This window comes from Strongylocentrotus purpuratus, unplaced genomic scaffold (assembly GCF_000002235.5).
Source record: "Strongylocentrotus purpuratus isolate Spur 01 unplaced genomic scaffold, Spur_5.0 spur5_scaffold_15, whole genome shotgun sequence".
NCBI lineage: Eukaryota > Metazoa > Echinodermata > Echinoidea > Camarodonta > Strongylocentrotidae > Strongylocentrotus > Strongylocentrotus purpuratus.
The window spans coordinates 3,173,392-3,285,786 of NW_022145600.1; the positions used below are offsets into that span (position 1 = coordinate 3,173,392).

Genomic DNA, 112,395 nt, shown 5'->3' on the forward strand with positions numbered 1-112,395 from the left:
CAATTTAAAATCCAGAATTTTCTTTGAATTTCTAAGTGTTCTAGTTCATTGTGTTTGTGGGAGAAATTGTTTAAATTGATCAGCGAGTTATATTGTTTTTTGGAAGAACATAACACATAAATCTTGGCGTCTTTTTTCCTAATCTTTGGAATTGAGATTGTTCACTGTGCATTTGTATACCGGTAGTCATTATAATCCCTACGAAACATTATCTGCAACGCTCTCTTTTGTATTCTCTCCAATATCGCGTTTTGATTTTGTGTGGGTTCTCCACTCCAAACAGGACTGGCATATTCAAGTAAAGAGCGAATATAACCAACAAAAACAGTAATAAGTTCTTCCTTTGGAAGACCATATTCACCAAAGAACGTAGCATGTATAGTTTTGCACTTGCCCTTTTTTATGTCTTTTAATATGCGAGCATCCCACTTTAAATCATTTTGTATGGTAATTCCTAACAATTTAACTACACTCACTGTTGCCAATCGACAATTCTCTAAAATTACACCTGTTTGATTAACCGGTGCCCTAGAGAAACAAATATCCATTTTCAAACATTTTAATTTCATTTTTTAACATCAGCCCAGACAGATAGGCTATCAGCAACTTCCTGCATTTGAGTTTCTCTGACAAGTTTGCGACACTCGATCATTGTTATTAAATTCATCAACATATTTATAAGTGTGTACCGTATGTTATTATTTATTTTAAAGTCTTTAATCATAACTAAAAATATTAAAGGACCCAGTTTTTTGCCCTGAGGGACACCAGCATTAATGGTACATATGTACATGAATCAGACAGAACACCATGGTAACGAACACATTGCGTATACGACAGGAAAGGAAGTCGCATATCCAAGTTATTGCTGAGGATTGGACCCCTATTAGATGCAACTTGCTTATAGCGACAGTGTGGTCAATTCGATCAAAAGATTTCTTCAGTTAAAAGAATTGTTGACGATGTTTTAGGGATTTCGGCATTTAAATACAAATGATGAAGAATATTAATTTAACATTGAGATGTTGATAGGCATTTTCTATTTCCAAATTGAAACTGGTCAATGTGTTACATGTTGCCTTTTTGGGCACTTTAAAGGCTAAGTCCACTCCAAAAATACTTTACTTTTAATAGATGCAGAAAAACAAGAGAAACGGAGCAAAAAGAATTGAGTCAATTTGGATAACTAATAAGGAAGTTATGAATTTTTGAAAAAGTATGGAACAATCGAAATTACTACCGGTACACAAATTGCCAATTTGGTTTTCAGTTTGTGACGTCATTGCCTCACTATTTATCAATTGCTTTATGGACTTTAATCCCATTGATTTACCTTTTTATTCTCAAGAACTTGATTTCCCATGCCTTTGCCCTGGCTATATAAATTTGTATCATATTGCATGCATGACATTTCACACAATCATTTGTGAACTTTGAAGAATTTATACTTTTTTCTGAATTTTTCATGATTTAACTGAAAAAAATTACTCTATATTAGTGTATTCACACAAAAACATAACTATCAATATGGATGCTGGTGTGAGGAAATTAGATTTGTAGGGGGAAAACTAGAAATTTACATTGTCAATATAAAGAAAAAAATAAGTGGATAGTGAGGCAATAACGTCACAGACTCGTCAGTGAGTTGCCAATTTGTCTTGTGATTTTCAAAGTTTTTCATGTCAATAAAAATTCATAACTTTCTTGTAAGTTATCTGATTTTGCTCAATTTTTTTTTGATTAAGTAAGTTATTTTTGTAGTAGACCTGCCCTTTAAACGTATAGACCAGTTTGGGAAATGCCCCCCTCTCAAAAAATGAAATGAAAGCTCTTATTACTAATCATGTGAAAGAATATGTTTTGAATAATATTTGACAATACAAATTTTGCCGCGAAACCCTCTATACTAATTGATATATTTGGTAAATTATCATATCGATCCAGGCTGGATAGATATCGCAAATGCACTTCAACATATTGCACATTGGGCATATATTCCTGCTTTTTGTTGTTGAACATTTAGGTTGAACTATTGCCATCTAAACCTCTGAAGGCAATATTTAAACAATATTGAATGGATATTTTGCACCAAAAACCCTTGAACCGCAATTTTACCACTACCGGTCTATATCTTTAAGTGAGATGTAGCAGCCAAGTCATACAAGCCTCCGCACCGGTAATTGAATAGAGGAGAAAAGCCATGAACATTGCCATGAAATATATCGCACAGTATAAATTTCATGTTATTATTCTTGTCCCTTACAAAAGAAATATGGGAATTCCCCCACTCCATGTCTCCACCAGTATTACGCACCTTTCCCAATATGTAATCAATATAGTAGCACTACCAGTATTTAAAGATGGCAATTATTCAAATACCATTGAGATAGCATTTTATGGAATACTGAATCATCAGCATCCTGTTTAGATTTGTATTTCAAAGATCGCAATTCAAATACCGTTAAGATGACTCTTCAAATATTGCAAGGTATTTGTGGAAGTGGATTAGGGTCCTGCAGTGTCCTAGGCAGAGTGAATTCAAAGAAAGCTGTAATCCTGCGTGAATCTTCTTAGTATAAGTCTCACCTGTAAGAACAGCTTACACTGTCTCCTCTGTAAGAGAGGCGGATATGATGTACTTATGGAATAAACCTTTTGTTCAGCAAACAGTCAGTAGTAGTGGGCTTAGATTCTTGTTTTTTCTTTCCTCTCTCAAAAAAAATATGATCAGACACAATTTGGGGCAGACTCAGTTTATGTGTGGAAGTTTATAAAGGACAAGCAGTTAAATTCATTCAAGCCTTTATCCCACATTGGGACTATGGTTATATTAATTAAACACTAAATTAGACTTTTATTGCATACCTGGACCAAATAGACACACTTTCTATACCTACTTTGAAACTCAATTGCGACCCTAACCAAATTCTCTATCTTGGATGAAATAAAGGCTGGAGCATTCGTGGTAATAATATATTATTCATTTATTTCACGGTAGATCCAAATTGAATCACACTAGAACTACTCCCCAGTTTACGTCAGGAAAGTTTTGAGGTACAGAGTTTGAAGATATGAGCCAGGAGAGGAATATAATGCATATCTACTGATGTACACTGTATATCATATGATTTTGTGAATGTAATTGATTTACATTCTATAAATTACAAATAATGTGTATATCTAGTAAAAACATTTGATTTCATACAGTGCATGAAGAAAGGAAATGTTTTGAGTGTCGATAGCAAGTAATATTCAGTGCTCATGAGACTCAGTCTTCTAGCTAAGTACAATACCGAAGATTTATCTAAGAGCGATAAAACCATTTCATCTCGTCAAAAGCTTACCCCTATACCCTACCCACAAAAGAAGCTATTCTGAAAAGATGAGAAAGGTAAATGGTCATTTAAATCCTATCTTGTGCTTAAGCACAAATTATATTGTGTAATCTGGGAAAGTATAAGAAAAGGATCGGTAAACACTTATACAACCCAGTGCTCTATAACTTCCCCCATTGCTTTATATCCTGTAATACATAATGTGTCATTGAAATCTTAAGTAAATTTAGGGGATTGATATGTAATGAAGGTTAATACATGTACTGTTATAGTGCATATATTGGTAATAAAGGCATATGCCCTCTTTTTGTATTTCCATATGATTTAGGGGAAGGGGGGGGGGGGGGGGTAGGTGCACCTCTTTACAAAATGCATGGTCAATGAAACGTCTAACTGTTCCTAATCTTTAAAAAAGAAAAAAAAATCATTAAATCGGGGGATGAGTAATTATGGGGTTGATTCCGTTGTTCCCCCTTTTTATGTTTGTGAATTAAAGAGAGTGAATACAAGAGCAATTATGTTTAGGTCAGGAAAATCTGTGTCCCTTTTTATCCCTGTGAGAGTTTCTGTTTTGAGGGGAATTGGTCATTATGGGATTTTGAAAGATTTTTTTAGAGGATAGATCATTCAGAGGGTATCTCATTTAGATCCTGTATTTATGTAGATTATTGTTGAAATAGGGGTAATTCATACATTTGTCTAGTTCTAAGTACGTAATTCCAAAAAATGTATATAGTATTACCCTTGCCCATTTTCTCCAAAAAATACTTACAGAAAAAGGCCATGCCATCATATCAAGAATAATAATGCTATAAGAAAGACTAATGGAAAATACATGTTATCTCAATTTGACACACTAACCAAGGAATCTCCTTGCACTGACTAAGAATGTTGAATTTGTGGACAAGCGCCGTGAGCACCTGAGCAAAGGTGCATACCAGTGCTACAAAAGCTGTCATCTAGAACATGAGTTCTAGACATTTGCTTTGGTTGAACCCATAGTTTTGTCAAGCATTGCCAATACTTTGATGTAATGTCAAGCTTAGCTTAACAATGAGAAACAGTAGGATGTGTAACAAACTGTTTGTGATATATAATGCATTACTTTTGAGTTCAATAGCTGCGGATATATAAACTGCCCTGTATATACAAAGTGTAAAGAGAATTTTGTGGAGATGAACATTTAGATGTGAAGACTGAATGATAATGATAATATAATAGAAACTTTAATTTATGAAGATTAAAACAAAATGAAAACTTCTGTATTCATTTAGTGCATCTCTTTTTTTCATTTTTTGACCTGTGTTTATAACTAAACAGAAATCACTTCAAACTTAACCCCGCCCCCTTCTCTCTCTCTCTCTCTCTAGACTCTACTTGTCTACCAATCTATGTTTCTGGCTGTCTACCACTCTGTTCTTTTTCTCTATTACTACAGATTAGAAAAATCCTGAAATAGCACATTGGGAGCATTCTCTTTGAAAATCTATGTTTACAATTCATTGTGAAAGAAATTTTTATAGAGTAAAGCAATTTTCCAATAAAAAGTCTACCTAGATCTATTACAAAGTCATAACTTTTTGCTCTTTAAAAAAATATACATTCTACTTGCAGACGTTTTAAAATGTTGTGTAAAGAGGAAGAGAAAGAAGAAAGTTGTTTATATTATTATTTTAATACAACAGAAAAGCATAGAAAACAAAAAAAAAGAAACCATAACATAACGCTGTTAATTGTTTTAGTTATATTCTCTCAATACGATATGTGTGTACCTCCTCTCAAAGAATAAATTATTCCGTTGTGTTACTACTTTATCCAATCAAAAGACGTATTGCGTACCATATGACTCGCCGTTGGAACGCCTCCATTTACCAAATGGGGGTAATTTGGTATAGAGGGATCAAAGTCCGTGCATAATCGCATACACCTGTTAATCGCATACGAAGAATCAAAAGACAAGTGGTAGATAATTCGACTGCGTCGTGTTTCCAAGGAGAAGTCCGCTTTGGCTTCGGGAAGTCATCTAACATTGACAGCAGAGTGACATTTTATGCTCCATTTGAAGATTCTGTTGAGAAACTTTGAGGTTTTGTGATCATTTTGTGATAAATTGTGAAAAATTCTTACGACCGAGACCTAATTTGAATTGCAACCTGACACGGCCACGGGAGCGCTTCGGTTTCCTGAGCGGAACGGCACGGGAGGTTCATTCACCGGAGACATTACGGCCGATTGTGCACTGACGACGCCGTACAACACCTGCGTTGCTTACCGTTAACCGTCGGAACGCAGAAACAACTTGCTGTAAATCATGGATATTGAGGTTGAGCAGTGAGATATTTTATGTTTTCAACGACGGAAACTCGTTCATTTATAAGTGGAGCTCTATACTGTGTATATTTTTGACGATTCCAATGCTATGCTAGTGAGCTGAGCAGGTGATTTTCTACTGCTTCGGTCTTTTCGGCTCATGATCTATTTCCATTATCAGAAACTAGAAAGAAAGCAACGCAGTCTATTGAACAACGTGTATTGATTGGCAACCACGGACTATTCATTCATTGCACTTTCTGCTCGGACAAGAATTTGGAAGGAATAAGTTCTTTGACTCATGACAGGTGTCTTTATCATTCCTAACAGGAACAAACTTCTGTATTAAATTAATACCTTGAATTTATAAAGACAAGACATCTAACTGTAAATTAATAGGCAACTCTGACTCTAGTCTGATTAAAACATAAGTATAATTCTAAACAACTCCAAATATTTCATCAGGAATTAGTCATTCATCTTTCAACAGAATATTTGGATGATTGTGGATGTGATGGTTACAGATCATGCAGATGGAATATGTTCTCTGCTGTGAAAGACAAAAGGTGACAAATTAAACACTTTCATATGATGGTGTGACAAACAAATCTGCAAAAATGTATCCTGGCAGAAGAAAAGCAAAGCTGCCAAGGACAAGCGCAATGAACCTCAAAACAGTGGAAGTACCGAGAGGCCGAAACGGCTATGGCTTCACTGTATCGGGTCAGTCGCCTTGTGTATTGAGTTGCATCCTGCACGGAAGCCCTGCAGAAATTGCTGGGATAAAAACGGGTGATAGTGTCATAGCAGTGAACGGAGAGAATGTGACACGTCTCAGCCATGAACAAATTATCAAGTTGATAGGAGCAACTACCGGGGTGCTGCGTCTGACTGTCGCGGAGGTGGATTATTCAGAGTCTTCCGATGACGAGTATGTGTACATGCCCAGGACTCGATACCCGCACACTAAGAGATCGCAAAGTGCCACGCCTTTGTCGATGATTGGGAATAAACCACGCGCTGAAATGGTTGTGGAAGAGATGCAGCAGGGTGCTCTTCTTGATTCCTTCTCTATGCATGCAGACATGCCTCAAGCAATGCTTAGAGGAGCCGAGGTACAGCACATCCAGGCAGACGTCCAGATAAGCGCTTCCAAGTTTGCACCAGGTCATTTGAGTCCTCTCAATATGCCAGGAAATGGAGAGTTGCTTCTCAAAAGATCACCTAATTACGATTACTCCTATTGGAATGGAAAAGGTGTTGAAAAGATGAACATACCACCTAAGACCAGAAAACCCAGGAGGCAAAATGACCCAAGGAATCGTTTGTTTTCAACACCTACTCCAACTAGCTACTACATTCGAGAGAATCCTTATGATGATAATGACCCAGACATGCGGCCATTATCCCCAGTTGAACTGAGTCATTTGATGTATCCAGGAAATGTCACCAGTCATGATACCTCAAGGGGTATGCACAAGTCAACGTCGCTTCAAGGAAATGCCAGTCGAAATGTGTCTAGTGTGTCCCAGGGGCACAGCTTGGGTGCTTCTTTGATGGAGAACAATGAAAACTTTCACATGAGAGCCATGGTTGGGTATCTTGGATCCATTGATATTCCAGCTTCTGCAAATCTTCCAACTGCCAGTCTCCATGCGATTAGAGGATGTGTTCGAAGACTTCACAAAGAGCACAGGATACATTCCTTTATGATGATGGAGATTCGGACTGATGGTGTTCGTCTCGTGAACAGTAACCAGCGCATAGCTGTTGTGTACCCGAGAGAACGCCTTGCCTTTAGTGGTGTCTGTCCGGATGACAAGCGTTTCTTCGGCATCGTCACATCGCAGAACCCTGAGGAGATCCTAGATACCTTGGATAGTGATGACGAACCAATTGGAAGCTCTTGCCATGTTTTCATGGTGGATCCAGAGTTCAGAAGGCATGATGTTCATGCTCGGGTAATCTCGCAGTTTGGTGTCCCTTGCAACACGAACCCAGAAACAAACACCTGTGACATCTTCCCCTCGTCAGCCAAGCCCATCCTGCAGCACGTGTCCCAATTATACCGTGACCGGAGTGACTTGTCCTACTTTGGTGAACTCTATGGTCAGTCCACATTCGTCAGTGGTCCTCGTCGAAGTAACAGTACCAACAGCAGTAACAGTGATAGCGGATTTGGTAATGGAAATAGTACTAAAGACCAAAGTGATTTCAATGCTCATATGGATCAAAGTCACCACAACCCAATCCTTGATGTTGCATCTTTGATGCGTAACAAGCGAGGTGGTGGTGGTGGTAACAGGCATATTGTTCAAGCTGATGTCAATGCCTCCTTGTCGTCAGACGTGCCTTACTCTTTGTCTTCAACTTCACCTCAATCCATCGATACATCCCCACAGAACATGTACTTCAAAAACACCAAAGACATATCAGGCAGGCTCACTCCAAGAGCCCGCCCTGATCCTGTTGGCTTCCGTAGTCCTTCAGTAGTGCCAGTGCAACAAGAAAATGCCTTTCGCTATCAACAGCAGGCTGCAAGACCATCCAGCGTCCAAGTGCCTCTCCAGTCCCACATACAGCATTCTGCGCCTCCTGAGCTAAAGCAATTCAAACAACCAGGCATTGACTTCAATGCCCATAAACCAAATGCCGAAAGCTCCGGCTCCTCGACTCTGGAAGATAATTCCCAGAGAGGGAAGGAGTTGATGGGTCCACCAAAGAGCTTGCCTCCAACGGGACGTCACTTGATGTACAGCAAGCCCGCACAGGATTACCTTGATGGAGCCACTAATCAAGCTACAGCCAGGAAGGTCCAGCAGGAGATGGCAAGGAAACTATCGGATAACCAATCCTTTCATCAGAAACAACAGGTATGTCACATTCACTTTTATGTATTATTCTACATTAGTTGTAGAATGACATTTGTTTGTTTGTTTGTTATGATAAATTTCTTAATATTCTGTTTTCCAGGTCTACACCACATTTAGTTGAATTTTGTTCTTGTTAATTTGGCAGATTTGGGGTTGTATTCTTATAATTTTATTTCAAATTTGTTGATGGATGTTTGCTTTTTAAAATTGTTCTGACAGAATGATTTCACTGAACTATGAATTAAATTACTTTCAGAAGACTAACCCCCCCCCCCTTTTAAATATAAATTTGTGCCTTTTTTTTAATAGTTCAACTTGCATTCATAGTAGACCAAACTTTATTTTCCTACAAACATCTATGAACTATTAAATTAAATACATGTATAGGAAGAATACATGTGGGTAGTCATAATGTAAATAACAATGGTACTGTACATTACAATTTTAATAAAACAAACATTGATTTAACCCTTGATCCACTGCAGCTATACAATGTATCTGTATACATATTTATTTTTTAATGTACATTTACAGTATGTACATTTGTAGCTCCTTAAAAATGGATGCCTACAATATCTTCTTCATGGATTAGGCAGTATGGATGTTCTCTTAATTGTGCATTGTGAAAAGTGAATAACAAACTTTAATCAAGATGCCGTCAGGGGCAGCTATTAATTGCAGCACTTATGTTACTTTCCCAGACCTTTGAATAGCAATTGAAGCCTATAATTATGAGGTGAAGTGTCCACTTTAATGCAATTTCTATGTATTTCTATGTGCAGAATTGATTACTTAGAGTTAAGATTGATTAAAGTGCTTTGAAATTTAGAAGTTTTCTTTGAAAGTATATTTACAATGCACATTATACTACAGGGTGACAGGGTCATTAAGGTAGTCTTCAATTCAAAGTAGGCAATAAAAGGTGATGTAAAAAGCCCTATTAATGATCGGGAGGGGGTTCCAAGGCCGGCAACGCAGGGGGAAGGGGTGGCCATCTTGAGGAATGCTAAAGCATATTGATCGTTCACAGTTGGTCAGGGTAATCCACATGGCGTTATTTGAAAAGGATGACAATGGGATTGTTTCATGGTGACTTGGTTAAGAGTTAATCCCCCATCTGTCCCAGGTATTCATTAGTGGTAAAATGAAGGCAATGATCACTAGTATAGATATAATAAGGAGAAATGATCTATTGACTTTTGTTCTGCACTGTGAATTAACAAACCCAAACATAAGGGCCCATATTACATGTACGTACAATGGTATCTTAACTACAATGTACACTACCGACTAGGCTACCTTGTTAAATGAGTATGGATACAGAAAAAAATAAAAAGATGTAGTAATGAAGGCCTTGTACTTTACACTTCTGCTAATGTCAGTTGTCACTACTCACTAGTCTTTTTCAGTTGTTTGAGAAGTAATAGAAATAAACTCATCAGACTTTAGTTCCAAATTGTGCTCATTCAGTAGCATACTTTGAAAAATACTTTGAATGAAAAATATTTTCAACTTACTGAAGGGAATGTTTATTAAACTAGGCAGCAGGGTGAAACGTGTTTATAAATTATAGAAAGAAATATCAACAGATCTTCACAATACATGTCTCCCAACCCCCCCCCCCCCCCAAAAAAAGAGAAGTTTACAAATTCCAGAGAGTTGTATCAACATTCTGTGTATTAGCTTACCACTAGACCAAAGTAGACATATTGTGTCTTCATTCTTATTACTGTTCTAGCACTGTATTGGCCCCCATGTACAATGTTATTCACTGAACTCTTTAAAAATTCAGATTAAATTTTGGAATCATAAACTTTTCAGCATTGCTTCATAAAAATGAAAGGATTACTAAGGTTCCTGCGTTACAATGCTTGACAGCAATGGGGCTCAACGGAGGATTAATTTTATGTTATGTTTACGAGCTTCAGAATTACAGAATATTTATTTAATACCAAAACTTGTTTTATTTGTTCTGGGTAGCCTCCGCACCACAGTAGAGTGCGTGTACAGTTCAAAGAAGAAGAAGACGGCTTGTCATGATTTATCTTTCTGTGTTATTGTGCTTTGGAATGTGAAATTGTGAATGTACTTTTTGGAAGTGACAAAACTATGGAGCTGGCAAACAGAGTGGGTAGGTGGATGCACAGTTCGCTATTGTGTAGGTCACACCGAGAGTAAAATGGAATGTGTATTTGGGAGCAACTTGGTTACTACACGTAGTTCAATTATTATAGCATGTATTTGGGAATGATTTGTATTCTTTTTAGTGTACGATTGTAAAATGACCTTCATATTTTCATTTCGTTAAAAAAAAACACATGCAGGAAAAATAGAAACATGTACTGCTTATTTTACTGCATGGTGATCAATAGAATCACATTTTCCAAATTGGATATTCAAGCAAAAAACAAGCAAACAAACCAAGGAAAAAGAAGAGAGAAAAAATAAGAATGGACAGGAGAAAAGATAAAGTCATGTAATGGAATTAAGATAAAATTAAGGATAACATGTTTCATGAAATTAAATTCTATTCCTCTCTCTTTTTTTTGGGGGGGGGGGGGTTATGAATTTGACATTTTACTACCTCGATTCTCTCACTCTGTAAAAGAATGTCTGTCAAGTCAAAAAGCCTCAGTCAATAAAAAAATGGTTGAGAGAACTTTTTTTTTACCATGCATGGTTTCAAGTACATTTAAGGCTGTGCAGGGTAGTCGAATGCTCGAGTACCCGCACGGTTGACAACTACTCGGGTACGATTTCTCGTACCCGAATATTCGGCCGCAAAAAAAAAAAAAAAAAAAAAAAAAAGATTTTTTTTTTTTTTTTTTTTTTTAAATGTCCAGGCCGACGCTTACCCGTGCCTGGGTGAGCGGCGGCCGCTGGCATGGTGCCGTCGGTAAAAATGTTTCCCAACTCTTGAGCACTGTCAAACTCACCACTCAGAAACTGGGACCAAATGTCTGGATTTCTGCTTGGACTTGGAGGAAAATGGATTATTCTGCCATCTTTGGTTTTTAAAACAGCATTGTTCACTGTTATTATTATTATTAAATCGGCGCCTTCAACTGCAACTCAAAGTAAAATTGCATGCGTTTTCGGCGACAGAACTGGGATACTGCTCCAGTTGTTGTTGTTGTTCGTTTGGTATTATAATGGCTATTAGTCAAATTTGACTATTGTTGCCAATTTCATCGCAATTTCATCGCAATTTCATCGCATACCAGTGGTATGTATGGTGGTGGCAAAAAAAAAAAAAAAAAAAAAAAAAAAAAAAATCAAAAAAAAAAAAAAATCAAAAAAAAAAAAAATCAAAAAAAATCAAAAAAAAAAAAAAAAAAAAAAATTCAAAAAAAAACATGGCGTCCGAATACTCGAGTATTCGCTTGTAAGCATGGGAGTGTACTCGGGTACCTCATTACACTGTTGTGCACAGCCTTAGTACATATTCATGTTCATTGTATGTACATGAAGGGCTACAGGTGTATGTTAAATCACAGAATATAATACTACCATATAGAAATGGAATTGTGTTTTCTCTGGGTAATGCCTTTAGCTTTATTTAGTCTAGGTTTGGTTTGATTTGCAGTGAAATACTAATTAAATTCTCTTTTAAATTAACACGTACTATTGTACTTAGTATGTACATGTGATGTTTACATTGACTCTTTAAAAAAACACTGTTAATGACCCTAAAGTGCATTCCTTTCAGGCAGTCTAGATGGACTTAATTGTCACTTAAAGTCCTTTTAAATTTGCTCAATCTACAAATATAGTCAGATGGAAGATCACTTAGTCAATTAAGATTCTTAATTGTATTTTAATCACCTGTGATTTATCGAGGGCACCAAAATTACATTACATCAGTACATTTGTACATGTACATGTACATGTACATCTGGTGTGTGATATTTTGAATGCAAATTAATGTTTCCTTTGTGCTTGTCCAACTGTACTGTATAAATATCTATATTTGATTTTGTGTTACTATATTACTTTTTATGATACATGTACCTGGCAATATTAAAGTACAAATCATACTTTTCAAATCATTCAAAAGATCTACTTATGAAGCAAAAGAAGAGTGCCTTCGTGAGGTGCTACAATGATAATGAAATTATTTGTCAAAAGGGTCCATTTGCCAAATATATGTAGCCTCTTTATTTGTAAATGATTAACACTTTGGGAGCATAGTGTTGGATAATATATGTGCATGCTGTAGGTCTCATGCATCTCATTCAGCCATGCAAAATAAAAACAGTCTTTTGAAAGAAAAACCATCCATCCCTTTGTTTTTTAAATTCAATTACACAAAGAAAACCACACTCTTGTTCCTGAGAGTAGAAAGCAAGGTTTATCGATCATCCTTTGTAAATGAATATCCCTTGAAGGGCACATTTAAATGCTTGTCCGTTGAATGTCAATAAAAGATAAAGCAAGTATTCATGCGTTCCCTCATTAATCCATTATTAATGAAGGCACCATACTTTTTGTGCATCCATGCGTGGAGGTAAACAAACACTTGTAAAGGCTGTACTTGGAAAACCTTGTGCGGACCAATATGTTTTATGGACTTGTAAAAGATGTTTGATTGACACTGTGGCTCAACAGTGTGTCGTTGATTGCTTGTAATTCACCCAAGAACAAAAAGAGGAAGCCTGATTTTGATAGTACAGGTAGTATAATAGTCCTATGGCCACTTTTAATTCCTATCAAAGGGATACTGCCAGTAAGATAATAATACTAATCCGTTCTTAGTATAGTGCGTGCTTATCAAATAGTGATATATAGGGGTACATCTTTCAAAGGACTTTGGTGGATAGCTTTACACCCAGGGAAAGAAATATTTTTAAAATATTGGGGGCTACTTTTCAAGCTTATTTGCATGAAAATAACACTCTTTAATTTGTTTTGCATTGAACTCTATGCAAATTTTTGTTTGCTCTTTTATGACTTTCGGGCTCTTTTTGGCATTTCGGGGGGGGGGGGGGGGGGGGGTGCTAAGTAGCCCTGAGCTAAATTTTTCCCCATCTCATCTCGGCCAGCCGTAGAGCTGAATTCATTCAATGAATGAATCCTACCAGGTTATCCACTTCACCTGGGTTGAGTGTGGCAAATGAAGATACAGGTACAAACCCTGTTAAAGGGCATTAGTGCCCTTTCCTAGGACTCGGAGTACTTGTGCAATTTCGTACTGTAGTGCACTACATACCGTACATACATCGCTGATGTACATGAAAGATGTTTCCAAAATCTCTGAAAGATTGAAAACTGCATGCCTCAAGTCAAAGAACCACCTGTAAGGTGCTCAGAATTTGCACTTGTCATTAACAACAAGAATACATGATGTTTGTCCGATCTGAGTCATCATACAAACAACTCTCGCGCACTCTCTCTCTCTCCATTTGAAACTCGACTTTGATCACTTTCATTTTTTTCTTGCTTTGCAATCGTGTGACCAGAACTCAACTTTATCCTTAAAGCAATCCTCCTTTGATTTATCTAATCCTTGTGGAAAATACCAGGATGCCAATTATTTAACCAGAAAATTGTATATTTACCCTACTTCTTTAGATGTACATCTAATTATACCTCAGAGAAAAACTTCCTGAGAGAAAGGGCCTTTTCTGAAAATGTGTTTAATAAGTAAAAACATAGGTTCCCCTAAGCAAACACTCAGCCCCTTCACAAAGTGCTTTAACAAGTTGTGGCATTTGAATATAAATTCATTGTTTGCTTTTGTGAAGCCTTCCAATTCTACTCTATTACTCTTTTCACACTTGTTTTGATTAGCCCTGTACTCCTGTACTATCCTTAGCCCTGGACTGATATAATAAATACAGTATGAAATACAGAAAGGACCAAAAGAAAAGCAAATGCATGTGAGGAAAGTTCCTGAAAGAGAGAGAAAATGATAATCTCCAATTCTACATCATCATCTACATGTACATGTATATTATCATCAGCATCATTATCAACATCTTCAGTACCATCAACACAAACATCATCTTCATTGTCCCACCGTAATCAAAACTAAATGACCGGTCCAAGTTGATATCACAGACTCCCGATGATTGTTTTCAGTTCCCGCTCACCTACCGATGGGATGCATGACTGCCAGAGTGTTCATAAGACAAGCCCAATTAGGCTGGAAATGAAATGTGAGGTTTTTGTAAATCACTGCTCATTCCGTTCTATAGACTGTGTACAATGGCGGCACACCTGTTTTAGTTCTTATTTGTGTGTGACCTGCATGAATCTGAACTTACAAATCCATCCATTTCATATTGTTCTGTTCATGTGTCCAAATATATATGCTGTCCATTTGTATACTTGTAGTTCTGTAGAAAGTAGCAAGAAAACTATTTGTAAGAACCTCTTAATTTCAGATTTTGTATTGCAATTTGAAATTATGCCATATTTCTAGGTTTTGAGGTTTAAAAAGAAAAGCAATATGAAGATAGAAAGTACATGTAATTCATGGTTTTAACATACATGTATGAGATGTACAGTCATTCATGCATGCTCTCCTGGTTCAACAAACAATTTGCAAGAAATTCCTCTTGATTACCTGTGATACTCCACAGTCCACATTTTAAAGAAAAATGTAATATCGAGATAAATAGTTGAAATTCAATTAGGTGTTTTTTTCTGTTCATTTTATTTCAAGGCCTGTCCAATTTCTTTTTAACTTTCTTATCTTCTTAACAAGTTGAAGCAAGGCCAATAATGCAACAGAAGGGGTCTTGACCAAATCATATTATGAATGGAATGTAAATTTGTCCAAAATAAAGTATGTTCAAATATTAAGAGGGCTCTCCAAGGAGCACTCGTACTTGTTTAAAGTCAGTTTTGGAAGACACACCCTTAATTCAATCCCCTTTTACATCTTAGGCATACCTGTATGGTCAGGTAGTAGGCCTCTTCAATTGTCATTGACCCATAGGCAAATAGTTTTCAGAACCCGCAGAAAATGAAGTGTTTACTTATTGACAATAACCATGAATGGGATCTTTCCTCTCACCTGTACTGCTTCTTGTATTGTAATGCAATGGGATTGCTTCCCTGAAACCCTCCCCCACTTTGGTAAAATATCAGTAGTCTTCAACCACAGACAGGCTACAGTAATGAAGTTTGCGAAAGATGCGAACTTTGGTGATTTTTTTAATGGATTCATCTGTTTTAGATTATATAGACTAGAAAATGAATAAATTCAAAGGAGGCTCGGGCTTTCCTCTCACCTGAACTGCTTCTTGTAATATAATGCAATGCGATTACTCCCCCCCCCCCCCCCCCCCCCCTTTTCCCACTTGGGTAAAGTTTTGGTAGTCTTCGATCACAGACATTTTTTTCTCCTGATAGCTAGAAGGGCATTACGTTTTACAACAGAGGTCATGTCCTTCATGCTCTCAATGGACAATCTGACATTTTGAATGATGCAAAATCCTTGATAATTTATGTGCACCATTACCTTGTTTTGATTTGATGGAAAGGATTTTTCTTTAGGGGGGGGGGAGGGGGGAGCAACATAGCCTTTAAATATGGAGTATGGTACTAGAGATCATGTCTTATTTTGTTTTTCCAGTTTTATCCCAATTTTATATTTCATATATCGAACACCCTTAGTTTATTAATCAACCTAAAGTTTATAATGGTTATAGATTCTTACTCAATATATAAACATGTACAAGTAGAATACAGCCTCCATTTTCCATATAAACATGTACAAAGAAAATACAGCCTCCATTTTCCATGACTTGACGTCGTACATGTACACATGTAGTGTTCCTACAAAGTTTAACATACCGTACTATATTTCTAGCTTGTATGGCCCTCATCAAACATGAGTAAATATTACCATTTACATGTAGGTTCATGTACAAACATGTATTGTAGTAATGTTTATTTTTTACCTCACATCATACTCTAATTCAGACACCTGTAGTTGAGCCTTTGTACGATGTGTCGAAATGAACAATAGACAGTACTTCAATTATCTTGAGTACCAGTACACTCTGTGGACATTGAATGTCTGTACAAACTACAAAGTATAAGGCCCTTCATACCTGTATGTGCCTGCCTCCATAATTTTGTCATGTAAATCACACTCTAAATAGTGTGCGGATGCCATAAAGCATTGATTGTTCATTATTAACAAACTATCCAATCGCCCTATCATACACCCTCTACCCATCGTCAACGGCTGGTAGCCGGCGTTGTGTATTATACCATGCTCTGATATATTGTTCCCTTTTCTGTCGGCCCATGAATGGTGCACTCTGCCGAGTGGTGTAAATTTGATTGTAAAACCCATACAATGCTTTCATTTATACATGTAGAGGCTTCTTTGAAGTACACACCTAACAAATAATACACCGACCCCATAGGAAGTTTGTTCTGCATAGTTTACATGCATTGCTACAAAGATGGCTTTCAAATTTGTTGGAGGGGGGGGGGGGGTTGTTATACATGTAAATGACATGTGTAATAGTAATGTGGTTTTAATCCTCTCAATCTGTAGGTGGATTTGAATGGCGCCAGGTTAAATTCTTTTCTTTTTCTATAATTGCATTATCATTTGTTGCTCATTTTTTGAGTAATCAATACGAGATACATGTACATGTAAGAATACAGATATTTCATTCCCTAAGTGTAATTTTTTAGGAGGATGATACAAATTTAATCTTTTAAAATTATTACAATTGTAGTCTATACAAGTACATGTACATGTACCTGTACCTGTACTTCATGGGCTTGTTTCTTCAATAGCAAAATAACTGAAAATCATCCTTTTCTCAAACTGTTAATTCAGTTATTATCCACAGTATTGTAAAGCTGTTCATACAAATTAATACATTTAATTGCTCATACATGTACAGTACATGATGATGGTATGACAGCTCTTATTTATGTATACATGTACATTGTAGATGTACACCTGTATATTACAAGCAGAACACATAAATGAATAGTATTTTTTTTTAGTTTAACATTTGGTTTGTACTTCCTAAGTTTCTATGGCAATAAGAAGTTCAGACTGCAGGCATGGGGGTTCGGATTGGAATTTGTAGGGTCCGAATGTATGGGCCACCTGCTAAAATGATGAAATTTTGGGTCCCAGAGACAAAATTTAGGGACCAATGTGTCCCACCCTCCTGTATGTGTTAAACCTTGGAATGGGTTTCATGTTTCATTGTATTAATTTGTGTTCAGTAGGTCTGTAATGATTTGGACACTCATGTAATGTTACAAAACCTAGGTTTTTCTCTTGTAATGTAATGTAATCTTTTTTTCTTCTTGCAGCTGTTACGTCATAACAGTGACTGTTCTGAGTACAGCAGCTCTACACGGTTGTCCAAGCAGGCTATAGAGAGACTACAGAAGGTTCGTCATGACCCTCGTCATCTTACGCCTTCGAATCAGGTACAGAACTGTCTTATTTCATTAATTAGAAAATGAAAAATAATGTTAAAGATAATAGAAATTATATTCCACATACAAAGAATCTTACGCTACGATTGGTCAAAAGTAAATCATGTGATGAAAGATGGTTAGCCCATCATTGGTAGGAGAAAAAAAGTTTGTTGCACTGTGTAAATAGTAGTACTATCTGTAAAGATAGCTCTCCATGGATAGAATCCTCCTTGTATCCTTTGGTTGTTGCCATGTTAGGCAAGCCTCATACAAAATGTTTCAGAATGCATAGTTTGATTTTGTTTAGTAAACTGATCCCATCAAATAATACGCCACGATGTAAGTCAAATTTTCCCAACAACATTTTCCATGAAGCTGGGAGTCTTGTTAAGGCTCCATATATTATGAGCTTCATGTGCATCGCGGTGTCTGAATACAATGCACAGCGTTCATCACCTTTTGAGAATGGGTACAAGGCGTACGTGTCTGGTACCCCTCTTGACACCGTACCCCAAATTCCATCCCCCGTCACGGAACCCAAACGGTATGTTTTGATGCTCCTGGCGTCATTCCCCAACCGAGGATTTCCACGGAAGAAATTTGTCCAACAGAATGGCTAACCCCTTGAACTGGGTCGACCCCTTGCCACTGTGAGTCTGCCTGACATGGAGAATGGCTGTTGCCTTGGGGATGATTGTTGTAGGGGGCGGGGCTAAGGGATCCCCTCTGGTTGATACCTTGGGTTAGATTGGAGGATGCTTGAAGGTGATGTTGATTGAATGATCTGTGGTGTGAATTGAAAGGTGGGTCTATTGGGGGTCTTGCAATGACAGCTAAAACATGGTAAAATGTTAGCCGTCCCCATGAGTATTGGTTTCTTGATACATGCTCGCAGGTGCTTGGTTTCTCGTATTGTTAGTGGATGATTATGTTAACATGAAAAATGATAAACAAGTTTCAACAAAAATAAATTTATAAAGTCTCTTCTTAGTGCTTTTAGGCGAAAACAAGGGAAATTATTTCTTCTTGTGATGAAGCAATATCGATTCCAACCAAAGACTAGAAATTTGATATTTTCCTGGTTTCCAAGAACATCTGGAGATGTTAAAGCAGTAATCGATAGGAAAGATGTTGGCATATATTATGCAGACAGCATAATCTTAGGCTCTATTGAGCCTTCAACTTCACCCCTCGTCTTCAAGTCAATTGGCTTCTGATGAGAAAACCAGGCAGGATTAAACAAGCACTCTGAAAAAAGTGAAAGGAGAAACTTACTTGTAGTTGCTGAGCTGTGGATAAAACCATCATGTTCTGTACATGTACTGTAAGTGTATGAAACAATACATTTTCTGCAAGTGTTTTTAGAAAAGAGCATGCATGGAGCAATAATCTGACAGGATTGTACTGATTTTTAATTCTTTTTGTTCTTTCGTTAATTGTTAACATACAGGATGCCTGATATTGTTTTTGGAGTTGATGTTATATACATGTACCAGCTGTACACAAAATATCTTCCTAAATGATTGGATCCTTTAAAGGCCCACTGCACTACTTGTAGCTACTTGCGCCCTCTATATAACAAACAATGCTTAATCGGTGACCATGGGTCCCCCATGATCCTCTTTTTCTTATGTTAACTGAGAGCTGAGTTGATGAGATAACCACCTGTCCAGTGACCTTGCAGGACAGTCTAATCCCTCCTGTAAACTACATGTACGGCAGATAAGCTTTAAATACTGTAATGTGACTTGTTCTTTATACCTTTAAGCAAAGAGAAGTTAGCTTTACTTTTCATATATAACCTTGATAATTTAGATGGTGGTATCCTATTCTCACAAGACTGCATTTTTATAGAATATCTGATTACCGGTAGTCATCATTTTCATATTGCATTGCAATCTGTAGGGAAAATCTCAAGATATAAATTAAATGTCAGCATCTTGTAATAGCTTTTCTTGTTTTCTCTGTGTTTTCAAGCTAAGTTATTTCATTTCATTTGCATCCATTATAATCATTTTTAGGCTGAATACATTACTGAAAAAGTACTGTTTAGTTTTTAATAACTTGTGCTTATTTCGTCTCTATTTTCACGAAGAGACGGTAGTGAGGAAAATCGTAACGCAAATTGAATGCAATTTTTTTTCACTACCATCACTTCGTGAAAACAGCGACGATTTGTTGCACAACGGTTCTTTCTGATTATACAATGATCTCAACTTAAAGGCATTCATGCAGGGGCCACAGTTTCCATGTATACATGACAGACGATTTGTCCACTCCACTTCATTCATTCAAAAAGTGGTCACAGTTTTATACACATACATCACAGTGACAATTCTTAATGGCTTTTAGCGCCACTATGCCATGTCACCCAAATACTATTGTGGGCTGCTACTAGCTGCTACACTACACATATAAGATGAAAATAATATCGTTTCCATACAAGGTAGGCTCGATGCTAATGCAATACACTATTTCTATTGTGAATGTTATGCACCGCTGACTAAATTTTTATCCTGCTAAAATCGCTATAGAATCTCCCCCCCCCCCCTGTTTACACACAATAGGTACTCTACGATAGATACAGAGGAATGTGTACTGTACACATACTTGTACTTCTCGTCTCAAAATGTTTGTTGATCAAACATTTTTCATGGAATGTTTACTTTGATATTTATAATGATATGATTTGTAACCATAGTTTTATTGATCATAGAGGCCAACAGTGTACAAAGGTAAATGAACCCAGGTGGGTATGTGAAAAGGGAAAAATAGATTGGAGTTTGAAACATAATTTTATTTTCAATTTTGCTCACATGATGGTTGACTTAAATCTGTAGATTGTATGAGAGTCCGAGATTCAAATGAAAATGCACAACTGACACTATCCACTTATAGCCAAATATGTAAATATTATCCACTTTCATTTCAGTCTTTTAGAAATTCCTCGGCACACCTTTCGATCATTCGTCACAAAACAGAAGAGTAGTGTCTCGCCAGTAATCTTTGATAGTTCACTATCTATCTAGAAAAAAAGAAAGAAAAACTTTTGAAAGTAACTTTCTCATGCACTTGTAGAAATCCCAAACCAGTTCAAGCTTGCAAGCTGAATCTATACGAACTGTGTCTCTTTACATTGTCATTGCCTGATTGGTGTAAGAAAGGTCATTATTAGCCTTCCAGCTGAGCGCAGCATGCTGGGAAGGAATTCGGAGCCCAGGAGAGGGCCCGAGCACCATACTGGGATGTTATAGTACAAGCTTAGTCCTCTGTGAAATGAAATTAATTGCACGGTTTAAGAGATTAGAATAGTTATCGTCAACAACTGGCCTGTTTTCACAGCAAATTTGTATGGCGATATTAACAGCATTGAGGGTTGTTTTTGTTGAGGAGTTCACCACTGTTTTGTTGTAGTGTTGAAAAGGGGATGTAAACTTTGAAGGCTTGTTTTCACGTCTAAGCATAGTACAGTGTTCGCTGTGGCAATGGCCACTTCATCAGAACGTCATCCAAAGACAATTTATGTCATCAGATCATCGACACAAGGCAATTTACAGTGACCACAATGTTGGGGGTGCTCTCTTTTGTGCGGGCCAGAACCAATTCAAATTCCTTGTCAGATTAAAGGAGAAATAACCCTTTATTCTTGAAAACCACTCCAATCAATATGTCCCCTTTTGAGCAGAGAGTATGGGACAATAGCCCATCAAGGGGGCCATCAGTAGCGCCCATTGCCTGCGCCAAATCATCCAGAGGTACCCGCCATGCATAGCTAGCCATCCACCATGCATATCCTGGCCCTGCCTGCAAGGGGGGCTACGTCCGTGCAACGCCTTGGGAACGCTCCCTCCCGCAGCAAAAAACTTTCAAGCGTGTGTATTGATCTCAAGTGGGGGGGTATTCACTAAACAACCTTTGTTCACTTCACAATGGGCTAAAATAGCACAGGCTACAACTGATGCGGGATGATTGGTCAAAGTTTTCATAGGGTGGTGATCACAATATTGTGGGACCACCATTGTTAGGGAGATTATAACTCACTGATTGTTCATGTATAAACCCTCTAGCATTCATTAATTGTATCCTCATGTTTCTGGTGTATAAAGTATTTAAAATGTGAGGTGCATAGTTAGATTCACTAATTCATACGATTCACAATACATGCATGTATATTATCCATATAATATCCATTTTTATAGAAAGTAGCTCACTTGCTGAAGGTCCTAGTTTATACCTTCACCTATCAATAAAATATACACTTGTTCAATATCACATTTTTCTGCAACCTTTAGGTATAAGCATTAACAGAACAAATTTAATGTCCCAATCTTAACTTGTTCATTGAATATATCCTTGTTTTCAAAGCTTTAGGATCCAAAAAAATGTTGTTATGAGAAAGAAATCATGACATTTAATCTTGAACTTTCAGTGTTGAGGGTATCAGTTTGTGGGTAGCTGATTTCAATAACTTTTACTCAGTCACCAAATTTGTCATTGTGCTTCTGATATCTGTGAAGCTGTGAATGATATTTTGAAGCTTTAGGATATGAAGAAGAAGACAAATTTCCAACTGAAATGTCTCAATTAGGATTTGTTTATTTATTAATTTCTCCTATTCTCTAATCTCTATATTAGTTTCCACAAAGAATCTTGAAGCTGGACTTTAGTAATTCATTTTTTTTGTATTAAAATGTTTGATTTTTTTTAATGGAAACTTGCTTGACAGTGATGCACACAGGACGAAGAAATGCTTATTTTTTAGCCATTTCTAAGTATAAGAACAAAGGTACACAATGTGAGTGACAGTTTGATGTACTCTAAAAGATGAAAATATTTAGCTTTCAATCAAAATTCTTCACGCATAGCCTATAACCACCAAGGGTATACTATGGGGGCAGTTGTACGCCTCCCAGTTAGAAGGAGTTACACAAAAAATCAATATGGATTGTAAACCGGGATTTGATTCTGGTTGAATACGATCCGCGTGGCGTGGTCCTGGCAGTTGACACCAGCCTCCAGAGAGACTGTACGCTCTCGAAGCGTTGCCCGAATGAAAGCAACCGTACATCTCGGCCGGGCCAGGTGCAAGTCCCCGAGATGGAGCCAGGGGAAGATTTACCCCCCAAAAATATGTCTCTTGGGAAATCCACTTCCTCTCTGCTATGTAGATATCAATTGAATTGAAAAGAATTTGAATGACTGGTGTTTATGAAGTTTATGAAGTCAGAAAATCTTTAGTCAGTAAAGGATTTGACAGTGTCTATCAATATTTTGACTTGTTTTTATTTAAGATGAAACAAGACTAGAAGCTAAAAGGAACAATTTGAACGTAAACACGTGCATGTTGACAGGGAAATAGATTAAAACAGAACTCAGGCTTTTGTGGCTTTCAAACTTGTAATCTTATGTTTCCTTTTTGTCTAACGTGTGTTGTGAATATTGTTATCTTTTCAAAAGAATGATTGAAATAACTGAAAAGACGGAGAATTATAACTGAGAGAAAGGATGGAGCACTTTTTAGTTGGAAAATACATGGTTTACCGGTACCAATTACTGTATATGGATGAGATTGAAACATAATAGAGAAAATAACATAGTATTTTTGTTTGTCAATTTCTTGCACCTGAGCATCATTTCAGTTTTTTTTTAGCTTGCAAAAGCATATCAAACATACTTCAGAATTTCAGAGGCAAATTGTTTTTACAAAATTAAAAATTGTGATATAGAACCAGAAGCATTCACCATGTATTTTATGATTTTATGATTTTTCAATTTTTTAATGGAGGTCAGGGGGGGGGGGTAATAACACATTACATCTATATATCCTAAACAGCAGAGACAGGTAATATATGCAGTTGATGATTTTGCCCTTTTGGAAAGATCTGGGAGAAAAACCCTCTTGAGAGACAAAGCTGTGAAAATATATGGAATGACATTTACAGCTGTAGAAAGGGTGATGTCAGTAGTATATATTTTGTTGACAATTTACAACTGCTTTGGATAAATAGTGTTTCAGATGGAGCTTACCTTCTATATTATATGTTTGTAATATATTTTCAACAACTAAAAATGAAAATGGTTGGTACTTGGTAGATCCTTTATTTTATTGTAAGTAAACAATTAAGATAAATGATATTAGATGCTTGGCTTTTTCTCTGTCTGTCATAAAAGTGTGAACATTTCATTGGCATTATTTGTATTGATCTGCAATGGGTAGAGCATTACCTCAACCTAACATATGCTGGCATAATAAAAGCTTCGCACTTTGATACCCATAAATTACATATAAGTGAATAATCGTCCATTTGGATAATTATTCCCTTATCTGATGGACTCCACATTAATTTTGAAAGACTTTGTTAGAGTGACATGATTTTTTTTCTCTTCACTACTTCCTCTCCCAAAACCCCATGAATGTTTACATCCATCCCATAATTTTGTCACCTTGTCTTTATGTGATTATATTCCTTCTTTTTTTCCCTTGCATTATTCCATTGTTAGGCATAACAAAACATTATTTTCATCTGAAAGCATTGCACTTTGCCCACCAATAAAACTGACATACTGCCCTCTTAAGTCCAAAGTACAACATAGCCAAACGCTTCCTCAGAGAAGTAAAGTTTTTAGTCCTCTATTGTCATACAGCATGCATTGTATAGTTATTCTCTTTCCCAATCTCTCTCTCTCTCTCTCTCTCTCTCTCTCTCTCTCTCTCTTTCTCTCTCTGTTATATCACTTGAAATTAAGCGGAATACTGAAAACTAATTGGGGATGCTAGATTTTTCTAGTTATTTCTCTTCCACAACTTTATTAGTTTTATCATTATGATACAAAAAGACGATATATTTAAGTTCAATTAATTTGCTGAAAACTGAGCATAAGAATTTTATGTTCTAGACTAAAGAAAGAAATTGCAAAGTTCTCAATACTTGTTGATTTAATTCAATTATGAATTCCACAATTGCTTTATAGACTTAAGTAAGATAGCCTGAATAATATTTATTTTCATGTTTTCAAAACGGATGAAAGTTTGAGAAGGTAGTGGCATTCCAGCTGTAAATGATTTCAAAGTTAATTTCTTATCATTTGCATTGCAGGAAGTAAGATATCATGAATACATACTAAATAAGGCATAAATATGCATTAGTATACTAATAAATCATCTGCAGTTCGGTTCTTAAGCTAATATTTCGTATTCACTGGAAACTATGTCACATCAATTTTCTTCGAAAAAAATGATGCATTTCACTCCTTTCATAGAATACTGTCTCTCTGTCAAGGTCAGGTATGTTTTATCATTGTAACTTAAAACCAGTGAAAGGGTAGGATTAAAATTGTTGCCGGCTGCTACAGCCATTAAAATTCACCACTTCTGCGTGATCTAATGGCATCTAGTCATAAGAGTTCAGGAATCGCGTGTAGTATCAACTGTTGAATCACTTTACAAAATCCATGGAGCGATACAATTTGTAGTTATGGTTTCTTTGTCAGGTGCTACATATTACCAGAGCTCCCTTTGATCTCTCTTGATAGTTTGATCTGTTTAGAAACCTAGTCAGGTATACATTTTGAACAACTTCTGGAGTACTAAGAATAGAACCTGTCCCATAGGTTTCAAGCTGTTCTACTCTCAGAGAGGAAATCTGTAATATAATCAGTTGTGGCATACACTGTCCAAACTCTTGTCACAGCCAGCGATGATTAAATAGTAGCAGCTTTGTTGATTGGGATAAGATTTGTAAAGCGGAGCTCTGGAAGAGGAAACAGTCGTCGTCCGTGGAGTGGATAGATAGCGTCATGTCCATATGATGAATGCTCAACTTACCACATAGTTTCATAAGGATTTATTGGTTATCGTTGCTGATCTTAACACAATGAACTGCACATGAGGAAATTATCATCATAAACGTTTTGCTATCACGTGGAATATATGGATTGAAATCGTGCTGAATTGGATTTGCTCGGAATTTGGACCTGATTTCTGTGATGTCATTGTACAAGAATTTTATTCTTTTGGATACATTCATGGAATGTTAATAAAGTTCGGACACTCTATTTTCTTTAATGTTATGGATTTGAACAACCATAGAATTACCATTCAGTTTTACAGCATAGTAAGACAACAAATCTGAAGCTGTAAACATTTTTTGCTTGAATAGAAAGGAAGATATTAGTTTGTACTTTCAAACTCAACCTAAAGCACTTTGCATATGTTAACCTGACATTGTTTATAGTTAACATCCGAACCTCACAATGCCTGTAAATGGTTGGAGTAGAAGTGGAAGGGTGCGAGGACCGCAGCCTAACAGTAGATTTTTCACTAGCAGTGTAAGTACCTATGAGTTGTAAGTATCTACGAGTTGCGATTAACGTCACATAAAAATGCTTGCCATTTTCTTATTATATTTCCCTCTATAATCTACTTGTATTTTTTTGGGGGGCAAGCAATGTTAAACTCTTGCATATCTTATAAGTTATATTGTATGATTCATGAATTGGAATGAGATGGTGTCTTCTTCTTCTTCTTCCATTTTGAGTACATACATCTTTACAGAGTATTATCGTACTATTCTGGGGTGTGTGCAGGTGGACCACTACACCGGGGTTTCCCCCTACTCTTATACGAATAGTGCAGTGGGTTCTTAACGTGCAAAGGTAGTGACTCTTCTCTACACGGCACCTCCATTTAACGTCCTATCCGAGGGATGGAGTGTTTTTCCACTTAACATAGCCTGCATCTATGAGCAAGGGAAGGGGCACGTTAACACACAACGCAGGCTTCACTTATCCGCCTGGGTGGGATTTGAACCCGGGATCTTTGGTTCGACAGGCAGACGCTTTACCGACTGAGCCAACTCGCCTCCTCCGTGTTGTTTGGTTTGTTTAAATATGGCAGTATAGTTAACGGTTTCAAACTTTGCAGAACATCCGTTTTCTTAGAAAGTTAATTAACATATATATGTCCATAATTATGAGGGCACCAAGACCTGAAAGAGGGCTTTTAAATTTATAGTAACTATTTTTTTTTTGGCATTGACTTTGGATAATTCTCAAAATCCTCTTTTGAAATTTCGTCATCATCATAATGATCATTTATTAAAGTCAACATTTTCCTTTTTAAAGGTACTACACTGTATGTCCAATTGGCAGGCCAAAAAAATGAAAAGGTCAAATTCCAACGGCATTTGAAAGACAATACTAATTTAGAACTTCTCTCAAAAAAAGAGGGCTTGAAAATGTCTTTAAGTGGGAAAATAACGACTATTAGTTGTCGAATCGTCTTAGGAGCTATAGAGCCAGTAAGTAATAGTCTGATTTTTCAGACCATTGTACTGAATGGTCGTACGTTTTATGCTGCGCAAAGATTCTATCAGTTTGATTTTGGTCATTTCAAGAAGTGGGTTATTGATGTAGACAGATGCTCATGTACCCTTTACAGCTCATTTTATGTATGTTATTACCAAAGATGAAAAAAGGCCAGTCAGTCACTCAATAGTGTCTGACAGTGAAATCTAGCAAGTAAACGGGTTTCCTTGCATAATTTGAATATTAGGACACTAACATTTAAATTCCACAGATACAGATGACATACATGACATACTCATAATTCCTGCAAAGTTCTACATAATTTGATGTTGGCTGCAAAAGGGACATAGTATCTTTAAGAAGTGTTAATGACTTTCACACCATGGCACTCCCTCCCTCCACTTCTTCTTCTTGCATCAAGCATCCTCCTCAGTTAGACCAACCTTACTGCTTTCTTTCTTCACCATATTTTTCCATGAAATATATCAATTTGAAATGTGGTTTTACCTTGGCACCTAAGGAGCAACTCAGTAATGAAATCTATTACTCTAATGCATACTTCTTTGTCCAATTTTTTTGTTAAGAAATTCAATTTTGACAGCCCTATGGTAGAATCAGCACATGGCAGATGACTTTGATTGCACAGTGACTGTTTTCTTATGAAACCTAACTTGGTGCCCCTTTTGTTCATGGGCTTTAAGTTTTGAAGGAATTAAGGAGGCAGTTGTCACTTGCTTCTCTTTTTTTCTGGGTAACTTAGAAGCAACACATATACATACAAAAGAGGAAAAGAAAAACAGAAAACTTTCACAAATCTCACTAATGGTCCAGATCTCGATAGTTTCATCTTGCACAATGATTGAATTACCTGCCACTTCAAATTTCAGTGCATTCAGAGTTTCTTGCCAGAAATATGTCCATTATTAACAATTTACAGCATTTATGTCACTTCAGTATTTGGTTTTATACTATTGTATAACTGGTGGCAGCGGTGGGATTCTAAATGTAAAATAAACGAGTAACCATTTGGATCAGTAAAATTAAACCTTACACTTACACTATCATTATCAACCCAGGTGATGTAAATGGGTACCTGGCAGGAATTAATTCCTTGAAATGCTTGAGCGCTGTAATGGCAGCTAGACTAAAGCCGAGTAACAATAATTGCGCCTCGGAATAGAATGTCTAGATAGACGGCGCTATAGAAATGCCTATTATTTTTATTATTTCAAAAGTTCACATCCTGTTGATGTGCTAGCTTTAAACACGATACTAAAACAATCCCCAATATTCTACTATTATCAGGGTTCGTAAAACTTTGTTTCATTTCACCTTGATGATATCAACTGTTCAGAGGCAGAAGGCTATTAACTCATATCATTTTACACAAACTTAAGTCCTTCTGACTATAAACCGAGAATATGCTGGTGGGAAACATTATCAAATCATTTACAAGAGCCACTTCTACACAACATTGATTGATGGAATGTAAATCAGTTTCATAATTTCATGCACCATATGGCAGTGCTGAATTAAGTAATGAATGACAATTAGATATACAGTGTAGTAAATGATGAAGGCCATATCTTATAAAGGTTTCTTTGAGCAAAAGCAATAAGCAAGCCACAACAAACAAATTACGTTTGGGAGCAGTAAACAAAAAGGCTCTGATAGTGTCTGTTACAGCTCTTGAAAACTCAAAAACCTCATAAACTGAATGTGAAAACTATTAAACAAGGCATCTCATTTGTAAATGGGAAAAAAAGTTCTGGTTTTCCATTCTCTTTTTTTTTCTTTTTTTTCTTGACTTTTTAATTATCCGGTAAATGAAACCCCATCTTACTATCTGTTTTCTCTTTGGTTGACCTGGCAAATTGTTGATTTTTTGGAGGATACTAAGTATTTAGAATATACATCATTGTTCTTAAAAGTAAATCCAGTCCTTTAAAATTATTATACAGTCAAACCTTTGAAGTAGCCATCTCTCTATAGGGTCCTAGAAATTGTTAAACATATTCCAGATTTACAAAGTTAGGTTTTAAATAGGTTTAGAAGGCTCAGGCCATTATCTACAGCCTTTTCACACACAGCTAAAATTCTATAAACATGATTAGTATAAACGTGTTTATACTAATCACCTGAACATACGACATCATTCACACACAGAAATTTCGGTGCGATCGTTAATCGTTTCGTGATTAACTACTGCTCGTAAAATGCGCAGTAGTACCATTGTGCGCATTGAAGGTCATGTCATATCAATCAAAGCGCACGCTCCACCCAGTTTAAACACGTCTGAAACACGTTTAAACACGAATAACCTTTCACACACAAAATGTCAAGCTCTCTAGATACGAACTTCGTATCTGCAGCCTGCTTTTAGGGGCGTATGGATCGCGACTTCGTATCTATCCCAACATCGTATAAACGATGTTCACACTGGGAAAATTTTCTTTAAACGTGTTTAAAACTGTTGAGTTAAACACGCTTATACTAATCATCTCTAGATACAATGAATTTTAGCTGTGTGTGAAAAGGCTGTTAGTCACATCACAAGACCGAACAAAAATATTGCATTACGTCAATGGCCCAGAAATAGTCGGTTTGGAGTCGGTCTAAAGTCGGTTTGGTGGTGTGACCGAAGTATGAGAAAATAGAAATGATGTTCATGTAACATCCTTGCATAGGATATCGGTTTCCTAGATGCCATTGATACCCACTGTTTATGTAATATTCTAATAATTACATCTCATTGATTGTTGACCTAGAGAATTGAAACCTTGGAATATAAACATGCCTATCAGAAAAGGGAAAAGTCACCAATTATTCTCTGCATGATTAGTTTTGCCTTCGGTGTAATTTTTATTCAATTAGAATATAAATCAACTATATGAGTTCCTTGTTTGTCTGTAAGCCCACATCATCCTCACTGGCTGGTCTGCCACTAACATATATTGTTTTTGCAAGCAAGACTGTATTTCACCGGTAGTCCGGGCATTTCCTCTCTCGGATTAAGCTCCAGTTCGATATTGCAATACCTGTCGGTCATCATACACATACATACATGGAAATCAATTTTAAGTCTGTACCGGTAGTTCAATGCATGGTATATACGATCAGTGCTCAGAAAAGGTGGAGTCTTTTTTGTGAGGAATCAAACAAACGTTTTATGAGAAATTGACCAAATTTTTTCTTCGCTGCAAGAGATTGATGTACTGTTGTACGATTCGGAGGGAGTGTTCGCCAATGTAGATACCGGTGTATCTTTTTATTAATTAGAGAAGTGAGAAGCTTATGGATTTCTAACACGATGTCGTGCTTCTTTCCATGGCGAGGCAGCCCTCAGACTAGTTCGTTTAAGGAGGTATAACATCATTGATCTGACATTTTCTCAAGCATCTTTTGCTCTACGATTTACTTTGTCAAACATTAGGTTTGGATTTTAGGTTAGGTTTAGCAAAGCATTAGGGTTACATGTGTAGGTAAAGTCTAAAGTCCAGGGTAAAAGTTATATGATTTCAACTGGTATAAGAACTTGTTCGAAGAACAGTAGTTGCTGGAGCATATGTTGCATGAACGTAACCTATTGCCTTTATATCAATAAGGATATTATGTTTGTCCATTGGTTCCTAAAATACAATGTAGCGTATTTGTGTTGCTCACAGATTTTGATTTTAAAATAGACTATAGGCCTCCTACTTAATATACCAATAGTTGTAGAGTGCATCAGTGAGGTTGCAGGATGTTTAGTTCATTTATATCAAACTATATATTTTGTTGTAAATGATCTGTTTAATGTTTATATTTAAGTTGTGATTATTCTATGGCAAGCATTAATAAAACGTGCATTCAAATTTAGAAACTTGAATAAACAAGTTTTGTTTCTGTTTTACAATGTAATATTTTTAATTTTTATCACTGTGTGTACCACTCTAACATATAAATGTAAGTGCATGGTAGGTTTTTATGAACGTCTGGTTATTAATGCTCGTTAACAATATGTACATATATGCCATAATACCATCGTTGGACAATTGATTTTGATAGTTGGGTGTTCCCTTCACATTGATTATGTCTGAACAGGATACAAATTTAATTACCAACTTCACAGATGATTTCTACTGAATGTCAAGGATTTATAGATACTGCAAGAGGCGTTTTATTGATTCGGGATTGTTTTCAAGCATTGATGAGATACTTAAATGTTCCATCATGCTTGTTTTCACTTTGGATTGTTGATGAAGGGCCTACATACCTTTCACTCATGTTTTGCCTAAATTTTATGTTCTATATTGAATTCTAAAGAGAAATATTTCTTGATTTTATTGGGGTGGGGGTCTGGTTGTCTGAAACTTTCCAGTGAGGATTACAATATTTGTTTTTAAAAGCCTACATGTACATTGTATATTGTTCAATGTGTTATGTAACTGACTATTAAACTGACCACTTTCATTTATTAGCATCAAGAACTCTAATCCTCAAACTACATGTACGCCAATGCCACAACATTGATACTTGACCACTTGAACCCTTATATTGACCACTCTCCAATAGGTTGGACATGGATGACTAATTAATAAAACAAATCACTGACCAAAGCAAAGCCGAATTTGTTGACAAACTGTAGCTTGCGTTAACTTCATACTCTAAGTAGATAGGGGTGGTACCCATTTATCAAAAGGGTTGGTGAAGCCATTCCTCTTCAGTTGAAATGCTGCCATGTTCTTCACAAGTAATATTCTCATTTTTCATCTTGAGGTTTCTGAATATCTGTGGACTTAATATTTTGAAATACATGTGAGATGGCCGATTCCCTATCCTGGATTCTATCTGGATTGGATATTCTTGTGTGTATATTTTACTTTGCTGAGCTTATTGGTGAAAAGAAATTGAACGCAAGGATGTGTATTTGATTTTTGTTGTGTTATCAAGAATTTTATGGAGACATGAATATAACTTTAGGCATACTATCTGCCCATATGCTGTTGAAAAGCCCGTAATCTGCCACTCATATTATTCATTGCTTTTTAGATAAAGAAAGATGTTTCATTCGTTTCTTTAACATAAATATGGAGAATAGTCGTTGTGGAAAGTTATTTCATTTTCAGTACCGGTATGTCAATAAAATAAAAAAAATCATGCACAATAGTATGCAATTTGACCATTTCATGTAATGAGTGAATGGACACGTCCAGCCGTGAAGTCTTTGGGTGCCTTCAATCATGTTCATGCATTTGTAATAATGACCATGAGGCATGTGTTTGACAGCGACGTGAGCAAACTATTCAATTTAATTTTCATCATTGACAAAAACTAATGGTGTGGACTTTCGACACTATATAGATCATATTTTTTTCATACTCGTAATTCATGCTTGTTTATATAAAATAAATATCATGTGCCTTCCTGCTTCAGTTTCAGGAAAGAACATGAGTCTAGCATGCTTTCTTTTCCATGTAAGATATATTATGTTTAATAATTAATTTGTTTGTTTGTTTTTTCTCTTCCACAGCAGACTTTGGCAGCATCGCAGACAGGTAAGAGAATTGTTCCCTCTTTTGTTTTCTTCTTCAGTTTAGCAGCATTCTTTTATTTATTTTTAAAGTTTTAGTGTTAAAAAGTATTATTAAGGTTCTAATTATTCTGATGATACGATTGTTCCATTTGATATCAGGATCTACCAATTCGTGAGAATGAGCTTTTAAGATCTTACAATTTCAGATATTTAGCTTTTCTGTTTTAAAATAATGTGATTTAAAACAAGGATGGATTTGATAGATGAAATGTACTCCTCTGTCTCTCTCTGATCATACCCTCTCTTCCTCTGCCCCACAGAATTGAATAACGATGGCCGAGGTATCTCTAGCTCAGCAAGCAACCCCAACCTGGCGGCCAAAGGTAGCGGCCTGGCTGAGCTTGACCCATCGATAGGGAGAGTGTCCAGTTGGGCCGTAGACTTTGAGAGGTTACTGACCGATGAACTAGGCTTGGCATGTTTCACAGTAAGCTTGGAAGATTTTTCTTTTCTTTTCAATTTGAAGATTTTTTTCTTTCTTTCTTTCACTTTGATTTGTGTTTCTTTCAGTACTCATTGCCATGCAGAAGCTAACATTGTATGCAAATATTGGAATGAATGATTGTTTAACATATTTAGGATTACTGGTTAGCAAGTTATTAAAGAAAAACATAGCATATCACACTCTCGCCATAAGTTTTTACCAGTGAAACAGTATCTTCAACAAAATACCAGCATCTTTCTGTTTTTTAGAAGAAAAAATGCAGTGTATTTTGTAGAATTATCACAGTTTTTTAAATAGAAAATGTTCAGCATTTATTCCTGCTCTTATAAGCCAGCTTAGTACTCTACAAAACCTGTGCATATTTATACTTTATTGATAAGAGTGCAGTTTTATTTTGCAGACTATTAGATTTTATTGAAGCTTTGCACAAATTTTCTTCTCTTGTTAGCAAGGCTATGTATCTTGCAGGTGCCTAACCTTTTTCAATTTTCAGAGAGTGCACTTGCATAACGTAATCCTGCGTGATGACGAATTTCTTTCAATAAATACACTGGCCAGAATTGAAAGTTTTATTTATTAATACCGGGGAGGTCATCGTATATTGAGGAAATTAAATACTTTGGCAGCAGCTCTTTACACTATGTTCACCTTCTCTCACCCTCTCCGAGGAAAAGGGGGAAATTATTTTAATGTGAATGGTTCAAGAAACAGGATATTCTTAGATTGAGATTTTACAAAATTAGATAGGAGCAGAAAAGTATAACACACATGGAATATTATGTCTTGTACCAGAACCTTGCAACTTGAAAATGTTCAGATACAGCTATTATAGGTCAAATTATGGTGGTTTCATGTTTTCTCTTAAAATTAGATCCCAATCTCAGTATTGACTCTGTTCATGGTTCTAGTTGCATATGTCCTTTTCAGTAGTCTGAGTTTATTGTAGAAAGGTACATGTTATATACATGTATGTAGACCAGTTTATAAAATCATGTGCAATGTCTGGCTTTGGTTGAATCGGAAGAATTGTTTTCTTAGGAGCCTGCAGTGTACACGTACAATACATTTATTCATGAAGCAATGTGTGACACCGTTTTGATTCTTGAGTATTTTGCCCTTTAAACTTACAATGCATACCAGTATATATTTTGAAGTATTCATATGTCATAGACATGCAATTATTCAATAGTTTGATAGGTCTACACACAAAAGCTATGGTAGTACCCTTTTCAGAATGTCATCCTGAAATTTGAGAAGACCACTGAAGGTTCCATGCAAAACACTGAATATAAAGATCCTGTTTCTGTGGCTTTATATTGTATTTGTTTGAGAAATGACAGATTATCTCAACAAAATGCTGATTTTCATCTGTAGTATCCCAACAGTTTTCTGATAAAAGTTGACAGCTCTAGGTATTTTATTTAGGACACAAAGGAGTTTCAATGACATATGCAAGAGGAGGTTTAAAATATTTGGATTTTTTGGGTGAAACATTGCATTTTTATTATATTTATGTTTTGTCTCTCTTTCTAGGAATTCTTAAAGAAGGAGTTCAGTGATGAGAATATCATGTTTTGGATTGCTTGTGAAAAGATGAGCAAAATCAAAGACCACAAAGAGGTAAAACAACATGATAATATTTATTTTTGACTAACATCTTGAAAAGTTGTCAGTAAATTAATTTTTTGCCAAATGCATATCACTTCATGACTTATATCTTATTATGCAACTGACCCATAAACCATTTTAATTTTGTCTAAACTTCAAGTTTTATTCCTTGGCAACTATTTTCATCAGAAATGTTAATTGTTCTTTTCCTGGGTGTTTTTTCTTTGCTGATTGATTTGATTGATATATTCTAGCTATTTGTTATGCTACTGAGATGAATCTCGATTATTTTAAGGCTAAATTTGAAACTTCAGTTAGTTCCAATGAGATTCTTATTGAGTAACACATAACCTAATCAGTTCAAAGCAATCAAAATTGTTTAAGTAGAAGGAGTCTCAATGAAATTAGATGTGTTTTCATCAGAAACTAAATTTCATCATTTCTCTATAGCTTCAACGGACAGCCGAGGAGATCTACGCGAAACATTTGGCGACCAAGGCGCCTATGCCCGTCAACCTAGACAGTAGCGCACGATCCTTGGTTGAGGGGGCCATGAAGAACCCAACGCCAGAAATGTACAAAGTGCAACAACTACAGGTATGTCATAGGTTAAAGGTCACCATTATTGAAAATGCAGTCAAACCTGTCGTACTGGGCAGTTTCTCACAAAGTTGTGATGAGTCTCGCTTTTGTCATCATCCCCTTGAAAGTTGTTGATTTTATAACGCACATTTCAATTGGATGTGGGTGAACGTGTACTTATTATGATTTTTGAGGAATTGCCCACTTGTGACCTGTTTCAAATGGATGAAATCACTTTGTTGAATGCCATTTTCTTTCATATTTGGTATGATTTGTCATTCAATGTCCTTCATATTATGTACATTTTTGTGTCACCAAATGAAAGTTACCAGAAATATACAGTCTATCATTTGCCTATATGCATCGTATTGTTTTGTCCAAAGGTTCTATGTACCATATACAAAATGATGTATTGTCTATGTTTCTGCTGCCTCATTGCAAACGTTGCGTCACTGGCTTTGTAAAAGTTAAAAAAGGTTATGCAAATGCCCTTAATTTGCTTTTAAAAAAGCAAGCACTGTTATTGTTCCGACACTTCAGTGTGTGTCCCCATATTTGGAACAACAGAGTAATAACCCCTATAAAGAAATATATGTGTGTGTCAGTACTCAGTAGACTTTATATCCCAACAATACATGCCTTTCAAGATATCTGTGCCAACAAATTGCAATCGTCTTGTTCTCGCTTTCCCTTCCGTGTCCTCCGTGGTTAGATCAATCATGTTTCAATAGGCCTATTCATCATTCCTGTTCATTATTGTTTTCTGCAGGAACAGATCCAGTCATAAAATTACTTTTAGTTTGTACCCAACACAGAAAAATGCTCATTAAAGTACGGCAGGCACTTCTCATTTTTCATCAATAACTATTTTTTCTCAAATTAACACATTTTCAACCAAACCTTATTGATAAAAGAAAAAAATCTGTATTCGATGTGGCTTGAAATATGATGTGAAATGCATTGAGTTAATGCATTACTACAAGAGCGTAGATATGAATACGCTATTGCATTTCTTAAGAGAAGGGATATGAATTGATATACCCCACAGACAATAGACAATTGACAATTTGCATGTTTGTTTGTGCTACTGAATTACTGGATTAATGGATACATGAAGTATTGTGTGTTCAAGGAATATTGCAATTTCTCTAGCCAGAACGCATATTTCATTCTATTTTGTTCTACCACATTACAATTAGCTGTCAGTCCTAGAAGTGCAAAATCACGTAAGTGTGTAGACATTCGTTCTCCATGCGCATACATACACAACGGTGACGGAAACTAATCCCAAGCAAAACAAGGCCTATAGTAGTCCGGAAAAGGAAGTGCAGCCTTCAGCATGACATCCAATACCATTGTCCACTATCATTTCATACATACAGTACTGTACTGGATATATTCCTCGGAACCACTTACAGGGAAAGATATGTATTGGATTATGATATTGTGTTACCATAGCTTTATGTAGCTCTAAGTGTAATATATTATGACTACCTAGCACACAATTAATTATATCATCACCAAGATTTATCAGGAATCACTGAATGATAATTGATATATATATATCAGGTGCACAATTACAGTTGTATATAATGCAATGCTCCAAATATAATTCAACTTGCTTTTAAAAGGGAAATAATATAGCAGTAGAGAAAGATATATTATTATGATTACTTATTTAAGGTAATTTTTTCCTTCTTTAGTTATTATACCTGAATCTGCCAGCTTAATTTTTAGAAAATGATATTTTGATTTTGATATATGAATTATCATGAATACTGCAGTACTAGTATGCACTCACTCAAATATTTTATCCAAATATTTAGTCATGAAACTCATTTGAGATTGTCTTGGAACATACATGCTACATTCATTACCGCTAGTCAAACCGTACGTTAGCATAAGTTGCTTTGGCCTTAGCATTCATGGTGCCGTTAGTTTGCTGAAAAGTTCCTCCTAATTTCTTCCCACATTTCTAGGTAAATAATAAGGAAATGCTTAGAAGTGAATCTGTGAATCAGATCAGTATGCACGTACGAAGGAGAAATCATCCAAATAAACAAATGCCAAATTTCACTTTTTCTTGTAAACCAGATTCGTTTCCACAAAACTGATACAATAAACAATTTTCTTTTACAATTTTGTCATAAATCTTAGAAATACCATTTGTTTATTTTTTATAAAAGCATTAGAGAGCAGGCTTTTTTTGTATTAACATGAGGATAGATGATATTCATGAAAACTTAATGTTCGAAAGAATGTGTTTATGTTAACCACATTGGGAGAAGCGGCAAAGAGGGCAAAATAAGCAATCGTTCAGCAACCAGGGCTACCGGTATATGTGATAACTTCATAGGCAGGGCCCACACCACTCTTGTAGATTATACATTTAGATACCAATTGCTTTCAGAGTAAGAAACTGCATTGGTCCATGGGAAAACCATTAAGTTCAGGCTAAGCAATTGAATATTGGCTTGCATTAGAATGGCATCTTGAAAATGTTCATCATGATTGCGCTTGCAAGGTAATCCCATTCCTTAGGGCAACCTCGGGTCACAGTGCAGAAAAGAAAACGTTTGATGTATTGGAGGTGAAAATAATTACTTTACCTTTAAATATCTCAATGTATGAAGTTGTCTACAGATGATAAGTGCATGCATTGGTACTTTTACTTGTAGTGAAGGTAATGTATGAGTTAATTGTTCAAGTAAAAATGAAAATTTAAAAGTTTTTTAGAGATCTTTCTTAACATGCTTTAGAAAATCCTATTAGAAATTTCAGGTGAAGATATTACTCAGTGCCCTGAAGTTGCATTTGTATTTATATGTGAACACGCGTCTGTTAAAATCTCATATATTTATTTTACTTTTTAGGAATGAATGTTAATGTTCATTATATGAATATATCAAATTGTATTTGATACACAATATGTATATATATATTTTTGCACATTCATGCCCTTGTAGAATATATATTGCTGCACTATAGTAAACAACAAAAGAAGGCTTTTTAATATCTCTCTTTCTAATTTTTTTCTAATCAATCCATCCTTTCCTCCCTCTAGATCTTCAAGCTCATGAAGTTTGACAGCTACTCTCGCTTCCTCAAGAGCAAGCTGTACCAGGACTGTGTCCTGGCCGAGATGGGTGGCCTGCCCCTGCCCATCAGCCTTGAGAAGGTCTCCACCGCGGACTCTGAGCCGTCTGCAGGAGACCTTGAGGACAGCGGTGGAGTTCACAGTGGCAGCGGTGGGATATCCAGTGAGAGCAGCAGCTACGAGAAAGGAGGAGAGAAGAACGGAGGAGTGACGCTGGGAGGAACGGTCAAGGATAGAATGGAGAGGAAGAAGAGTGGACCCAAGAGAGATACTAACAGGGTGAGACAGAGTTTTGGGGTGGATGAGTGTCAGTCACAATAAAAAAAAACGTTAAAATCGTCTAAAAAAAGTTTAAATCGCCTTTTAGGATTGTTTGACATACACTGTAACACAGCAATGTTTGCAAATTTCGCGAGTAGGTAAAGTTTTCAAAAGCCAAATCACAAAAGTTTTTTGCAGTGAACTTTGCTGTCACTTATATTCACAAATATTTTTATGCCACAACAGTTTCCTGTTTTTACAGTACTCCAGCTACAATCGCTCCTCTGAAATTTTAAATACTAATCAAGATCTAACCATCTTCAACTCTGGACCTGTCTGTAATACTAACTTACAATCTAATTGTAAACGGAGCCTTAACCCTGCTATGTTTGATGAAATAATCCAAGAGTAAATGTCACCAGAGTAAATATTGAATGACCTTCTTTAATCACCTTTACTGGCACTGTCAAAGTCACTGTTACTTATTTGTGGGTAAGCATTTTCTCTTCTGCTTTATGGTCCTAAAAGTTGCTTCACAGCTTTTGCCTATTTGTATTGTAAGAATCATCTTACCAAAAGTAAGCCTTTAAGCCATCAGATTGACCACACATTTAAAATTAAAATTCATTGCATTCTCGTACATTAAACAAAGAAATCAACATATTTGGTTTAAGGTACACAAGTCTTCTTCATTAATGACGTGTTCCAGCAAGAAAGAGAAAAGTCTATTTCCAATTTATAGAAGGGAAGCCGATTAATTAGCCTTTGAAAGAATTTCTTCGTTCATTTTGGGTGAAAGTGTGAAGTTAAACTTGCACTAGGACCATGCTACATTCATGTATGCCAATTCTTTATTCTCTGTGGGTTTCATTATAACCTCCCTCTCTTTTACCATAACTCCTTTTTGCATTGCTATACAGTGTGAGTTTGCCTTCTTATACATTTGTGTACTTAATAATTACTAATGTTTAGATACAATTGGACTTATGGCATTGCAAATTAGGGTTTATGTGAAAGATGTATGTATATATATGTATATTAAAAATTTAAATGAATTAGTGTGTGTAAGTAACCATGAAATTATAGCATAGAGAACTTTGACATCGAAATGTACATTTCTATGACATCATCTGAAATGAACACCAACATTCCTTGAAAAACTAGAAGATGTATATACAGGATCAAGTAGATAATCTTAAATCATGCAAAAATACCAGTACAATCGACTAACAATTGACTGCCTCGTGGTTAGCTTGGTTTCTTTTTATGCCTGGATTACATTTGGCCTGCGATTAGTCTACGGAGCCCGTATCCTGCTCGTATCCCCTTTTCCGTGCGGCCTCTGTGCGGTGGTAGGAGGCGGTCGTGAGATTTTCGTACGGATTCAGGGGCCCCGCAGCCTTTACGATTTTGTTTCGTGAGAAGTTAAACAAATTTGAAAAAATTGTAAGCCCGTAGCCCGTATACTTGTCGTAGGTGGCATTGCACAACCCCCGCACGGGCATCACCCGGAGGCCTCGCACTGATTGTGCACCAAACGTACTATTTTTTGGTGAACATGGGGGCAAAGAAAATCGTACGGAGATTGTAGACTCATGGGGCATTCGCATGGCAATTGCACAGCTATCGCAAGGTTGCTGTACGGTCACCGCGCCTTCTCCGCGCAACCTTTGCACGGAAGCTGCACAGGCTCCGTATGATTTCCGTGCGGAGGCTGCGGAGACTGCACGGCTACTGCATGCAAATTGCACAATTTCCGTACAATCTCCGAGCAGCCTCTGTACGGATTTGCCCCGGCCTGCCCCCGAGGGCCAATACAATAAATGGCACGATGCTCATAGATAATGTAAACACAAACATCGTAGCCCGTAGCCTCCTACGATGTCTACGAAAAATCGTAGACTAATTTATCGTACGTCGCCCGGGGCAAATGTAATCCAGGCATTCTAAAAGATAGATCACTACTTTCCTGTTTGTTTCACAAATTTATAAGAACTCATTCATATGCAATTGTTTACATTCCCCAGTTTCACTTCAGTGTGTGTGTGTGTGTGTTAATCTGTGTTTGTCTGGTAGAAAGGCATTACATGACGATTTCCTCTGGTGCTATATTAGAAATTCCTCTGACAATGTTGTTATGTCAAGGAATGGATAACTCGGGCAGTACAGGTCTTTCTGACTCTCAGTGTAATAAACTTATCTTGCAAACTAGAAATGGAAGTCAGAACAAAAGTAATACCTCTACCAGTAGTCATTTTTATCTTTCATTTTAGAGCACTGATGATACATTTCTGTTGAATTCCTAATTGAAACAGTACACACAAGATGATAAGAAGCATGCCTGCACTATAATCTTACTCGTTCACTCACATTTAAAAAAAAATGTATTTGATAATGTCATAACTGTGAGGCACGGTATCTAATCAAATGTGAAATACATGTAATATGAAAGTACATGTATGCATGAAGAGGGAAAACGATTAACGCAAGTGCACTTAACATTTCCTGAAAAATGGGAATCCTGAATGTTTCTTTTGTCTTGTCTATGCACTCACTAATAATTTGACATGTTCTTCTCTCCTATTTATTTTTCGTCTGCATTGCATTGTCTTTTTTAACTGCTGCAATCAGACCTTTAAGAAAAGGCACATGTTTATTAAAAAGGTATGAAGGTTATTAATGTTTCTCTCCCATACAAGTAGCTCTACTTGTATAGCATGCTTTGAAGTTCGAACTGGTGTGAATTTGTTCAGCTTGCTCATATAAATCTTGATGCTTTTATACCTTCAATCAATTTCCATCATCATTATGAAGCAAGTGAAATCATTATTTGCATATCTTGTTTATATTGTTTATTTGGTTTCTCTTGCCAGTTGGCTGGTCCTTTTTTCACTATTCTGTGTTTCTAGCATGTTTTAATTGTTTCCTTTTTTGGGGGTACCACTGTTTTTACACATTCTGTATATCTTGGCACACAGATATTGGAGTACAAATGTATGCATAGGGCATAGAAGGAGGGGGAGTATTGGTATGTTTGTTGCGCACAGCTATACAGCAACAACAAAAATGCTGCTTTTTATTGCATAAGATATGAATGAGCTGTCGGTATGTTTAGTAATGAGGATTTCTTAGCAGTGTATTGCCTGCTGCAATATCCCCCAGTATAGAAAGCAAATTCATTTCAAATCAAGAAAAGAAAATTATGTAAGAACTCGTGATAAGCTGTGTAAAAGATTCGTAGGATAAGTATTAATAATTCTCTTTTTGTTTCACTGTATCACTGCTTCTACTTTCTCATTAGTGTGTTTTTGTCACCTTTGTTCATTCTGTTTTGGTTCTATTTTTGTGAATTCTCTCATGTAAAATATCACTTTCTATTTCTTGCTGGTGTAATAAATGGTGTTTCTAAAAATATTAGTTTTTGGTTGATGGTTCTGTTTGACCTTTCTCTTTCCTTTAATAATAATAATAAATCATTTTTTCATAGAGCTTATATACATGTTTATAAGCGCTTTACATCAATTTAAAACGACGCATGTATATTTAATATCTTTTAATCACTTTCACTTTTGAGTAATTAGTATAACACATTTTCTAACATTGTTCACAGAATCAAATTGCTTTCTTTCTTGTCTTTCCTGTTTTTCTTCACATTATGATCTCGATCATCAGTCTGCAGAACTATTTCCTGATGACCATTGCTTGTTTTGTTAGTGGAGATTTCACAGTGTACAATTAATTTCTTATAACGCTGAATGAATTTAACTGATATTACACAAATGTAATCTTGTGTGTAAAGATGACCAACCACCATTACCGATAACGCACACACTCTTGGCTCTATGCCTCCTTTTTCTCACGATAACACTTCAGGATACAAAAGTACTTTTTATGACCCACATTTGATATCACAGCACCTATCAGGAAACTGTGAATATCCTGACCGAAAACTGATAAGATTACGTATATGAGCTGTGTGTGGCAGTAAGGGTTAGTGAGAGTTAGATGAAAGGAAAAGGGATTGGTATGAGTAGGCTGGAAATAGGTATTTCAAGAATATTTTCAAAAGATTATGAGGTGTATTTGTGTGCAATGACACCCTTTACGATAGAGAGTTCACTGTTGTCAAGGTTACCCAAATATTGGATTTTTTTTTCTTTTCTTCTGGTCTTGAATGAATTTTTAAGAATAGTCAAAATAAAACATGTTGAATTCTTAATCCCATGGTTAATACCAACCAGTTTTACTACAGGACTGTTTGTACCAGTAAATTATGAACAGAATAAATACCACACTAATTGAAAACAACAAATACTTAAATGCCCTCACACAAATATGATCATATGGGACCAGTTATCCTCAGTGTTGTAGTCTTGATATAGGCCTACTTGTGTATTTCTCATATGTGCTTATTACTTGACTATTTTACATTTTCAATCAGGTAAATGTGCTAAATGCCATTTAGTTTTTGTTTTTAACATTAGGTCTGTGTGAATTTCAGTAAAATATAACAATTTGATTCGATTTCTTTCCCCTCTTTGCTGGTATACTTATCATTTGTAATTGAAACTAAAAATGTTACCAAGTTTTTACTTACCGACAATGGAATTTTTAATGTGATTGGAGTTTATATTATAGACCCTGGTAAAGGCGAGATGATTAATTAGCAAACATTTCAGCTAATGTTTTTAATGAGTTTTATGATAGCTAATTTGTAAATTATTAATCTTGGTTTCAGAGATTTAATGCTGGCTAAGGGTCATTTCAGCTTCAGATTGAGACACTGCTTCATCAACTTTAGTCAACAGATACCAATTTTCTCGTTTAGAAACTTAATCCCCCCCCCCCCCCCCCAGCTAATTAGGAAATGTGATTGTTTCTATCTCCAACTCTGCGTCTTGTCATGAAAAACATGTCCTGGTAACATACCATTTCCAATGCCATTTATGGATATTATAGATGTTAGTTATATAAATTGCATATTCGATCAATTGTTTGAGAAAGAAAGTTCTTAGAAGGTGTGGGCAACAGAATTTAAACATCAGATTATATCCAATTTTACCTTTGACCTCAGGAAGGAAACTGAAGGGAGTGCAAGTGATAGGAAATGGATGAAATAAGCAAAAAGTGAGCTCAGAGAGAGGGAAAGAAAGATAAGTGAAGAAGTGAGAATGAGAAAAGGAGAGGTAGCCAGCGTGTGATATCCTGTTCAAGGAATATAAATTATTGCATTATATCCGAAGGGGAAGTATCTCGATTTGTGGTCGAGGCTTTGTGAAGTGGTTTGTTTGTTTCATTTTTTTTGCGGTAATCCACGTTCATACCTTGTAGGTGAGGGCGTATCCATGACAGACGCAATTGTTTCATTGATTTCAACAATTTTTTATTGTTTTTACTTGTAGATTTTAGGCAAGATTTGTATTGTGTTTTGGCATTTATTTCTTATACTTTTCTAATTTACCTGCTTTTTCTGCTTTTGCTGTTTTGCAGTTTGCATTTTATTTCAAAGTATTATGAAAATATTGTTTTGAATTACAGTCACTAGCAAAAATTGAAAGCACTTTTATGACCTATCTTTAAGTACAATATATCCTGAAACTTTTGTTTGCAAGTAATCTAGATTTAAGAATGTTTATTACTGCAAAATGGGAGATGTTTAAATTTGTAAAAATCTTTTTTTTTGGTATAATTCTGTTCAAGCCAGCTTTGCTCCTATTTTCTATACAATATGACATCTTTACTTTTTACTGATAAAAAATATATTTCTTCAAGATGGTGTACGTAGCTGCATTAAAAGGTTTATGTTGCTGCATGCAACAGTCTAGACTTGCATACTAACACTTGCATATAGAAACACAGAATGTTAGGAAGAATTGTGAGGTAATAAAAGTTTACCGGTATATTCAATATATACGTTATTCTCCAATCTTGATCGGAAGTGCATGTATAAATTGTTACTGGTCGCTATAATGTTTGCATTATTCATGAACAGTCGATGACGAACCAAAGTTAAAAGTCATATTTGATTTTCCCCCCTCTTTTCTTTCTTTCTTCAGAATGGCATCCCTACTGAGAAGGAAGACGACGGCCAGGAGAAGAAAAGAAGTTCCATACTGCCCTGGAGAAGTAAGTCCATGAAACAATGTCATTCTTTTCCAAATGATATTATACCATTAAAGATTAAAGAAAAAGTTGAGTTCTGGGAAGAGGTGGAAATTAATTTGTGAGCATTATCATTGTAATTATGCAAGTGATGAAGAACATCAGATTAAAAATGTTCCCTGAAAAGCATGGCTCTTCAAATACCTTCAAAACTCATTTGTGTAAAAATAGTAAAATTTAGCTGTTGACAAATCTATTTCATTTATGTGAAACCTTCTCACCAATATACCAGACACATAGCATGAAAGCAACATTTTCAAAAAGACCTGTTTGAAATTTTCCTTTGATATCGGTTTTGTTTATAATGCTGCTACCATTTACCTTTAGCTCTATACTCCTCTATAATGAAATTGAATTGGGCAATATAAACATAACAAAGTATGTATGGTGCTATCCAACCTTTTAATAACGGGAGACAAAAGACCAAATATGGAGCTAAATGCACATTAATATTTTCACACAATTGTTATAGCTTATACTTTATTATACTTTCTAGTAATCATTACGTGACGTTCATGATGCTAATAAGTTTCAATGGTGCAACGAGAGTAATGCATCATACCTCTTTGTCTCACCTCCGTTAATGATTAGCGATTATTACATGTCCTCCCAACGCCTAGACATCTAATCATAAATCATGAAACGTTTGAGGCAGCAAAGTCTGCCTATATAAGGTCAATTCACTGACTACAGTGACGTCTGTTGTTTTATGTATGGTGTCCTTGATATAGCTAACAAGGAAATAATGTTTTGAATGCCAAAGGTGTTTGATAACAAGTTGTATACCGATATGACATTTCGATTTTAAACAATAATGAACTTATGATGTTGGAGGCTACATGACTTAGTAACAGCAATGAGAATATTGATAGAATATTTCTATGTTAAAAGTTTTAAATATGGCAATATTCATTATTATATACCTCACTTAAGAAATCCAGCCATCTGATTGGTCGAATTGCATTCATAAACTTCAACTGTTCCTGTAAAATTCTCGGTAACCATGCATAAAACATTTCAATATTTTTAATAACCATGGTTATTAAAAAAAGTTGGTCAGCCTCCATGGTTACCCCATAGGTTTACATGTTAAAAAATGGTTTGAGCGATGGAGGATGCCGTATGTGTGCGAAGGATTGGTCGGTAATTTCAATACAATTGAATCTCGATCGATCTTACCGACAATTTTATCTTGCATTGTTGACATGAAGACGAAAATAAACTTCCAAAAACAAAAAAACAACATCTGCCGATAGATCTTGATCTAAGTTCGTGCAATATGCATTCCAAAAGTAAAAGAAGAGTCCGTATATGGAGCTTTTGCGAAGCATTCATCACACGCGAAGCCGGTTTCAATCCATTTTAATGTATATATTGGAGGAAACTACCAAGCATGTTAACGGCGGGCCATAGCCGAGTGGTCTAAGCGTTGGTTTTCGGTACACCTCTTGTTTGTACGCAAGAGTTCGAATCCCGTCTTCGACAAAAATGATAAATATTTTTAATTTTTCATTTTTTAGTCTATTTTTTTTCGGCATATAAAAGTATTAATGACTGCTAGTATTAAAAACAACATCTGCCGATAGATCTTGATCTAAGTTCGTGCCAATATGCATTGCAAAAGTAAAAGAAGAGTCCGTGTTTGGAGCTTTTGCGAAGCATTCATCACACGCGAAGCCGGTTTCAATCTATTTTAATGTATATATTGGAGAAAACTGCCTAGCATGTTAACGGCGGGCCATAGCCGAGTGGTCTAAGCGTTGGTTTTCGGTACACCTCTTGTTTGTACGCAAGAGTTCGAATCCCGTCTTCGACAAAATTGACAAATATTTTTAATTTTTCATTTTTTAGTCTATTTTTTTTCGGCATATAAAAGTATTAATGACTGCTTTAATATTCGAGAAATAGTTGTTTTCATACGCTCTCGGGAAGGTTAGAATTGGGCTATTCCCCTCGGCAAGCCTCGGGGAATAGCACAATTCTAACCTTCCCTTGAGCGTAATAAAACAACTATTTCTCTCAAAGCAGTCATTATACTATACTACAATAAAGAGCACAATAATATTCAGAGAAAAAAAGGGAGGCCATGTTTCATAGTGACAATAATAATAATAATCTGGATTTAAATAGCACTTAATACGGAATACTGCCTCTACGCGCTTTATAGATATTATTTCCCCCCTGATCAGATCCATTCACGCACAGAGTGCACCCTCTCCACTTCCTGGGGAGTAATCCTACCATATGGTCACCATCAAGGCATATGGCTATTACTACGACACAAAAGCTTTTGTCATCCTCCCAGGTCCCCATTTCTCTCCTGGGTATGGAGTGGCAAATGTAGATAAATGCCTTGCCAAAGGACATTAGTGCTGTGTCGGGGATCAAACCCTACAACCTATGCAATTCAAGTCAAGAGCTTAAACCACTCGACTATGACACCTGTATTGAGCATATTAAATGTTTGAATATATGGCAATGTCTATTGTTAGAAGATAAGAGCATATTGTATGATTCAGTCATTCAGTGAGGTAAAAAGTATTAAGATTCTGCAGAAGCTTCCAGGCATTCATGTGAATAGTCATTGTAAATTGAATCATTTATAAGTGACATGCAATCGATATTGTTCTGAAATTCTTTGGGATATGAGTTATTTTCAGAGATTGGTTTTCAGGATAATACTAACAATTTTTCTTACAATTTTTATCTTTACAGACAAGACAAAGAAAGTTAAAGATGTGGATAAAACAAGTAAGTAATTGTACATTGTCCCACATATGGATAACTGTGTTTGTTGTTTCTGAAGTGTGTCAAAAAAGATAAAGCAATTTCCGTAATTTTGTTAAATTTCATTTTTGATGACAAACCGGAAATACAAAGGATTTGTATTTACTACATGTACTACCACTTGAAAAACTGCATCATGTATGTAGTCTACCTGCTACCTCTCAATGCAAAATTACATTCCATGAACTCAAGATGACAACCACCTTGAACTTGAAGTGTATTCCAGGATATTTTAAGAATAACAGGTGGCCTGTTTGTCATCCAAATCCTGTATTCTTTTTTAGCCCCTACCTTTTTTGTCTTCTTCATTTGGTGGTATTTTGGCCTCTGAGTCATTTACTAAATGCAGGGGGAGATGGACAGTGAGGCCTGTTGTGGGTTTCTACACTGTCTGATAAATGTCGATCCCCACACTGTTGAAATGAAAAGTGCACTACCCTTGATGCCCCCTTCACCTGTGGTAGACCCCCCCCCCCACCCCCTCCCTGAAAAAAAGAATGACGCAGAAAAATTGAAAGCAGTAAGCATAATGTGTTTCTCATTTTTATAGTGTATATTTTATTAACACAGAAATCCACGGATATGCTTTGGTCTATCATGTATATGTAATGTGTGTGCAGCTACATTTTTGCACCCCCGTTTGCCATTTATTTACATATGTAAGATAAGTTAGATTTTCCCACAACCTGGATTTCAGTGACATATGGGCTTCACAGCCTTTGTGGGGGCGGTGTTTTTTATCCTTGGATGGGCCGGAAGGGGAAAGAGGGAGCTGGCCCCGTTCATAGGAGATCTACACCTTATAGAGCGTGACAAATATTGTTGGTCAACTGCTGTTCTCAAACATCATAAAGAAATAAATGACAGAATGAGATTCATGCCTTACTTAAATATTTGTTCAGCCTTGAAGGAAAAAAATCAATCCATTTATAGAAAGGTATTTAGAAGAAGAAAAAAAATACATGTAAGAAGCATTTTTCTATTTAAACTTCCTCGAAGGTAATCATATGGATTTGAAATTCTAATTAAAATTATATTGAGGCCCACCTGATGCCCTTTGAGAACACTAAATAGTACCTTGAATGCTACATAAAGCAGCAATTCATATTATCATTCATGTTCTAATTTGTACATTTATTTATGTTCTCATGATTGTAAACATTTCAACACTTTTGAATATCCCTTGCTTCTACATTGCCAACATAATACAAATCGTTTTACTGATACATGTAGCTAACCCCCCCCCCCCCTTCTAAATGTATAGAGTACACTTATACAAGTATTTTGATTGTGTTTGTGTTTGTTTGTAGGTTCTTGCAACGAGGATACGAGTGTGAGCAGTCGTCATAGCTCAGTGACCAGCAGTGATTTCAGACCCGCTGGGGACAAGGTAAAGTCAAGAAAACACTTGGGACAGGAGAGAAATAAAAGACATTCAATTTACACTCCAAGTTGAAAAAACAGTCATACGTTTTGAACATTGATTTAGTAGAATGGGATTTAATTAGTATGTAAACTTTTCTTGGGAGAAGAATCCGTGCAAAGTGCTTTTTCAGGTGCTGTTGATTGGAATTTTTATTTAATGATTTGAAATTATTGCCCAGCAGTTTGTTAACGTTGTCACTGCTTAAACAAATGAGAAGTAATTGTGATTTGATTTTAAAATGCTATACTTGATCAAATTTTGGTTGTTTCTATCTCTATGTTGTCGTCTCATTTTCAACCTCCCACCATCTATTTCTTATATTGTCCCCCCTCTCCTTCCCTCCCTCCCTTATCTCCTTCTCTCCCTCTTTCCCTCCCCCTCTCTTTCTTCCCCTGTCTCTCCTCCTGCCATCTCTCTCCTCCATTCTTTCTAATTCTCTTTCCTTCTCTATCCAAATCTTCACTAAATGCATTTCTCCATACCTTCATTATTTTTTTTCTTCAAAGTTTGTGGACATGAACCACTGCTTCCACATGATCTTCCCCAATAATGAGATCCTGACGTTGACCCCTGACCCCCAGCAGTCGGTCAAAGGGATCCTTCTACCCCTCCTGGAGGAACGAGGCCTTGGGCTCCAAAATGTGGAGATCTTCCTTAACGACACCAAGGAGGTGAGTAGCAGCCAGTGATCATAGCCTGGTTGATGATGATGATGATGATGATGATGATGATGATGATGATGATGATGATGATGATGATGATGATGATGATGATGATGATGATGATGATGATGATGATGATGATGATGATGATGATGATGATGATGATGATGATGATGATGATGATGATGATGATGATGATGATGATGATGATGATGATGATGATGGTGATGATGATGTCGATGTCGACAGTAATGATAGTGACGATTAGCATTGATTAACAGCACTTTATAGAGGTGTCGTGGTCGAGTGGATATGTCACCGGACTGTCGATCATAATGTCCGCGGTTCGAGTTCCGCCGCGGCATCAATGTCCTTTGGCAAGACATTGATCTACATTTCCCACACTCAACCCAGGTGATGTAAATGGGTACCTGGCAGGAATTAATTCCTTGAAATGCTAAAGCGCCGTAATGGCAGTCGTGCTAAAGCCAGGGTAATAATCGGGAGCGCCAGAAGTGTCAAGTCTGACAGACATAAGAGCGCTATACAAGAACCCACTATTATTATCATACCAGCTATTTCTAAGAGCTTTGAGATTATTTTGTCAATTCTCTCACAGTTCTCTTTAACATCAATAGTCAGAGAATCAAGAACGTACATTCATAGATTTAGCTAAGGAGAATAGTGAAAGTGATATACATCAGCACATCCAGATGATGTCTACCAAAGCCATTCATCTATTTGAGCAGGAAATAAAAGAGTAACACTATCTCATTATTGTCCATACTTTCAAACATATATTATTTACAAAAACACTTCAGCATATATCTACACATGTAAGTGGCGACTTCCGATGATGGACGCAAGATATTATCAAAGCAGACTGTGTACTTTAGCCTATAGCAATTGAAAGTTCTTGGGACATTTCCAGCAGTTCAGGTTCTATAGGGTATTGATAATCTGAATCAAATGAAAGTGGTTTAGTAAATATGAGTATTTTGAACTATGAGAGTACACAAGTGCAAACACCCTAGTATATTAAGAAAGGTTTGGAAGTGAAAGCAGTATGCTAGAAAGATTTGCTGTGTTGGTTTCAAAGTTGAATGGGATATTTTTAGCTACAGTCTCATTTGCAATTTGAAGTGATAATCATGTAGTTAGCTGCTTGATCATAGCATTTTGAATCTTTGAAAGTTTGATTGGTAGGTGGGAGGCTTTTGTAAACAAATAATTATCAGATATTTTGAATTAAATTGAATTGTTTGATGTGCTGTAGTCTGAGAGTCATTCCATTTGCAACAATCTTTTAAAGTGATTAACCTGAATAGGATTCCTTTTCCTGCTCTGTTCCTTTTTTGTCTATTTCTGTACATCCCTCTCTCTCTCTTCCTCTGTATTTTTCTGTCTGTCTATCTCTCTGTCTCTTTGTCTCCCCCCCCCCCTCTCTCTCTCTCTCTTCCCCCTCTCTCTCTTTTTTCTGGCTTTGCCCCCCCCCCCCCCCCCCCCTCTCTCTCTGTCTCCCTTCTCGGTATATACACATATCTCTCATTCTTTCTTCCTCTGTTTCTTCTCAGTCTTGACATTGCTTTACGATAGTTTGACATGTTCCTTATCTTTTTACTCCAACAATTAAAGAGAAATTCACGAATTTAAAGGCCATTATCAGCTTGAGAATCTTACCATCATATCTTAAAAGTTTCTTTTAGCAAGGAACGCCGTGGAATCCTCTTTATCATTAATGATTGAATGCTAATGAGTAATGAAAACATGGGCTCTTTTAAAAAAGAAACCATAATCATTAGAAGTTACTCCTTTTTTAAGTGTGTTGCGTTTTCTGTGTGTAGGTGTCAGTTTCTCCAAATTATATTCTTGTATCTTTCTCTCTTTCAGAGTGTTGAATCGGTTAAGCAAAAGGTATAAATCTATTACTCCATATAGCTTGTGCAGCTTCTGCTTGTGCAGCCTATTAATCAAACTCAAAGCTTTCCCAACTAGCTTAGCCAAATGTTAACGCTTTGCTTATTTCTGTTTTGGCATTTATAATGGGGTGGAGGGTTTGTTTTTGCATCTGCATTTCTGTTGTGTGTTTGTTTTGCTTTTAGCTATGTAGAAAGTAGTCAGTTTGGGGCTGTTTTTGCTTGTGATCAATTTGTATACTTTTTGTCTTTGCTTACATATTTATTCAATAAATTTTTGAAATAATATATCAATGTCACAAAGGGATATATTGTATATCATTGGATGGTCTTATAAGGTACCTGTATGTGACAAGGCACAATAGACAATAGCGCCATCACAGGTTTTCAGAAGTACCACTTTGTAATCTTTCTTTGTAACAAAAGTAATGCTGTGAAATTCCTGACATAGCAACAACCAGCTATATTATTATTGCAAGGTTGTGAGGTGGTATTGCTTCAGATTTGTGATGCTATTGTAACCATGTGTGTCTATAGTATTCACTACAAGGTGTAAATTGTTATATGTTGCCTGGCTAAGAGCTAAAAGGGTGTTAACTCATATCAGTCGGATGTAGAGTTGATGCCGTTTTGCTCTCAGAAAGCAATATCATCCTGAACTGGCATATATACATACCATGCATATCAAAAACCTATGTTTGTATTATGTGAGCCACGAGGGATCCAAATCATGCAGATATATCCCATATATACCCATACCTATTCAGAGTTTGATATTCATCCATTACCTGTCTTCATTTTTTTTGTACCCGGTACTTCCATTCCCTATCCAAATCCTCTTGTGGTACATTGAAATTATATTCATGTTTTGTATCTGTTTAGAACCTACTTGCTCTTTGGAGTTATCTGTATCCCCATTGTGTATACCCTTACCCACCCTGTCATTCCCTTTGATCCACCCATTGTGTATTCCCTTTCCCATCATACAAAAAAAGAGTTTCCTTTATCGGTATCAGTTTTGGTTGTTGGGGGAAAAAATGTAGCATTCTGTTACCTTACCTGTAATTTGTCTTCATCAGTGACCCTCCAATTGTGATTCCCATTCGTGTTGCAAACACATGTTTTTGGTTATGTTGGTATTGGCATTTGGTTAATGTGGTTGTCATAATCGGACCTAGTGTCTACCACTTCTCGCTTTTTGGACCCAATTTTTATATTCTCAATTCCTACATTGCATGGGCCTACGAACAGAACTTATCTTGTGTCAGTAAAAGGATTTGCTTCATTATCCACGTATTATCATATTCCTTCCCTTTCTTCTAGCATTTTTAGTGTAAGTTTTATTTTTAATTTTAAAAAAAAAATCATGAATGGTATTCAAGTCTTTCTCTTTCCCATCAGAAGTTATACCTAAAGCAATTCTCAACATAAACAGCTCTGTGTTTGGATGAATATTGAAAAAGTCAGGATATTTACTTTCCTTTTTTTATTAATCCTTGCAATTACAAAACTCTAGTCCTTCTTCTACTTTTATTAAAAGCATGGCTCAATTTGCTGCAATTTTATTTGCAAAATATTTACATATCTACCTATATCATAGCAAATAGAGAAAAAAAAGGTTTTATTTCTAAATATCAATACCTCATACTGTAGTTGATTGCAATGTAATTTCATTAAAAACTGCATTTAGTCAGTTCCTTTGATCAATTTCACAGTCCAAGACATATACCTGTAGTGAAATTTTACTTGCATAATTTATGTATTCCTAGCTGAATAAACACATCAGTTGAAATTAATTGCATTGTGAATAATTGATGTCGCATTAGTGATATTAGCATGCATTGGAAAGGAAGTTCAAATGGTATTTTCTTGCACTTGAGACATAATAAAACAACAAACTAAAAGCATGCACATGAATGCAAATTGCAAGCTATCAGAAATTAAAGTGCACCATTATTGTATGATTTAAGAAAAAATGAAAAAGAAAATACTTTTTTTTAATTTGTCCTTGCATCCTGGATCACTTATGCACCTACAGGAATACTGCTACTCATATAATTTGATTTAATGTATTTTGGAATTGATGTCAAGCTTTCAAAGTTTATTCTGAATCCCAAGGCCCATGCCCCATGCTTAATAATTATACGGATCAGATATGGTAGGATTGTCACATTAAAGGCACCTTGGATTTTCAGCATTTTTAGATTACATTCATTGTCCTTATGATACTGGTATGACAATGTAGATAATGACCAAATCATTGACTTGTATGAGGCAATTTTTTATTTAGTAGTTTGAGCTATGTTTTGCGCAAGAATGTAATCCTTTTTTATTAGACATAGTCCAATGCCCCCTTTTCACCTCTTATATATACCCCTATCAACATCAGATGGGGCCCTTTATAGTCCAAAATGATCATGTGACTTTGTAGTAGTTTGTACACTTGAGGTGCTCCCACAAAAAAATGAAATACTTTTTTTCCACATGTGTTATTCTGAAATTACTTTACAAGAATACAGTGAAACTCTTCATCATTATTGTACATGTACAGCATAACATTGAATTCCTATTATTGTTTTATCCCTATAGCTAATTAACTTGGATCAGCTTGCCACTGAGATGATTGGAAAGCAGATTGTTGTGGAGAGAAGGGTAGTCTTCAAGTAAGTAATGAGCTTAAAACCCCTGTCAGAAGTGAAGATTAATAAAGATGAATATACAGTGCGTCCCAGAAAAAACGAAACCGAGAAGTATCGATGTTCTATCATAACTTAATCACAACTATAATTAATGAATGATACATATTTGGAAAGCTTAGAGTCTCCTCTTTCATGTGATGCTACTCAGATGACGCATATTTCACGCATGAGTGATTAAAAGCAATTTGAAGGAAGGAAACCAAAAAGACATTTGGCGGGGGGTATCTGAATTTCGAAGAAAAATTCACATTTCTAGAAAGTTGAGTTTCTGTCCTTTCATATGACACCTCAATCAGGAAAAATGAGCGAGGAATAACAAAGTTCTGTTTGTTTAAAGTAGCCCTTACATTTTCATAATTTTAACAAACGAATTCGTTTTCACTGGGTGCCTTAACTCCGTTTCGTTGACAATCAGCCATGCATGAAGATTCTCGTCTACGGCTGATTGTCAACGAAACGGAGTTAAGTCTTTTGTCAAATCTGCTTTTTGCAACGGCAGGCACCCAGTGAAAACGAATTCGTTTGTTAAAATTATGAAAATGTAAGGGCTACTTTAAACAAACAGAACTTTGTTATTCCTAGCTCATTTTTCCTGATTGTGGTGTCATATGAAAGGGCAGAAACTCAACTTTCTAGAAATGTGAATTTTTCTTCGAAATTCAGATACCGCCCGCCAAATGTCTTTTTGGTTTCCTTCCTTCAAATTGCTTTTAATCACTCATGCGTGAAATATGCATCATCTGAGTAGCATCACATGAAAGAGGAGACTCTAAGCTTTCCAAATATGTATCATTCATTAATTATGGTTGTGATTAAGTTATGATAAAACATCGATACTTCTCGGTTTTGTTTTTTCTGGGACGCACTGTATATCAGCAGAAAGCTTTAATATAAGCCATAGACTACAGTAATATAAATTATATGCTATTTCAGTGTCTGTCAGAGGAGTAAACAGCTCTCTGAAAATCAAAATATCAAGCTTTGAAAATCAAAGTTGTCAACAAGGTGACCTTCACATCATTTAATTCCCTTTCATACAAGTGTTCCCTGCTTCATATTGAAACAAAAGCATAGGAATAATGCTGAAATTGTTGGGGACAAACCAAACATGTGAATTATTTTTGTATTTAGATTTAGCTTCCAAATGATGATTTCTGAGTTCAGACTGCCAAAAAAGGATCATAGATATTGCCCACTCATGATGAAGTCAAGTTTGTTTTGTGCTGCTACATTTCCTACAATTTTGTTTATTTCAATCCCTTCCATTCTGTTCAAATGTATAAATCATGCTTTAGCTTTCCTGTAAGAGAGTGATTAGAGTTAGGGCTAAGCTAACAGAGAAGATCTAGATACTTCCCAGACTTCTCAAATTGAAACTTCGCGAAGTTAAATGTCATGATATTTTCATTTAATGCCTATCTGCACTAGCTTGGCCTGGAGAGATTAGACCTCCCTGCATGGTCACTGACAGGTGGTTATCTCATCAAATCTACTCTTAATTAATATAAGAAAAAGGGGACCATAGGGGACCAATAGTCACTGCTTGGGCATTGTTTGCTATATAGAGGGCGCAAGTAGCTATAAGTAGTGCAGTGGGGCTTTAACCTATTTCCAACTTTCTTTCTTTACATCAGGATTGAGCTTCCAAATAAGAGAGTGATCGGAGTGAAATCTAAGCTGACCAAAAAGATCATAGAAGTACTCAGACCAGTTACATACAAGTATAAGCTGCAGCTAGATGCCCTCGTTGTCCATCTGGTGAGTAATACTTTTGATTGATTTCTTAGTAATAGTATGAATGATTCTAACAGAGAAGGAAATCGTGTGTGGGAGTTTTATGTTTGCCAAAGCTGCTTGTACGTTGTAAAGCTTGGCTGATGATTTCCGAAGCCCTTTGATAGCACAACTGTGTTATACCATGATGTGATCATAAATTCGTCTGTAAAAGAACAGAATTTCATTTTATTATGATTACTCTTATTATTATTAATATCCCGACATCAAGATTCTCAACATTCAGACTTGTTTAACTTCAAGAAAGATTTTGATAATGATAAGAATAATGATATTAGAAAAATATGATATAATGATGATGGTGACGACAACGACAACGATGGTGACGATGACAGCGGCAGTCATGACCATGATGATAATGATTATGTCATCTCTTGTTTACCCAGGGTAGCCTCATTATTATTAATACTGTTCACCCTGAATGTCCTACAATAATATTATTACCCCGGCTTTTGTGTTATATCTATTTCATCTGTTGTGTCAGTATTCCTCAGTTTTATTCAACATTTATATCAAAGAATCTTTCTTTGACCTGTAGGGAACATCCATATTTGGTGTGGTTTAACGGCAGATCAAAAATTAATCAGTGATACCATTTTGATGACTGACTTTTAACTGTTTATTTCCTACCAGAGTGACTCTCCTGTTCCTCTAGATCTGGACATCACCGTAGCCTCATTGGACGCTCAGAGGATACTCATAGAGACACTCGAGCAGTACAGTGGTATGTAAAGCTTACTTCTTTCAATTTATAATGATAGAACTGACAATGTGCTCAAATCATCAAATCATGTCCTGTGCAATACCCCTTTTGACACAATTTGCATGATACTAATGCAAACCCAACTTTCCATGAACATCAAGGCTCAAAATTTCAGTACTAGTTTAGATACATTCTCCAGGCCAGTTATCCAGTTACTGTTGATGCATCACAAGCACAAATCAGATTTCTGAGTATTTTTTTTTTGTAAGGTATCGTTTCTGGTCTTATTTATGGTACCCTTGGATATATTCCTGGCTATTAAATTGCACCAGGGATAGAGGATTACCGCCCCCGGATACAACTTCCCTGGACAACTATCTTTAGGTTTTAGAGCAAGGAATGGCATCTGGTTATGACCAAGTGTGTGCTAGTGCACTTTTGTTCATCTCAATGTCCTAGTCCCTCTCATAGGCTGTAAAGCCCTGGATGCTTACCTGCAAGTACAAGTATATACTTACATTTGTAGCACTTGGGCTATGTGAAACACTCAGGCTTTGTGAAATACTCGGGTCAATTAATCGAATAGCTCTTTTTTAAGATAACGATATGAAAACAAACCATATATCAGGACATTTCATTATTTAATTCTATTCACCCCGTAATTTTATCATTTCAGCTGGTTCCTATAGCTTCGGAGGGAGAGCTTCAGTTGGAGCAAGGGGTGAATCCCAGCAAAAATCTGGCGAGGTGAGGTCAAGCTCTGTTGATAGCTACCTGAAGGACGATGAAACAGTTCGTGCAGACTCCAGCAAGGTTGTCAAGGAAAAACTCACAGCACAGGTAGGGCATAGATTTAAAGGATAAGGTACTGTAGGGAGTGTGTGTGTGCGTAGAAATGACAGAGCTACGTGTATGGAAGTCTGTGGTGCCTTGAACTTGCTTGGTAAGGAAAAGATTCACTGGCAAGAATAAATCATATATGGGAACCTCCATTTTACACCTTATCAGATGGACATATGTCGTCTGTTACCGCAGAACCCAGGGGGCATGGTGTAAAAGGACTAAAGATGTTTTGCCTTCTGAAATTGTCATTCTTATATTTATTACTGTTGGAGGATTTTCCCTCCATGCTTTTCTCTGTAAAGGTTCTTAGGCTTGGTGGGATTGTAATTACCAAGTGGGTGATGTGCAATGAGCAGGATTGTTATCAAACTCCTGCGTTTTCATGAAGAATTTCAGAGAGAAAAGTACCTACATGTAGGTATATGTTTCCTGACAAGGGTACCAAAAGGGGTGATAGTTATAGTAACTTATAGTTTCAGTTTGTTAAATTAGAGAAATGCGTTCTCCCAAATTATCCACCCTGGGATGCTATTTAAAGCCAATTACCTAGGCTTTCTCTTTTCTTTCTTCCAAGAAAAGAGCTGCTTCAAGGCCTTGAAGATTGTGCACTGTGAGTGCCTGCTGGCCAGGATCCTTGTGCATATATGTACAGGGTGCAACTAAAAAAAAGTTTAATCCCGCGAGGGCAGTTAGGGGTGCGTCTTCCCCAGTGAGGACTTATATGCCTCAAGGGAGAGAGAGCTGGACCATGGGTAAACAAGTATCGGCCCAAAATCCTGCACACCGTAAGCGTAACTGCGCCATCTCTGATACTTTACTTCTGCTCTTCTGCAGGTATCAGCCCCGGCCATGTCAGCCTTCCAAGCGGCACCCCAAGGAGACACCATGAGGGAGCAGAGACACCTGGCAGCAGCTGCAGCAGCCAAGACCCCACCCCAGGTCAATCACCTACCCCCGTCCTCATCATCGGTCTCCACCTCAGCCCTGGTGGGTAAGGGCAGGACCGAGGGAAGGGCGGAGGCCAGGAAATCGGCAGGCAACCTGAAGGTCACTGGCAAGGAAACAGAAGGTAAGGGAAATCTCCGAACCAGGGATGACAGGTGTAAATTTAGACCAGGGGGGAGTTTCACAAAGATCCTAAGTTGAACTTAAGTTGGACCTAACAATTATGAAAAGCCGTCAGCATCTATGAAAATATTTTATAAAAGTTATTCTAAAAGGCATAAAATGTTGATTCAAATGATTCATATTTTCTTTTATCAAGGAGATTTCATGTTCTTGATGTGGAATTTATAACAAGTCTAAAATACTTTATTTTTCGGTTTTTAGTATATTTTATTTTAAGGCTACAAATGGCTCTCCATAATTTTTAAGTCCCAACTTAGAGTTAAGTTAGACTTAGGGTTTTTTGTGAAACAACCCCCAGGAGTCGTACTGTACAAAATGTATGGGGCTCCGAGCTATCCAAGGTTCTTTTCAGGCTAATCTGTTAAAACCAACTCCTATCCCACAAAGAACCAAGGGCTAGTTTTCTGCAGTTTTTTTTCTTCATTTGGGGCCCTGTGACATGTCCTCCCTGTTCCAGGCTTTTTCATGGAATGTGTTGTACAGAACGTATTGGGCTTTATGATGTTTGGGTGGCCTTTGAACTTGGGCTCCCCAACATCAGAGGCCACTGCTCTAACACACTGAGCTTCTAAACCTCCTTCATTGCTGGCAAAAGCTTATGGCTAATCTGCAATGTCACAAAACTTCTAGATCAAAGCTCAGTGCTTTAATTCCACATCTATGAACCTCAACCAGTATGATACCCAAGAACTAGAAGGAATTCCATGATAGGCTTTTTGTTATAATGTAATCAAATTTAATGGACAAATCTTAGTTTAGTGGACACAAATTATTACATTCACCTGTCAACGAATTAATGCTACGAATAATTGTGTTCCAAGAGTCAGAATGCGATTTGCACACATTACGTGTTGTTAGGTAGGAAGACAAGCCATAATGTTTGTTCTACCTAGCAACAATGAACGTATGCAATTCACTTTCTGACTTTTGAAATACAATTATTTGTAACAGGTGAATGAGATATTCTGTAGCAAGGCACAGATTTGTGCATTAAATTTGATCACTTTACGAAAATGGTCTATTGTCGGTATATGATGATTAGTTAAAAGTATCTAGTAAGCATAGTCTGTGACTGAAAGCATGCTGTGTGTCATCGCATGTTACCTGATATAGAAATTCTACTTCTAAACTGATAGGACCTTTCTTGTAGGTCTGTGTCAGACATCTGATACTAACCTTGCTCACAATATTAGGAAGATTTGAAATGATAGCATTGTCAATGCATGATCATCATTTCCTGTATCATTATCGATTAGCAATATCTCCTTTTTTTCTCTAATTTTCCTCCAATGTACACAATTGATGAGAAAGTTTCAATTTCAAATAAAAAACTTAATGTAAAACAGGTATTGTTCTTTGTTTCTCCAAACTTGGGGGAAAAAAACAATCACTGCTTTGACAGCTAGTTCTGGACAACTAATGCCAACTACAATCTCCTCTCCTCAACCACTCTACCAAATCATCCCTAACCCTCCCCCCTTGCCATCACCTAACCTGCCTCGCAGGGGAGAGGTAGTTCTCTTTGGGAATGGTTTCAGAGGGGTAGGGGGAAGGGTGGTGCCCGGAATCAAAGTCTCAGCAAATCTCAGCTAATCCTAGCGCACTGAATTCCTCTGCACGTTTTGCTATCCTCTAGTACTAACTTGGTTCTTCTTATTTTCCTCTTTGTATTTGAGAATTGTATTCCAGGTACCCTGCAGTCAGAACCCTAATCATCTCTATCATCTGTGTGAAAAAGCTTATTAACATTCATCTTTGTCTTTCTTTCCAAAAGTCTATACCACAATAATATCAATGAGATTTTGATTGTTAGTTAATGTCTACTCATGGGCTATTAGAATCTGACCTCTATCAACATAAAGATAAATGATTACTGGTATTTTAATTTTGATCTGCTTTTTAAGTTGATTGAGTTATATACATGAAAAGATGGTTAGAGATTAAGAAGTTCAAATATCCATATAGTGGTATTTCATGTCGTGTATTGAAACAGTATAAATTCTATCAAATTGACTCTATTCCTCTTGATTGTCTTTTCATATTTGTTTCATTGTACAGAAGTCTATGTATGATGCTAATGGCATCTCATAAATATTCGACTTGGCATGATTGGTAGGAATTCTCTCAGTATATCATTTCACGTCGTTGATTACTGTAACTGACACTTGCATGCTGCCCTCTTTGCCTTGCCCACTCTCATAACTATGTTACATAGCTGGTTATTACAAGCACTTTTATACCACGATACTGCATGTGGATATATTAATCATTTATCAAACCGATTACCTGTAAATTAGTTTTGGTGTCTGATTTTTATTCAGTTTCAGTTCACCAGACACCATTTAGTTAAAAACATTTAATCTATCATGTCCTTTTTTGCTGATCTTTGCATTAGCTCTTTACTAACAGCATGTCACAATGTACATAGAATAGATTAACTCTTCATACATGTACATGTATTCTCAGTATTATGTCTATACATGTATTCCAGTTACTGATACATTAGTCCGCTATTTTGACAGCTACTTGAAGATGTTGTACTTTGGGTTTTTCTTTCTTTATGATCTACTAATTTTTATGATTTTGTTTATTCATTTATTTATTTTGATTTGGGGGGGGGGGGGGGGAGGGGGAATCAGTTAGGATATGCAGAATGAAAGCGAATACTTTGAATTTATTTGGGACAGATTTTTTGTTTGTTTGAGGCTTTTCCGAATTAAATGTTCACTGATTTTACTCTCCTATATTGGTATGTAGGCTTTCATTGCACATTTACCTGATTTATCAGTTTTTTGTTTTTTGTTTTCTTTCATTTAACTATGATTTATTTCAATTTCTGTTGGTATCATACATTTTGCAATCGGGAACAGACCTTGATGTATCTGCTGTACATACATGTATGCATCCAAAAATTATATGTCTGGAATAAAGAACATTTTCTTCATGAAGACATTCGTCAAAGGTCAATGCACTCTTAATTTGATATAGGGATGGTAGTCATATCAGAAATGAGTAAAAAAAAATGAGGCAGCATGAATGCATAGCATTAACTTGTTAATCATATTACTTTCTTGTAATAGTTGCCATATAAATATTGATTTGTTAGGAAACCTATTTACCGTAAGCAATTGTAGAACACACTACTTATGAATTTCCTGCATCTTCCAATTTGGGGAAATACTAATACATGAATTTATTTGTTTCCCAAACTGTATGATTTTATATGATTTTGGCCTTTGGGGCTTCTGTTGATATCACAGTTAATTTTATCAATGTTGTTAATTTTTTAATTTTCCATACATTATTCCAACCTGTTGATTATGTGCTTTTTGTTTATTCATTTCTTCTGATGATGACTTTTTAACCTAAGCATGCAGTTTATTTCAGTTATGATTAAGTTATTTGCAATGATATATCACTCCTGCTACAATTTCATGCCAATTATTTATCGTGGTATACATGTACTATTGCTAAAAGGAAGAAAAACATTTTTCTTCCCTATGTGTAGGCTGTACATGTATTTGTTAGTAGATAGCAGTATAAACAAAAAGAATAAAAATCACAAATATATTTATGTATAATTACTAGCTACTGGTTATTTTGAAATGAAATAATCTATATTTAGAAGATTCTTTATTTATTAGATAATAGAATAGCATTAGATTTACTTTTGGTTTATATCCCTCATATAGGTGTGATATATATTTCATGTGCAGCGAGAAAGCATCTCGCCTAATGCTAGTGGCTAAATAATTGAAGTGGAATTTTTTCATTGCGAGCGTGAAGTGATAGCAAACTTAGGAAAAGTAGTTGCCATTTACCCTATAAATTGAGCTTTGTTTATACTCAAAGAACTATTCATATTTTTATTTATAAAAAAGATTGATCTTGTGGAAAGCTACCATAATTAAGCCAAGATTAAATGATTTTGATCTCTTGTGAGTACTTATATCATGGCACCAAATAAAAAATACTTCAAGTGTAATGATTGATTTATGTGCAAATTTAGTATAAATGTAATTCTTTTTTTTAAATTTCAGCTTCATGAAAAAATGTAACCGTTTCACAATAACCCCATTAATGAAATTTGATGAAGAAAACAAATTGAAAATGGGCCACAGATCTCATAAGAAATCAGGTAGGACAATTAAAGGATAACCAGATATTTTTTGTGTTAATATTTGATTTATGATTTAAAGGAAAGCAAGTGTATGTCTGACGTTGATTTGTGTAACAAACAATTTCTTTTAATTTTTTTCATCAATTTGCACAATTTTCTGCAGATCTTATTGCTATGGTAACCAAGGTTCAAGGCAAGCGCTTGGATGATCAGAGAGGCCTCACACTACGCAACTTAGAGCTCCCTGACTTCCTTAAAGTCTCTGCCGCCCCCACCTCTTCCTCATCTTCTACCAAGCCTGTGGACAGTCGTCCAAAGAGCGCCCTCGCCCAGCCTTACCGGACCAATGCACCAGCTTCTAAACCACCAAACCAGGAGCAGGGAGAGCTCAAGGCTATTAATATTGAGGCACTGAAACTACGCCCCAAGTCAACACCGCCAAGGCAAGGCATCATGAAGGGTGATGATGATGATGCATTCGTGGATGGTGTTTTTCCAACACAGGATCAAGCAGATGCACTGTTTGGGAGCGGAAGCCCGCGCAGTCCAGTTGTTCGGTTTGATGATACCGTCGTAAGCAGTTCACATCGAGAAACATCTTGGGGTCAGGGGTCAAATGTGAACTATCCCCAGAATACAGACAAACTAAGGCCATCGGTGGCGAGTTCATATCAGTCGAGAACAAGCTCTTTTGAAACCCCGGACAGTAAGTTGAGTCCGCGGGCATATGGTAATGGTAAAATAAACGGGAATGACTCAACGGACTATGGTCAGAATACCACGGCATACTCGCTGGAGTTTAATAGTTCATTTGGAAGCATGGACCAACCCAACCTTTTAGATACCACCTTAACATCAACGCCCTCAGAGTCTCATCTTCCTCCTCCTCCTAATGCAGACATGGACACCACCATACAGGCTGACCTACCGAACTACACCCCTCCCCCCGCGATCGGTGTGAATCAGCCACGTCCAGCTGTGTTTGCCAAGATGGGCAGCCAGAGCACCCCTGATGTTAGGAAGACCCCCTTTATGCACCCCTTCCGCTCTGGAAGCACCCTCCCTGGCCATAACATAACTCCAAAGCCTGTCGTGGAAGCCAATGGGTATGTTTCCAAGGCATACACTAGGAGCATATCCAGCGGCCAGCTCTCCTACTCCAACAACAACAACACCAACGTCCCCCTCCCTGTAAGTGCCCCAGACATCAAAGTTGAGACGAACAATTGCTATTCCAATTATTGTCCCCTTCCAACCACACCCAACGGTAGCTCCTATGGTGGTTCTTCCACCAACATTGATGACGTGCCCATGTCTCCTGCATCTCCTGTGTCTCCGGCTCCACCAGATGTGACTCAAGTGCTTGCCAAGGAGAGAGTTATCAAGCCCCCTCCTGCGTACCATAGCAGCATGTCCACCAGACAGTCAAATCCAGCATTCACGTCCAGTGAACACTTGCAGGTGGCACCAACCTATGGCCAAGGCAACCGACAGGGCGCAACGCAAAGTGCCACTTGGAGTTCCTCAACTGTCAATCCAGGCAGCGGTCCATCTGGGAGACCTAGTAACGGGGCCACATGGGCAGGGCCAAGAGGTAATGCCCCCCAGGTAACAAGCACAGCCTCCACATCCGCACCTCGTAGCTACCGAGGACCAGTGCCTTATGCAAGCATTCAACCACCAAGGGCGCAACCCAGCTCGCAGGGCGCTGTACCCAAGTCTCCTGTCAGTGGAAACCAAGCAACATATAGTAACATTAACAACTTGGATGCTGGTGCCTCTGGTGGGGCTAAGGGCGGGGAAGGGTCTGGTGAGGGTTACCAAGGTAAAGAAACAGTCGTCATCTCCAAGGATGGTAGGAAATTGAGGGCCACTTTTGTTTAAAATCTCCTCCAAACAGTTCCAAGGAAATCCCTTTACAGGAAATGTCTATACCATCATGTTATAAGATATCTTTGAAATACAAGAAAAGTTTTCTACCTGGTACTTTTTGGTTGTGCTTTTGAACAAATAAGTCGTTAAATGCTGCATGTAAATAACTCTTCTATTTGAAGAAGGAAAAATTCTTTCCCAAGCTCCACTATCTTCTCTTTAACCTATGCTTAACAAGTCAATACCACAACATTTGTTCTGCCAATCTTCCTTTCGATTCAGTCAATTTAATGCTCTCTGTCTTCAAACAAACTTATGTCCCCTGACCAAAAAATATTGAAGTAAATTTGTAAATAATTTTAGTTTTTGACAAACAGTAAATTGTTGGTAATTTCCAAATGAGTGATGACAATCTTGATATTTTCAGGTCCTGTTGATTGATTTTCATACTTTATATGTATATATACATACATTTGTAAGCATACTTGAATTCATTTTTATCTTCATCATGTATGTGGAGTTATGATGAAATTGAAACAACAAAAAAATCATCAATATTTAGCCTTAATTTGATATGATTTATTTTTCTCATTACCATGAACCATTTAAAAAGATGAAATGTATTTTATTATAATTCAAAAGCATTATATATATCATGCTGTGTTTGAACAAAATTAATTTAGTTGTAGGGACATCTTTCTTCTTTTTACTGCAAATTGTGCTTTTGTTTTGTCTTTTAATTGCAGTTTATACAAATTAGGTTGTTCTATCAAATGAGAGAAATTATTCATTGCCTGCACATATTGAACAACTTCTGAAATATTGACAATGTTTTGTAGATAGTGCAAAAAAGAATTGAGATATACGACTTGTAATTTATGAATTACCAAAGAACTTTTTGTTGTATATATATATAAATATATATTTCTCATAGAGCATATCTGTAGCTGCCATTTCTGGTAAATTATACTATGTGCACTTGCTTGGTTTTTCTAACTGATTTGTTATATTCTGTGTACGTTTTGTACAGTTACGTTATTATAAGATACCTTTATACAGAAACGATGTAATGTCCCTTTTAGATGGGAAAAAGTGTTAGTTGAGAAAATGTTACATTTTCTATATCTTCTTTAGACAAATGTACATGTATTAGCCAAATCACTCTATTTTTTCTGGCACAATATTATTGATGTCCTATTTTTATTTGTAGATGGCAGTCACATTGCTTATGCAAGAAAGGGAGTGTGTGTTGTATTATTGTTTGGAAATATGATATATTTTTCACTGATTTTATGCAAAATTTGTTGTCATGAAATAAGCATGTGACAAGGAATAAGATACATAATTTTCACACTTTTGGCATTACGTAGGGATAAATTTCGTTCTAGTCTGTCCATCTGCTTTTTCATTAATTCTTTTTTTCCCCCATAATTTTGAAGCCACCGATATTAAAAGCATTACAAGTGTTTGATATGTGATTCATTCACAAGTTTCTGTAGCCTCACTTTGGCATTTTGAAGTAGAACTTACAGCCTTTTCACACACAGCTAAAATTCTATAAACATGACTAGTATAAACGTGTTTCGAACGTGTTTAAACTAGTCACGAGCCTTTCACACACAGAAATTTCAGAGCGATCGTTAATCATTTCGTGATTAACTACTGCTCGTAAAATGCGCAGTAGTGCCATTGCGCATTGAAGGTCATGTCATATCAATCAAAGCGCACGCTCCATCCAGTTTAAACACGTTTAAACACGAATTTCCTTTCACACACAAAATGTCAAGCTCTCTAGATACGAACTTCGTATCTGCAGCCTGCTTTTAGGGGCGTATGGATCGCGACTTCGTATCTATCCCAACATCGTATAAACGATGTTCACACTGGGAAATTTTGTCTATAAACATGTTTAAAACTGTTGAGTGATTCTAATCATCTCTAGATACGATGAATTTTAGCTGTGTGTGAAAAGGCTGTTACTCTAATTCCAAAAATCAAGAAAACAGAGTAATTCAATGATTTTTTACTGAAGTTAAAGTTTGAATGTAATCCAACAATCTTGTTGTCCTTTAAAGTAATGTATACCAGTAAAAGGAGATTTGTTTTGAAGATGCTGTTAAACACATTTTATTTTGCACTTACAGAGTCATCTTTTGATAAGTTTATGTTTCCCACAGTTTTGAGACTTGAGAATTTTTGTATGAAATTAAGCATTGCTCAGGGTATATGCACGATGTACATTGGCTGATGTTTGAGTATTTGTCATTGCACTTATATATAGCTTGCAGAAATGTATTATTTTAGATTGTATGAACTTTGAGGTTTATGTTGATGAATTGAAACATGTAATTGCAGACAATTCATATATTTATATCTACGATTCTTCCATTTTTATGCGCTTTATTGAATATTTAACACTAACCAGATTGCCGTTCTCACATTTTGTATTTAAACATTTATATGAATTTATTATATGATATTAAATATAGTTGATGTGCTAATTATGGCAAATATTAGCTGTAGTTATTTCTTGTCATTTTGCAGTGCATTATTAAAGAGGAGAGAGAGAGAGAGGAAGGGAAAGGGGGAGAGAGAGAAGAAAAGGGGGGGGGGGGTAATCATGAAACAAGATACAGAAATTGTTATGAAACAATGCTGAGGGAAAGGTGGCGACAGATGATTATACTAAAACTTGGTGAACTGACTTGTTTCATTTGACTGTCAAAAATTATGTTCATTACAAAGCTACTGTATCCTGAAACAAGATACAGATTGTTCTGGAACAATGATAGAGGAAAGAAGGTGGAAGGAGGGAGGGAGAGAAAGAGAAAGGGATAAAAAGATCGACAAGAAAGAAAGTTACAAGGCGAGCAAAAGGATGGAGAGCTGACGTAAAAGGTGTTTGAAGTGAGGGATAGAAGTGAGAGAGACGGAGAGGACAACACGATCGCAACTATCGTTGAAAGATATCGACTTGAAGCAATTTCAATGGCCTTGTGCATCACCTACTGATGTATGATAGGGTATTGAAATGGCCCTTAATTTGATTTTTTTTTTTAAATCGTTGCGATCGTGTTGGGATACACTAAAGAATATTAAGAAGTCAAAATTAATCCAGAACTGGAATAAGGGCAAAAGAGGATGAATGAAATTTTAAGAGGCAAACGCAAAAGTGGCATAAAAGAATACAACTTCATAAACAACAGTAGTTCATCAGTATACATTTAGAATAATAAAGCATTTTTATTTCATGATACAGGAAAGAAATAAATAGATAACAAAGTCCAGACAACTTTCATGGAGGAACCAGTTATTTCACATCGTTTCTAAAAGTGTTTCCTGTATGTATACTGTACATAGACTAATGTTTTTATTCTGAACAAGGGCCACATTTGTAGTATATTCAAATACATGAATCGCAGCAGTAAGCCCCAGATCTTGAGCATGTAAATCTATGGCATTAAAGCATGCAGCTCGACTTGTTCGGCCGCTTCCCAATTTCCTGTCGGCCAACCTGAGTATACTTCACGCAAAGTACTACCAAGTAAGGTGCTGGTTGCAATTGGATCAGTCAATCACGTTTAAACGAACTTATGGTGAGTTACAATCAATGACACAAAAATTTGAAGATTACTGCTTGTAGAAAGTCAAAATTATAGTGCACAATCTAAGACAATCATGCCGTTTATCAAATAAATATGATGTATTTTGTCCGCTGTTTGCAAGACGGCTGTCACAGTGGAAAGCCAACGATTTTGTTAATTAGTATAAGGTGATGTTCACACGTTAATGTTTAAAAGCATTGAATGTACCGGTATGTTTTTACTCAGAAATGCTGTATTTTCAAATTATGAGGACAACTGCTGACTTAATAAATTGAGATAATTACAGCTGTTGAACATACATGTATCTCCATTCAATACAAGCTAAATATGATTCCCAATTCTTCATCGAAATCAAAACAATTTCATCAATCCCTCTACATATTCATTTACCTATATTTTCATTATTTATCGTTATTTTAAGTGGATAGTTCTCCCAAGTAAACTGGAGGACCATCTGTCCTCTTCTGCCTCCTTGTTATCGGGAGTGGTTACCGCAAGGTTTTATTGTAAGTCATGTGGTAGGAATATAAGAAGCACAACTATGTGGTAGACAAAAATTCAATACTATCTTCACTACTTAATGTATGATGTTAACTATAGAGGTGTTGTGGTCAAGTGGATACGTCACCGCACTGTGGATTACAAGGTCTGCGGTTCGAGTCCCCGACGTGGCACTAATGTCCTTTGGCAAGACATTGATCTACATTTGCCACACTCAACCCAGGTGATGTAAATGGGTACCTGGTAGGAATTAATTCCTTGAATTGCTAGAGCGTCATGCTAAAAAGCCAGGATAATAATCAGGAAAGCAAGGAGCGTCAAGTCTGACAGATATGAGCGCTATACAAGAACCCAATATTATCATTATTATTATTGGGAGAGTTACACATGACCAGTGTACTTGTGATGTTTCTTGTAGTCGACGTAGAAGGAACGGAATATCTCCTTGAGTGAGACTGGTAGGGTGACGTTGAGAAGAGAGAGCGTCTTTTCATCGCAAACATCCACTATCTTGTAGACTCCGCCCACTAGAGGTGTCTAAATGGGAGAATGCGAGAGAGAGAGAGTTGGATGTTTTTATATGATGCAATATGAGAATGGAGGGAAAGAGAAGAGAAGAGTGGTACTAAAAAGACAGTCTTTTGGTACAACAGAACCTGTAGAAGTTTTCATAGGTATTCAAAGTGAGGTTCTACAAGTACATGCAAAGCGACAATTGCTCTATGGTAATTTCCTACATTGACTGAGCTACTAAACTTCAACTCTTGACCCAACATTATACCTAACTCAATAATTTTTCACGAAATATGGCCTGGAGCAACTGTTGCTCAGCAAATGTTGGAGCACCAGTTCACAGCCCTTATTCATAAAACATGTTACCAGTATTGAACAAATAATCAATTTATTGAACACGTTAGCTCAAAGCCTATATTGATGACCAAGTTTTAGGAGAGAGGTCTCAGATGATTTACCTTGACCTGTGAGGGCAGTGTTGTCTTCTGCAATCCACTGATGTAGTCTGCTATGAGATAGATCCCATACTGAGATATGTCACCCTTCAATGATGCTATTAGAGACAACAACCTGTGTTTGAAGAAAGAAACAAAAATAAAATCACTGTTGTGATATCATATTTTCAAAGGAAAAAATGTAACATGATTATAAATCTAACATTCATTGAAAAGTATGATATTCAAATTAAGCAATTTTATGCTCTTGCTCATTAATCCATTGTCCTCATCAATTATATTGATTGTTCTGCATTTATGGTCCATATCTTCAAATTTGAACCCGATGCTTGGTTTTTAAGCTCACTCAAAAGTAGAGTTTAATGAAAGAAGATGGGCAGAGGTCAGAGTTTTCTCTTCGGAAAGTTTTCTCTAATTTTCTCTAATCCTACATGCAGCTACTATCTTGAAGCTAGCCTAAAACATAAAACAGAAAATTATATCAATCAAAATACATTCTTTCTACTGTGGAATCTGTTATTTTGGGCAGGTCCAAGGTATTTGGTCATTTGCTGTCCCATATCTTACCAAGAATAACAAGAATTACACAAAACTTAATGTCGAAAGTGACCTGAAGTTGTTATATGGTAACCTAGAGTGACGTGCAAGACAGAATACCACAGACTTGCTTTTCACTCATGATTATATCTGGTACCATAAACATAGATCCTTAGTGCGAATGGGAGAGCATTAAGAATTTGATTTTCTACCTCTGCATGTTCTCAGCACAAGTGATGAGTTGCTGATCTGTGACTTTCATTGTCTCTGTCGTCTGCTGCGAACATCTCTCCACCAATGCAGATAATAAACGTGATTAAAAAACAGTCAAGGATTATTTCATCACTATAAGATGCTCGTAAAGGTAACTAAGTGTACTTGCTCAAAAAATAATCACAGGATTTCACACAATACCAACTCAGGAAATGCTAGAACATGCCTCATATAATTATAACTATCAGAATTTATGAATGGTTGTGATTTAGTTCATGTATGTTTGAAAGTTTTTGAGGATACTTTAACCACATGTGATTGGTAACCTTCAAGCAATTTCCAATCAAAAGGATTGCTTCTGAACTGCTCTCATATTTTACACAGGATTTGAAGTAGTATACAATTCTGGACTTAAGTCTGAGGCCACATATTTGTGTAGCACCATATACCCAAATCTGTGTCCAGTACTTTTTCATTGTGATTTTCAAGATTTTCAGGAATATTTCATTACCGGTACTTGTATAAAATGTTGATGTTTTCTAGACCTCACAATGAAGTCTAATTCCTATTCAATACATAAGCAACAAGTCAAAAAAAAATTTTTAGACAGTTTCTATCTCGTTAAAAAGTTGTGATTCGTATTGAGTTTCCAAAAGTGACATATTGGTAGATTCAAAATAAAAGCAATGAAAAACACATAACATTCAAAAGAATGAGAAATGTGTCATTCATTAAAAATGCTATGTGTTTTTCTGTTATCTTCATTTTGATACCAAGTTGCATTAATTTGATTTAAAGTTATTTTTAAAGGATATGGTTGACACAGCTGATGTAGGCCGACACCGCTTTGAGAACAGGCCCGGAGTAGCACATCATCAGGTCGTTCAGGATGCGGAAAGCAGCTGCAAAGCATGATGGGAAATGGGATGCTGGGATGTCGTCCCATGGAACCATTAGACAGAGATGCATTGTGGGAATCGCATGCTCAGCAGACAACAAGTCCTATCAAAATATGAAAAAAACAGGAAGAGGAAACATTGCTAAATTACTAGTATATTAACAGCAAAATTCAAATATTAAAAAAAAAATTGTGATTCTACTTGTTTTGACTTTCGAAGTAAATGACGCTTCATGATTAAACCATTAAAATCTATTTGAACCATGCTGAGCTTCTACTTACTACATTAGAAAATTATTTCAGGAGCCACAAAGAAATATCTGTGCTCATAGCTCTTCTGTGCTTTATTCATCGATTTATTTCATCACTGTATAAAAACTGACAAGCTGCACAGGCTGCAAGGTCAGTTGACAAAGATGGAATACAATACATACAAAGAGACGTTAGCAGTTATCATAAACACAGAATGCAGACAAGATAATTATATAGTATAAACATAATGAAAAAATGCAAAGAATTATACATTGCACCAGTGCAAACACATGATATCAACGAGATAAGTAGGGTCAGATACAGAGGGCAATACCCAAATAGATCACATGTCCCTGAACCACTTTTGACAAAAATGTTAGATATTTAATATTATCAGAAGATATCACTTGGTTACTTACCTTGCCTTGCGAGACGAATTTGGCAACCGTTGTCAAGATGGCAACGATTAGAGGGCCCTCTAGAGGCTGCATTTGAACAGTTCCATGAAGTAGTTTTTGGCATTTCTTCAGAACCTGCATAATTAATAATATCAGGGTGAAGAAAGCAACAGATGGAAAATATAAAGATTTCAAAAATAAATAAATATGGGAATTATGTTTTTGGTGATGAAGTTGGAGAAACTATTCATTAAAAATGTCATTGTTCACTGTATTAATACATATCTTATCAAACATATACCATTTATTTGTTACTTTCTGCTCCATACAAACAAGAGTGCAAGGAAACTCGTCCAAATAAGCACACACACACAAAAATAAAAATACATAATATTCAACTGACTACTTTGGCAGGTAAGACTAAGGTAGCAATATGAATCTGCATCAAAACATCCAGTTTATATATTTATAGAAATAAATAGTTCTAAGAATCTGAGCACAATACTCTGACAATTACTAAAATCCAATAGTTAAGGAACACCTTTAACAAATATCAGTCACAGGACGAAGAAAGAGAAGAATCTTACCTGAGGAAGCATCTCCATGACAATTATGTAGCTTTCATTGGAGAGCATTGCACTAGGCAGCAGTTGCCATGCTTGTAATACACCAATCATATTAGCACTCTCATCGCCTAATGTCTAAAACACGATACAAAGATAAGAAAGGGGATATTTAAATGAAAACCTTACTTTAGATTAAGCCATTTCAAGCAGCAGCAGAAATTGTTAAAATTAATTAATTCTAGTAATTTAAAGCGAAACTTGTATATGAATTGTAATATTATGTAACATGGAGTTTCAAAGAAAGACAAGCCAATATCAATTAGATACAGCATAGATTTTCAAAAGTCAAAGATTAAATAGGAGGTTCTACACTTGAACTGATCTTCATACAGACTGCGATGAAACAAAGAATTTTGACAAGTTCTGAAAAATTAGACAAAATATGATGATGACATCTGGATAAAGTTTGACCCAATTATACACACAACAATATTATTGAGAAATCATAATATTTTTGTTATTTTGCAAACGAGTATCCTCTCTCATTCATTTCCATTGCAAAACTTCATATATTTCTAACACTGGCATGGTTGAGAATGGTTATTTTTCACCAATTCAATAGATTTACTTTATGATTATCATTAAAGTAAAGTCATAGACATACCATACTAGTCAGCATCTGTTGAAGCTCTGCGTTTAGGTCATCCGTTTCCATGACACCCAGTGTGATGATGAGAAGATCTTCTAGCTGTTTTTTGATGGAGGAGTGGCCTGCAACACACATCAATATATGATTATCAGAAGGGTAGTCTTGATTTTGGTATTCAATAAGCATTTCATTAGAAAGGGTCTTAACAATATTTCTAATGAAAATTCATTTTCAGGCCACTGAACTACCTTTTTTTGCCTCCGATTCCTTTCAACGAATCCAAGACTTCATCCCTTAAGACTCTACTCACACACTATTTCAAATAGCATATTTGTTTGAGAAATATGTAAACATAATAACGATTTACTACTAATCACACTCAAAATATAGACAGGCACATAAAGAACTACCGTAAGTGATTGTATGGCTCTTTAACTGATCTTTCTCTTCTTGTGTTGACAGCTAAGGAACTGTATTATACTTTAAAAAATAAAATAGTCTCGTGTGTATGTTTCCACATCAATCTATATTTTGTTTAATTCTGTGAAAATGTATAAATCTAATGCAAAATACATATGCTGGTCTTACATTTACTTGAGACTTTGGCCAGACTGGTATGTAGTTGGCTCCACACGGCCCTGGATTCCAGAGGGTCCCTGATGATGCTACAGTGAGACTCAAGGTATTCCATACTCGACCCTACCAACGCATCATCGGAGTCGTCATCCGTCTTTAGATCGGCTGAGAAGATGGAAAGCGCCCTCTGGTAACAGGTGGTGAAGTGAGGACTGTAAGAGGTGTTTGGACCACATCCATCTCTACTACTGCTCTTGTCTGTTTCTTCCTTGTCTTTGTTGTCTTCTTCCTCCTTGCCTCTGCGGTTGAGTTTCTGGGTTGACTCAAAGCTGAGTAACAATGTTCTTGCTGACCTCAGCACGTCTGTGAGCTATCAAATATCAATAGGATTTCAGAAAATAATTCAGCTCATTGAATCACGTCATTGAATGCCACCCATCAATTAAAATACATTTAAACTTATAAATCCAAAGTATATGCACATAATTCTAAGACAACAAAGGTAGCGACTGGGACAAATCAGCCATCGTCAAGCACGCACAACAAGAGCTCCACCGCATTCACTGGGATAAAAGTCACCTCATCACCAACATCCGACATTGGCACACCCGAAGGGTCCGAGAAGCCATCGAGATCCACCAACACAACACCGTACCCCAAGACCCAGGCCTTCACATCAACAGCATCTGGCACCCAATCCTTCCTCACCATTCTACTTCCGACCAATCTTCAACCAACTCCACAACCAGCACGCCAACCACCAACACGTCACCTATCCATCCATCCGTCAGCCCAAACACCACCTGCAACCACCCAACCACTCCTACTCAAACAAGCACTACACGTTCTCAACTAGCCACTTCACCCACACAAGCACCGACCACGCCCACACCTCGCTACAACCTACGCCGACGAAACCGCCGACCAACACACACAGAGCGACACCACTAATAGCTATCCTCACCGCCGATCGATACACCCACTCATCAGCCGACACACCGCCCGCTACTGCGCCGCCACCAACCACACGACGTCCGCATAACCGCCGCCCACTCGTTTCCCGCTAATTCACGCAACCGAGCGCCACCACCGACAGCTACCTGCCAACCCGCCGAGCCCGCCGGCCCAGCGCTTTCCCCCAAGTCCGCACTCACGCCATTATAAGGACCGCCGCACGCATAGCGAACACTCACTCCTGAAGACGGACAGTCAACCTGTCCGAAACGTCGAGTCTACTCTCCTGCTCCTGCTCTGCAACTCTACTCAACTCTTCAACTCAATCCAGTCTTCTACTCAAACCTCTCATCCTATCTACAACTTTCTGGTTTACAGTCCTTTTCAGGACTATACTCACTTCTGAAAGATACTCTTCCTTCCAATCTCCACTTTCTCGCCTTTCTATTTTCACTTCTATTTTCTTTCCACTTTCCTTAGTCCTTCTAGGACTTTACACATGGTGTACCGTAAACCTCTACCGTGATTATTCATACCACCATGCAAACCTTCAAACATCATCTGAACAAAGGATAGTTGTCCATGGATAAGTATCCTAGGACAAACAGGAAGATTCTGAGGAAGGGTGGGGGTAGTAATCCTGATAAACATGGACATACATAAACGTACAGTTATAGCTCATAAATTATGAACGACATAGGATTTAATCAGAGTCACATACATTAACTAAAATGTCTACAAGTTTGGTTCTATTACAATTTTCCAAACATCGCTTTGATTGATTTAAAACTACTTTGGATTTATGATCTCAGAATATTTTGCAAGATATTCATGCATTGTTTTCCACAAAAAACAGCAATCAACTGTAAACTAATCTATACTGAGAAAAAAAATTTGCACAAAATGTGCGTGTTTGTCTTTGTATGTTATTTACACAGAAGGATTCTAATAAATTGATAAGCTATTGTGTCACAATATGTGGTACCTTGTCTTGGCTGAGTTTCAGGATTTCATCAAACTTACCACTGATGGTAACTTTGCCATCAAAACTAACTACCATGGCAACATCACTCAACAGCCAATCAAATCAAGAGTTTCTATGGAAGTTGCCATCAATGCTAAGTTTTATGCAACAAGGCCAAGGTGAAATCTTTACCTGATGATTTGAGTCTTGTCTGCTTGTAGATGCAAGAATCTGCCCCAGAAGTTGAAACACAGAGGAACTGACCTCACAGGTAAGTCCAAGTAGCTCCTTAGACTCTGCATCAGCTGTTTTATGCCTGCAAGCCAAGGCAATTTGGTTGAGGAGAGTGACTACAATAGAGAGCACCGTAGAAACTCCTGGCAATGAGGCTGGTTTCTTGGAAGACTTCAGTTTTTGGAGGCACCTTACTATATGTTGGTGGAACTGTTGAAGAAAAAAAAATATTTACATATATATTTGATCTTGAATGTGTATTTAGGACTAGTCTTTTCCTTGTTATCATCTGCTTTTACCATTTTTTTTTTGAGAGAGGGGGGGGGGGTAATCTTTTCTCAGTTTTTTTCATACTAGCAACCTTTTTTTCCTTTTCAATCACAATCACAGTCATCATCATCATCACCATCACCATCGTAATTATCATCATTGTAATCATCATCACAACCGCCGTCGCAACCACCCCCACCAGCACCACCACCACCACAACCACCCCCACCAGCACCCCCGTTGCACCACCATCACCATTACCATTACCATCATCACCTCCATCATCACAACCACCACCACCATCACCACCACCACCATCACCATTACCATCATCACCTCCATCATCACCACCACCATCACCATTACCATCATCACCACCACCATCACCATTACCATCATCACCTCCATCATCACCACCACCATCACCATTACCACCACCACCACCACCATCACCATTACCATCATCACCTCCATCATCACCACCACCATCACCATTACCATCATCACCTCCATCATCACCACCACCATCACCATTACCACCACCACCACCACCATCACCATTACCATCATCACCATCATCACCACCACCACCATCACCACCACCACCATCACCACCACCACCACCACCATCACCATCACCATCACCATCATCACCACCTTTTCCATTCTCACCGATTTAAGATACTTGCTAAACATCAGCACTGAATCTCCTGACCAGGTTGCCTTCTTGAGCCACAACGATATGAGACCTTTGGAAACCTCCTTGTACTCCGGCGTAGTCGCGAGTCTTGAATTCTCCTGAAACAAAGTTACATTATAAAGCCATTTGTCAGATTTACATGTTATTCCGGGAAAATATCCAAATTTTCCACACCCTTGTAAAAGGAGTAATAACCAAGTAGCGGATGCAGAATTATCTTTAACACCTACAAAACAATGAACCCCCAAAAGTTGGTTGACTTGATTAAACATTGTATTTATGTTTGGATGGTGTAAAAGAGAAGACATTACAGACATGGACGTGAGCCAAATAAGAATTGGTAATTATTATTGATTCATTCATTCATTCTTGATTTCACCTGACTGGTAAGAAAGCAAATTTGCTTGTAGTAATCACCCAAAGGGACCTACACCTTGAAGTCCTACATGTATCTAAGGGACTTGGTGATATCACATCAAAGCCTTCCTAAAGAGCAATAGCACATCATCTTAGTTGTATACAGTTAACAAATAAATTATTCATACCCCTTGTAAATTTGATGATTATTTGTTGGTTTTGAAACTCAAGATTGAAAGGTGGATTGGTTGAATTATGGCCCTTGTTAGATCTTTAGATGTAAGCTTTGATATGTCACATTTTCATGAAACCTAAATCAAGACAAATCAATTTTTCACATACTTAACAAATTAAAAAACTTGGTAAGGGTGTGATTGATTTAGATGTTAAGTGTATAAAACTAGATCCTCATGGTCGCAAGTCTATGGCTGTATCTCTGACCCATCAGACCTTCTCAAGCTCTAAATCACCTCATACACACTGATCACTTACCTGACTGAGAAGATTTCCAAGCTCAGACAAGAAAGAGAAGAACCAGGTGTTCAACTCCTCATTCCTCAACACCTCATCGCCCTGCTGGACGCCTTTCAAGATTGCCGTCAGTAACCTTCTGACCTCCGTAGAGAGCTCTACAAGGTCACATGACTTCTGTCTCTCGGCCGGCGACATCGTCTCGACACAGGTCACAGTCTTAGTATCCAAGGACACCAGTCCCAGCATGCAATTCACTCGGTTGCTGGCTGACAGATGCAGTAGGGGAAGATGTTTAAGAACCTGTGAAAAAAAAGAAACGTATAAAATTGGTAATAAAATATTCTTTTAAAACTGTTCTGCAATGATTCCGCCTGTCTATCCTAGTGATCCAACATATGCTTTGGTGATGTTGGTTCTGGGCTTTACTTCACTAAAGATGTTGGATAAGAGTTAGGATCGTGATTGGGTTTGGGTTCGAGGTTAGGTTTAGGTTTAGGGTTACGGTAAGCATTAGGTCTAGAAATAAGATTGATAATCTTTGTCAGAGCAAGTGCCATTCAGTCCCTTGCCCTTCTAGGGTTAAGGCATCATGAGGATTCTATACGGCATTTGAATGGTATGGTTACAAGGTAAAACAAAAAACAGTCAGTCACAAATCAGACTAGCATGGACCAATAACAACTTCTAGGAGATGAAAAACTCAAACAGTAGCTTTATTTTTTTAATTGAATAAACCATGTTTAGTCAAATCCAACAATATCAAAATCTCCCAAGCCAAGTTATTCAAGTAAATCACTATTTCCTACTGAAATACCTGTCCTTAACAAATATAAAAGATCTCTCAAACTTACCTCAAGGAGATTGACTCCAGTCTTGAAGTTGTCCTCTCCTGATAACATTTGGTTGCCTTTGGAATGTTGGATTTCTCTTGATTGTTTCTTTCCTTTAGAATGAGTGTCTTTCTTCCCATCCTTCTTGCTATTACTTAGATTAGCTGCTTCTCTGTCAAGTTCAATAACAAGAAGGTCCAGTATTAATTAAATATCTAATCTATTAAAGTCATTTAAAGTGACTCAGTAACATTGCCTCAGATTTTGAAACAAAATCCTGGATTTAGCTCATGCTGCAATGATTGATAATTATAAACCTTTAGGTCAGTCAGGAATCCCATGACGTTTACAAGCCGATCACCTGTCTGATTATCAAGATATTTATGATTGGAAAATCGAAATTTCATTTTTCGCTTTCCTAACGGTTTTTATAACACTACAGTCTATTGGGGTGAATGAGTATGGTAAAACCAGTCACTAAAAGATAAATACAAAATTTTGAGGCACTTCATTATCATTTTGAAGCGCAATTTTTATAGGGCTTCGATATTACACCATATCGCAGACACTGATAACACGTAGGGCCATGCATTTCAGATTCAACATTGTTTAACGATGCCTTTAAGGACCAGTATACTAGAAAGTTTGTTTCATTCCACCCTGTGAGGTTTTGAAATTATGTTTTGGAATAACTAAGGTCTATTGATTATGTAGTTCACACGAAAGGGCAGTAAAACCTAATCAAATAAATAAATGTACATGGGTTCTGGGGATAACAAATTCTAAACCTGGCAATATTGTTGTGTGCCACCTAGAACTTAGGAGCTACAGAAATATATCACATTTATTTGTTCTTCATTAAATTCTCTTTCAAACTTCACTTTACGGATAATCCTCTTTTAAAATAAAACATTTCCCTTTTATTCTTACAATGATTTGTTCAGCTCCTTTAGCTGGTCTGCTACAGCATTCACCACAGCATTCTGCATCGGTCTAGACTCCCTGCAGGCTTCTGAATCCAAGAAACCCAGAGCTGCATTCCTAACTGTGCAGGCACTGCATTCATTGGTGTTATCCTCGGAGTGCATGGACCCACAAACAGCCTGGCACACAAGACCAGCCACAGATGAGTGCATGCTTTCATCCATGAATGTAAAGAGAGTAAGAGACTGGCTGAGGAGACTAGTCAGAAGAGCTGTGTAGATGTTGCTTTGTGTCGCATGACCAATCTACCAATAAACAGATACAAGACGTTATATACCACTTGACATTGAAACTCGTGTATTATAAACTGATAAATACATCTCTAAAATACTAGCTCCTACAACCCCCCTCCCCCCCCCCCCCCCCCCCTCCCCCTCAAAAAAACTAAAGCCAGTCTTTTGGAAATGCATTCTTCTACATGTTCATCTGCAATTCCATGGTGAAATGGGTCAGAAAAAAGCTACAAGCGATTACTTTTTTTTAAATTTGGTGCCTGGTAATACAACCCCCTAAAAAACACAACAACAACAACAAACAAACAAACAAACAAAACAACAACAAAAATGGGGGAAAAAAACGAGAGAAACTCACCAAGCCATCCCATCTGCCAGAGTTAGACTCTGACCGTTCCACACTCAACTCCAGGGCCTGAGAGATGCAGCTTGTCAGACTCTCCTTGACAGACGATTCCTCCAGGTTGGCGAGAAGAACCAGTCCTCTGGCTTGTTGCCATAGCAACTGATGCTGAAACAAAATAACCCACCACATATGGTTAAATAAACATCAATGTGTGACTGGAATTACATTACTCAGCAAAATGAATAGTTTCTCAAACTTGTTCTAGAAATATGAATTAAACGAACATCTGTAATACTCAAGATGAAAATGGCATGATCATTGTATCCATTGATATGCATGAGATATGTCATAAATGTTAATCATTTACACACTAAAATATATATTTCATTATACATATACCTATTTTATTTATACACTTAATATACAAATAACATACCGGTAGAGCCTTGGTCCTTTTTTAAGCGAAGCAATTAAACATTTCCTAAAGACCTAAACCCTTTCAAATCTTGATTATTTTTTGGGGGTATTTTTTTGTTGTTGTAGAGGTCATATGAATCAACTGAGCACATTTTAATATAAAACTTAAGGCATAAAGACAATTTCCATAACTTCTCCAAAAGCTGACATTTCACTTTTTAAGAGAAATGCAATTAATCTGGTAATTAATCTGGTAACATCTTACATATTCAATGAAAAGTTAAAAACTCACATCTATCTTAATGGCATAAGTAAAGAATAGTACCGGTATGTAAAAAAGATCTGAAAATGTCTAATATGTTTTTAAGGGTACTGTGTTTTCAATGATTCCTGAACAATTGTTTATTATACATTCAACTCACTTTCAGGAAACACAACTTTTCATTTCCATCTGCAACTGAAGGGGACATCACTCTCAGCCAGTCAGAAGCATGGGAATACGTGTGGAGGTAATGGACATCTCCATTCTTCATAGGGGTGTTTAATGTTGGGAGGGGCACTCTCTCCATAAGGTTTGTATGCTGTCTCAGCATTAGATGCAGCTCACCCCACCCATAGCAAAGTAGAAGAGTTGAGAATGCAAGGCTCTGACATTTGAGAAAAGATACAAAAACAGAGCTTTATCAAAATCCATTTTTCCAAAATAAAAACAAATCAGCTCTTATTTAAAACAGTACAGATGAAACGAAGTAAATAAAGTAACATGACTTTTCATTTGTCATTCAGCTAGATGATATATCAACATTTACATGTGTGTAATGTCAAATTTGGAAGTTTATTTCCCTCCTTCAAACAAGAAATTTTCTATAATGAAATATATACTAGAGAAGCTTCCAGTAAATACAGGGGAGCTGTATATGATTGAAATTTACCACAAAATAAGGAATAGTTAGAAATCTGTATTCCTTTCCTTTTTAATTTGAATAAAAGTTTCAATAATAATCCAATGCAAACCAATTTCATTGGTGATGACATAACAAAGAGAGAAAACGAATTTGTACCTGGTTTTCATGTGAAAAGATTCCAAGGAGAGGCTTCAGCACATCATCTGCCATCATGTCAAAGAGCTTCAACACTTGACCTTTGACCTGCCCGACCTCCGCAGCATCGGCCATCTTGGAATTCATGAGAAAGGTGTGGAGCACCGTCGCAGATGCTTCAAATCGTGCAACAGCATCACCGTTTTCTCCAGCTACCTGTTTGTTCACTTTCCTTTTCTTCTTAGCTGGTGGCGGGTCGACTGAAGACTGAGATGCGTGATGCATGATGGCTGGTAGGTGATTGGTTGTGATGTCACTCATGATAATGTCCCATAATGCAACAGTTGAGCCTGGTGTGAGCGACTCCACTGCTGCCCCAAAGCTGCAAAGAAAAGTCGAGTGTCATGTTCGCACTTACAGTTATCAACCTTCTGCAAATATGCGACCAATTAGATTAAACAATGTATCTATCAAGTCCCTTAATTACTTTTCACTAATCTCACTGTGTGTAATCAATAAAGGGTCTCCAGAAAAAAGCCTGTTACACACAATACAATCAAATAAACCCCCAAAACAAGATCAAAAGAATAAGCTTTAACAATTGTTCATACTGTAAACTCAGCTTCATAATATCGGATCTCAAATGTCAAGTTTGTAAAGGTATCAACATTAATTTAAGGGATTTCTTGTTATCAAGTACACAATTACTACTCTTGAATCTAGAATGTCACAAGTAGATTAACGTTGAGCCAAAGAACACAATTTATACAAGCAGCATGCTAGGGCTCAAACCCACAACCTGCACACCTCCAGTCAATTGTTAAAACCACCAGACCATAACATGAAACTATACCTTGTGAGGAAGCTTGCTGGCAGCTGAATCGAAGATGAAAACTCCTTCTTTGTTAGAATGGATGACAGCAGAACTTTGGTCAGTCTATCAATCTGAATGGAAGAGAAATCAATAAAGGAAAATATAAGGATTAATGACCATGTAGCAATACAAGAGTTGACACAGGAACATAGATTTTCAGCAGAGGGGCAATTGATGGAGTATTTATCAACAGGTTACAATTTAGCAGCTACCCCTGGGATTGACCCGACAATCTTTGATTCTCAGTCGAGTGATTAGAACACGACACCTCTGTTTACCTCTGGTTTCCACAGAATTTAAAACCACACAGAGTGCCTCATCTTCTGCTATATTTTGTTAATTTTTTGTTGTTCTATCATTTTCTTTTTCTGTTTTTCTAATGTAATTCTTTGTGTTCCATCTTTCATCTTCTCTTCTATCTTTCAATTTTGTATTATTTATCATTTTCTCTCTCTGTCTTTCCTTATGTTAGTCTTTTCTTCCCTTCTTTCACTTTTTATGTTATTCTTCTTTGATTACTCTATCATTTTTTTTCTTTCTATCTTTCGTCATGTTATTCTTTGGTTTCCTTTTATCATTTTCTCTTTCTGTTTTATTTATTTTATTGTTTTTCCATCTTCCATCTCTCTTCTATCTTTCCATTATCTATTCTTTGTTTCTTCCTTCTATCACCTTCTGCACATACCCTACTTCAAGGGGTACTCCTTGAAATGTTTCATGTCTTCTGACCCACCTGTCTTAGTTTGGTGTATGTTTCCATCACTGACTTCAAGAATGCATCTCTTGACTCTCCGACTCTGGCATCATCAGCATCATCATGCTCTTGCATTGTTGCTGCCATGGAAGCATTGGTTGCTAGGAGACATGGCCACACCTCCTGCATCCTGGTTGCTAAGATGTTGTGATCCAATGAGAAGATGATGTCCAAGCAGCCATACCAAGAAGGGTGGAGCCTGTGTAAAGAGAGAAAACATGGTAATGATAAATGAATAATAGTGGGCTCTTATAATGAGCTCATGTCTGAGGCATTGCTACTCCTAGTTCCCCATTTTTTTACAGCAGCTTTAGCAGGGCTGCTTTATAAGCGCACAAGCATTTTAAGGATTTTATTTCTCTATTTACCTCACCTGGGATGAGTGTGGCAAATGTAGATTAATGTCTTGCCAATGACTTAGCACTGCGACAGGGATTTGAACCTTGTACCTTGTGGTTCACAGTCGGGGGACTTATCCACTAGCTTCACCACACTTCTACAGATAACAACATCTTTGCAAACACATCACTTGAATTCAGCACCAAAATAAACATAGATTGTTAAAGGTCATAAAACTACATCCCTCTTTGAGACATTAAGATAGTTAAGAATTTAACTAAGGGGGGTAAAATAAGAGATTTCATATCAAAAGCAGCATATAAACTTTGAGTAAACTTTTGTGCATGTAATCCCGTATACAAGTATGCCAATAACTACTCATCCTCATTCATGAAACCAAAAATTGTAGATCCTTTTGAATTCTATTCAATTGTAATCTCTCTCTCCTCTCTAATATAGCCATATCCTGACAGGAGTTTTGTCTTCAAACATACATAGGTTCAGTATGATAACCACATATTGTAAAGGCACATTAGTGGTTGAGCAGTGGTCTTGTAACCGGCAGGTCGGGTTCAAAACCAAGCTGATGCAGTCGTGCATCCTTTGGTAAGGATACATTTTAACGAGTCTCTTGGACACGACTTCAGGCTGTAGGTCCCCTAGTTGCTTTACACTCACTCACAAGCATACACATGTTTTCTTAGCAGTCAGGTAAAATAAACCATATTTTAAACTCTTTCTTTTGTACCTTTTATTAGCCATGAGATGGGAGACAATCTCTTTGAACCATTCCATTTTCTTGGTCCTCTCCGTTTCCTCCTCCACTACCTGAAAAATAAGAGAAAACATGAAAAATACTCAACAAAAAATAAAAACCCTTCTAGATTTGTGCATATTCATCTGCAAACATGTGAGCAGGAATACATGTTAGACTCCTTCTCATAGATCTCAAGGTAGTCATAGCATTTTTTTATTTTATTGTCCATCATGTCAGAAAGGTCAAGTCAGGTCACATCGCTGACAAAGGCTGTAGGTGAACAGCTGAAAAATGTTGAGGTCGAGATTTGTGCATTGAGATAAAAAGTTTAAAATTCCAAACATTTGTATCACAAATAAAATTGAACTTTCACTAGAGTATCTGGTATGCAAATTGTTAATAGGAAGAAAGAAAGTGAGAAAGTATATACCGGTAGATGTATAGTTTGTTACATGTTCAAATAACTGCTTTTATGATCATGACACATGTAGAGTTTGCAGGATTGTCATCAAACTTACAGCATAGCACTTGTGAGAAGTGGCCAATTTGAGGAGTGCTTCCATAGTACACAGCTTCCGATCCCAAGATGCATCATCAAAGCTACCCGAGGGTTGACCGTCGGTCTTGAAATCCATCAGACTGCACATCTTCTGCAGCATTGCAAATGTCAGATCGGGGCTAGGCCTAGATTGTAAGTAAAAACTGAGATGATGATCCCAAACACATGCTTATGCACTCTTCAATGTTTCGCAGGGGCAGATGTGACAGGAAAAAGTGGTTTGTGAAAACTGATGGCAGCTAGTAATGATTGGGAGTAAATTACCCTGTTGCATAAGTCTGAATCTATGATTGTGGTCAAAGTATTTTCTATGAATGCAGCATTTCAATTTGATATAGCTCCACATTTCCTAACATCCTGAGTTCCATCACCAAACCGACTGCAAACTCACTGATAATTATCAAACCTTTTTGGGGGCTATTCAGTTTGGTGTTGGTCTTGTGTAGGCCTAAGGAACTATTATGCTATTCAGCAATACAACATGATCGCTTTTGATAAATCCCTGGACGTAACATTTTCATCTGTTTGGAGTCAGATGGGCATTAACTCATACATACTCTAACACAGAGTGAGCGCCCTTCTGGCTACAGACAATTTGTTATTGTTGTTTTCAATACTCAAACCAATCAAATTTTGTTATACCGGTAAGCAAAATTTTGCTAACTAAAAAGGAACATTTTCTAAGCTTTCCATTGGTATTTAAACTTATTACCAATCAATTCTACTGTACGGAGTTAGGTTTTAAAAAATTTACTAACTTGAAACTAGTGAGGAAAGCAGAGTAGATCACTGGGAATCCGCAGATGGTGCTAGCTTCTCCGGACTGCATACAGGCAAAGAAAATGTTCAAATAAAAAAAGTATACCTTGGTTAGTTTTTAATCATCAATCAATATACTCTTAGATTTAGATTTAATATTCATTAGACAGAGCTGTAACTGAAACAAAATTAATAATAAAAAAAAAAACTACAAGTGTATGAAAAGCATGTACATCTTCAAGTTAGCCTTTATACTTCATGAAAGAAAAGAGAAATATATAAAGAATTAATTTTCACTCATGAAATTCACAAATTTATATCATGAAGACATCATTCTCGAAAAGATTGACTTGAAACTGCAGAAATTCTGTCATCTAAGTCAAAACTATGATACATACAAAAAAAAAGGAAATGAAAATTCGTACAGGGAAATCCCCCTGCATGATGTCAATTGTACTGCAAGAGACTCTACATGTAAATGTACAATGACCCTTGCTTTTTCTCTATTACCGTAAGTGTAGTACCCAAATAATCAGAACAAGTGCAATTTTCACATGGCAATCATTCAACATACCTTGGATTGTAAGAAGTCCATGAACTTATCCACTACATCGGCCCGCACTCTGCCATCTTTCTTTTGTTTGTCGCCCTCTTCTGACATCAGGTACATCTTATACGCCTCTGCCATGTTCCTAATACATTATCATACAGTAAACAAACAAAGTCAGGACTCATTTGTAAGGTTCTCATCACGACTGCTTTAATATTGGGGGCTGTATGCAATGGTTATGAATGGACTGACATCACACTGAAATGCAGAAATGTTAGAAAAGTAATATGGATGTTGAACTGTTACACTGCTGAATTTCCAGCATCATTCCTATACACATCACTACACCTGACCCCAAACCTAAACCTTAACTGAAACATAATCAGAAGCCTAACCTGATGTTTTTGATAAAATAATACCAAGAAGAATTGTTAGATGATCATGGTTTGATCACCGGAGAAACTCCTAACCCTATCTGGAGGACAGAAAAATGTGAAAGTCATATCTGACCCTAGCTATAAACCTAAACAAAAATGCAATTGCAAGTCTGAATCTGCTGTTTTTGATGAAATACCTGAGCAAATTTAAGATCAAGAAAATATATGGAATACAGTACATACTTGCCAACCTTTCATTGCAAAAGCAAAGGATCTCTCAAGGTAAAATTGGAAATACCCCCCCCCCCCCCCAAAAAAAAAGAAGAGGAATCTAGTGTTCATAACACTAATTGATTACTGATATTAAGAATCTTTCCTGCAAACTAGGATAGATTGGGAGAAAAGGAAATATCAATCATAACTGTCCAATGAAAAATTATGACATATCAAACTCAAAACTAGGATTGCAATGAATCTGAAATTCATGATACCAACCGACTGAAAAGGAGGCTTCGAAATGAATTATTCAGTGCATTTAAGCCGGCTACGCACAACTCGCTGTTGCCATGGCGACAAGATGAGAGTATTGAATACAATCTCAGGCATGGGAGGATCAGCTGTTCACTTGTGAGACCATAGGCCTGTGGAAAAGGTGAAGTAAAGGAAAATCACTGTAAGAACAATGTAAGTCTTACTAACACTGAATAAATAGTTTTTTAGAAAATGCTGTTCCAAATTTTTTCTTAGTGCTCATTTGATTTTCAAAATGAATTGTATTTTTAAATAGGGAAATTTAGTTGTTAGTTATTAGCAGGAATCCTACAAACTTAACCACATAGATTAATGTGTATGTCTTCCAGATAGTTCATTCTGATTGACCTAGAAAATAAGTACTCAAAGGACAAATAAACTCAATACAAGGCTGACAGGATCATTAATGAACGTCCTTTTTGTTAGAATGTTGTATTAAAACGTAACTGCATTATGTGAATTTCAAATGCAATGTCTATTACCTTCTTGCCATTCTGCTGCTGTTGAAGGAAGTTTGAAGATTTTGCCAAGGCCTTGCCCATGACCCGTAAAATCTGGCCGTGCTCATCTAGACAAACGTTCTCCTCCAGATGTTTGCTTGCCATCTCAACCAAAGCAACTGTCATAGCAATCTGTACAGGAAAGGTGGGACAATTTGTTACATAGAAAACACAATATCATTTAAAATTCATGAACGTCATATTCACAGGAGATGCAAAGTGGTAGATCAATGGTCGGTCCTCAGTTCAAAACCAAGTTGATGCGCTAGTGCCCCTTAGTAAGGCATTAATCCTCATTACCAAGTCCCTCGGAGAGGACTTTAAGCCTTTGGTTCCCTGGTCGCTTCCAAGCATACACTAGCTTTCTTAGCAGTCAGAAAAAAAACATCAAAAAGTCTCTGTATTGAATATATATTGTTATAAAACCGATGACGACCATGACGTAGATCCTCGTCAATAATGAATCATCACTTACCAAGGATTCAAACTTGGTGTTCTGTACAAAGCGAAGCTTTTCATTGGTCAGTATCATATCACAGCAGCCAATCACAATGTCAGATACATCATCTTTCAACAGAGTGGATAGCAGGGCCTTGAATGGAAAGACAATATGGGATAAAACATGTTAGATAATAAAATTGATTCGTATATATTTTTGTGTGTTTTAGGGGTACAATTACAGACTGTTTCAAAGGGGTTATTTTTTGGTTTATTATCAACTGTAATTACTGTACATAGAATAAATCTTTGATGTGGTCAATGTGATTTTTAATCATTTGGACAGAGAATTTTAACTGAATTGAATTGAACATACTGTATATAGTGAAAATGATATAGTTTTCGACTTTTACCTCATATTTTAGGACCTACATGTTAGAATACTGGTATTGATTTGCAAAAATTACATTTGAAAAGATAAAAATGTCTCCTAATCAAGTAATTTCCTATGAAATACATAACATCTGGAGACTCTTAAAAGTACCTGACTACAATCAACTCAAACCATTTTCCAGGGATGCCAGTTAGAATTGATCAGAGGGCCTGAAAATCATCTAGAATGAGCTATTTTGTACACAAAAAAGCCTAAACTATGGTATGAAAATAACTCACCGGGGCCTGAATTCAGGCTATTGCCTGAAAACAGCCATCCCTAATTTTCTTCTTAAAAATAAATTTCTTGAGGGAACGAGGATACTTACAGAGCAAAGGTTCCCACGAAGACATATCGGTTTGCCTTCTCGTTGGATAGATGCCATTTCTTGACTCTTGAGGGCATCATGGAGGAAGAGCCATAATGACTGCTCATCAGCGTCAGAGGTACCATCTCTGTAATGGACCAACACATAATAATAATAAATTGGACTTTGATTTTTAAGTAATACCTTGTCTTTGTGTGATTTATCTTCTTTTCCCCCCTATATTGAGGACTAAACCTATAATATAGGTGATTTCAGTTACGTGGTCCACAGTTCGAGTCCCGTCGTAGCACTAATGTCACTTGGCAAGATATAAATCTACATTCGCCAATCTCCACCTAGGTGTTAAAATGGTACTGGTAGGAATGAAGAGCCTTGATAATATTATTATACATATTTTTATCTTTATTGCCTACTGATGTAGCATAATACGATATCAAGTTTCCCACTTTATTTCAGGAAAACAAGATTTAATAATGTACAGGTGTATAAATAACATTCTCTTGGAAGCCGGTACAGAGAGCAAATATAGATTCTTTAAAAAAAAAAAATTCACCTCTCTATCAGAAGACATACGACAACAACAAATCTTTGAATATGATTCATGTTGAACAATCTACTTACTTCTCACTGTTAACTAGCCTAAAGGAAACCCAATCCAGTAAGACTTGATGCTTGTTGGGTAGAAAGCAGTGGTTAGAAACCCAGCCGAATCTTGCCAGCTTGACCCGGTCAGCGATGGGTACCGAGTTGTCCTTTAGCCTCTTGTGCAACCCTGGAATGAAAAGACGGAACAACTTTGAATTAAAATACCCCACAATGAAAGATGACAAGGTGTTCATTGGTTGAAAAATTAAAGATCATCAACAAATCTAATCAAATCAAAAGGCTCAAGTTTCTTTACTAGCTAACTCTAACACTAATCCAGGGGTAATAGCAAGAGTTTTTTTTTTAAAAGAAGGTTTTAGTGAAAGATTTTGTTTAAGTTTGAGAAATCTACCGGTAAGCAAAGCGTGGTGTTGAGCGAAGCTTATTGTTGAGCGCTTGCTTTCAAGCAAGTCATGAAAAAACGGCACCTCACCCCACCCCCCCCCCCCCCCCCCCCAATTTTAAACTGGATTTACATCGATATCTGGGATTATCTATTTTTTTTTAAAGAAAAAAATCTGGAAAAAATAATAATTAGGAAACTGATTTAAATCGGAAATTTATCAGGTATGCTCTAATCCTAACCCTAACCCTTACCCTGTGCTTCATAATCCCTATTGGTGGGGTATTCTAAGTCTAAAGTAAAACCAAAAAGCCACCAACCCGCAGTAAAATTCAGAAAGATTACAGGATATTACATGTGTGAAATTAATAACGACTGTAATGATGAATTTATACTCACATGAATTAAATAACTTAAATAAGGATCTGAGATTACAGTCGCTAACCTCACACACAAGCGCGCCCAGCCCCGCACCCCACCGTCGGTACGCTATACGGTATGCAATTGAATTGTGCAGCGGTTTGCCGTGAAACCTGTGACAAAGTGTTGATTATAATGTCTTCGTTTTTAATTTTGGGGAAAACTAGACCTAGATCTACTTCAAAAAATAAGGAAATTGACACGAAACAGGCAAGACCAAACAATTTTTAGTTTTAAATCATGACCATTAATTTAGAACAATTGATAAAGATTTAGTTGATTTTTGGGATGTTTTAGTAGGGTATCTCCACGCCGAAGTTACGGGTCAAAGTCTGGAAACGAAAGTACACTAGCGCCAAGCCAAGGTTTTAGACTTTTAGCACAAAACAGAGTGCGCGATCAGTCACCCTACTTGTATATGCACGAGTGGGACTAGATCTACTCAATTTATTCTTCAACCAACTTGGGTTTGAGTGTACACGCGTGCACACTGAGATTAACACCAGTTTCCAAATGTCCATTTTTTAAATCTCAATTCAAAAAGATAATAAAATCACATTTCTATCAATTAAGCACTTTTAATTTTCAATAAAAAGTTTTAGAAATTCTTAAAAAATCACATGCTTACCTGCATAGTAGGCCGCCATCTTGAAAGTGCCCTCTATGGCTCGAGAATCGACGAGGATACCCCCCCCCCCCCCCCCCTATCTCTCTCTCTTTCTCTTCTCGTTTACATTCATCTCTCTTGTCTCTCGCTATTTTTGCTCTCTCTCTCTCTCTCTCTCTCTCTCTCTCTCTCTCTCTCTCTCTCTCTTTCTCTCTCTCTCTCTCTCTCTCTCTCTCTCTTTTCTTCCTCTCAATTTTTCCATTGTAACTGTCATTCTCTCTCTGTCTCTCAGTCTCTCTCTCTCTCTCTATAGGTCATTCCTCCAGTTTCTATTTTTTGTCGGCTCGGTATATTTCTCGTATTTCTTCTCCTCTTAGTATCTCCTCTCCCTTAATTGTGTCACCCTATAATATATAACCGTTTATCACGCTCTTTTTCTCTCACCCCCCCCCCCCCCCCCTTATCATTATACAGATATCTCTCTCGATCCCTTCCCTTGTCATCCTTCTTCATATCTCTCTTCATCAATATTGATCGATGTCTGTCTCTCTCTAACCCCATCTCATAATTAGTATGTGCCCCCTTTCTCTTTATCTAGCTCTCTCGTTTTTTTCTCTATCTTCTCAATCAGTCTCCCTCCAAAGTCATCTAGCTATTAGTATTACTGTTTCCCATGCTCTGTCCTCAGCTATTATTTCTGTAAAATTTCCCTTTTTTTTTATTTTCTCTTTCAGTCATCTTTTTCAATGCTCGTTTGCTTTTCTTAGCATCTTCCATTCTGCTCCTCTATTTTTTTTTCTTGCTTCCTCCATTTGAATTTTAAATTTGTGTTTATGTTTTTTTCATCTCTCCCTCTCCCTCCCTCCCTAGCCCCTTCTCTCTCTCTCTCTCTCTCTCTCTCTCTCTTTCTCTCTCTCTCTCTCTCTCTCTCTCTCTCTCTCTATATATATATATTTCTTAATTTTTTAAAATCTGTTCTTTATTTCGCGCGCTCTCTGTGTGTCTGTCTCTCTCTGTCTCTATCTGTCTCTCTCTTACTCTCCCTCTCTCTTTCTGTTTTGTATCGTCCTTTCTTCCCCCCTCTCTCTCTCTCTCTTTCTCTCTCACTCTTTCTCTCATCTCATCTCAGTTTAACCATGGTATGTCCATGGTTTAACATTGGCTGCCATAGGGCCTTTGCTTCGCCTTATAATCTTTAGATCAATATTTCAACTATGCTGTTATTTGACACATTACGTAAGCGGGCCATTGTCGAACCTTGAGAGTCGAACCGGTTATTGATCTGACTACATTTCGTTGATGTGAACGTTCCTTCTGGAAGACATTCGACCTGCACTTATACATTTCACAAAATATCAATGTACATGCAGTAACATCAGACGATTTGGACCTGAAAGTAACATCGATACGATCTTAAAAGTGACGTTCAAATTCGCGCTCTTTTCGAATGTCGCCATAAAGTTATTGAATGATAGACATGAATGAGCATCTGTCGTTTCACCGAGTGTAGAAGTAAAACTTTGGTAAGGCACATATTTTGGTGAAAGTGCTGACGTGGTAAGTAATCTTTATCACTGTCGTGTTTTTTCGATGACCTCAACATCAAGTACTGTTTAATATATAGGCCTAAGTGAATTTATTTTAATTTAAAACATGTTAACAAAAGTGCAGAAATCCGTTTTTTTAACAGGAACTGCCGGAAGAGATATGTGTTAGTCTAAGAATAAGTTATGATGAACAATTTTTAAATGGTAGTACTTTATTTCAATCAAACTAAATGTGAACGATTGTATTGAGGAGGGAGGTAAGTACATGTAATGAAAAATGTTTGTCAATAAAAAGCAATCTCGATTTAAAATGTGGACATTAACAATCGTCAAATTTCTTGGAAGGAAATAGAGATGGCTATAAAGAAAGCAAAAAGAAGACTGTATAGTTGATTGATGAATATTTGCACAATGTGTTGGAGTCTTCAGAATAGTCAATTCTTTCTTGCTGAAGTTTTCCAACTTTATTGTTCCAAAAAGAGGGACTGAAGTGTCAAGTGATATTATTAAAGTTTTTTGTTTTTTTTAATGAATAGTGGCAACCAGATCGACGCGTATAGCGAATGGCCAAATCGAAGGGGGAAAAAGAATGAGAGAGGGGAAGAGTTTGTGGGGTGTTCTTGTGCGTGTGTATATGTGGGGAGTGTTTGTTTGTGTCCGTCGAGAGACAAAAGGAGAAACAGAGACGGTGTAAAGAAAGAAAACCCAGATGTCAAAGAGCATGCAATGATGAATGACCTTTCCATTATATCCCCAGGTAACCGCAGTCGATATACTAATAGGGTCTGCTCCTCTTCCTGTGGGCCCTGCAATTATTACCCTATATAGCTGGGCCAAATACACCTTGGGTCGAAAGGGACAAGGGGACAAATGCGGGTGAAACACCTTGACCAAGGACGTAATTAGCACTTAGCGAGGATTGAATCGGGGACCTTCTTGAGTGTCAAGAGCATTGACCAATAAACCACGGCGCTCCGGCCGACATGATGGTCCCAAGAATCCCTTTATACACAGGGGTCCGGCCGTTCCCTTGCATTTCATCCACAAACAGTCATTTTAAATATATACATTTAACTACCTATCAAAATGTTAAATTATGCTTGTACACATTATATTTAATTCCATTTTTCCTGATCTCATGTTATTATCTTATACTTGCATTGTATTTTACCTGCACTGTGAAATGATGTAGCAGTCTGTACAATTCAGTCTATGACTGCTATTCATGTCTTTAATAAACCTTGATTGAATTGAATTGAATTGAATTGAATTGAAACATACAGAAGGCCGTAACGTCCCCTTCATTGGCTCCGAATCCTTTGCTACACCACCGGTTACAACAACTGAAAATGATATAACAAATTAGTTTCATTTGACTTCTTACAGGGACTGTACAGATCATAAAGGATTCGACACCATGCCCGTCCCATTTCTCAGGATGTGCACCACACGATGCAAGCGTCTCTGGACTCTAGCAGCAATGGTCATCACAGCCTTCCTAGTCCTCTACGCCGTGATGTCTCTCGGAGGAAATGGTAAGCAATCAAACTACTTTAATACAAACTATTTGTATTGATTGAAATGGACAGAACTTTGGACAATTAAAATGGAAACGTTTTCGGCAAAGAATTCTGAAAGTGAGGACTTTTACTGACTGAAGGACTGGATTAGAACTCAGTTCACATAATTTTGTGTGATAAACTGCTATTTATACATGGGTAGCTTTCTCGCCACCATTTTTTAACTGTTCATTAACGCCCATATTTGAATATATTCATGCAATTTGCGTATTGATTATGTGTAGATAGTTGGTTTATTATTATTATTTAATTTCAATGTTTTATGCTCTATTGACATCCCCGTGGAAAATATAAAATTAGTTTCCTCTTCTTCTCCTTCTTCTTCTTCTTCTTCTTCTTCATCATCTTCTCTTCCTTCTTCTTTCTCTCCCTCTTGTTAGCTAGGAGAGGAGTTATTGTGTGAGTGCATGGCCCTTATCAAAAATATACTATCATGTTTGTCTTGCACATCACAGATTCACTCGTTTCTGAACTTTATATACGAAATAGATTCAGTTTACTTGTCAGCTTTAGTCAAGCCTCCATGTACACTCTGGGTTAGTCAACATGAAGCACCATGAAGTGTTTCGCTGGATGGCAGATCCAGGATACTCTGGTAGCTGATAGGGGTGGGAGCACACAACCATTTATTTTTTTCAATTTATTGTCCAATATTGGAAATTTTGTTTTGCTCACAATTTACAAACGTACCAATAATCAAAATAAATTTACATACATAATATATATCATATACTTTGACATAAGAAGGCAAAACAGAAGGTCATCAGCCCATGCTCCTTTTTTTTTCTTTCTTACTTTTCTCCTCAATTCCCTCTTTTTCTGGGCCGGGGGGGGGGGGGGAGGGGGCACGTCCTCCTGTAGTCTATGTTCTGAGTAACTGACAAGTCTGAACAGAAAAATGTATTATGTGACCATAAATTATTACAATTTTTACCAATTTATCTAAGACTCAAGGAGCTTGAATATTAAGCGGGTTGGAGGGGACCCATCCGGCCCGTCTACCCTCCCCTTTTTCAAACCAAAGTGAAATACCGTACAAACATTTAAGGATGTTGACCCCCCCCCCTCCCCTTTGTGGTGGTGACTTTTTTCTTGTCAGATTTTTAAAATAAATATTGCCCCACCCATTCCCCTCTTTTACAAAGTCCCTGATCCGCCCTTGTTTACAAGTTCACTTATTCTTAAAGGTAATACAAAGTTTTGGTATGGAGTCATGAATTTGGTTCAAATGAACATATTAGAAGCATAATTACGCGATCCTTCAATATTCAGTGATCGTTGTCGCGGTTGAAATCGAGTCTACTGTTATGAAATTGTAAATAATAAACTCTTTATGTTGTATAGCTCCCTCTCAAGGTCAAGCTATTAATTAAGCTATAAAACAATGTTTCTTGACTAAAATCGATTAATTAGCTATTACCGTTTGGAAATTATATATCACAACTACATATTCTGAGATTTTCATGGTAGCAGCTACCATTATACGGTCGTAGGCGCTATTTGAAATTTATCAAAATTTACCGGGAGCACCGGTAAATTTTTATATTTAATTTTTCTCAAAAGCAGAAGTGTTTTAGGGGTCAAATTTTCTAGTGCTTATAATATATCCACAGGAGCATCCAAATATATCAAAATTGTAAAGAATCACCATCCACCCAGTTTTCAAAATTTACCAAAACTTTGTATTACCTACATCTTTCTCTGATCTTCTTTTACCTCAGATGAGAGAGATGATAAGCAAATGGGGGTTGTAATGACCAGAAGTGAAGGCGATCTCACGCACATAAAACCTCAGGAAATACTGGTAAGAGAGTAATTAGAATAATTAGAATAATAAAAAATAATAACAATAATAGTACTACTACTACTACTTTTACTACCACTACTAATACTAGTATTAATAATTACAATAATAATATCAACAACAACAATAATAATGAAAATAATAATATTAATAATGATAACAAGAAGAAGATTAGAAGACTATATTTACAGCAGTAGTAGTAATAGGTAATCATACAAATGTTATTACTGATAATAATGTTGATAATGATAATTTTAATATAATAAAAGTGAAAATAAAAATGATAATAAGTGATATTGATAGTTGCATTTTATTTACGATGCGCATATAGCTGTTTCAAGGAATGCTCAGCTATCGTTATTAGTAACAGTAACAGCAGTAATATTATAGTGGATGTTAGTATCATTACTATTAATATTATTATTATTATCATTGTTATCATTATTATTATTATTATCATGATCATGAACATTTAATGATTATTATAATTATCATTGTCTTAATCACAAGACTTATTCTTTTCATCATGTAGTAATAGTATACATGTACTTGCTATTATTCCTTATTAGCCTTATCACTGCACTAATTTCTATCATTTCAGGAAAAGGTTAAAGAGGTAGTCGAGACAGACGTAGAAGGAACACAAAATATGAATATAAAAGAAGATGAAGGCGAACTTAACGACAAACTGTTTGAAAATACTGATGAAGGAGGAAACGGCGCAGAAGAACAGGATGATGAAAGAACTCAAGAAATTTTTGGTTGTGACGCATGTGGAGAGTTCGTTGAAGATGTGGATATTCCCTTTGAAATGACAACCAGACGGATTATAGGAGAACAAACTAGGATCGGAGGGTACGGACTTGGCGATGAACCACAAGCGATTGGGATGAACCAAACTTTCAAAATTCTTACACCAGAGGAGAAAGAGCTTCGGAGACAGGAGAGAGAGAACAAGACTTTAGCGAGAGCAGCAGAAAAGGAGCTGAGAGAAGCACTGCGGATAGAAACAAGGAACAACAAGGAAATTGCTCGGGTCGAGGAAAGGAAGCGACTGGAAGCATTGACCAACATCACGCACTCTCAGAAGAAGCGGAAGCTAAGGTTGGAAAATTCCTGCGGAAAGTCTGTTTACCTCAAGTACCAGAACTTGCTGTACAAAGACACCCTGCGGCACTTGTTTGTGGTGGACAGCCAGAAACTGCTGTTCTGTTATATTCCAAAGGTTGGATGCAGCAACTGGAAGCGCATCCTCATGGTTCTCGCTGGCAAAAGGAAAATGATCGACGGTATCACTTCTAGAGAGGCACACTCACGGAATGGTTTGACTCACTTCGGCTCGTTGTCCAAGGCCGACCAGTTCTACCGGCTAAAGAACTACCGGAAGGTCATGTTCGTTCGGGAACCCTTCACGAGGATCATATCAGCATACAAGAACAAGTACAAGGATCTTAACGTGTTCCGTCTAGCACCGGAATACCTGAAGCAGGTCGCTCGAAGGATTATGAGGAAGTACCGTCCTGGAGCCACTCCGCGAGATCTAATCACCGGTGAAAACATCACCTGGGCAGAGTTCACAGATTACTTGGTCGATCCTGCAGAGCGCCCTCAGTTTGACGAGCACTGGAAGGAGAGCTATAAGCTCTGCTCTCCCTGTAAGATCAAGTATGATTTCATTGGAAAGCTTGAAAACATTGAAAAGGAGGCAAACTACGTCTTGCAAAATTCAAACTTTACTCTTAATCTAACTTACCCGAGTTCTACAAATAGTCACCCAACAAACAGTGCTTCGTTGAATATAAGTAATTTTTTTGATAGTTTCTCCAAAGAAAAAGTACAGGCGCTTTGGGATATGTACAGAATTGACTATGCCCTCTTCGATTATGAAAAACCATCATTTGTGCCTTAAAGATAAAGCCCCGTGCACATTTAGGAACTTCAGAGTAAATTATGAACGAAATGAAATGAAATGAAATAAAATGAAGTTATAGTTGCCATTTTAAGGTAATATTTACATTAAAAAAAAAACATTTTGTTTATTGTACAGTAAGTATATATAGGCCAATTTCTCAAAGTGGGAACATAAAAGTAAAAGGCAAAATTAAATTTCATTTCCATCTCCATTGCAAACTTCATGCCAAGCATTTGCAGACACCCATATGGGAAACTTTTGTATTTAAACCAAACCAAAAATGCTGCACCAATGATCGTCCATAGTATGAATGGTGTCAATTAGCCTAATAAAGAAGAAAAAATGTTCCTTAATTTTCTTTTCACTTTTCACTTCTATATCACCTAATTAAAAAAAAAAATGAGAAGAAGAAAACTTAAACTACTCTGAATCGCAAAGAACCTACAAATAATTATGATAAAAAATAAAGGTCACAAAACCATGCAGCATACATTAAGGGCTTATCCAAAATAATCAGTAAATCCTTCCCATGTAGCCTATAGCTATATGTGGAGACCTACTGCTAGATTTCCAGATTTTTCTTCTTTCCAAGCATTCAAACAGGCGGAGGGGGAGTGGGGAGGGTATACCCCAGCACCATCCTTCGATGCGCGGCATTCGCCACCAACGTTGGCTCCCACATTGCTTGTACCAATAACTTTGCAAGTTTATTGATTTTTTTTCCCCCGAGCATTCAAACATAGAGGGCATATACCGTTTACTCCTTTTGCTGGTCCTCTCCTTTGAGGTTGAATATCTGATTTTACCCAAAATTTTGCAGCTGAGTTTGACAATGCGTATATACATGTATGTTCTTTTTCTACCTCCCCTTCCTCTTGCTCTTTTACTACTACTACTACTACCACCATTACTACTACTACCTCTACTGCTACTAATACCACTACTACTGCTACTACTACTACTACTACTACTACAACTAATACTACTACTACTACTACTACCACTACTACTACAACTTATAATACTATCACCACCACTATTACTACTACAATGTACTACTACTACTACTACTACCACTACTACTCCTACTACTACTACTACTACTACTACTACGATTACTACTGCTACTGCTTCTTCTTCTTCTCCTTCTTCGTATTCCCCTTCTTTTCTTCCTTACTCGGAGCCCGGAATCGGAGGCTTGTTCTCCTTGTACATTTTTAAAACTTGATAATAATTTTACTGAATAATCAAAATTCATATCACTTCTTTTCAGAAGAGTATGATCATGGAGATCTCCATGGTATGATGTTGTACAAACTTTGTTACATTTATTTAGTCTTTTCTCATTTAAATTATCTATTTTTAATATTGTCTGTCATATCTACACTTCTCTCGAAATATATACCTTGCTATTTTCTGTACGTGCTTATACTTAAATAACGTTATCTACCCATAATGCTTTACCACTCTACAGCTTGTAAGAATCTTAATTATTTGATGTAAATGAACTTCAATATGACCGTATGTCTATATGAGAATTTAAGTTATTTTAGGCCTATGTTATCCTCATTATCGATCACTAATAGTGATGTCGGGTTTACCGAATTGATATGGAATACAGTGGTAGATCCAGGATTCTCCGGCGGGATAGGAGGGGGGGGGGGGGTGGAGGGCACACTTCCAAATTATTAAAGCTCAAAAGGCCATCAGCCCAAGCTATCCTTTTCTTCACCATCTTCTCCCCCCCCCCCCTCTTTGCCGCCCCATGGATCCGCCACTGATACACATTCATCGATAAACCCATGGCACGTGGAATTATTGTCTAATTCAGATTTTGATAGTACATGTTTGTCAAATTATAACATGAGTATTTAAATTTTCATGAATTGGTTTCTTGTGCTTGTGATTTATGTGGTCATGTTCGCTCTGGTGTTATCAGGAGCTGTGTTTCGTTCGTATGCTAGAGAAGTTGCAAATATGAGAACCTTTGATATTTTTATGTTTTGTTTGGGAACCTGTCAAGAGAGAAGAAGGCAAGAGAGCAAGATCCAAAATGGAAGAAATAAAGAGGGAGAAAGATAGAGGGAGGGAGAGACAGATAGAGAGAGAGAGCGAGAGAGAGAGAGGGAGACAGAGAGACAGAGAGAGATATATTGAGAGACAGAGAGAGACAGAGAGAGGCAGAGAGAGAAAAAGAGAAAGAAAAAGAGAGAAAGAGAGGAAAAGAGAGGAGAGATAGAAAGACAAAATTGTGGAGAGGTGACGTAGAAAATGGGTCTAGCATTTAAAAAAAAAAAGTAAATAGGAGTGATCCGAAAGTTATTATCTTGGTTCGCGGGAAAAGCAAATAACGAGAACAGATTGCAGGCGATCGATCAACAACACACCCTTTTTTTAATTATGGAAATGAGCAAATCAGGAGAAAGCGAGCATATATGCAATATTTCTAAAGAAAAGACACCATTACATCACGAGAACGCACACCATTAGCACTCGAAATGTACTCATAAATCCATGTTTGGTTTACGATTTCATTCTTCATTTTTTTTGGTTATTCGCGAACGTTTACTTTTGATTAAGCTTCTCCAGGATCAAACTTTGTTACAGGTTTATATATTCTACGTTTCATTGTTACAATTGACATGTTCGGCAAACTGATAACAAAAAAGGTGAAACGTCGTCACATTGCATTCCGAGATTCACAAGATTTTTGAGGGGATCTTAATGCCTGTCACGTTTGTTGTAGTGATTGCCAAAATGGACTGGGTTGCTTTAGACCTTTCCGATGCTCCTCTCTGAAAAAACAGTGTGAAAGAGCGGTAATTATATGTGCTAAATTACGTTCATAATTGATAGTGATTAACAGTGGTAGAAATTCGATCGTGTTTAATAGCACTGGACAACATCTATATCGATAAAGTGAATACAGTCTTCGAAGTTAATTGGATCAGCTCTTCTAATAGCCATAGATCATGCAGATAATCTTACTAGTCGAATGAAAGAATTGTTCTTGAAGAAAATACAGATTTCCGACGAGGTGAATGATTTACGAAAATCAATTGAAAGTAAAAACGTTTGCATTATCAATACCAAGATTTTCGTATGGATTTTCTCTATAAAGTCAATCAACGGAGAAATGTTGTTTTGTAATGATGGAATTTACGACTGGAAATTAAAAGGAACAACGAAACGAATTCCATAATGACTTGAACTCCTTATGGAGTTATCGTCGAGGAGTTCTGCTACGTACATTCGTATGTCTTGCCACCGCTACATGAGATTTTACGTCCTTTTGCTACTCGTCGCCATCTTGTTAACTTCAGTAACGTTTGTGTTGTTTGGATCAGGAGCGTTTTCATCAAAGGAAAGAGAGCTTACTGTTAGAAAACGAAGTGAGTAGAAGTTTTAAATGGATTGCATTGCTGCACAACAATGATTTTCATTCAATTCTAATTTATTTTATGTGTTACCTAAATGAATTTAACTTGTTATCAATCTATTTTAGCTTATTCAGTTTGTTCAAAAGAAAGAATAATATCGACCTGTTCCTTCCCAGAAAACAAGGAGCATGACAAAATGTCCATGTCTGACATAATATCAGCACAATATAAAATTGGCGTTTGTATAGTTTTCTGAGAAGTGATGATGAATTTCGTAATCTAGCCTCTGTACGGAACGTGATAGCTAATTTTTTTATGAGAGCCAAAAAAGGGTTTTAACAGATCTGCTGAGAACTAAACGAGTTTACGCCCTTCTGGCTGTCAACATAAATATATACATTTACAATTACTATTTTCCAGTCGCTTGAAAAGCCCAAAGCAAATTGGAACACATTCACGGCAATTTCAAATTTCTCATGATCAATCGACTAATATGCCAATTTTGATGCGACTGCTCATCAACATGCTACTCATGTCGAATATATTGACTTTTCTTCACGTTTATTTTGGGCGTCGCGATCTAAGCAGGCAGCAACATATGGTGCTAGGTAAACAATATCGCAGTGACGAGCTCGGCTAGTATTGTTGACATGCCTTTACAAATGCTTCAAGAATCTTTTCCAAGTGCATGTACTCAAACAAATGTGATAATCATTTTAATCCACGACCGCAATAAATAATGCGTAACAAACTGACTGCTTATTTCGAATGCTTTTTGGTTCAATGTTCAAAGCCTCCACTTTTTCTATCTGGTTCGATCTGGTGTTATCAGGAGCTGTATAGTCACTATAGGCGTGAAATATGTATTCTAGAGAAGTTGCAAATATGAGAACCTTCGATGTTTTTAGGCATTGTTTGGGAACCTGTCAAGAGAGAAAAAGGCACGAGAGCAAGATTCAACATGGAAGCAATAAAGAGAGAGAAAGATGGAGGGAGGCGAGAGACAGATAGAGAGAGAGAGCGAGAGAGAGAGAGGGAGAGAGAGAGAGAGAGGGAGACAGAGAGACAGAGAGAGATATTGAGAGACAGAGAGAGAGAGACAGAGAGAGAAAGAGAAACAGAGAGAGAGGGGGGAGAGAGAGGCAGAGAGAGAAAAAGAGAGAAAGAGAGAAAGAAAATTGTGGAGAATCTTTACTGAAATCTAATACTGAAAGAAAAGAAAAACAAAAAATTTCTTTGTTTTGTACGCTCGGGAATTGGTAATGTATATTAATCAAAAGTACAAATAGTTGCATATTTTATAGATCGCATGTTCTGGAGTTAAGAATAAAACCTTCGTTACTGCATTTCATTATTTCAATCTGCATGCCAGCTGGGACGCATAAGGGGCAGTAAGTAAAAGTAGCATTATGCATAAGCATAGGGCTTGTATTTAAACTGCTATGAAACAAATATTTTGAGGGATGAATTTTTGGACAATATTCAAAATTTATATAACTTTTGTTTTGAATAACCTCTTTTTATTTTATTTTGAAATATCACAAGGCTCCTTGCCATGTAACTCGTCCATATCATCTGTGGTAAAACTCGTCCAATGCGCGTCGTCCCCAAACGATTGTTTCCTCGCTTCTTTTGTGTGTGACGTCATACCAGACTGCCCCGACCAATCGGATGAGAGCAACGCGACGTGTCGAGGAAGTAAGATTTCATCATTCGTTTCCATTTAAGTTTGAATACAACCATTTTGTTTTCACTTTTTAATTGGCGTTTATATGCAAACGGAACCACCCAAATAAACCAATAGCAGATGCTCCTGTGAGGATGTCTTGTTTGAGTGACTCTCGTCTGAATTCTGAATGCCAATCGGTCGGATATATTTATATCAATCAGTATACACTCGATTTGTGATAATTACAGCTGTCAACGAAAGAAAAAATGCCGTTGTTACTAAAATAATTCATTAAGATATTGAAATAGGCTCCCATGAAATTTCAATCTCATTTGCTCCGAAAAAGAAGAATAAAATTCCTTTAAGGTTAATTTCTAACACTGACCAAATACGTAACATATATGTCGGATCCAACACTATTCCTAACCATAACCAATTGGCAGCTTCACCTATCTGAAAGATGAATTTCCAGAATTTTTCCATAATATTGTTTTAACTATATCTCCTGATTATGATATTTCGAATGACCCGTCTCCCTCTCTCTATCTCTCTCTCTGTCCTCATAGTTCCTAGTTGCGACGAGCAAGTTGGCGAGACGTGTTTGAACAACGGTTCCTGCGTGTCCCATCCTCGTACCACCAGTCGTGTGGCATACCACAGCTGCAAGTGTACATCAGGGTACACGGGCGAGTACTGTGAGGTACTAGCACCTACAACTACTGAACCACCCACTACAACTCTTGACCCATCTACCACAACACTTGAAACGACCGCAGCTATGACCACAAGTTCTGATATTTTGTCTACCGCGACTGATGGAGTGAATACACCGTTGTCTTCATCTTCGTCAACATTACAACAGCTACCGTCGGGAAGAATGGGAACGGTGACTGAAACTACTCTTGCTTTCACGGACAGAAAAAGAACTACGACACCTTTTGATGATGGTTCTATTACTACCGTTTCTACCCGTTCTCCATCTGATGTTACTGAATCTCCAGATTTACAAGACATCACCAGTACAGCTGCCACAACTGCACCTACAACCACAGCGTCATTATCAACATCAACGACACCATCAACATCAATGATAACAACGATCTCCCAAACAACTGATGTCGGGCAACCTCAAGTACCAACTACAAACTCTAACCCTTCCAGGATCACGGTAATATCTTTGACATCGCCATCCGTATCAACGTCACCATCGGTTTCGACATCAGATGCGGAGGAAGACGTGTCAACCACTGCCTCGGATGAGCCATCGACATCCTCAGATGGTTTCACTGATGATGTGACCAGCACCACGACTACTGATGTATCCCTAGAGCCTACAGGAGAGGTCTCATCGTCATCGACCACAGTGGCCACGGTTACGTCGACCACACTCATTAGTACTACGTTGCTTTCTACAACAACCCTCCAAGATACAAGAACTCCGAATAAACGTATGTGATCAATAAAATGCCATTACATATCTATTTTGTATTATTCTTTCAACATGATAATAAGATATTAAATTGCATTGTAGGAAACAGTCAACACAAACGTGAGACCCTGTTCATCGTTTGGGGAAAGAATCATTCTCAAAAAGCCATTCAATTAAAACAAAATCAATGAAATTTGCCAAGGTTCTCCTATTAAAATGCAGTTATCGATGCATTTTAGTTACTTTATAAATTTGAAGCCATTCTCAAATGTGATCTTCTCATTACTGTGTATCAAAATGCTAGTCGACCTTTAGGGCATATAGTAATACTTTATCGCAATCAATCTTATGTAACGTGAGCAAACAAACTCTTTCAAACTCTTAATTCTAACAAGCTAACTTTCTCGATTTCATGCTTATTGTCTGTTTATCTAGTATCATTTGTTTGTGATGAGGTGGATCTTCCACTCTCTGTTGTGGAATGTGCGACGCCCAATGAGTGCATCATCAGCATCTTCGTGTGTGATGGGTTCTCTGACTGCAGTGATGGATCCGATGAAAGTCCAGCGACGTGCCTTGGAGGTAAAGACTTTATACATTTTCTAGAAATCGTGAGATATACTCTGAAAGTTTTATATCTCAAAAACATTCCAGTGTCGTGCATGCCTCTACTACAATGCTTACTAATAACGACCCGCAAGCTTGCGAGAGGATTATCCGACATGGGAACGTCTATAACATGAAAACGGCATCCTCGTCATTAAAATTCAAGGATTGAGTTCATGATGATGCAATAGTTCGTTAATAAGCTCTTGTGGCAGAAGCATTCATAAATCGGAATGAATAATTAGTCTATGACAATTTTTTTCTTTCGATTTTACAGAACCTGCTTGTGACCAAGCACCAAATGATACGTGCGGAAATGGAGGTACATGCTTTTCGAATCCCTCGACAAGCAAACGGGTTGCTCATGTCACATGCCTATGTACACCTGGATTTACGGGTGACAGATGTCTCCAAGAAGCAGTTATCACTACCACGCCATCACCGCTGTTATCATCTACGCTGTGGACCTCAACATTGATGTCAACTACCCCGTCCGAAATGTCCACAGATGAGGGTAGTTCTGCGACGGCGCTTGTAACACAGGATACCGAAGGCACCCAACCTACCTTCCAGTCTTTAACAACAGAAAGAGACATTACAGTACAAGGTGTCACGACCCGTGATGTTAAGGTCTCTATGTCTACGTACCTCATATCAACTCCCGCCCTTCAGACATTGAGCGATTCTCCTGCCACAGAGGAGCTCACGAATGGAAACACAGAGGGCATGACATCGTCAGCAGATGGAACACTTGGGACTTCATATGTGACAATCACTGATGAATCGACGAGCGATGTCTACACCGCAAATACAGCGACAGCAACGATGTCTTCTAGGACCACGCAAGATGTGCCCACAGACACAGAACCCGGTTCAGATTCACCGGGCACACCTTTAGATGTCAGCGAAATTATCACCATTTCTCTTCCTTTGACTACAGACATGGAAACTCCAACATGGACACCAATGTCCGCACCCTCTACAACTGATATACCAACAACTAATGAAGATGTCGAGCCGCTTGTGACTGCCATGATCACTGATTATGTTACAACGGAATCTGATGTTCCAATGACAGTATCGGTAACAGAGGTTATCACTATCATGGTGTCTAATATTGAGGAGTTTACTACGAGCAACTCAGATATTACAGCTGTTGCAGAATTGAGTACAGAATCAAGTGTTGTTACTGGAGAGGTTTCAACCCAACTTACATCTCTTAAAACATCTGCTACGACTCTTGCCACTTTGGGACCTACTCAAACCATCAAAGATACGGAAGGAGAAAGTACAGAAACAGTAACTGTCCAAGGTGAAACCACAGAGTTATCAACAACTGATGAAACACAATTATCAACGGATAAATCGAGCATGACTACTGGCGTAACAGAAGCAACGAGTAGTACGTCTGTCACTTCTGAATCATTCCCAACTATGACTACAACCACCTTAGGGGACTCGCATTCATCAATAGATACCATGACATCTACCGGATCCGATTCCTTGACTTCCACAGAAGATAACACGACTGGTGTTATGATTACCGAGGTCACGATCGAAGGAACCGTAGCGTCAACCACTTCCTCAACCACCATAATCACAACACTCGACCTCGAAGAAACAACACAGCCGACATCGGAATGGAGTCCTACTACCGATGGCTTCACGCCAAGTATCACTTCAACTTACAAGACGACCCTCTCAACGGAAGAAGGACCAGATTACCAAAGTACAACAAATGAAGCCGCTAGTACTCAAAGTGATACAACAACAATATCTACAGAAGGATCGGATTATCCAAAGGCTACAACAACTGAAGCTACTAGTACTCAAAGTGATACAACTACACTATCTACAGAAGGATCGGACTATCCAAAGGATACAACAACTGAAGCCACTAGTACTCAAAGTGATGCGTCTTCTACCACCGTTCCGCGATCACATGAACCGACTGAAACCCAGGTCACCCAATCCATCAAAACGACAACCGAGGACACTGTCACACATGCAGCTACAACTCTGATGTCAGGACATGAAACTACAGATCACGCAGAATTCCCTACAGCATCGGTCAAGATATCGTCGACGTCACCATCATTGTCCACGTCACCAGTAGAAACAACAAAGTCGCAGACATCAACTACCACTAGGGACGAAGACGATGACCCGAGCACGCCTTCTGGAACAGCTGAAGGTCCAACCGTCATCACTTCGAGGTTAGGGACCTCAAGGTCGTTTTCAACGACTAACACGTCATCCACGACTACGGGGGAAAGACAAGCCTCGTCCGACAGTGTCGTGCTGATAGTACTGTCGTCAATAGCTGCCATGATCTTCTTCTTAGTCTTCTGCCTGGTCATCTTTGGGTGTTGCATCGCCAGGAAATGGCGGGAAAGAAACTCCTATCCGGAGGATGATCAAATGCCACTAAGGTGAGTGACCCATGTCATTGCGATGTTAATGTCTTCTTTTTTTAAATATTATGTGTACTATCTGAAGAAGTGTAAAGTCTTTGTCTTATATTTCAAGACGAATTACATGCATTTCAAGACATAGATTAGATTTGATTACGAAAATGTACAGGTGAAAATAGAATTTTTTTTTTTTTTTTGGGGGGGGGTGTCAAAGTCAAGAAATTAATTGAATTTCCTGTGTGCTTACTGAAAGCCAACTTTCAAACTTTAAATGAAAAGGAGACTGGTGCAAACAATAAGGTAATGCCGTTTGATTTGAAACGAGGGCAAACAAGCGTCCGATCGAAAGATTGTATAGGTTATAAATCATATACTGACAATTAACCATTATTGAATGTTCTCAAACATTAAGACGACTAACCAAGACATGTTTAGGAACGACATTAACTGTGATCTTTGTCACCTTACAGATCCCTGCAAACATATTCCCGACAGAGTAATCGAGGAAGGAAATACGGCCAACATTATTTGGGTAAGAATCATCGGAACATATTGAATATTAATGCAACCACAAACAAAAGTTTATTAACTTGATAAACATCAGTCACTGTAAAGCCACTAGAAAATAGGTGACTGAAATATGAAAATGAGAACAATCGTTAAAGATATGAGGAAAGACAGCTTACTTCCTCTCTGGTATATTCGTTTCTAGTCTACTATTCATGATTAACGACCATCTCCTCCTGCACTTGTTTTTGCACAAATCCTGAAATACTTCACATGCTAAAGCTCATGACGAAATAAAGAAACATCTAACCGTGGCAATACTCGTGTACGAAGGGTTATACGTGATATTTTTAGACATTTTTTGACAAAACTGTCACTTTTATTCAATATGCAAGTCTTCAACATGAAATTATCTTTTGATGGATTTATGTGAAAAGTTTAGACCTTTAACATAATGAACAATGATAATTGCATGAAATTGGGAAGTCTACTTTTGTCTGGAAGAATTTCATAATACACACATGATCAAGTATTTAGCATTTTTTGTTTTTTTGTTAAGCAATTTAATCCGATCCCACATTTTACCCCTCAGAAAACAACAAGCCGAGTTTCGCCCATCGCTTAAATCCATTCCAGTCGACCAAACTCGACAACGAATACGACATTCACGACGATTCCTCTCTCTACATCCCGCCATCGACCACGCTTTCGATAATCAACGACTACTTTGAACAAATGCACGGTGTCTCCAACGACAGCCTCGAACCCGATACTAATGAAAATGATCTACGGTATTTTAATGAACCGCACGATAAGGAAAAGGATTTCGAAAGCGAGAGTTTTGAGATGGGGTTTTTCCCGGATACCGAGTACTGGATGCCGTCGAGTGCCAGTGAATTAGCGGATACTCCGTATTATATCACCGATGATGCACCTTTACCGGTTACTCATGTCTAGATATAGGTTACAATTAAACCAAAAAACCACGTGACGAACTGTGGACCAATCACACATGTGTATCTGTAAGAGCTCTCTAATCTTTACAAATTTGTAGCGATTTTTAGAGGGCATTCTCTATTATCATGATTATATCACCAACGATGCACCTTTTACCGTTTTCTCATGTCTAAAAATATTACAATAAAGAAGAAAAAGCAGGGATTAAACGAATTTTCCGTTTTAAATACAAAATGAAACCCTTGTCTTTGCCCACGTATCCAGGCGTTAACATTTGAAAGTATAGGCAATCCACTAAATGTGGTGAAAAACATTGTATATTAGTAATAAGATCTTACACTTTCTGGTCTACCCATTACTAATCTTAGATTATGATTTTAACTTTCAGATGACAGGAATCTTCCCTCTAAATATGGAGAAAACCATATTTGTCGTCATGTTCGTTAGACTTAGAGTAGAAAATGTGCGATAGTTTTTATATCAATTGTGTTATTATTTTAGCCATTTGATGATAAAAATGATGATTATTCAGACACTCAACCCCTACCCACGCTGCCCTAAAATAATGATAATAATAATAATTTTGTGTATGATTTAATTGTAAACTTCATCCCTTCGCTCATACTAAATTGTAGGATCATGCTAGACATTAAAAATACAATGTGATGACACAACTTTATTAAACAGACAAAATTGTTTTTATTACAGTTGATAAAACATCACTCTAACATACATGAGTGTTACCCCTAAGTCAAATAGAATATCCAGTATGTTGAAACGATCATGCTAAATTACATATGTTTTTACTTTTTACATACTTATACAAAACTATCCTTTCTCATATTTTACTGAATTAGCATCTACATGGTAGTACTTCGTGAAAAAATATATAACATTTTTGCAAAAACACTGTAGTAAACTAGTTAAAGGTACTATTTAAAATTATTAAGAGAAAATTGAATTTTTCTGTGGGCACAAAGTTAATTCAAAATACTGCAAAAATGCAAAAGAAATTTCAAGAATCTCTTGTAAGAGTAAAATTCTGTAACTTCACTTTGCTGTTCACAACTTTCCATTGAAGTCCATTTAACAAGACAAAAATTGGCAGTAAATTCATTACCTACAAAATAATTTCCCAATGAAATCATATGGCTCTTCAGTTTCTTCTTGCTGTTTTTGCAATTCAAATCAGTTGGAACTTTTCTTGTACCACAGCTTCAATGAGTTACAGAATATCTTTACTATCATAGATAGGAGGCATGAACAAATTTCATTTGATAATTTTCACTCCTCAATCAAGGTTTGACTATAATCTCACTTTATAAAAATAACCTCCAGTGGATTTTCTTTAAAATATTATCTTCTGATACCATTCTAACCATTAAAAAAGATTCCTCAATGAATTGCATTTGCCAATCTATTTCTATAAATACAAATATTTCATGACAACATTTTACAAGAGAACTTTATGCCCTTGATTTAGAATAATTAATTATACATCTCATCAATGTAAGCCTCTAGTTTGCTTTCGTTATATGAAAATACAATCAATGTTAAAAAGTCAACATCTTCAAAAGATCAGTATATGGTAAATGTTTTAGTAAACATCGATTGAAAATATTAGCGTAATCTTCTTTTCACAGCCTTTATGTTGTTATTTTTTTACAATACAATCAAATACAATCAATACTTAAAGAAGTCAAATTCTTTTTAAAATATCAGTATGGTTACACGTTTATGTCAACATTGATTGAAAATATTATTGCAATCTTCTTATATTTTAGTTCTTACAACAACAACAATAACAACAACCTTGAGCACATATCAATAAGTATTTTCATTTTAATGAATAGAAGATTATTATTACGAACACTCAAATAAGGTATGGTTACGTTCCCAGTGGCTGTGACAGCTACATTTATCTTAAAGATAATTCAAAGACAAACAAATATCCATTTCCATAGAAATACTTAGTGTTTACATTACCATGCAATCTAGTACTGACCATGCATGTTAAGGCTCTACACACATTTCATGCAAAATATAGAAATAATCTGGTACAGCATTTATTTAGACACACTCGTAAATAGATTTGAAAACACATACACATGCAGACAACAACAAAACGAACCAAAAGATGATTGTGTTACATTTTTTGAAAAAAAATATTCTGATACACTGTCTGTAAGCCATACAAATATAATGAAATTCTTCTCATCTGGAACTAGTAATATTGTCCCTCGGGCAAGTTCCGAAAGTAGATACAACACAACGTCAAAGCGTCTGTGTAGGGAGGACATGGATGTTGTGACAATTCTATAAGTAAAGGTATAGAATTATTGTATCATACCGTTCAGAATCAACTTCTGACACAAAATATGTGTGATCAGTGTGTCTTTGTGATGTGGCAAGCTCGCTGTAATTCCAAGGTACCTTTAATGCTTATTGTTGTGAAAACTCCTAGAGCACCATGCTTTAGCTTGACAGGGCTAAATGTATTATATATATATATATATATATATATATATATATATATATAGGTGAAGTAAATGGGTACCTGGTAGGAATTTATTCCTTGAAATGTTAGAGCGCTATAATGGCAGCACAGCTAAAGCCGGGGTAATAATATCCAAGTTTGGAAGTGCTTAGAGACTTATTGTGATTTGCGCTATATAAAAGCTGAATATTATTATTATTATATTATTATATTATTTGAACTGACAAAATATACTACAGCGTCTACAGAGAGTTTCAGGTGCATCCTGAATTCTAGATAAGCAAACATACAATTGAATAAATAGTCTTTAAAGTCATAACAAGCCTATTGCGGGAAGTTGACTATGCCTATACCTAGAAAAAGTGAACTACCCTAAAAGACTCCACAGCTCATAAGGACCAAATCATATTATGTCCCACTGCAAATCAAAGAATTACATACTATCATAAAATGATAGGATGCTTGAAATTACAAAAATGAAAATATATTCTGACCTGATCCTATCCAAAAAGGAAATTGGAATGCAATAATAGTATACAAAACTAAAAAGTAATCATAGGTTAGAAAAATCAAACAAAGAAATGGCTCAAGGCGATTCAATTTCCTCTTAGATACTTGCAAATTAATAAAACCCTGTTTAATAATAAATTCTTTAAATCATTTTGCAAAGTATACCATATATCTTATAGAAATCAAACTCAACTGCACAGTACATAATCTACAATTCTGCCTAGTGCTGCATTATCTTTTACCAGAGTAATATCTTATGAATTAACCTTGATGCGTAAACCCTGTCTTTTCTTCTTCAATTAACCATTAATTTGAGATATCACTTTCAAGCCGAATTCTCCTACTACTTCTCAATGTGATAACCTGTAAAAGCAAGTAAGACAATTTATAAGCACTTTTTCCAAGTGAGGCAAGTGCCTGGGTAAATGTGATGAATTCCTGCTATTTTCTTAAATATACACACATACTACCATTAATCTTTAGGTACA

General features: G+C 36.8%; 4 protein-coding genes across 8 annotated transcripts; 3 read left to right on the plus strand and 1 right to left on the minus strand.

Moving 5' to 3' along the window:
• The first annotated feature begins 5,270 nt into the window (after positions 1–5,270).
• On the plus strand, positions 5,271–66,538 carry LOC115917989 (regulator of G-protein signaling 12-like). 5 transcript variants are annotated; one of them, XM_030985368.1, is made up of 19 exons: positions 5,271–8,518; positions 17,819–17,938; positions 32,748–32,772; positions 33,071–33,237; positions 34,789–34,875; positions 35,314–35,460; positions 38,510–38,821; positions 44,860–44,929; positions 47,681–47,716; positions 49,063–49,142; positions 49,685–49,849; positions 51,731–51,754; positions 54,346–54,419; positions 56,090–56,213; positions 56,883–56,973; positions 57,629–57,792; positions 58,630–58,864; positions 60,982–61,035; positions 63,207–63,318. In XM_030985368.1, the coding sequence occupies exons 1-18, from the start codon at positions 6,263–6,265 to the stop codon at positions 60,993–60,995; spliced, it is 4,191 nt and encodes a 1,396-aa protein (XP_030841228.1). In that variant the 5' UTR covers positions 5,271–6,262; the 3' UTR covers positions 60,996–61,035; positions 63,207–63,318. The 5 variants fall into 5 exon arrangements, with proteins under 5 accessions (XP_030841228.1, XP_030841225.1, XP_030841226.1 ...); XM_030985365.1 differs by lacking the exon at positions 60,982–61,035 and having other exon boundaries at positions 5,272–8,518; positions 63,207–66,538; XM_030985366.1 differs by lacking the exon at positions 60,982–61,035 and having other exon boundaries at positions 5,272–8,518; positions 32,751–32,772; positions 63,207–66,538.
• Positions 66,539–69,225: 2,687 nt separating this feature from the next.
• On the minus strand, positions 69,226–91,150 carry LOC100889048 (unhealthy ribosome biogenesis protein 2 homolog). The gene is made up of 28 exons (XM_030986403.1): positions 91,117–91,150; positions 89,702–89,852; positions 89,081–89,207; positions 88,357–88,473; positions 87,864–88,013; positions 87,346–87,491; positions 86,498–86,615; positions 85,923–85,987; positions 85,124–85,289; positions 84,597–84,676; positions 83,489–83,708; positions 82,735–82,826; positions 81,903–82,263; positions 81,264–81,488; positions 80,437–80,589; positions 79,792–80,090; positions 78,883–79,033; positions 78,050–78,331; positions 77,173–77,298; positions 76,189–76,440; positions 74,091–74,448; positions 73,518–73,624; positions 72,875–72,988; positions 72,309–72,422; positions 71,555–71,741; positions 70,739–70,838; positions 69,993–70,104; positions 69,226–69,558 (listed from the first exon to the last, which is right to left on the minus strand). Exons 1-28 carry the CDS (start codon positions 91,133–91,135, stop codon positions 69,403–69,405), a joined length of 4,548 nt encoding a protein of 1,515 aa, XP_030842263.1. The 5' UTR covers positions 91,136–91,150; the 3' UTR covers positions 69,226–69,402.
• A 1,211-nt stretch (positions 91,151–92,361) lies between these two features.
• LOC115917960 (carbohydrate sulfotransferase 11-like) lies at positions 92,362–98,265 on the plus strand. The gene is made up of 4 exons (XM_030985370.1): positions 92,362–92,652; positions 94,029–94,177; positions 95,944–96,026; positions 96,628–98,265. The coding sequence occupies exons 2-4, from the start codon at positions 94,060–94,062 to the stop codon at positions 97,933–97,935; spliced, it is 1,509 nt and encodes a 502-aa protein (XP_030841230.1). The 5' UTR covers positions 92,362–92,652; positions 94,029–94,059; the 3' UTR covers positions 97,936–98,265.
• A 7,255-nt stretch (positions 98,266–105,520) lies between these two features.
• LOC115918666 (mucin-5AC-like) lies at positions 105,521–108,900 on the plus strand. Its single transcript, XM_030986404.1, has 3 exons — positions 105,521–107,454; positions 107,907–107,968; positions 108,536–108,900. The coding sequence occupies exons 1-3, from the start codon at positions 105,521–105,523 to the stop codon at positions 108,898–108,900; spliced, it is 2,361 nt and encodes a 786-aa protein (XP_030842264.1).
• The last annotated feature ends 3,495 nt before the right edge of the window (positions 108,901–112,395 follow it).

Excerpts from the sequence above, each read along its gene's own strand:
- LOC115918666 (XM_030986404.1), top strand. The coding sequence starts at position 105,521 with ATGTCCACAGATGAGGGTAGTTCTGCGACGGCGCTTGTAACACAGGAT. Across the intron at positions 107,455-107,906 it reads GATGATCAAATGCCACTAAG|ATCCCTGCAAACATATTCCC; the intron begins GTGAGTGACCCA and ends GTCACCTTACAG. Across the intron at positions 107,969-108,535 it reads ATACGGCCAACATTATTTGG|AAAACAACAAGCCGAGTTTC; the intron begins GTAAGAATCATC and ends TTTACCCCTCAG.
- LOC115917960 (XM_030985370.1), top strand. The coding sequence starts at position 94,060 with ATGCCCGTCCCATTTCTCAGGATGTGCACCACACGATGCAAGCGTCTC. Across the intron at positions 94,178-95,943 it reads GATGTCTCTCGGAGGAAATG|ATGAGAGAGATGATAAGCAA; the intron begins GTAAGCAATCAA and ends CTTTTACCTCAG. Across the intron at positions 96,027-96,627 it reads TAAAACCTCAGGAAATACTG|GAAAAGGTTAAAGAGGTAGT; the intron begins GTAAGAGAGTAA and ends CTATCATTTCAG.
- LOC115917989 (XM_030985365.1), top strand. The coding sequence starts at position 6,263 with ATGTATCCTGGCAGAAGAAAAGCAAAGCTGCCAAGGACAAGCGCAATG. Across the intron at positions 49,850-51,730 it reads TCCTTAACGACACCAAGGAG|AGTGTTGAATCGGTTAAGCA; the intron begins GTGAGTAGCAGC and ends TCTCTCTTTCAG. Across the intron at positions 57,793-58,629 it reads AGGAAAAACTCACAGCACAG|GTATCAGCCCCGGCCATGTC; the intron begins GTAGGGCATAGA and ends GCTCTTCTGCAG.
- LOC100889048 (XM_030986403.1), bottom strand. Across the intron at positions 82,264-82,734 it reads CCAGCAAGCTTCCTCACAAG|CTTTGGGGCAGCAGTGGAGT; the intron begins GTATAGTTTCAT and ends TTTTCTTTGCAG. Across the intron at positions 80,091-80,436 it reads CTGGCAGATGGGATGGCTTG|ATTGGTCATGCGACACAAAG; the intron begins GTGAGTTTCTCT and ends GTTTATTGGTAG.